Source organism: Bubalus bubalis, chromosome 9, assembly GCF_019923935.1.
Source record: "Bubalus bubalis isolate 160015118507 breed Murrah chromosome 9, NDDB_SH_1, whole genome shotgun sequence".
Taxonomy (NCBI): Eukaryota; Metazoa; Chordata; class Mammalia; order Artiodactyla; family Bovidae; genus Bubalus; species Bubalus bubalis.
The window spans coordinates 81,356,892-81,501,070 of record NC_059165.1 but is presented as its reverse complement, the minus strand read 5'-3'; positions in this window follow the sequence as shown (position 1 = coordinate 81,501,070).

The window sequence follows — 144,179 nt, the reverse complement described above, 5'->3', positions numbered from 1 at the left end:
ATTTTGAACTTCTTGTATCTAGTCCTCTTAAAATATATGCTCTGCAAAATGAAGTGGTTGAAGGCCAAAGAGTTGATCATAAAATAGCTTTTATATTATTGGAAAGAACAGCTTAAATGTGTACTTGTGTATCAAGTTTTGCAGAACTAAGGGTTATATACATACATATAATAGAATTATTGATGAGGCATTAATCAGGATTTCCTGATATAATAATCTAATTGAACATTACTTCTGTTGAATATTATAATTAATATTTTGTTGTTTAGTCGCTAAGTCAAGTTCAATTCTCTGCAACCCCACGGACTGTGGCACACAAAGCTTCCCTGTCCTTCACCATCTCCTGGAGTTTGTTCAAATTCATGTCCATTGAGTTGGTTATGCCGTCCAACCATCACATCCTGTGTCAGCCCTTCTCCTCCTGCCTTCAATCTTTCCCAGCATCAGGGTCTTTTCTGATGAGTCAGCTCTTTGTATCAGGTGGCCAAAGTGCTGGAGCTTCAGCTTCAGCATCAGTCCTTCCAATGAATATTCAGGGTTGATTTCCTCTGGGATTGACTGCTTTGATCTCCTTGCTGTCCAAGGGACTCTCAGGAGTCTTCTCCATCACCACAATTCAAAAGCATCAGTTCTTTGGTTCTCAAGTATCTTTATGGTCTAACTCTCACATTTTTCCAATACATGACTACTGGAAAAACCATAGCTTTGACTATATGGACTTTTGTTGGCAAAGTGATATTTCTGGTTCTTACTACACTGCCTAGGTTTGTCATAGCTTTTCTTCCAAGGATGAAGCATCTTTTACTTTCATTGCTGCAGTCACCATCAGCAGTTATTAATTATAATAAAAATCTTAATATTTGGAAATAAGATTTTTATTGTAATTACTAAAATAACTCTGACTTTGAAATTGCATGACATTGTGGTTAAGTACTTTTCATCAAGTTCTTTAGCACTGAATCATTTTTTGCACCACCTGTTAGGGAAAATGTTATTCTTATTTTCCAGAGGGGGAAGCTAAAATGCAAAGAAATTTCATAGCTCTTAGAATGAGCATGCATATAATATTTTCAGAATGCTTCTCTTAAAATATTAGGATTTTGATTTCAGGGTATACAACCTTTGCATATCACCAAATCCAGCATTCTTGGTGTTAGTGTTATGAATAAGCAACCGGGGTTTCCAGTCAAGGTCAAGATTTGTTGCCCTATTGTGTGTTACTTAGGACTATTTTCTGCATCTTAGAATTACTTTAAAACCCATTTGATTCTAAATTTCTTGTGTTGTAGCAACAGAATCAAAATTTTTGGCAGTGAGAACTTTATACTGGTGTCTGGTGGTTTATACAACTCTGTGAGACTAAAGGTACTTAAAAATTAGCATGGCTGTCTGTTGGCTTAAACTTAATGCTAGTACCATCTTTGAGCTCGTAAAGTGAACATGTGCATTTTAGAAAATCACTATTGGAAAAAGGCACCCTAATTTTTATTCCCATAGCTGTGAATGACAGCAGCGTTATACTTTTGTCAGTCTGATTCAACTGTGATAAACTAACATCTATGGCATTGTCTTAAATAACATATATGTGTGTGTGTATATATATATATATATACACACACACATACACACACATACACAGAGAGAGACAGAAAGATGTAGGCATATATCTATATATATAGGCTTATAGGAAAAGAAGATGTCTGTAGATATAAGATATTGGTACTTTCTATCACCTTTAATTTTTGATACTCATTGTTTTGGAGAAAAACCCAAATTGGGGAATGGGGGTCAGTGTAAGAGGTAGATTTTTTAATTTATTAAATAGACAGTCAGAATGTAAGTATAAAGTAATAAGTGCAGTTCCACAGGCTTTCTTTCCTTATAATCACAACCTTGATGATTTTATACAATTAGTACAGACAATACCATTTAGCCATTTTGCAGTTGGAGAGTGGGTTGGCTGTTGATAACAATGATTTAAAGCCATAATTATGCTCCAGCTTAGATCTCACATCTAAATTTCAGGTGTGTTATCCACTGGTTTAATCAATATCTTTTTAAGTGTCTAATAGAAATGTCCAGTGTAACATGCCCCAAATTGATCTTTTCCTCAATATTTGCTCTACGTATGGTCTTCCCCATCTTAGTCAAATGGCAGTTGCAGCCTTCTGATTCCTCAAGCCAAAACCTTTGAATTTATCCTTGTCCTCCTTCCTTTTCTCCCCCCTCAAGTTGACTCTATCAGAAAATCTTCTTGATTCTAATTTCCAACTCTATCTAGAATAGATTACATTTCTAGAACATAAATAGCATGCCACTGCTGCTCCCATGCTTCAAGCCATTCCCATCTCTCATTTAGACTGTTATAAATGCCTCTTTAAGTGTTCTTCCTACTTTGATATTGAACGTGATTATATTCCAGGGCCTTTGCACTCACTGCCGTATCTGCCTGGAACATGCCCATATTAGCATGATCCTCTCTCATCTTTTTCAGGTCTTTTACCAAACTGTTACCTTCACAGTGAGACCACCGCTGACCTGAAGTCTCCTCCCAGCAACTCTCCAATATCATTACACTGTTCTTTTTTTTTTTTCTTTTCTCCCCCATAATCTTCCATTATATTTTCTAATTACTTGTTATATTTACTGTGTGATATCTATCTCAGTCTTCAATGGAAGTTCCTCAGGAGGAGGAATCTTGCTTTGTTTTATGTACTAATATATTCCAAGGGCCTTGGACAGTATCCATATACAGTAGGTGTTCAATAAATATTTGTTGAATGAAAGGAATAAAACTAGTTTGGGTTGTATCTGTATTACTTGGAATTCAGAAATTCTTGACTCATATTCTAACACTATTTTGTTCACTACCTTCCACATTTTCCTCCCCATCACCTGGATGACATTAATTGTCCAGAGACACATAAATGCTAATTTACTACTACCTTGCATTTTCAATATGTAATATGATACCAATCTTAACTAAAAGATACAGTCCCCACCCTCACCCAAAGAGGGATAAGTGGCTGACACCAGACAAAAAATGATAGCATATGCACTGTGTAATTCAGTGCAAAATTTTTATTTCTATAAGAGTTCAGAGGCCAAAGATATCAGTAAAGGTTAGAATAATTATAGAAGGCTTTCTGGAACAGAAACAAATCTTAAAATTGAAGAATAATATGTCGAGTTGACCAAAAAGTTCCTTTGGGTTTTTCCATAAGATCGTAAGGAAAAACCCAAAGGAACTTTTTGGCCAACCCAATAAATAAAATAATATATTCTATCATGGTTTTTATAAGGCTACGTAGTATATTATACCCATTTGCTTTGTTATTATGTGGAGTTTTGGTTTTCCAAGGGAGGAATTACTGATACCAGCTTGAAAACTGCTGATGAGGGCCTCTAACCAGAAAGGGAAAGCTTGTCAACAGATTTCTCTGCTGAATTTACCTACTTTAAGAATAAGCTACTGGGAGGAAGTAGAGAGGTCTATATGATTTTCATTCTGTAGAAAATCAGCCAAATCAAAACTCAGGGATGTGATGTGACAAGGCAAGTAGGAACCTCAGCATGTCATGTTTTCCCTGGAGGGAAGTGGCATAGTCAGGCAAGCACAAAAGCCACATCATCACCTTATTCATGACTTTGAGTTCATCTCCGGTAGCTATTGATTAGCAAGCACTTGCAAAGAGAAAGTAGTGAATGTCACTTAGAGAAGAGCTTAAATATATTAGCTAGTTAATTGAGAGGCTTGAACACATACCAGGCTTCAGGCAACCCAAGAACCAAAATGTTGAAATTTATAATAATTGGAAATAGAACAGTCATCCCTAAATGCCTATGCTTCATAATGTTTAAATTTTGAGTATTACATCCTATTTCTTATAACTCTTGTCACATATATATGTTTCTTAGCATCCTTCTTACTGTGTTAAAATAGAATAATATAGAGAAACAAAATGTGCCTAAAGAGTAGTCCATGTTCATGAGAAGGCTTCCACGAAAAGCTGTGTGACTCAACCCTATCCTGGTTGCAGGTAATCACATACTGCAGGTTAAGGTTTCCTGGCTAATTCATGCATTTAAGTAGCTTGACATATTTAGTTATATACAGTGACTCAGGGGAATACCAAAACTATATGACTATAGTTTATCAACATAATAAAGACAGAAGGTAACTTGGGCAAGATAGTCAGTTCTTGATCAGGACATAAGATACATGTCCATTCACAAAAAATTCAGTCCCTTCTACTGCAACAATGATTTTATAAATGCAGATGGGAAAACCTGAGAACGTCCAGAGTAAAGATGAGGAATTAAACTGAGGAAACATTAATACTGTAAACAGAGAGGCATCATCATGGTGCAGTGAGGATTCTAGATAGGAAGAAAGGACTCTGGATTAGGGATAGGAAGTAGAAAAGGCCAGGCTCGGGATATAGCAGGAAAGAAGAGGGAGAGAGAGATGAGATGAGACCACCATCTAACATAAATAGGCCATAATAATGACTGGATGAGGATGGGAAATTCTTTTTTGTAAAGTAATAAGAATAGAAGCCTGATTCCAGGATATGTCAGGGGAAAAAATGGAGGCAGCAGATATAGGCTGCTTATTTGAAAATTGAAAAGTTTGACAGTAAAAGGAAAAAAATATATAGCAGCAGCTAGAGAGGGCAGCTGGGTCAAGAGAACATTTTCTAGGAGAGCAGAGAACTATACGTGTTTGAAGGTATAGGGTAAAAACTGTAAGGAGGATTTGAAGGTGCCTGAGAGGGCGGGAATCATTTGAGAATAGTCTTGATGGTACTGGGAAGAGAAGAGCGGGGTTGCACAAAAGGAGTCCTGAGCTTTACAGGAGGAAAGGGAGACCCATAAGAAGTAAGAAAGTGATGTCACTGAGTCATTGTAGCTAAATGTATTACTAACAGATGATGACTTGGTTTTACCAGTGATGTAAATGCTAAAGCCAGTCATTAAAAAGGATAATAAACTTCCTTCCCATTTATTACCACCTAATCATGACAACAGAAGCACATTCTTAGGCCCACTTACAATGAAAATACATCTCTCCTTTTTCAGTTTGATTTCCACTGACTTTTTAACTGTTATTTTAACAAAACTTCTTCTCTTAAGCAGTCTTAGGCTTTGATTTTTATGTTCTCACTCTCCCAGCCACATCAGTCTCCTGCATGCTGCTTCTATACCCCTAGAGTCAACTCTCCCTATCATATGTTACCCTGGCTCCTTCTCTTCTAGGAAAGAAGTTGTCTTGTCTCTTTAAATTAAGATAGTTAGAAATGAATGTAATTTGAGTCTTGCTTGTTTTGTCATTCTTTCGTGATTTTCAATTTGATTTATTTTATTTTATTTTTTAAACTTTACATAATTGTATTAGTTTTGCCAAATATCAAAATGAATCCGCCACAGGTATACATGTGTTCCCCATCCTGCACCCTCCTCCCTCCTCCCTCCCCATACCATCCCTCTGGGTCGTCCCAGTGCACTAGCCCCAAGCATCCAGTATCGTGCATCGAACCTGGACTGGCAACTCGTTTCATACATGATATTTTACATGTTTCAATGCCATTCTCCCAAATCTTCCCACCCTCTCCCTCTCCCACAGAGTCCATAAGACTGTTCTATACATCAGTGTCTCTTTTGCTGTCTCGTACACAGGGTTATTGTTACCATCTTTCTAAATTCCATATATATGCGTTAGTATACTGTATTGGTGTTTTTCTTTCTGGCTTACTTCACTCTGTATAATAGGCTCCAGTTTCATCCACCTCATTAGAACTGATTCAAATGTATTCTTTTTAATGGCTGAGTAATACTCCATTGTGTATATGTACCACGGCTTTCTTATCCATTCATCGGCTGATGGACATCTAGGTTGCTTCCATGTCCTGGCTATTATAAACAGTGCTGTGATGAACATTGGGGTACACGTGTCTCTTTCCCTTCTGGTTTCCTCAGTGTGTATGCCCAGCGGTGGGATTGCTGGATCATAAGGCAGTTCTATTTCCAGTTTTTTAAGGAATCTCCACACTGTTCTCCATAGTGGCTGTACTAGTTGGCATTCCCACCAACAGTGTAAGAGGGTTCCCTTTTCTCAATTTGATTTTTTACTTGAAGCACGATGTATTTGAAGATGAATAATAGCACTTTCCTTTCCTTTAGTCTTGTTCTGTTTTTCCATTTTCAAATATGAGGCATTTAAGCCCGTGGGTTCCAAAGAGGAAGGCATACAACCTAGTGGGTGAGCATGATGGAATACAGGAAAAAAAAAAAACAAAAATAGAAATTACCCCTTTTATAATCTAAAAATATGAAATAAACTATTTTTTCTAGTATTTAATATGTGAAATAATCAAGACCCTCTTACCCAGTTCATATGTCATGGTGTCATACATCATATATGCTATACAAATATCCAGTCTATTGCAATTTAAAACTTTTATTTATGTATTTGTCTGAGCTGGGTCTTAGCTGTGGCATGCAGGCTCTTCGATCTTTGTTGCAGCATGCAGGTACTTTAGTTGTGGCATGTGGGATCTAGTTCCCTAACCAGGGATCAAACCCAGGATCCCTGCATTGGGAGCGCAGGGTCTTAGCCACTGCACCACCAGGAAAGTCCCAGAGTATTACAGTTTGTGTGTGCCTGGGTTAGGAAGACTGTGCATTATATATCACCCATTTTGATGAAAGATAATTCTTAATTTAAAAGTATAAACGACTTTAAAAGATTCTGGCAGAACAACTGCAGATTAAAGATTGTACTCATAATGCAGGCACAAACAAACAACTAGACACTGGCAGAGCCATGACTGTTACTTCTCAAGTAAGGGCTGCTGCTAAGTCGCTTCAGTCGTGTCCGACTCTGTGCAACCCCATAGACGGCAGCCCACCAGGCTCCCCCGTCCGTCCCTGGGATTCTCCAGGCAAGAACACTGGAGTGGGTTGCCATTTCGCAACATCAGCCAATATTCATGAAAAATGAACAAGCAAAACATAAACAGAGTGGACAAGTAGTTGACCAACAAAAGTGCAATTATTAAGAACACTGTTTCAAGTATAGGTTTATTCATATCAGTTGAGATGGCTATAATCCCAAGTGTATATTCTGCCATTAGATACTAGTTAATAATGAGAGTACATGCATATAATTTATAAATAAATAAATATGCGTGTATTGGGGGATTTTGCTTATCATCATTTTACTGCTAGCAGTGTACCATAATAGTTCGGAGACCTCTGATCTAGTGCATTTTTTAGTCTTCATTGGAGACTATGAATAATTTTTTCATGAAATAACAAAACATTAAGCTCCTTATAACTGTAAAATGTAGTTTGGAGAATAGAATATTTGCATGGCTTTAAAAAATACACTTTTCCTTAAGCCACTATGTGCTGAATTCAAAAGCCTCTCCATTGACAAAAATTAGTAAAATTTTTCACCTCTTTAAAGGGTGAAGACAGACACTGGTGAACTTCCACATAACAGAGGCACTGATCTTTTTTTTAATTGGGTCACTATTCTATTTACATATCATAGTGTGTTCAATTTCACATTGCAGACTGTATGCCGTGATAGAAGGAAAAAAAGAATAGTCTTTGGACATTTAACTTACACCATAGTTTTAAACGTTCTAATTATAAAGTACCTTTTTATAGGTGCTTCAGTATTGGACATGCCCATTTAGAACTTAAAATTTCTTCTTGGAACACTCACAAGAGCTTATAGAAAAGGGGCTTCTCAGTGGTCTGGGAGATAGTCTGATAGTTTTGTCCTCAAAATTATCACACATTGTGACCACAAGCCATACTTCATTTTCCATGATAATGTAAAAGATTTATTCTTTTCCATGAATTAGCATAGGGCACAATTCCAAATATAATCCCATGAACTGTCATTGGTTCAAGTGGTCTCTTATCCACCAGGAATTCTATAATTCCTTCCAACATTTTAAAAGCTTATACAGGCTCCCATGTGTAGATAACGTTACATTCTAAAATTAAAGTGAGCCAGTTTTTCATTTCATTTCATTAATTTTTTTTCAAAATTGAGAAGTTAGATCCATAAATCACCAGCTAGTCCTCATCTATATGGTGATAAATACTTTTCTTTCCTATTTCTTTTCTTTTTTTAAGGTTTAATTGACATATATCTCAGGTGTACAACATAATGGTTTAATGTTTGTATTATGGAGCGTTTAGTCACTCAGTCGTGTCTGACTCTGTTACCGCATGGACTGTAGCTTGCCAGGCTCCTCTGTCCATGGGATTCTCCAGGCAAGAATACTTGAGTGGTTTGCCATTCCCTTCTCCAGGGGATCTTCCCAACTCAGGGATCAAACCCAGGTCTCCTGCATTTGAGGCAGATTCTTTATCATCTGAACCACCAGTGAAGTCCATTGAGAAATGAGCCTAGTTAATAACTATCACCATACATACAAAAATTTTTTTATTTTCTTGTGATGAGAACTTTTAAGATCTACTCTTATCAAGTTTAAACTATGCAGTACAGTGTTATTAACTATAGTACCGTGCTGTGCATTATATTCCCATGACTTATGTATTTTGTGAGTAGAATTTTATACCTTTTGAGCCTCCACTCATTTTACCTACCCCACCTCTGGCAATCGCCCATCTATTCTCTGTATCTATTTTTTCTTTGTTAGTGTCCACATATGGTGGCTCAGCTGGTAAAGAATCCTCCTGCAGGAGACCTGGGTTCGATCCCTGGGCTGGGAAGATCCCCTTGAGAAGGGAACAGCTACCCACTGCAGTATTCTGGCCTGGAGAAGTCCATGGATTGTATAGTCCATGCGGTTGCAAAGAGTCAGACGTGACTGAGTGACTTTCACTTTCACATATAAGAGAGATAACATGGTATCTGTCTTTCTTTGATTCATTTACCCTTAGTGTAATAAGCCCTTAAGGTCTACCTATGTTGTCACAAATGGCAAGGTTTCATTCTTCCTATGGCTGAATAATATTCCATTTTGTGTGTATCTAGCACATTTTTGGAGAAGGCAATGGCACCCCACTCCAGTACTCTTGCCTGGAAAATCCCATGGACGGGGGAGCCTGGTAGGCTGCAGTCCATGGGGTCGCTAAGAGTCAGACGCGACTGAATGACTTCACTTTCACTTTTCACTTTCATGCATTGGAGAAGGAAATGGCAACCCACTCCAGTGTTCTTGCCTGGAGAATCCCGGGGACGGGGGAGCCTGGTGGGCTGCTGTCTATGGGGTCGCACAGAGTCGGACATGACTAAAGTGACTTAGCAGCAGCACATTTTCATCAGTCATTGAACACTTAGGTTACTTCCAGATCTTGGCTATTGTAAATAATACTGCACTGAACATGAGAGTATATATGTCTCTTTTGAGTTAATATATATATATATATATATCTTGGGGGGATAAATACCCCTAAGTGGAATTGCTGGATCACATGGTAGTTCTGTTTTTAATTTTTTGAGGAATCTGCATACAGTTTTCTATAGTGACTGTACCATTTTACATTCCTACCAACAGTGCACAAGTGCCTGTTTTCTCCACATACTTGCCAATACTTGTTATTTGTCTTTTTGATAAAAGCCATTTTAATAGATGTGAGATGCTATCTCATTGTGGTTTTGACGTGCATTTCTCTAATGTTTGATGATGTTGAGCATCTTTTCATGTACCTGTTGGCTGTCTATAGGTCTTCTTTAAAAAAATACCTAATCTTCTGCCCATTTTAAAACTGTATTGTTTTTTGCTGTTGAGGAAAATCAGTCCTGAATATTCATTGGAAGGACTTATGCTGAAGCTGAAGCACCAATACTTTGGCCACATGATGCAAAGAATTGACTCACTGGAAAAGACCCTGATGCTGGGAAAAATTGAAGGCAGGAGGAGAAGGGGATAACAGAGGATGAGATGGTTGGATGGCATCACCGACTCAATGGACATGAGTTTGAGCAAGCTCCAAGAGGTGGTGATGGACAGAGAAGACTGGCATGCTACAGTCCATGGGATCGCAAAGAGTTGGACATGACTGAGCAACTGAAATGAGCTGAACTTGCTGTTGAGCAGGATGTGTTCTAATCCTTTATAGTGATGTGTACTACACAATTGAAAAGACTACTGTGATTTTTTAAATATAAAAATATTTAAAATAAAAAATGTCTATGGTAATAAATGCTTAGATTTACATAGTGCCTTGTAAAAAAGTTTTCAAATATTTTAGAACCTTCTAAATTCACATTTCTCTCTGGAGTGGATAATGAACAAACTGAGAAAACTGAAGCAGTGAAATCACATGATGCTCCCAAGCTTCATTAGTAAGCAATGAAAAAGTAAAGAATAGAATCAGGAATGACTTTGTAACAGAGCTCAGTTAGACCTGGAAGCAATGAAGTTAGAGTGTTTAAAATAATGACCTTTTAGCATTATGTTCCAACTAATGAAACTAGTATCAACTAGAATCAGTTCAATTCAGTCACTCAGTAACGTCCAATGCTTTGAGACCCCACGGACTGCAGCATGCCAGACCTACTTGTCCATCAGCAACCCCCGGAGCCTACTCAAACTCATGTCCATGGAGTCAGTGATGCCATTCAACCATCTCATCCTTTGTCATCCCCTTATTCTCCCACCTTCAATCATTCCCAGCATCAGGGTTTTTTCTAGTGAGTCAGTTCTTCACATCAGGTGCCAAAAGTATTGGAGTTTCAGCTTCAACATCAGTCCTTCCAATGAATATTCAGGACTGATTTCCTTTAGAATGGACTGCTTGGATCTCCTTGCTGTCCAAGGGACTCTCAAGAGTCTTCTCCAACACCACAGTTCAAAAGCATCGATTCTTCAGTGCTCAGTTTTCTTTATAATCCAATTCTCACTGGAAAAACCACAGCCTTGACTAGACAGACCTTTATTGGCAAAGTAATGTCTCTGCTTTTTAATATGCTGTCTAGGTTGGTCATAGCTTTTCTTCCAAGGACCAAGTGTCTTTTAATTTCGTGGCTGCAGTCACCATCTGCAGTGATTTTGGATCCCCCAAAAATAAAGTCTGTCACTGTTTGCATTGTTTCCCATTTAAACGCCATGAAGAGATGGAAGCAAATGCCATGATCTTCATTTTCTGAATATTTAGTTTTAGCCAACTTTTTCACTCTCCTCTTTCACTTTCATAAAGAGGCTGTTTAGTTCTTCTTCACTTTCTGCCATAAGTGTGGTGTCGTCTGCATATATGAGGTAATTGATATTTTTCTTGTCAATCTTGATTCCAGCTTGTGTTTCATCCAGTCCAGCATTTCTCATCATGTACTCTGCATATAAGTTAAATAAACAGGGTGATAATTTACAGCCTAGACATACCCCTTTCCTGATCTGGAACCAGTCTGTTGTTCCATGTCCAGTTCTAACTTTTGTTTCTTGACCTGCATACAGATTTCTCAAGAGGCAGGTCAGGTGGTCTGGTAGTCATATCTCTTTAAGAATTTTCCACAGTTTGTGGTGATCCACACAGTCAAAGGCTTTGGCATAGTCAATAAAGCAGAAGTATGTTTTTCTGGAACTCTCTTGCTTTTTTGATGATACATCGGATATTGGCAATTTGATCTCTGGTTCCTCTGCCTTTTCTAAATCCAGCTTGAATATCTGCAAGTTCACGATTCACTTACTGCTTAAGCCTGGCTTGGAGAATTTTGAGCATTACTTTGGCACCTTATGAGATGAGTGCAATTGTGCAGTAGTTTGAGCATTCTTTGGCATTGTCTTTGGGATTGGAATAAAAACTGACCTTTTCCAGTCCTATGGCCTCTGCTGAGTCTTCTAAATTTGCTGGCATATTGAGTGTAGCATTTTCACAGCATTATCTTTTAGGATTTGAAATAGCTCAACTGGAATTCCATCACCTCCACTAGCTTTGTTTGTAGGGATGCTTCCTAAGGCCCACTTGACTTCAGACTCCAAGATGTCTGGCTCTAGGTGAGTGATCACATCATCATGATCATCTGGGTCATGAAGGTCTTTTTTTATAGTTCTTTTGTGTATTCTTGCCACCTCTTCTTAACATATTCTGCTTCTGTTAGGTCCATACTATTTCTGTCCTTTATTGTGCCCATCTTTGCATGAAATGTTGCCTTGGTATCTCTAATTTTCTTGAAGAGATCTCTAGTTTTTCCCATTCTATTGTTTTCCTCTATTTCTTTGCACTGATCATAGAAGAAGGCTTGCTATTCTTAAAAACTCTGCATTTAAATGGGCATATCTTTCCTTTTCTCCTTTGCCTTTTGCTTCTGTTCTTTTCACAGCTATTGGTTATGCCTCCTCAGACAACCATTTAGGTTTTTTGCATTTCTTTAACTTGGGGATGGTCTTGATCACTGCCTCCTGTACAGTGTCAGGTACCTCCGTCCATAGTTCTTCAGGCATTCTGTCTAACAGATCTATTCCCTTGAATCTATTTGTCACTTCCACTGCATAATCCTAAGGAATTTGATTTAGGTCATACCTGAATGGTCTAGTGGTTTTCTCTATTTTCTTCAATTTAAGTCTGAATTTGGCAATAAGGGTTCATGATCTGAGCCACAGTCAGCTCCCGGTCTTGTTTTGGCTGACTGTAAAGAGCTTCTCCATCTTTAGCTGCAAAGAATATAATCAGATTTTGGTGTTGACCATCTAGTGATGTCCATGTGTAGCGTCTTCTCTTGTGTTGTTGGAAGAGGGTGTTTGCTATGACCAGTGCGTTCTCTTGGCAAAACTCTATTAGCCTTTTCCCTGCTTCATTCTGTACTCCAAGGTCAAATTTGTCCATTACTCCAGGTGTTTCTTGACTTTGTACTTTTTCATTCCCATCCCCTATAATGAAAAGGACATCTTTTGGGGTGTTAGTTCTAGTAGGTCTTGTAGGTCTTCATAGAACCATTAAACTTCAGCTTCTTCAGCATTACTGTTCGGGGCATAGACTTGGATTACCTTGATATTGAATGGTTTGCCTTGGAAATGAACGGAGATCATTCTGTCATTTTTGAGATTGCATCCAAGTACTGCATTTTGGACTCTTTTGTTAACTATGATGGCTAGTCCATTTCTTCTAAGAGATTCTTGCCCACAGAATCTAAGAGATTTTTCTATTAAGAGATTCTTGACAGTAGATATAATGGTCATCTGAGTTAAATTCACCCATTCCAGTTCATTTTGGTTCACTGATTCCTAAATTGTCGATGTTCACTCTTGCCATCTCCTGTTTGATCATTTCCAATTTGCCTTGATTCATGGACCTAACATTCCAGGTTCCTATGCAACATTGCTCTTTATAGCATCAGACCTTGCTTCTATCACCAGTCACATCCACAACTGGGTATTGTTTTTGCTTTAGCTCCATCCCTTCATTCTTTCTGGAGTTATTTCTCCACTGATCTCCAATAACATATTGGGCACCTACCGACCTGGGGAGTTCATCTTTCAGTGTCCTATCTTTTTGCCTTTTCATACTGTTCATTGGGTTCCTAAGGCAAGAATACTGAAGTGGTTTGCCATTCTCTTCTCTAGTGGACCATATTTTGTCAACTAAAATATGTAATATCAAATTGTCTTTTTGTGGGTTGCATAATTTTAAAGAACAGATTTCTTTTTAAGTACTAATGTGATGTTATCTCCAAAGAAAAACTATGAGATGCTCCTGTTAGGATAAAATTTAGTTGAGCCACTAAGATAAACTGCTTGAAACAATCTAGAATTTTACATACAAAAAGATGGTGGGCCTGGCAGATGAGCTCAAGGAATATTCTCTCTGCCCAGGAACTCCAGGCTCTAATTATCAAAGAATCAGAGTGGGTAAGAGAGCTAAGGTAGCCACTGTAAAGTCCTGATGCCCTTTATGAGTATATGGCCATCTGCTTTCTAAAGAATATAGAAAAAAGGGAAAGGTTGCAAAATATCTCCTGAGATATGGACAGTAGTTGGTGGTAAGACTGGAGGCAAAGAGACTCTAGAGAATAATCTCAAAATCTTATAACTGGGCAGTAGAATATGGTGATACTCCTGACAATTCTGAAAGCTACTGTCTTCACTGTGAAGCACAGACATATCTCTGGAATATTGTCCGTGCTCAGATCTCAGCCGTTGCTGATAATGAAGTTGTATTCTGCCCTCAAAATATTTTAAACCAGTGGTAAACTGAGTCAAACCAAAGCAGGTCTTGGTTAAACCGGTTCAGTTCAGTTCAAGTGCTCAGTCATGTCCAGTTCTTTGAGACCCCATGGACTACAGCATGCTAGGCTTCCCTGTCCATCACCAACTCCTGGAGCTTGCTCAGACTCACGTCCATGGAGTCAGTGATGCCTTTCAACCATATAATCCTCTGTTGTCCCCTTCTCCTCCTACCTTCAACCTTTCCCAGCATCAGGGTCTTTTTCAATGAGTCAGTTCTTCACATCAGGTGGCCGAAGTATTGGAGTTCCAGCTTCAGCATAAGTACTTCCAATGAGTATTCAGGACTGATTTTCTTTAGGATTGACTGGTTGGATATCCTTACTGTCCAAGGGACTCTCAAGAGTCTTCTCCAACACCACACTTCAGAAGCATCAATTCTTTGACACTCAGCTTCCTTTATAGTCCAACTCTCACATCCATACATGACTACTGGAAAAACCATAGCTTTGACTAAATGGACCTTTGTCAGCAAAGTCTCTGCTTTTTAATATACTGTCTAGGTTGGTCATAGCTTTTCTTCCAAGGAACAAGCGTCTTTTAATTTCATGGCTGCAGTCACCATCTGCAGTGATTTTGGAGCCCCCCAAAAATAAAGTCTGTCAATGTTTCCCCATCTATTTGCCATGAAGTGATGGGACTGGATGCCATGGTCCTAGTTTTTTGAATGTTGAGTTTTAAGCCAGCTTTTTCAGTCTCCTCTTTAACTTTTATTAAGAGGCTCTTTAGTTCCTCTTCACTTTCTGCCATAAGGGTGGCATCATCTGTGTATCTGAGGTTATTGATATTTCTCCCAGCAATCTTGATTCCAGCTTGTGTTTCATCCAGCCTGGCATTTCCATGATGTACTCTGCATGTAAGTTAAATAACCAGGGTGACAATATACAACCTTGATGTGCTTCTTTCCCAATCTGGAGCCAGTCTGTTGTTCCATGTCCAGTTCTAACTGTTGCTTCTTGACCTGCATACAGATTTCTCAGAAGGCAGGTCAGGTGATCTGGCCTTCCTATCTCTTGAGGAATTTTCCACAGTTGTTTAGATCTGCACAGTCAAATGCATTGACATAATCAATAAAGCAGGAGTAGATGTTTTTCTGGAATTCACTTGCTGTTTCTATGTTCCAATGAATGTTGCCAGTTGATCTCTGGTTCCTCTGCCTTTTCTAATTTCAGCTTGAACATCTGGAAATTCATGGTTCATGGACTGTTGAAGCCTGGCTTGGAGAATTTTAAGGATTACTTTCCTAGCATGAGATGAGTGCAATTGTGAGATAGTTTTAGTTTGGTTAAACCAAAGCAGCTACAAAATTCAGACTCCCCTAACCCATTCAATTCACCTCTAGTAGACTGATCAAAACAGGAACCTGCGCATTTCTAAAGTAAACATTATTTGCTTTAGAGTCTGTTGTGTCTTATATACTGTCTGGCATGTAATTAAATATATCAAGAAACACAGGGGAGAAAACAGAGAAGGCAATGGCAACCCACTCCAGTACTCTTTCCTGGACAATCCCATGGAGGGAGGAGCCTGGTAAGCTGCAGTCCATGGGGTAGCTAAGAGTCAGACACGACTGAGTGACTTCACTTTCACTTTTCACTTTCATGCATTGGAGAAGGAAATGGCAACCCACTCCTGTGTTCTTGCCTTGAGAATCCCAGGGATTGGGGAGCCTGGTGAACTGCCGTCTATGGGGTCGCACAGAGTCAAACACAACTGAAGCGAGTTGGCAGCAGCAGCAACACCATGGGAGAAAACAGTATCCTTGGCCAAGAGAAGAAAGAGCCAGAATAAGTAGATTCAGACATGAACCAAATGTTTGAATCATCAGATAGCAACCTTAACTTCTGTTTGATAAGTGATAAAACGTATAGTAAAAAGTGTGCGTAGCATTCACAAAGAAATAGAAAATGTTAACAGAAATATTAAAACTATTTTTAAAAATCAAGCTAAATAGAAATTAAAAAGTATAACACCAGGAAAAATTTACTAGATGAACTTAAGAGCAGATTACACAAAAGAGTAAGATTTCAGTAAACTTGAAATAGTCAATGGAAAATACCTAAATTTTTTTAAAAAAGTAAAAAAAAAGCAAAGAGCATCTGAGATCTGTGGGAAAATGTCACATAGTCTAAGAGAGTAAAAGGTGACTGAGGGAGAAATAATATTTGATGAAGTAATAGTTAAGAACTTTCTAGAGTTGATGAAATATCCAAGCCACTTGAAAAAGCCAAGCAGATTAAATACAAAGGAAGCCACATTGTAGACAGTTGCTAAAAACAAAAATACAAAGCAGCACTTAAAAGTAGCCAGAGAAAAATCATGCTTATAAACACCTGAACAGCAGAGAGAATGGATAAGTTCTCACTAGGAATAATGGAAGCCAGAAGACCATGGAAAGACATTTTACAGTGCTGAAAGAACAAAATAGACCTGTCAACCTACAATTGTATATCCAGCAAAAACATCCTTCAAGAACGATGGCAACATAATGATCTTTTCAGATAGAAAAACGTTGAAATAATTTATCTCCAGGCAACTTTCACAGTATGAAATGGAGAAAGAAATTCTTCAGGCTGAGGAGAATGATGCCAAGTGGAACTTAATAAAGAGTTTTTCTTTGAACCCTTTTTATGTTTTAAATGTGTGTATTTATTTTTTTAAAAGACGGATCATTTAAAGCAAAAACCTTACAATGTATTGTGAGGCTTTTAACATATATACCAGTAGAATATCATACAGAAAGAACACAGTGGGTGGCAGGGGTACATGAAATACTACCATGCAATTTTTATAATTTTAGGACTTAGTATGTTATTTTAAATAAAAATAAGATAACTTAAAGATGCATATTCAGCAGTATTAAAATTACATGTAAAATGTAATAGTTTAACAATCAATACATGAAATAAAGTTCTCAATAATATTCATTTCTCCCCCAATAGGCAGGAAAGAAGTTGCAGACACATAAAGAACAAATAGAATGAATAGGAAAAAAAAAATCAAATTGGGAATTTAAAACAACAGTATTAATAATTATATTAAATATAAATTGGCCAAATATTTCACTTAAAAGGCAGAGATTTGTGGACTAGATTTAAAAAGAAGACCTAATTATCAACTGTCTACAGGAGATGGAGATAGGTTAAAAGTAAAAAGATTCTAAAAGAATCATAAATGGAAAATTCTGAAACTGTAAAAAGATATACCATGTAAATACCAAAAATTAAAAAGCTACTGACTATATTAATATCAGGACAAAGAGAATTCCCAGAGATAAAAGATATTCTATATTGATAAAAAGATCAATTTGTCAAGAAAACATATGTTTCAGTATAAAAATCATTATATAGTAATCAATTATATTTCTGTGTAATAGCAATGACTGAAAAATAAAATTGAACATTAAAAGCAACAAATATGTAGAAATAAATTAACAAAATATGGACTATATCTCTACATTGAAATTACAGGACATGCTGAATGAAATTAAAGCATACTTACTTAAATAAATGGAAATATATAAAATGTTTTTGGATGAGTAGATATTTTTCACTTTCTATAAATCAATACAGAATTGAAGTAATATCTATCAAAATTCCAGCATACTATTGGGAAGAAATTAGCTGACTTAAAATTCATATGAAATGCAGAGAATCTAAAACAGAATAGCAAAACAACAGTAAAAAAAAAAAAAAATTCTTAAAACTTACACTATCTGATATCAAGACATATAAGACTGTGATAACTAAAATCATGTACTTTGGTACAATGTTAAGACAATAGATCAGTGGAAAAACCCTGAAATTCCAGAAATAGACACATATGGAAATTGAGTTTTGATCAAGGTACCAAGTCAATCCAAAAAGGATAGCGAAGTCTTTTGAACAGATCTTGCTGGGCCTGTTAGAAAAACTGCATTCCATACCTAATCATTAATTTGAATGGGCATAGGTGTATATGTGAAACTCAGAACCACACAGCTCCTTGAAGAAAACATTAGGAGAATATCTTCATTACCTTTGGACAGGCAAAGCTATTTTAATCAGAATACAAAAAGTGTTCATCATAAATATGAATTAATAAATTGTACTTCATCAAAATTAAGCATAGCTCCTCATCAAAAGACATCACTAAAAATGCATTGACAAGCCACAAATGGGAAAAAAAATTAATTGCAGCAAAATTCTCAGAATATTTTTAAAAATCCAGAATATCTGATAGGCTCCTACATATCAATAATAGAAAGACAAATAATCCCCTCTTGTAAAAAAAGCAAAAAAACACTTGGTAACATCACAGAAGAATATGTGAACGATCACAAAGCTCATGAAAAAGGTGCCTAACATCATCAGTCATTGCTGCTGCTGCTGCTAAGTCGCTTCAGTCGTGTCCAACAAGGAAATGTAAATTAAAACCATAGTATGTTACCATTCAGAGTCACAATAATGACCAAAATATGAAAAGAGATTGACATCTCTAAATGATAGTTATTACCTTTTATTTTTTCTTTATGTTCTTTAGGAAATAAATTGCTTATCTGTGTGCTCAGCCAGATTTTTTTTTTTTAATCATTTCCCTTCTCTTCATCAACCTTAGAGTTTCCTATTACTGATAAGCAAGCCAGGTTAGGATCACTGGAAGATATTAATTTCATCATGAGTTTTAACTGTTCAGACCATGCACAGACACAAAGGAAACCATGACAACATTAAAATCCTATCATTTTTTCTGACGGGTACGTATACTGGAGTACATATACTTTGTCAAATATGAGAGTTGTTTTAGAACACCACAGAAAGATTTTGTTAGTATGTAGAGTTGTTTTGTTTATGTGAATTATATATCTATAGAAAAATATCCTTGAAATTTGATAATCTACCCAAAACATATAGGAAGACAAATGGATGAATAAAATAGAGAAAGAGAAGGAAAATAGTATGCAATTCCCTTGTGCTTTTAAAGATGAAAATTAGGAAAAATTGAAAATCATTAAGAACATAGTGTTTTATAAATAAGATAAAGAAGGAATGAAAGAAGATAAGGAAAAAATGCAAGACTTTGATTTTCATGTATTCAGTATAATTATATTTCTCCTAACAGATGGCATTGTCATCATTTGGGGGGAGAATTCCTTAGAGTCTTTATCCCTAAAGTTCACATAGACAGTCAATCAAATCAGAGATCTGAGAGGTTTCTCCAGTCTTCCTACTTTCTGAAAAATAATCTGTGATGAGAAATATGAAGTACTTATTAACACAGAGCTATTCAGAGTTACTGATGAAAAGGAAAGATCCATCATATAATTCCCAGGGCACTAAAGGAGTTTCTACTTTATTGATTCAATAGTTAATAGAATCAGTTGTATTTATGACCTGTTAAAAATGATTTGTATTTGAATGATGAATTTTATTTGGCCACTTTGAACTTCTTGGAAATAGGGAAGGAAAGCGTTTGTTGAAATATCAATAACTATTTCATTCATTTATTTTTGAAACTTGGAATGCAATTCACATGACACGAGTGAATTGGGTAGTAGTTAAAACAGTCACAGAAAAGAAACGTGAGTTTTTAACAAGAACTCTTCTTTGCTTCAAATAAAACTGAGTGATTAACTGTTGGACTTCCCTTGGATCATAATTTTCATTCTTCCCTGCCTCCCTTACTTTGCATCACAGTACAACAACAAAACAGCAACCAAAAACCTCAAAAGGGTCCCAAGTCCTACAAATACAGAATTACAATGTCCCTTAGATAAGTACGATTACCCATTTAGTTTTTCATATTCGAAAAAACAAGCTGATTTTTGGCAGATCCCTCTTGTTTGTCTTATAAATATTGGGTTCTGAGATCCCATCTCCCACCTCCAAAATGTGCCCAAGTGCTACAGAACCAAGATTAAGAACAAGCACTTTGTGGATAAACAGACCTACATCTGCCTGCTACAACTATGGGATGGGATCTTAGGCAAAACGTGTGCCTGTATGTGTATCCCCCAGCTTTGGTAAACATAACTTTGTTTTCTGTGTTTGAAAGTCTATTTCCATTTGTATATAGATTCATTTGTATTGCCTTTTAGTTTCCACATATAGCTGATATCATATAGTGTTTGTCTCTGTTCAGCTTACTTCACTAAGCATAATGGCATCACCGACTCAATGGACATGAGTTTGGGTAAACTCTAGGAGCTGGTGATGGACAGGGAGCCGTGGCATACTGCAGTCCACAGGGTTGCAAAGAGTCAGACATGACTGAGCAACTGAACTGAAGCATAGTATTGTCTAGGATGATTCATGTTGCTGCAAATGGTAATATTTTCATTGTTTTTAATATCTGGGTAATGTTTCTTCTTAAGCCAAGAAGAAACTGTCATCTGTTGATGGACACTTGGGTTGTTTTCATGTCTTGGCTATTGTAAATAGTGCTGCTGTGAACCTTGGGGTACCTGTACTTTTTCAAATTAAAATTTTTGTTTTTTTCTGGATATATACCCAGGGATGGGATTGCTGGGATCATATGGTAGCCCTATTTTTAGTTTTAGGAAATTTGCATGCTGTTTTCCATAGTGGCTATGCCAATTTACATTTCTACCAACTGTGTAAGAGGGTTCCTTTTTCTCTACACTCTCTCTAGAATTGATTATTTGTAATAATAAATGATAGCCATTCTGGCCAGTGTCAAGCGATACCTTATTGTGGTTTTGATTTCCATTTCTCTAATAATCAGCAACACTAAGCATCTTTTCATATGCCTGTTGGCTTTTTGTACGTCTTCTTTGGGAAAATGTCTATTAAGGTCTTCTGCCCATTTTTAATGGAGAAGGCAATGGCACCCCACTCCAGTCCTCTTGCCTGGAAAATCCCATGGACGGAGGAGCCTGGTGGGCTGCAGTCCATGGGGTCGCTAAGAGTTGGACAGGACTGAGCGACTTCACTTTCACTTTTCACTTTCATGCATTGGAGAAGGAAATGGCAACCCACTCCAGTGTTCTTGCCTGGAGAATCCCAGGGACAGAGGAGCCTGGTAGGAGGCCGTCTATGGGGTCGCACAGAGTCGGACACGACTGAAGCGACTTAGCAGTAGCAGCCCATTTTTTAAAGTTGGATTTTTTTTTTTTTTTTTTTTTTGCTATTGAGCTTTCTGAGTTGTTTCTGTATTTTGGATATTACCCCATTGTCAGTTACACCTTTTGCAGATACTTTCTCCTACTCCATAGGTTGTCTTTTTATTTCATTGATGATTTCCTTTGCTGTAAAAAAGCTTTTAAGTTTGATTAGGTCCCATTTATTTTTTCCTGTATTTCTTTTGCCATGGGAGACAATCTAAGAAAATATTGCTACATTTTATGTCAGAGAATGTTTGACCTGTTTTCTTCTAGGAGTTTTATGGTACTATGTCTTATGTTTAGGTCTTGAAATGATTTTGAGTTTATTTTTGAATATGGTGTGAGGGAGTGTTCTAATTTCATTGATTTACATTTAGCTATTCATGTTTTCCAGCACCACTTGCTAAAGAGTCTGTCTTTTGTCCATTGTGTATTCTTGCCTCCTTTAACGTAGATTAATTAGTGGTAGATGTGTGAGTTTTTCTCAGCTGTCTGTTCTGTTCCATTGATTCATATGTTTGCTTTGTGATAGTACGAAGCTGTTTTGATTACTGTGGCTGTATAGTACAGTCTGAAGTCTAAAAGGTTTATGCCTCCAGCTTTGTCCTCTTTCTTTAGGATTGCTTCAGCAATTCTGGGCCTTTTGGGTATTCTACAGAGATTTTATGATTATTTGTTATAGTTCTGAGAAAAATGTCAGAGTTACTTTGATAGGCATTGTATTAAATTGGTAGATTGTTTTGGGTGGTATGGGTAGCATGGCCCTCTTATCATTAATTCTTCCAATCCAAGAGCGTGGGATATCTTTCCATCTCTTTGGGTCATCTGCAGTTTTACTTATCATTATTTTATAGTTTTCAGCATATAGGTCTTTCATCTCCTTGGTTAAGTTTATTCCTAAGTATTTTATTTTCTGACATGGTTTTAATTGAAATATTGTTTTTACTTTCTCTTTCTAATATTTCATTGTTAGTGTAATAAAATACAGCAGATTTCTGTATATTAATCTTATATCCTGCAACTCACTGAATTCATTTATTAGTTCTAATAGTTTTTGTGTGGAGACTTTAGGGTTCTCTACATAGAGTATACATCCAGTCCCACCACTTCATGGGAAATAGATGGGGAAACAGTGGAAACAGTGTCAGACTTTATTTTTCTGGGCTCCAAAATCACTGCACATGGTGAGTGCAGCCATGAAATTAAAAGACGCTTAATCCTTGAAAGGAAAGTTATGACCAACCTAGACAGCATGTTCAAAAGCAGAGACATTACTTTGCCAACAAAGGTTCGTCTAGTCAAGGCTATGGTTTTTCCTGTGTTCATGTATGGATGTGAGAGTTGGACTGTGAAGAAGGCTGAGCACCGAAGAATTGATGCTTTTGAACTGTGGTGTTGGAGAAGACTCTTGAGAGTCCCTTGGACTGCAAGGAGATCCAACCAGTCCATTCTAAAGGAGATCAGCCCTGGGATTTCTTTGGAAGGAATGATGCTAAAGCTGAAACTCCAGTACTTTGGCCACCTCATGCGAAGAGTTGACTCATTGGAAAAGACTGATGCTGGGAGGGATTGGGGGCAGGAGGAGAAGGGGACGACAGAGGATGAGATGGTTGGACAGCATCACTGACTCGATGGACGTGAATCTGAGTGAACTCCAGGAGTTGGTGATGGACAGGGAGGCCTGGCGTGCTGCGATTCATGGGGTTGCAAAGAGTCGGACATGACTGAGAGACTGACCTAATCTGATCTGACATAGAGTATCATGTCACCTGCAAATAGTGACAGCTTTACACCTTCCCTTCCTATTTGGATACTTAGTATTTGTTTTTGTTTTCTCTTGGGCTTGTATCTGGAAAAGAAAAAAATTCCTTCCTTTCTAATATTGGTCTTTGTTATTGTGATTTACCTTTTCCTGTAGATTTTTGCTTCTTTTCTTTTTAGGGATGACTCTTCGATATTTCTTTTAGGGTAGGTTTAGTATTACTGAAGTCTTTTAGTTTTTGCTTTTCTGATAAATTCTTTACCTCTCCTATTCTAAATTATAATGTTGCTGGATAGAGTATCCTGGGTTGTAGATTTTTCCTTTTCAGAAATTTGAATATATCATGCCACTCCCTTCTGGGCTACAAAGTTTCTGCAAAGAAATCAGTTGATAACCTTATGCAGGTCCAGGTAACAGACTCTGTTTTTCCTTTGCTGCTTTTAGAATCCTCTCTTTATTTTTCACTTTTGCCATTTTAATTATGACATGTCTGGGTGTAGGTCTGTATGGGTTCATCTTCTTTGAAATACTCTGTGCTTCCTATATCTGTATCACTGTTTCCTTCTTTACATTTGGAAAGTTTTCAGCCATACTTTCTTATAATACATTTTTGATCCCCTTTTCTCTCTCTTCTGGACTTCCCTAATAGCTCAGACTGTAAAGAATCTGCCTGCAATGTGGGAGACCTGGGTTCAGTTCCTGGGTTGGGAAAATCCTGTGGAGAAGGGAATGGCAACCCATTCCAGTATCCTTGCCTAGAGAATTCCATGGATAGAGAAGCCTGACGGGCTATAGTCCATGGAGTCACAAAAAGTCATACACAACTGTGTAGCGTTTTCTCTCTCTTTTCCTTCTGGAATCCTTATTATATATAGGTTGGCATGTTTGCCATTATCCCATAGATCACCTGTATTGCTTTCATTTTTAAAAAATTTGACCTACTTACTCTCTGCTGTTCTGATTGGGTGATTTACTTTACCCTGTCTTCCAGATCACTTACTCATTCTTTTGTGTCATTTAGTTAGCCATTCATTGTTTCCAGACTGATTTTTATCTCAGCAATTGAATTTTCTATTTTGAATTTGTTCATCTATATAATTTCTAGTTTCTTGCTACAGTTAGCTGTGTTTCGGTTGATAATCTTTCTTAATTCAGTTAGTGTTATTACCACATTTTTAAACTCAGTCTAGGAGACTGATGAGATATGTTTCATTTTTCTTGTTCTTTTAATTGAGAGTAATTCCTCTGCCTTTTCATTTTTTTTTAGCTTTCTCTGTCTTTTTGAATTTAGGAGAAACAGTTATCTACTCTGGCCTCAAAGGGATGTTTTCTCGTGGGAGAATTCATGTTTACACTGTGCGGGTCCAGGGTTTTTGGTGCGAGGACTGGTTTCCTTATGAATGCTGCCAAGTCCTTCTTCAGAGTGTGCTGGCCATTGGTCCCTTGGGGTGTGGTTGGTGCACAGTGTGTGACAGGGACTCCCCTCTCTTCTGTGGCTGTCGCCATCCTGTCAGGGGTGGGGTCTGCTCCCCCGTTTTTGGAATAAAAATCTGATGTTCAGGTTTGATTAGCCCCCACTGCCCTTGAGTGCATGCCCTGCCCCAAAGGAGGTGATTGCCTGTGTAAGTGAGGGCTGAATAGTCACAGTGGACTTGTGCTGCCTGTGTAGTAGACAGGCCCCTGTGGTCATGCTCAGAAGCAGCTCAGGGTCACATCCATTTCTCTGTTGTGTTCATCCCAGATCTAGTGCAAGGTTGTGGTGTGGAGCAGGCCGGGGCCGGGACTGGGGGCTGGGGCACTGTGGCTACAAGAATTGAGATGACCGTGCTGCCACGTAAGATCCGGGCTGCCTCTGTGGCAGACCTCTCCCAGGACCTGTCTGCCCCAGTTAACCCTGAGATGCAATGTGGAGTGGGAGGAGCTAGAGTGCTCCTGCTGTGTGTGAACCGCCATATACTTTGGGTGCACTGAAAGTGGTCACAGCCGCCCCACCTGGATCACATCCCAGCCTCCCATGCTATCTCTGCACAGCTGCTTGAGTCCCCCTCGCAAGGCCCATCTGCCAGAGATTAAACATTTAGCCGTGGTCGAACACCGTGGCTGTGCTGACAGTGGCCACTACTGACCCCATTCTGAGTACAGAGCAGACGCCCCAGCCTGTCTCTGCATAGCTAGACCATGTCTTTGCCCAGATACTGTGTAGGAGGGAGCAGAGCCAGGGTGTCCTCCCCTTCAGATGGGGGAGTGTGGGGAGGCAGTAGCCGCCAGTGCAAGGCTCTCTCCCACTGACTCTTTGCCAGCACATGTGTACTCAGGAGTAGAATCTGGGCTTCTCCAGCCTGTCTCTTTCCTAGTGATTTCCCAGTAGCAGTGGGGCTTGGTCTTCTCCATTCAGGACCCCAGGACTAGGATGCCCAGATTGTGTCTCTTTGTTCCTGAGAGTGAGAGTCCACCCTTGCAGACCTTCTTTTCCTTTCAGATTCCTTCCAAGGGTACAAATCCAACAGGATGCCTGTTTCCCCCTCTCCTACCTGGTTATGTGGAGATCTTTCTTGCAGCTTTGGCTGTATAGGAATTCTTCAGCCACTTTCCACTTAATTTTCTATGAGAATTGTTCCACAAGTAGATGTACTTTTGACGTGTTTATGGTCGGAGGTGGGCCCCCACATCCTTCTATTCTGCAATCTTGAGACCCCTCCCTGGAATTACAAAATATAAATTTTTTTCATGAACCTTGGCTAGTGAAGCTTGGAGATGGATATGTATTTGTTTTAGAAATACAAAGAAATGTGACACTTTATGTACCTAAAGTGGCATAGGAAAATTCCTACCTACCTGTTTCAGACTCCTAAGGTGGATGATTTGCCTGGTCACCTAAAATTATCTGGTCTTTTATGCTGCAATGCCCCCAAGCCTGGCCCTTCTGTTCCTGGACAACTCTGAATACTGTCAAATAGATTTTTTTTTTAAACACTAACTTCACTTGTTTTAAGTAACCCCTGAGTTTTAAGACAGTCGAGAATAAAATGCTGATGTTTCCTTCCTTTTCCCTGTTTTAATTTCTCTTTCAATTTTATGAACAAAATTTTGGGTCAGATATTAGTAAGGCAAACCAATTCTCTGCACGTATTAAGTAGTAAAACAGTTACTACACCATTAGTAACAACTTCCATCCAGAGCATCTCTCTACCTGACAAAGTGTTTAAAGAGGAAACACTTAGTGAACGCTTTACGAACAAAATGCATTTCAACTAAGGCAGCGTGGCGTGCAGTGCATCAAAATATGGAGATTAAAGCACACATCAAGCTTTCTCTATCACAAAACTGTCCTACTTGTCATTTTAAGAAACTAGCCTATCGAGCGTATGCTTTGATCCTTTATAATGGATTCTTTCTGACTGGTTGTCAACGTGAAAATTAAAATGCCTAGTTGAGAAAGCACAACAACAACTTTGGTAGAGAAAAATTAATCATTTGTTCCAAATAATAAAGGCATCTTCACTGGTATAAATCAATCTAATGTCATTAGGAACTTCTATTTTCTTCAGAAATCACATGTCACATCTCACATTTGAATTAAGATTAACTGTGTTTAATGTCTGTGATGAGCCTTCATCCATAGATGTGGACACTGACTCGAGTACATCAGTGCAGTACACTTTGTAAGGGCACGGAATGACTTGTGCAAAGACCCATTTCTGAAAAGCTAGATTATTCACATATTTAATTTTTACTGTTGAAACATGATTACATCTTTCATCAAATTAAAGATATGAAGGAAATGAGATTGACAAACACAGCTGGGTATTTGTTAAATATAATCCTTCATTGACGGTGAACCTTAAACAGTTACAAAGAAGATTTGACTTTCTCCAATCTAGTTAAAGTATAGGAGTTTTAAACTTTTTAAAATGACCTTATGGAGAAAGGAAAAATCAAAAGCATAATTCTGAATATTTACTTGTAATAATTAAAAGCAAAACATATAGCTAGTTAATATAATCATCTATATCTAGATGCTTGGCTTTTTATTTAAGAAACAGTATAATCATGTGATATGCTTATTTAAACTTATGTCATCCATATTACCTAAATACAGCTTTTTTTGTTTCATAATTTTAGTCTAGCCCAAATGATTAATATCACAATCCTAGCTTAGCACATATTCATGAATGATATATACAAACCAAGATTCCTGATACAACAATATGAACATAAAACATGGAAGTGGTCATTATAGAGAAATAAGATGGCTTTCTGCTTAAACAAGAGATGAAAGACAGGATCACATCATTGTGAGACATAACCATGTCCGTCATTTTCTTTGTGATCAACTAGATGGAATTTTTATATTTCATATTTTCACCACATGCTTTACTCTCTGTCTTCTCCATAATCAACAATGATATTTCTTTGAATTTATTTATATGTGGTATTAAACCACAAGCAGCAAATATAATACCTAATGAACTATTTTCCCACATTGGGAAAGGTCAAAAACAAACTCTTTTATTTTAACATAGAGGAGCATTTTCCAAACTGTGTTACTGTTAATAGTTCTGGAAGTAAGTTCTGTGTTAAAAAGGGCACCATGAGAAATACTATAAAATGCATTTGACCCTAAAACAATACAGTTTGAAATGTGAGAGTCCACTTATATATGAATTTTTTTTCAATGAATATATTGGGCCTTTTTTTGATATTTGTGACATTTTGAAAAAGGTTGATGATATACCATGTAGGCATAGAAATATCATAAAAATTAAAAAGTATGTCCTGAATGCATAAAACAGATGCGGGTACTAGTTTATCCTTACATAGGCATAAAGTCAGTGATATCTAATATAAAACTTAATTTCTGTTTTATAGTGTCGCTTTCAAAGAATTACAGTACTGCGCAGTATACTTCTCTTCTGGAATAGGAGAAACCACTTTATCAGCCCATCATGACAGTAAGTTGTTGTTGTTTTTTTTTTTTTTAAATTTTTGGTTGGAGGACAATTGTATTACAATGCTATGCTGGTTTCTGCTGTATATCACCATGAATCAGCCATAAGTATACATACACCCCTTCCCTCCCTCCTGCACACCCCCTCCCCATCCTAGCCCTCTAGGTGGTCACAGAGCAGGTGCTGAGCTCGCTGTGTTATACAGCAGCTTCCCACTAGCTTTCTGTTTTACGCATGGTAACGTATATATGTCAATGCTACTCTCTCAATTCGTCCCACCCCCTCCTTCATCCGTGATGTCGACAAGTCTGCTCTCTACATCTGTGTCTCTGTTACAGGTAAGTGGTTTTTAAAAGTTTAACAATGTTACCAAGACTATAATAAGAATATTACTGCAATACTGTATGCCATAACGGTTGTATAAAAGTCATTTAGCAGTGAATAGGCGAGGCTACCGTGTAACAATCGGTTGATTACACTGCATACCGTAAACAATCGCGGATGCTTGTTCACTATCATTGCATGGGTTGTTTTACCTGTAAATAAACAGGAATTTCTTTTTCACATTATCTTTTCATTTTTGATAACTAGTGTTAGTAATATATATAATATCTACAATATTTTGTATCATGTAAGACAATATTGATAATAGGTACTGACAGACTGTTCATCTTGGAAACTGACCATGTTAAGGTATGGTATCGATAACTATAGTAGAGTTCTGTGTATATATATTCTCTTTCTTATGATGATCTTAATACTTTCTCATCTCTATCTTACCTTATTGTAAGATTATGGCATATAATACACATAACATACAGAATATGTGTTAATAGACTGTCTGTGCTGTCAGTGAGGCTGCTGGTCAACAGAGGCTATTAGTAGTTAAGTTTCCAGGGAGTCAACAAAGTTAATTATATGTGAATTTTCCAGTATGTGGAGGGTTGGCACCTCCAACACCTGCACTGTTAAAGGGTCAACTGTATATCTAATTCAGTGGAAATCACATTGTGATGATATCAAAACAAATAAATAAACTGGATGGAATTAACTCTTTTTTTTTTTTTTTTTTGGTAGCTGAAGCAGGTCTACTCAAAACTGCCTTAAATATTTTAGAAATTTTAACAGAGTCTTATTGCCACACACTTGGTCTGACCTGTTCCCCAGTCAGTATTTCACTTTGAGAATCTTTTTAGAATGGAGTAAAAATTAGAATAGTTTAATTTTCCAATTAAGAAGTTCTTAGTCACTTTATAGTCCTTTTAAATGTTTCTTAAAATTTGGATACTTCTTTCTTTTCAGTTAAAGAAATCTTTTAAATCTTCTCATTTAAAAGAAGACAATTGCCATTTTCAACACTGTATCTGAAAATCATCTTACCAAGATCTTGGAGCATATAAAGTATATTTTCTTTCTTCAACATTTCTTCAGGCAGTTGCTTTATAGCTGTTCTACTACTGTACAACATGGGGTACCATTTTCCAACTTTCAGTAAAAATTTTCTCACCATTTTTCTCAGACTTTGCTAGCACTTTTCTCGCCATTTGTATAGCCTTCACTAACAATTTCCTTACTGTTCTTTCTGCCTCTGCTCACAGTCTGCACTCTGACTACAGAGAGTTACCATTGGGTCTCTTGAGTATGATGGTATTCTGAACAGAATTCCAGCTTTTCATCTTGCCTGGCTATCTGTGGCTGATACAGTTACTTGCACTTTCTTACTTTCTCATATAGCCTTAGAATGAATCCCAGGTGTGTGTGTGTGTTTTCATATATATATTGATCACATAATTTATTTTCTCAACCTTGGTGTCTTTGAAAGTGAAATCAGACACTACGAATAATTATTCTTAGATAACAGGCAAAGAGTGAGACTCTTGTAGGCAGAGCAACATGTATACTTGCCACACTTTTAGTTAACTTGAGTGTCTCTCTCCTATGCAAACATTATAAATAGCTAGAAAAAATTATAAATACAATCGTACATTTTTCTCCTTGAGGAAACAAAGATTCTTAGTACTCATATGCACATACTTTATTAATAGAATTAGTTAAATTTCAAAAAATAATCTTAGCTCTGATTCTTTAATATCTGGTTGATGATCTGGTTAGGGTTTCCCATACATTTCAGGAAACCTTGTAGTATCTTGGGCCCCAAATTTTTTTCAAGAGTTTTGGCTTTTAAGTATTTAAGCAAATCAGATTTTCACCTTTTTATGCATTATGTTTAATTATGAAGAAATTCAGAGATGATAATAAAGTATTTATGAAGAAATTAGGCTCAGTAGATGTTAGTAATAAGATAATGAATCATTTAATAAATATACTCAAGAAAATTAATTTTATCAATTTATCAACCTGGCTGACTTCCTACCAGAACTCTGAAAATATAAGAGTAGAAATTATACCATGCTGAAATAAAGGCATAATTCAATCCAAGCTTTTCTCCTGGGTTCAGATGCCCAAGTAGAATATGAGAATTTCCTCTGTTTAGGCTGAATAAGCCAACAGGGTGGATTCTGTTTTCCCAGACCCCAGTGTACATTCCTGAGAGGAATGTTCATTTATCAGAAACTCTAGAAGCTAAGATAGTTACCTACAGACTTACAACTTAGTGGAAATATTCCTAAAATTGCTAAAGGCATGATTTATATGAAATTAGCCCATACTTCAGTGCTTTGTCCTATCCCATTTGATTACAGTAGGATCCATATTTGACTCTGGTGCTAGGAAAGCTGTTGTATGATTTACAAAATACTAGTATCTCCTGGCTTGGGTAAATAAATGTACCAGTTGTTCTCCTTGCTACTGGAAGCAATGTTGCCTAATGAAGAAAAATATTCTATTTTAAGAGACTAATTCTTCTACTAAGACATGACCTGTACACTGGAAAAAGTTGAGTGTGGACCAACTTAACTTTACATTCAGGTTACATTACGAGATACGGAGTTACTCTTTCAGCATGGCTGAGAATTAAGTACTTGGTGGTCAAACCTATTCTGTCTATAAAAGCTTGATTTACATCAAGAACCCTTTGAATGTAATCATTTGGTATTTCTTTGAGGTTCTTAGCCACATAAAATGTGTGATCAACACGCAGCCACTGGGAAATGGCATTGGACGAACAGTGACATGAAAGCGTAAATCACTTAACTCCTTGGTGGAACATTTATTCCAGTGACCAGGCTGTGTATAAAATAGTAATTCTGAATTAAATCAAGGGCCATGGGAGACTCAGAGAGTGAAGTGATGGCAGACGAGGTGAAGTAATAGTGAAATGATGGCCGTCATTTTTAAAAATTTATTTATTTTTTAATTGAAGGATAATTGCTTTATAGAATTTTGTTGTTTTCTGTCAAACCTCAACATGAATCAGCCATAGGTATATATGTGGCAACCATTTTTAAAAGCCGTTTTCTCCTCTAAAATAATACTAGACTAAGTGATCTCAGTGTTGGCTTCTGTATGTACATTTCCACACTGGCACATAGGTTAGCACTCTTTCCAAAACTATAGAATTAAAATCAAACTGTTTCATATAGTCTTTATTTCTTCAAAGTGTAAATTGGCATTTTTTATGCGTCCTCCCTAGAAATATATAAAAGCAGTGTGTACATATGAATATGCTTAGATGTTAAGAAAGGCAGTTCTTTGCCATATTATTTCTTTTCCTCTAGAACCTCTCTTTTCTTCAGCCAACAGTGCAGAATTGATGTGGGAGAGGCTCTGGCTCTGGGGCATATCTGTCACATAATTTAGGTGAAGTGGACGTGATAGATGGGTGGATGTGTGCCCACCTGATTTCTCTCTGGGGGGCAGCCTGGGAGCCCTTTCATTGGAGACATTTCATTTTCTTTGTTTATTTGGGAGTCAGTCTTGGCTTATATGGATTCCATGCTAAGGTGGAGCTCTGTCCCTTGGGTTTACTCTGTACGAGTTATGGCACTTGAGGCTCAGTGCTTTGCTGTGCATGCAACTATAGAGGTAATCTCCGTGGCCTCTGAAGTCTTCGGAGGGTGTCACAGCGGTCCCAACTTCAACTCAGTTGTTCACATACAAATGAAAGGGCTTTATGCTGTAGGATGAATATTGTTTTTAGAGAGACAGATTATTGTATATAAACCATGGAAATTGCTGTGGGTACAAAAGCTCAGAATCAAAGGGAAATCAGAGCTGCTGCTGTTAAGTCACTTCAGTCGTGTCCGACTGTGTGTGACCCCATAGACGGCAGGCCACCAGGCTCCCCCATCCTTGGGATTCTCCAGGCAAGAACATTGGAGTGGGTTGCCATTTCCTTCTCCAGTGCATGAAAGTGAAAAGTGAAAGTGAAGTCACACAGTCGTGTCCAACCCTCAACGAACCCATGGACTGCAGCCTTCCAGGCTCCTCCATCCATGGGATTTTCCAGGCAAGAGTACTGGAGTGGGGTGCCATCAAAGGGAAATCAGAGCAGGCTCCGTAATACTCCCTAAGATGCTATGAATCCAGCTGCATATACAACGTCCCCCCACCCACTCCACACACACAGTTTATATGCATCCTTATGCCTGGAATAATCAGACAATCTAACAGAGGTTCTAAGACCCACACCACAGAGTAAGGAGTAGTGAGCTGTGTGTCAGGTCCAGGGCTCACTGACTGAAAAGAACAGATTTTTTCCTTACAACACACACTCTCTCAGGACATCGTGAAAAGGGAGTTGTGAAGTCATCTAAAAAATTGTTTAACCTGAATCCCCCCTTCACTTTGAAGTAAAGGAAAATGAAAGCTTTGCCCAGAGCCTAACAGAGCAAAATCTAGACCCAGAAATCTAACCCTCAGTTTAGTATCCTTTTACTTAGCCTTAGATTAATGCAAAATTTTAGACTAATTTTTTTTTTTTTTTGCACAACAATTATGTTCTAAGCTGTTGTGTCCTCTGCAGTTTTCTTTACACATAGCAGTTCTGTTCCAAGATTAATAGGAAATACAACAAAATGCAATTAAAATTAATAGGCAGTACAACAAAATGCAATTAAAATTATTGTCACTCTGTGTGTGCAATTGAAAACCCACCCTATGTTACACATGCATCATTGATGATTTTATTCTTGGGAAAATGTAGGGAACATTTACATTGTAGAATATCAAGCTTAGAAAAGGTCTCCCAGAAACCTGAGCCTCCTCAGGGGGAGGTCAAAGCCTCCTCCTGTAGATGAGGAAGAAAAGCCCAGGGAAGTTAATCTCACGGCTCAGGTCACCTGGTGAGTTGCATTCAGTTTGCCCTTTAATCTTCCCAGTCACTCTAGTGCCTGTGTCTCCACATGATCTGCCTTATCTTTAACTAAATTTACTTGTTTTTATCTCTGCACAGCTAATGCTAAACATATACACATGCACGCACACACACACTCACACACATATACAAAGTCTTAGACGGGAAAAAAATGATACAGAATAAAAAAAAGATAAGCCATAGGGAAATAAGAGACTTGCAGACATGGTTGATGTGCCAGCTATAAATCTCAGTACAATATGATTTCTTGTTTCCCTTAGTGGAGAATTCTACCCAGAAAAAGCCTTATATTAGAGATGTTCATTGAACTTGCTTCTGGTTTTTTGACTTCTCTTTTCAGTATCCAAGAAACAGCTACCAGGATTAATAACTGGATCTCGTGCTTTCTTCTTCTTTTTTTTTTTTCCCTATTTCCACCAGCTGTGGTTAAGGCATTTTCTTTTCACGTTCTTTTAAAAATTCTCTGGTGTTGTCAAGCAGTCTTAAAACATTATTTGAAGAAGGATACCGAAACTAAACCTTTCACCAAGCCCTCATGATTATATTACTCTTTATTTTCCAGATATCATCTGTTTTTCCATCTGCAGATGTCACACACACTAAATCTTAAAATGTGCTGTCTTTGCGAAGATGTGACATCTTTTTTTATTGGTACAGTATTGGCTTCTTTAAGTGGAAAAGAATTACAACTTCTCTGTCTTATCTAGACAAGAAAGTCTTCATAAACTTTATTATACATGATATTTAATTATTACCATGAATAATGAGCTACATACTCCATTCATTTATGATTAAGTCTTCTCTACATCAGCACATTTATTTCCCTTATGGGTGGGCATTGTAAAAGGAAAACTAACCCCCCAATGTCTTTGTTTAATGAATTTTTTATTTTAAAAAAATCGACGCCTTAGAATATGGGCACTCAGCGTGTTCTCATCTCTAGTCACACCCTCATCCCGAAAGGCTTCTGAACCCTTATCTGACCTGGATACTGCAAACTCTGGCCCTTGCCTCCAGATTTCCCTTGCTCTAGCCTGTCATTTTCCCCAGATGCTTATTATCTGCAATATGAAATGCTGGTGCTGATAGATATTGGCAGAACCTGGTTAAAATTCATTTCACATAGCTTGCTCTTACTTCAAAGGTACAAAGGTTTTTTGGTGGGGTTCCCCCCCCCCTTTTTTTTTTAATCCTGAGAACAGAAAACCAAGTTATCTTTGTGGTGTTAAGCATGAAACTGGGTCTTTGTTTGAAAAGCAACATCTGATGTTTTCCTCTCTTTTCAACTCAGACAACTGGGCACTTCTGTATTACGCAGCCCCAGTCTCTCTGCCTTGGGATTTTGTCATGTCAGGAGCTGCTGACAGCTGACAAACTGCTATGTGAAGGGCAATGCTTCCCCTCACAAAATTCCTGACCCTGCAATCAGGAGAGAGAAGACCTCTGTCTCAAACAGGGAGAGGATATTTGCTCAGATTCTCTGCTTTTTTCAGGTGGCACAAATCTACTTCCAGATACGGTGGTGCTCTCCATCCCCAAGCTGGGCATCCTCTGGAACTCACCCCACACACACCCTTCCCAACCTTCTGCTCCTCTACAGCTGCTTATGTGCTTCAAATCATTAACTGCCGACACTGTCCCAAGTCCCAGCAAATGGCCAGTCAGTTCTGTATCCCAGGAGTTCAGCCTATAAATAATAATTGAAAATGTGATACTTGATTAAAACATTAAGCCACAACAAGTGTAACAGCCAAAGCATTTTAAGTGATCAGTGTCTTTTGTACTGATTGATCGGCATGCATGAGTTTCGAGTAAGCCAGCAGACGAAAGACAATACAGTCAATCACTGTTTAGGGTGGGATGCTCAGGGCGCAGTTTTGCTTCCTGCCTTTTGTGTGTGCGCTGCATTAATGTGGGTCAGTGGCTGCAACACCTCTGAAGTCTAACACACAAAGAAGTGTTGACTTGCTTATCACCATCTGTCATCTAAAGGAATCGTATATGAACTCTGCTGCTGCCAACCTCATAAAAGACTTAATTTTTATACTTAGATTCCAGACAGGCTACGGAGGGAGACATTCCTGTGGAATTTTTGCTTGAGTCATTCTTTCCCTTTCTTACAAGGAAAAGATTCTGTTCTGCCTAGGTGTTCTGGCACTTGGAACATAAAGGCCAACCCATCCTTCAGTAGAGCCAGGACTTGGTGTTCTTAAAGACAGCACAGTTCAATGTTGATCACTTTCCTTACATTTGATTCTATGCAGCACCGCCTGTGAAATCCTTGAAGCTACATAAACAGACAGAATAAATATCAAGATGCACTTAACATGCTTACAGAATTATAGGGTTTTGAGAGATGGCATGGGATCCTGCTAGATGCCATAAAAACACCCCAGCTGTTTCACAGTGTGCAGGAAATGTATTGGTTTTACATTTTATAATTTCAAACCCTGTTGTCAACAGGCAACTTATGTTACTTTATATTCCACTCATCACAGCCCACCATAATTCCTCATGGCAGAGCAAAGTAAAATATATTCCTCTGTGCTGACACTGCTTATTGTTTTTGTCTCCTATAAATGATTTGTGGCCCTGCTTTGAATTTTGGTAAGAAAGTGCATTTTCAGAAGCTCTTATAAGAAACAGCGCATTCCCCAGCCCAGGAGATTCAGTCTCTTAGGAAACAGGAAAAGGCCATTTGGCTCTTTCTCACAAGCCATTTATGTTTTCTCCCATTTCTTTCTGCCAGTGTCCTTCAAGCCTCTCTTTTCAGAGAAATTCATCAAGCAGCTGTTGAATCTATTAATCCCTGCTTTAGTGCCCATCAGGCTGCATCTTCCTCAGGCAATCGTTGTAAGCCCTCTACAGCATCCTCTTAAGGTCCAGGTCAGACTGTCTCTTCCTTTCCATTTTACTGTTGATTCAAAGACTATCAAGTGATCATTGTCAAGAACAGGAGAGGAGTCGACACCACTGTCCAAGGACCTTAAAAAGATTAGGAGTTCTGCCCAAGGTCTTATACCTCATTGGTTTCGAACATCTCACCCAAACATTAGCCATCCAAGTCATAAAAGAGGCCAGATTTTAAAAAAAGATTTTTTCATCCCACACTGATATTATATCTTCATGGAACTTTTCTTTGGAGTCCTCAAGTCATAACCAGTGTTGACAGGACTGTCTTCCTAGGCCCTCCAGTTTTGTGTTGAAGGAGGGAACTGATGAGGTTGCTGTGAAATGTGGCTCCCATGGGGGAAGGTGGAGGTTCTGTCTGTTTCGGGGGTGCTGCTCTGAGAGTCTCCAGGATTTCCCTATGAAGAGGACAACCTGCTTTCTCAAAACAGGTCAAAGTCAAGTCAGCTTTGAGGAAGGCTATCTTACTGCTATTTACAACAACCATGCTTATCAAAAGAAATAAGACCTCATGGCAGAGAGGTAATAATACAACCACCTTATGTTAGTATGAAATTATAAATCACAATTAAAGTTTCTATCTGAAAGCATTAAGTTTCCCTGAAATACTTTTCTGGTTGGAATTTATGAGAGTTTTAAGTAATCAAAGTAAATAACACATATTGTTTAAGGCTTTTTGCCAGTTTAATCCTCCATCCAATAGGACCCTGTGATGTGGTCCTTTTATTTGCTCATTTTACAGATAAGCAGGAAAAATCCAGAGAGGGTAAATAACTTGCTGGAGGTTACCCAGCTAGTAGTCGTGGGGCTAGAATTTAAACACATGCACTGGACCCAGGAACTACATTGCAACCTTTACACACACTGCCTCCCAAATTATTACTGTGGCATTTCCTGTGTACTTTGCAAATCACTTGTATTTTACTTATCTCCTGAAATTTCCTTTTAAATATCCCCCTATGTTTTCAGATCTTAACTTTTGATAATGAACACATAAATGAAATTTTAAACAAAGCAGACAACAGACAATCTTCCTTTCTGAAGTTAAGGGGTGCTTACATTTAGAAATATAAACAAAACTTACAATTCCTTCTTAATATGTATCAAGCCACCCAGGATTTTTCTCCCAGAACCAGGGAAAGTGAGGCAGCAGGAATGTCAGAGAAGCCACAAAGAAGCTGTAAAATTAAGCCACAGCTCCCATTCCTTACAAGATCACAAAATACTACATCAGCATTGCCTTTTAAAAATCTGTCTTATAAATATTTAGGCTGTGTTATTTTCCCTGTTCTAAACATAAGGAAAATGTATTTTACTTTTACACATCAGTAAATTATGAAACCCAGTTTCAAACCCAGGTCCCTCTGCTTGTAAAGCCGGTATGCTCATCCCCCTTACCCCTCCCCTGCCCCTACCAGCCGCCCAACTCTGTTGCTTCATAGAGCCAGCACTTACAAAGGACCACTGGACTCCTCCATCCCATAATCCCCAGGTTCACCTTGCAGAAGGGTTGCAAACTTGAGAATCTGGTTAAAAATGCAGTAAAGAAATGGCATGCTATACATGACAGGCTTAAATCTCCAGGGCAGGGAATTATTTAGTTGCCTTCTCCAGGGAACATGTTCAAATTTATTTCATTAATCTGCAGTAAGCAACTCGTATTTTCACACAAGCTCATTTCCATTCATTCAGCTATATTGAAGCCGGTTTCCGTGGTTGGCTTCTTCATTGTTCAGGAGAGATTTCATCAACTAATTGAAAAGAACACGGCTCTGTCCTCAGCAGAGCTAAATACATACAACAATTTCACCACCAATGCCAGACACATTATCAGTGTCCTGATCTTTGGCCTTTGATACTTTGAAGAGATGTCCCAGGGGAAATCTTTCGCTGGAATGTTAATCTGTTGCTTCTCTGACCTTCTACACATGTACCACATTATTATTACAACCCACATGCTTCTCTTTTCACGCTGTCATTTTGACAATAGAACCATCGGGCAATTCATCTTTAGACTAGATAGCTGGAACAAAGTGCATACCAGTAAGTGAAATCAGATTGGCTAATGGTATTGTTTAAATGCAATAACATTTCTCTTCTGAAATCCACCCAGATTTCAGATGATATGTCATGCCTGTGGGACGCTCGGTAACAGTTAGCTACTGGTGATTCATCAAAGGGTTTCAGTGAGGGGATTTCTTCTTCACTTTTTTCTGAACATGCTTTGGAAGCATAAATTAGTCCCCGAATTGGATCATCGGTGTGGATTTATCAGTCCAGTTTCCTGTCTTTACCTTCTTGCTTCTTTCATCTGGCAGATGTTTGTTTCATCTTCAGACTTACTGAAAGCGGTACAGAGATCTGAGAGCATTTAGCAAGACTGAAAAGCCATTTCTTTTAAGACTTTGCTCAAATGTCAAAGGTCAGCCCCTCAGAGAGGTCTTCTTTTGACCACCCCACATAAAATAAACCTCACTCCTATTAGTATGTATCCTCTTTATCCTGCTTTATTTTTCCTTGTAGTACCTCTCATCACTGTCACATGATATATTTATTCGTGGGTAGGCCATTTCCTGCCACGAGACGTAGGTTCCATGACTGCAGAAAAGGGGTTGGTTTGTTCTCTCCTGGGGCTGGGACATTTCCTGGCTCATAGCAGGAGCTCAGAAAGATGTGTATGTGTTGAGTAACAGAATCTTCCACCCTGGAACATACAGACAGGATGATGCCATAGAGACACATGGACTGCACATCTCACTGATAACCACTAGGCATTTCTCTGTTACAACCATATAATGAAAGCAGAGAAAAGAATATTAGACACAAATTACTGCTCCTCTTTATCTCAACCTTATCAATGAAAACATTTGAAAAATACACTGTAAAAAAAAAAAAAAAAGCTCTCGTCTGTTTTATGGATCCTTTTGCTATGCTGACCATCATTTTCAAACATACACAAAGTTAACAAAAGGTTCATTTAAAAATATCATTTATCTTAGATGCCAGGAAGGCCTGAAGCTATTATGAATGGAGCTTTTATCTATATACATAAGCCAGATAATCATAATAACTGGAGCTTTCTAAGGCTGGAGGGCATTGTGTGTGTGTGTGTGTGTGTGTGTGTGTGTGCGCGCGCGCGCGCGCGCGCGTGCGCTGTGTGTACATGAAAGCACACACACATCTTCAAGGCCCCCTCTCTGATTACCAGAAGAAGGCCTCTAAAATGGCATTATGTGTTGCTTTTGTTCATCTGCAAACAACTCCATGAAAGCCAACGCTGTAAGCCACATTTACCCAGACCCATGGGCGATTATCTGTCTGCCAGGTGCTTTAGGGCCCTGAGAGAGTTCATTCTGCTTGCAAAATTAACCAACTCCAAAGTAGCGTTTTTTGCAAAACTGGTAGGGAATGCTTCAGGATGTAGTTAAGTGGGAAGGGAATAACTGATTCATCTTTTCTGGCTCCTCCATAGACCATAGTTATTTTCTTTCCCTACTGAGAAAATGACCAGTCTTCCTTTGTGAATGTGATAACTACTGTTGGCATGATAACAATTAAAGAGAGTTGCTATGGAAATCTACAGTGCTATCCTACATGGCCGATAGACTGGACCAGTTAAGGAGTCATGAAAAGGCGTGGCTTATGATCATCTGAGTCTAATATTTAAAATAATTTCCATCTTTTTATGTTTAATAAGTCTACTCTTCATCTCCTTTCCCCAGAATACTCCCTACACTCTCCTCAAAATATTTGCTGACCTTTCTAGTCAAGATTAATATCAAATCCTCAGTCTCACTGACTGGAGGCAGGAACAAAGGAAGAGGAAGGAAAAGAGTATCAGAAGAGGTCGGAAGATGTGAATTGCTTTTAAAATGTAATGTTCTGAAATTAAATGCTTGTGGGAAAAAGAGGATGTGGAAACACTATTCTTTGATGATCCAAGCAGCCTTGAACAGTCCTTTAAGTTGATGACAAGGTGTTCTGGGTGGTAATGGAAGGGAAGAAGATCATGAGACTGAATGCAAATGGTACAAGTCCAGGAAGAAAAGGAAGAGGCTGAGGAGTGCAAGAATTCCAGGCCCTTCTTCCACGCCTGGAGGGGGACTCTCACACACTTCGATTTTATCACAGTAGAGCCATGTGGCTCACAGGATCTTCTCTGAATGTCAAATTAACAACATGGCTGCTGTTTTCAAAGAACCTCAGGGGGAGAAAGAATTGAATCCACAGAAGACCAGAACCTCAACCACAGGAACTTTTTTTTATTAAGTGGGAGCTTGTTGTGTCCTTTCAAATCTAGCTATAGTATGTAATTTGCAGGGTTATTGCTTTAATCTTTATTGTTAGCTCCCTCTAAAGAAACCTGTAGAAGTGTAATGACAAATCCCAGAACTGCTTAAACATGCATAGAAAGCTTCTAATTTTTGACTCATCTCAGCGGAGTCTGAATTGTTCAGATCAACTTTTCATTCCAGGGAGTTAGAAATGAGAAAAGGTTGTGAACTAAACTGAAATTCATCAACTTTAGCTTACCTGTATACTTTTAGTTTACATGTCAACTTTTATTTTTCACTCAACAAATCACATGAGATGACAAAACTTTGCAGGGGGAAATGAAACAGACTCTAAAATTTGGAGTTTTTATAGAAGCATCTGAAAGTGAAAGTCGCTCAGTCGTGTCTGACTCTTTGAGACCCCACAGACTATAGAGTCCATGGAATTCTCCAGGCCAGAATACTGGAGTGGGCAGCCATTCCCTTCTCCAGGGGATCTTCCCAACCCAGGGATTGAACCCAGGTCTCCCACATTGCAGGCAGATTCTATACCAGCTGAGCCACAAGGGAAGCCCAAGAATACCGGAGTGGGTAGCCTATCCCTTCTCCACGGGATCTTCCAGACCCAGGAATTGAACCGGGGTCTCCTGCGTTGCAGGCAAATTCTTTACCAACTGAGCTATCAGGGTAGCCATCTGAGGAGGTTGCAAAGATAGAAGTGAGATCAAAATGTAATAAAAAACATAAAGTGCTCAGAATTATTTATTCTGTATATGTTAATTGAACACATGCTATGTGTCAGGCATAGTTCTAGACTCTAATCACAGCTGTGCTGATTGGACACTTGGAGATTATCTGGACACCTGTTTACTCTGTGTAGGTTGCTGGGCCCCCATCCAAGCCAGGTCTGATCCCCTAACCTGGGGTCTGGATCTTACATTGTATTCATTTTCCATGCTGTTGAAACTCATTACACAAGTCAGTGGCTTATAATACAAGTTTTTCTTATAGTTCTAGAAGTCAGAGGTCTGAAATGAGTTTTATGCCACTAAAGTCTGTGTCCCTTCTGGAGAGTCTAAGGAAGAATCTGTTCCTTCTCTTTTCCAGCTTCTATTCTAGAGGCTGCTCACGTCCCTTGGCCTGTGGCTTGTGGCTGCATCACTCTGACCTCAGCCTGTGTCATACCATCTTTTTCTCTGATCCTAACCCTCCTCCCTCCTCCTTACATGAACCCTTATAATTATACTGCACCTACCAGATAATAAGAGCTGCGTGCTTAGTAGTTCAGTCGTGTCCAACTCTTTGCAACCCCATGGAGTGCAGCCCACCAGGCTCCTCTGTCCATGGGGATTCTCCAGGCAAGAATACTGGAGTGGGTCACTGTGCTTTCCTCCAGGGGATCTTCCCAACCCAGGGATCAAACCCAGGTGTCCCACATTGCAGGCAGATTCTTTCCCACCTGAGCCACCAGGGAAGCCCAATATAAGGTAATTTACCCGTTTTAACTTTCTTAATCGTATGTACAAAATATTTTTTGTATGTATAGAAATGTAGTTACAAGTTCCAGGGATTAGGATATAGAGATTTTTGGAGAGTCATTATTCTGCTTATGACAGGGCCTGAACACCATGATTTACTCTTGCATTTCTTGTTTGATATTCAGCCTCATCAATCTCTTAATTTTACTGCTGTTTGCTTTTGGAACACTTCAAAGCAGCCCTCAACTCTCCCAATGGTAATTACTTCTTTGTGGAAACCACTCCTTGCAAGGTCACCTAGATTCTCCCCATGGTGATATTAACCCAGTACACTTCAGGGCTTAGCTTTCTCAGGGTCTGTTAAGTGTGATGTATTGATAACCATTCTTGCCTTCTTATAAAGGAGTAAAACAGCAGCTCTCCTTATTTAGTGTTTACTATACTCCAGGCACTAAGCTAAACTCTATAAACATTATTTCATTTGTTCTTTTCAATAATCCTATGAATTAAATAGTATTTGCCACACATTATAAATGATAAAGGCAACCTCAGGTACCAGCTGGCACTTTCTAACCTCTGTATCCTGCTTCCACTTTTCTTCCAAGTGGCAAATCTACACCACTGAAGGGCTCCTGAATGTCCTCGTGGTTGCCCCAACATTCCTCTCTAATCCTTGAAATTCTTCCAACCCGTCTTACCAATCAGAAATCTGGCAGTCACCACACATGTCTCCTTTTGCCCCATATCCAAGAGCCTCCAAGCTCTATTGTTTCCACCTCCCAAACATCCCTTGAACCTTTCTCCTTATCTCCATCTTCATGGTCCTCACCTTAGTTTTGACTCATCTTGGCGCCCACTTTCTTGTGTCAGTTACTAAACAGGCTGCCAGCTGACTGCTCTGACTTCGTCGTTACCCACTCACTCTATTCCCATCTTGTGAATTTACCCTATACCTTGTTTCCAGAATAAACTTGGGGAAAATGTCATTTTTGTCCCGTCATTTCTAGACGCAAGATTCTATAATGACTCTCCTTTACCTTTGGGTCTTGTTTTCTCACATATCTTTGCCTCTCACCAGCCTCGCCCCTCTGCTTCACAGGCCCTCCTTATTCTTCCATCCTCTTCTTCTCCCAATAAAATAGCACCAGATTAACAAACCTGAGTATAAGCAAATGAACATTTGGATAATTTTGCATCTTTAATAAATTAAAATAATTTCACAATTTTTTAATACTTGGAAAATCTGGAATAATAATGGAGTAGGTTTCACAAGACATGCAAGTATTTAAATTGTTTAAGGGAATTTGACTTAGTTTTTCTTTTTATAAAAATCATTTGGTTAATACATAACGAAAGCCTGGAAATGCATATTTAACCTAATATTTCCACTTCTAAGGATATAAATCATTACATTCAAGAATACTACAGTGTTATTCATTAGGAAAAACTTAAGAGTCCTGTCCAACATTAGTGATTTAAAAATTGATATGTAGCATTTTTGAATAATATTATAAACTTATTAGAAATCATATTTTTTAAAAAAGAGCATAATAAAGTATTCATAATAAAATACTAAATAGAAAAAGCATACCTTTTTACCCCATAAATAAAATTTACATTTACACATAGAAAAAAAACTAGGAAATGAGCTAAATAAACCAAATAAGTCAATATTTAATAGAAATTATTTCTGATTGTAGGATTTGTGATGGCTTAAATAATTTTTTATACTTTAAATTTCTTTTAAGGGTTTAGGGATGGGGATTAAATGACTTGACAGAGCACAAAGGATTTGCGTTGCTCAATGGTAAAGAATCGCTTGCTGATGCAGGAGACATGGCTTTGATCCTGGGTTGGAACGATCCCCTGGAGGGAGAAATGGCAACCCACTCCAGTAGTCTTGCCTGGGTAATCCCGTGGACAGAGGAGCCTGGTAGGTATAGTCAATGGCATTGCAAAGAATCAGACACAACTGACCAGCTGAGCACACATGCAAACATACTCTTTCAGTTCAGTTCAATCGCTCAGTCATGTCCGACTGTTTGCGACCCCATGGACTACAGCATGCCAAACTTCCCTGTCCATCACCAACTCCCAGAGCTTGCTCAAACTAATGTCCATCGAGTTGACAGTGTCATCCAGCCATCTCATCCTCTGTTGTTCCCTTCTCTTTCTGACTTCAATCTTTCCCAGCATTAGGGTCTTTTCCAGTAAGTCAGTTCTTCGCATCAGGTAGCCAAAGTACTGGAGTTTCAGTATCAGCATCATCTTCCAATGAATATTCAGGACTGATTTCCCTTAGGATTGACTGGTTTGATCTTGTAGTCCAAGGGACTCTCAAGTCTTCTCCAACACCACAGTTCAAAAGCATAAGTTCTTAGGTGCTCAGCTTTCTTTATGGTCCAATTCTCACATCCATACATGACTACTGGAAAAGCCATAGCTTTGACTAGATGGACCTTTGGCTGTAATGTCTCTGCTTTTTAATATGCTGTCTAGGTTTGTCATAGCTTTTCTTCCAAGGAGCAAGCGTCCTTTAATTTCACAGCTGCAGTCATCATCTACAGTGATTTTGGAACGCAAGAAAATAAAGTCTGCCGCTGTTTCCATTGTTTCCCCATCTATTTGTCATGACGTGATGGGACCAGATGCCATGATCTTAGTTTTTTAAATGTTGAGTTTTAGGCCAGCTGTTTCACTCTCCTCTTTCACTTTCATCAAGAGGATCTTTAGTTCCTCTTTGTTTTCTGCCATAAGGGTGGTGTCATCAGAATATCTAAGGTTATTGATACTTCTCCTGGCAATCTTGATTCCAGCTTGTGCTTCATCCAGTCTGGCATTTTGCGTGATGTACTCTGTATGTAAGTTAAATAAGCAGGCTGACAATATACAGCCTTGACATGCTCCTTTCCCAATTTGGAATCAGTCTGTTGTTCCATATCCAGTTCTAACTGTTGCTTCTTGACCTGCATACAGATTTCTCAGGAGGGAGGTAAGGTGGTTTGGTATTCCCATCTCTTGAAAAATTTTCCACAGTTGGTTATGATCCATACAAGCTTTAGTGTAGTCAATGAAGCAGAAGTAGATGTTTTTCTGAAATTCTCTTGCTTTTTCTGTGATCCAACTGATGTTGACAATTTCATCTCTGGTTCCTCTGCCTTTTTTAAATCAAGCTTGAACATCTGCACATTTATGGAGGATACATGTCATTATATCTTGTCCAGACCCATAGCATATACAACAAGAGTGAACCCTAACATAAACTATGGACTTTGGAGTGATTACGATGTGACGACGTGTCAGTGTAGATTCATCAGTTGCAACAGATATACCACTAGGTGGGGAATGTTGATAACAAGGAGCTATGCATGTGTGGGATCAGAGGATATATGGGAAATTTCTGTACCTTACTCTCAATTTATCTGTGACCCTAAAACTTCTCTAAACAATTAGTCTTAAAAAATTTTTTTTTTGTTCTTTTCAGCCATTGAGTGTAGCCTCTGGAGAAAGACTGTCTGGATTCAAGTTTATATCTCAGGACTGTTTCTTTCTGTGCAACTGTAGGCATATAATTGTACACAACCTCCCTAAAACTCCAATTTACTCACCTGTAAAAAACAGAATATAGGGTAGAAATTGTAACTTTTAACTTTTATGAAATAAAGCCTGAGCACTCATTCAGTGAATGCAATGGTTTAAGTTATTTTTAAATATACAATTACTATCACCAAGTAACAAAATTTTTTTAAACTTTTATTTTATATTGATGTATAGCCAATTAACAATGTTGTGATAGTTTCAGTTCAGTTCAGTTCAGTCGCTCAGTTGTGTCCGACTCTTTGCGACCCCATGAACTGCAGCACACCAGGCCTCCCTGTCCATCACCAACTCCTGGAGTTCACCCAAACCCATGTCCATTGAGTCGATGATGCCATCCAACCATCTCATCCTCTGTCATCCCCTTCTCCTCCTGCCTTCAGTCTTTCCCAGCATCAGGGTTTTTTCCAATGAGTTAGCTCTTCACATCAGGTCACCAAAGTATTGGAGTTTCAGCTTCAACATCAGTCCTTCCAATGAACACCCAGGACTGATCTCATTTAGGATGGACTGGTTGGATCTCCTTACAGTCCAAGGGACTCTCAAGAGTCTTCTCCAATACCACAGTTCAAAAGCATCAATTCTTTGGCACTCAGCTTTCTTTATAGTCCAACTCTCACATTCATACATGACCACTGGAAAAACCATAGCCTTGACTAGACAGACCTTTGTTGGCAAAGTGATATCTCTGCTTTTGAATATGCTATCTAGGTTGGTCATAACTTTCCTTCCAAGGAGTAAGCGTCTTTTAATTTCATGGCTGCAGTCACCATCTGTAGTGATTTTGGAGCCCAGAAAAATAAAGTCAGCCACTGTTTCCCTATCTATTTGCCATGAAGTGATGGGACTAGATGCCATGATCATAGTTTTCTGAATGTTGAGCTTTAAGCCAACTTTTTCACTCTCCTCTTTCACTCTTTCATCAAGCGAACAGCAAAGGGACTCAGCCATAGTTATACATGTATCCATTCTCTCCCAAACTCCTCTCCCATCCAGGCTGCCACATCACATTGAGCAGAGTTCCCTGTGCTATACCATAGATCCTTGTTGGTTATCCATTTTAAATACAGCAGTGTGTACAAATACTTTTATTTGTTATAATTAGAAAAAGTTAAAATAGATAATAAAATGCATGAGCTTAAAATCAGGGGAGAAAGTCTATTTGTTGACTCTTATTCAGGACTGAAAAAGTCTGAAGAAGGTAAGGCAAATAGACAACTACACAGCAATATCCCAGTGATGTGGAGATCATATTTCTGAAGAAAATGGAGTTTTGTCTTCTCTCTAAGGAGCAAAACAGTTATAGCAAATGAGCTCCTATGTTCAGAAATATGGACTTCAAAATACAGAGTAGATGGTACTCCCTGGGGATGCAAAGAGCAAATGTCCCTAGGCAGGCCAGCCTGAATAAAGCATGTCTCAGCACAGCTCTTCAAAAGTCTAGTAGTAATGAGCTGTGTTTGTTACCTGTTGCTGCTTAACGAAATTCTCCAAGACTTGGAAGACTAAAACAATATACATTTATTCTCTCACAGTGTCTCTGGGTCAGGAATTCAAGCATTCTTATCTGGGTTCTCTAACAAGGCTGTAGTCATCTCAAGGCGTGATTGGATAGGATATGCTCCTAGCTTAACTCATGGTTGCTGGCATGATTCATTTCATTGTGAGTTACTGGACAGAACCTTAGTCCCTTATAAGCTATTAGCCAGAGCTTTCCTTGGATCTTTGCCTCATGGGCATCTTCATTGAGCATTTCACAATATGGTTCATCAGAGTGAGAAAGTGAGAAGGTGAGCAAGAGAGTTTTAGCAAGATGAAAACTTGTGTTTTTGTAATCTGTTCACAGAAATGGCATCCATTACATTTGCTATATTCTGCTCATGAGAAGCAAGTCACTAGATCCAGACCACAACTCAAAAGAAGGATATATATGAGGGCAGGAATATAAGAGGGTGTGCGTGTTGGTGGGGGTGGTGGTCAGTGGAAGCCATGCCTGAAGGTACCTACCTCAAGAGCCCCAGTTAATGGTCAGTCACAGCCACTATCTCCATTTGTTGAATGCTGCAGTGTTGACAAGCTAAGTATTTAGGTTAATGTCAATTTTTATCTTTCTGATTTTGCCAACATAAAATGAAAGGTTAAACTGAAAAATGACTTTGGATAAGTGCTTATAAACTATTCACTTACTACTAAAAAAGAGCACTGTATCAAAGCCTCAAAAAAGTAATAGACAAAGCTAATTTTTGTATGTGAGAAATTTTGGCCAGGTGGTACCCAGCGGTTCTCAGAAGAAATTAAGGCTGATTAAGATACTGACAAGGGTCCTCACAGCTATACCAAAAAATAAACAAACGAAAACTAACTCCCAAAGATTGAAAATTCAGTACTATAAAAACTTATGGTGTCAGTGGAGATTCTGGGTACTGAGAGGGAACCTAGTTTTCCAGTCATTCCATGCAAACCCTCATACTCTTCCTAAAGATAGAGCCATGTTGTGGGTATTGTATACCTGGAGAGATAGGTCTGATCCCTAGCTTTACCACTCACAGGCTGTGAGACCACTTGGGAAGTATTTAGCCTCTGTGAATTTTGGTGAGTCCACCTGGAATGATCCTTAGGGGCACAATGAAAAGCATGGTACACATCACCCACGCAGAAAATGATAGATACAGATTAGTGTAGAATTTTAGAGCACAGGTTTGTTACCAAGTCCAAGCTCATAGTGCTCTTCTCATGACAGGCCAATGAGAGACAAGGTATTGGGACAAGCAATAACGACTTAATTCAGAAAGCCAGCAGACCAAGAAGACAGGCTAAGAATCATCTTACTTGAATTAGAATTCAGGCTTCTCTTATTCTAAAAAGGAGGGGCTGTGGCTGGTTGTTGTAGACTTGTTGGTGCCAACCAGACCCCAGAGGGGATGTGATGATCCTTTGTTTTTCCAACTGTCTTTGTAGGTCTGGTCATGAGGTTCCTGTATACCTCTAACAAGACAAATGTTATTCTCTGTTCTGCAACTTTTTAATCTCCATATGAATGAAAAGTGTTACACCCTTTAAAGATCAAGCCTGGGAGGCAGAGCCTCGAGGAAGGGCTATTATGTAGAAAGGGCTATTATGTCTGGCTACAGACAACGCCAGCATGACTAAGCAAGGCAACAGAGCACAAAGGTTAGAGCTAAGGGAACAGAACCAATATGGAGTCAGGTTTGTTCTCTGTTACAGGTTTTGCTGTCAGATAAGTTGATATTCCAGGGGTCAAATTCTACTTTTCCTGTTTACTATCTGTGAAATGTTAGGAAAAAAAGAAATGCAATGTGTGTTAGTTTCCATTTTCTTGCTTTAAATGAAGACAGTATCTATTTTAGAAGGTTATTATGACGAGAAAATGAATATTGTATTAATGTATATAGCCTTTAGCCCAGTGCCTGACATGTTAAGTACCAAAAAAGTATGGTTAGCCTTCAAATAACTAACTGAAACCAAATTAACTTGACGTAGGATTTTCATGATGTTTCTTAATGAATTATAAATAACAGAGAGCGAATTCATAATTGATGATGAATTTGAGGTTAGCCAGACATCAAAGGAAGTTCTGGAGTAAAAGTGAAGAAATAATTCTATATGCTTAGAGAAGTTAATAGTGGAGAATTGGGGGGGGGGGGGGAGTCAAAAGCATGGTTAATAAATGACTTGTTTATTTAATAACATATCTAGTAAGTGGGCCTTTGAAGGTCAATGCTACTTTTGAATGCACACCATTTATGGACTGCCTCCTACAATAAAGATGCTTTAAAGCTGGTTAGATGGCATCTTGTGTCACTCAGAGTTGACCTGAGACATATGGTTGCTCTGGGAAGACTGAAAAATTGGCACCTCTTATACCATACTTAGGGTTTCCCGGTGGCTCAGCGGTAAAGAATCTGCCTGGAATTCAAGAGATGCAGGTTCAATCCTTAGGTCAGGAAGAGCCCCTGGAGGAAGGCATCACAGCCACTCCAGTATGCTTGTCAGGAGAATTCCTTGCACAAGGGAGCCTGCTTGGGGTCTCAAAGAGTCAGACACGACTGAAGCAACTGAGCATGCGTGCACGCACACCATATTTAAGTATTTCTACCTCCTTTTTTTATTGAAGCTGGAAGAAGCTGACTTTTTAAATTAACAAAAACTATGTAAAAGAATTGATGCTTTTGAACTGTGGTGTTGGAGAAGACTCTTGAGAGTCCCTTGGACTGCAAGGAGATCCAACCAGTCCATTCTAAAGGAGATCAGCCCTGAGATTTCTTTGGAAGGAATGATGCTAAAGCTGAAACTCCAGTACTTTGGCCACCTCATGCAAAGAGTTGACTCATTGGAAAAGACTCTGATGCTGGGAGGGATTGGGGGCAGGAGGAGAAGGGGACGACAGAGGATGAGATGGCTGGATGGCATCACTGACTTGATGGACGTGAGTCTCAGTGAACTCCGGGAGTTGGTGATGGACAGGGAGGCCTGGCGTGCTGTGATTCATGGGGTCGCAAGGAGTCGGACACGACTGAGCGACTGATCTGATATGATCTGATGTAAAAACAGTCACTAACTTTGCTGACTGCAGAAAGGTGGACTAAAGCAAAAACAAAATATTTCCTACATTTTTGTAGTTTTCTCAATTTTCTTTTGAAATTTTCTGGATGAGACAGTATCTTGGATGGCACATTAAAGGATTTAACATTCAGATAATTAAGCTAAGTCACTCATTCCTGGTAAACAAAAACAGCATGCATTGCTGATTTTTGTATTTAGCCTCATGTGCAATTCACAAAAGTACTCAACATAGTGAGGAGTGAAACCAATTTACATTTTGCTAATTTATTCCAGTGATGTTTCAGTTCTCCTTTTAGACCTGTATCCAAGGTCTTGTACCCAGCTTGTCTTTCCATTAATTTGGCTCTGAATTCTGCTCCAAAATCTATGGGCTGTTGAAACAGGATGAGAAAATGCTCCATGTATGTGACTCTCCTAGGGAAAGCAATTCCGAAGACAGTACTTCATAGGAAATTCTTGCCACTGGATTATCAAAAAGTACTGCTGGTTAATTGGCAGGAAGGCCTTGGAGAGGCAGTGAGTTTTATGGTAACCACAGTGATTCGGATTGGTTGGCAGCCCCTCCCCTGATCACTGAGATTGAATCCATTGATTTTGTGGTGTTCTCTTTCTCTGTCCCAAAGCTTTCCCCTAGATCAGCAGAACAGCCTTCTCAAGTAGCAGAACATTCCTCATTCCTCACTTAGGTTGACAACGTTTCTTCAAACCACTCTGCATTGTGGAGGTGGGGAGGGATAAGAATGACAGGCCTGCCATGAATTTCTATGATGAATGATTATCAAGGCAGAATACACTAAGTTTGGAAGGAAAATACATCAATAGATACCTTTCCTCTTATGCTTTCCCAAATATTTAATTAAAAAATTATAATTTATTCCCCAAGGCTTAAGTCTCTACACTCTGTTCCTCTAAATTAACATGTCCCTTAGTTTCAGTTACTAGTTTATGCATGGGAGAATATTAAGTTCAAAGTAGTTCATACTAACCTGTTGCCAAGAGTAGAATATTTTCTTGAAATTGGAAAGTGGAAAGGAAATAACGATAGCAAAGCTATGAAACATCTTCTCTAGTTCTCTGTACTATTACCAGTCTCCTCTGAGCTGAGGTTAGTCCAGAACAGTATATTGTAGCTCAGAGAGAGTCACTGTTTTTAAAAAAGGTATTACCATGGGTTATACAAAAGAGAGAAGGGGCACTGAAAAGTTCACTTATTTTATCCAATTTTACTCTAATGCATCTTAACAGTGTTTTTTTCCCCCATAGTCCTATCAGACTATGTTTTAATATTTTTTATTTTTTAAATTGTAGAGTTGATTTACAGTGTTGTGTTAGTTTCTGCTGTACAGCAAAGTGATATAAGAAAGTGAACGTGTCAGTTGCTCAGGCATATCTGGCTCTTTGCAACCCCATGGACTGCAGCCCTTCAGTCTCCTCTGTGCATGGAATTCTCCAGGCAAGAATACTGGAATCTTCCTGACCCAGGGATCAAACCTGGGTTTCCTGCATTACAGGTGGGATCTTTACCATCTGGGCCACCAGGAAACCCATGTATGTGTGTATATACACACATACATGTATGTGTATATATATATACACACACACACACACATACACATTTTTTTCCTTGTTCTTTCTTGTGTTCTTTTCCATTATGGTTTATTACAGTATATCGAATATAATTCCCTATGCTATACAGTAGGACCTTGTTGTTTATCCATTCTATGTATAATCATTTGTGTCTAATAGTCTCAAACTCCCAATCAACCCTCCCCCATTATCCCTTGGTAACCACAACTCTGTTCTCTGGGCCTGTGAATCTGTTTTGTAGATAAGTTTGTTTATCTCATATTTTAGATTCCACATCTAAGTTATTGTCATATGATGTTTGTCTTTATCCGACTTGACTTCACTTTGTATGATAATCTCTAGATCATTCAAAATGGGTTTTATTTCATTCTTTTCTATGGCTGAGTAATATCCCATTGTGTGTGTATATGTATATTATATACCAAATCTTCTTTATCCGTTCATCTGTCAATAGACATTTAGGTTGTTTCAATCAGACCCAGTTTTAATTTATTTATGAGTCTCTCTGCCCTTCGAAAAGAAATATCTCTAGTAATATCTTGATTTACCTTGACTCCTTCCCTAGCCCTGGTACTCTTTTATTCTGTGACCTGTGTTGGCGAAACAATTGACAGAGGGAGCATCAAGCCCTCCAATTAACTTTTTTGGGTTGTTAAAGCTGTTTTCAGTAGCCTAAGCAGTATTTGATCTGTCTTTGTAAAGTAAGTCCAGATCTTTTGAGAATTTTTTTTCATTCTTTTCACTTTTGCAAGGTGTTCTGAATACAAAATATATTATTCTGAATACAAAATAATACAGGATCTGTTTTCCATCCTCTTCTATGTGTAAGAGAAGGGTAATTGTGTACTCAGAAACTCTAAGAGACAGTCCTGCACCAGACAGAAAATATGAATGTAGCTTTTAGGTCATTTCAAGTGGTTTTATGATTTCTCCGCTAGTTTGAACAACCATGGCTTTTTAAATATTAAGTAAAATCTCTCCTTCCTGTCTTTGCTGGGTGATGCTGCTGTCTCAGTGTCTTGGTGTCTCAGTATCTTTGCAGGGCACCTTCATCCAGCTGTTCCCATCTCATGCACTGCTGCTAAGTCTGTGGGGTTCCTGGTGCCCACCTTCCTCTCGCACTGCCATCACTCCCTCCACCCCATCCTTAACTCCTCCCCATCCCCCACTGGTCCAGGCTCCATTCTGGGAGGGACTCTAAGGTCTACCCCAAGCTACTCATTGCTCAGTTTTGGGTCAGATCCCCTCCTACTAGTGTCCCAGCTGATGCTTAGGGCTTCCTTGTTCTCTGGCTTTATGAGAAGATGAATCATCCTTTCGCGTAACCAAGCTGACCCCAAGCCCTCTCCAGTGGACTTAGCTAAGAGAGGTAGTTTAAAGATACCTGTTTGACCTAGGGGGTCACAGAACATTGCTCATTTCCTCCTAAATAACTTATGACTCATCTCTTGTTTCTAAACTCCATATTTTAAATGCCTCCACAGGAAGAAGGGTTTCTGTTTTACCATCATCAAATTATTGTGGGAAAATCATTGTCCTTGGAGCCAAATATTATCTGTGGCAGACTGTTTAAAAGACAGCCATAAAAAGAGCTCCCAGCCCACACATACTTCTGAAATCTTACCACTTCCCTATAAAGAGGTGGAGACTAGCTACCTCTCCTTCAAAGTGATCAGGCCATTATTAGCTTATAATGGGATGGATGGAAGTAACACTGAGTGATTTCTGAGGTTTGATCAATAAAAGAAAATGACTCATCTGCCTTATTTGCTGGATACTAGCTATTAACACCTTCATGTGCCACATAAGCAGTTTGACAACCCTGAGGCTTTCATGCTCTTAAGAAGTCTCCCAGCCTGTGCAGAAAGACTCCATATGTGCCCTGAGCATACATGAGAAGTGCCTATCCTCAGCTCTTCCAGCTGTTGCCAAAATTTAATTGGAATCGTAAGAACAGCAGCCATGCCAGCACTGCCCTGTTGAAGCTTTCTGGTATCTCTTTTATAAGAACAGTAATTCTATAGGATCAGGGCCCCACCCTATGATATCACTGGATAGTGGGGTAAGCTGTGGTTGTAGGGGTGGATGGGTGAAAACCCTCTACTTTCTACTCAATTTCACTGGGAACTGAGAACTAAAGAATAGTCTACATATTTAAAAGAAGCAGTGGCAGCAACCCTGAAACCACTCCCCATTGCCTTGTTCATTCCTGTTGCTGACTTCTCAGAAGCAAGATATTATGACCAGTCTCACATGAAAACATAAGCACCAAGCATCACTTCATGAAGACGAGGTGTTTTCCTTTCCTTTCCCCAAAAGGTAGTCTAAATGTTTTCGGCTTCTTGAAGAGGCTCACGTTACTCTTTCTCTACACCAGGTTATTGAAAACACACTCCCTGATAAAGTCCCTTAACATGGAGCCCTATGTTGTAGCTGCTCTTCTATTAGAAGTACTCATGGTGGAGGGAGGCATGGAAGCCTAAAGATAGGCCCACGAACTACCAGGGTTGCCAACAGATTGCTGATTTGATCCATTCATTTCAAAAGGAGCTGAGAACCAAAGAGCTTTCAGTTACGATGACACCGTTTGCTTTCACACTAGGAGTTTGAAATCGTTTTATGAAAGAGTATTCCAGTAGAAGTTTTTGTCCTCAAACACATTTGTTTTCTTGGGGTGAGAGTGGAAGAGAATGCCAGGAGAAAATGACTTTTTAGGTATGGAAGAGTATCTATATGAGCATATAAAAATATATACCAATGTATAGTTAATACATAATTGGAAATATTTGCATGACCAGATGTATCTTTCTGGCTTCATTCTTCCTATGCCCTTCATTTAGCATTTGAAAAAAATTACACAAGAGGGAAAAAAGTCTGTTTCCTATGATTTGTGTTATGTGTTAAAATCTGTACTCTGTTTATTGGGATTGTTTACATGCAGAATTAAATCCTATCCTAGGATAGTTATACATTTTTAGACCTTCTCTCATCTGGACAAAGAAGGTTATGGGGTGGTTGGAGGGCAGAGCTGTGTTCAGACCCATGCTTACTGAATTTTCTGTTCTGACGTATATATATATATCCCTGTCCGTCTGTTTGACATGGATATGTAATATCAGGTTTGGACTCTGCTAAACTCTTTACGGCATCCCCACGTGATCTTTGGGTAGCTGTGGGAATTCTTGAAAATTTCAAAAGAAATGGCTTCTTGGGCTCTAATCTCCATTAGTTCTAAAAGAGAATACAAAGTGGATAATCCTCAGATCTAAACTCTGCAACTCATGTTTTGGTAACCATACTTGAATGTGAATTAAATATCAAGTAGTGTGATGGGTACAGTATTTAACATAAACTGAGCCTTCACTGGGAACCTCAAGCCTCAGCCTGTGTTCTGTGCAGACCTTCTCTCTGAGGTCAGTGGAAAGGGTCTCCTGCGACCAGATGCTGATCTATGGGTACAGGACGGTGGAAAAGCCAGCCTGGCTCCCCAGTCCCTCTCTTCTCTTCCCTAACACTCTACACGGAGATTAACTGACCTTTCTGCATCACAATTCAGGAAATCCTTAGGAGCTGTATGATCAAGAGATGTTGAACTGGCTCCGTTTCACTCACTAGCCCCGTCACCTTGAAACAACAGTCAGCAGTCCGTCTCAAAAGTCAATACGACACAGCTTTCTGCAGTGGCTGCTGTGAGCGTTTTTATTCTGAAGTCCTGTTGCCGGCATTCACAACCCATGAATGGCAATATAATGAGGATGAAAAACAGTGTAATATGTGGTGGTTTGTATTGGAAGGAGGGCAGTGAGAATAAGAAATGGCACACACTCGCCTCCGAGGGCTTGTCTGTGGGGGGCAGACCAGCATGTTCTCTTTCAAGGGCAAAGATAAGGGGGCCAGCTGTTGAGAAGAGAAAGAATGGGAAGTTGAAGAAAAGATTTTAAATTTAAAAAGATAGATTCAAAGAAGGTCTGCTCAGCTATTGGAGAAATACATGACCTGTGGAGTGAAAGAGATGGACCCACAGCCTCCTTGCTCCATTTCTAGCTTTCTTTTATCAGCAAGAAATCATTTCTTCTCCCCAAACACTTCTGCACTAAAATCAAGTTTTCATTCTTATTGGCCATGGGGAGAGCAACATCTTTGATCTTCAACTTACTGAAGCAGCTGCCTACTGTTCTACTTCAAAGTCGCTTTTATGACTTTAGGGTATTTTAATAAAGAGTTCTCCAAAACCCAGTTGTGTATTATCTGGGATACTAAGGAGCAATGTAGCTTATCAGGTGACACAATGCTGGAATCGTAAGGAAACTTCTATGAGGAAAAAAAACAGCCATAAGTGTTAGGGAACTGATTTTAAACATTTATACTGGCTTTGTAATGCTACGTGCTCCTGTATTTTGTCTTTTCTGTTTGTCCTCACTTTTGCTATCTGGAAATCAAAGTTACACCCTCAGAGGAGGATAAAGAGTTGGTTTGAAAGCTTCCATCTGAAAGAATACGTGAAAACTATGGCTTAGAAAAACCTCCCTTATATTTCTCTGTTGTTCTTTAGTCACTAAGTCATGTCCAACTCCTTGCAACCCCATGGACTATAACCCACCAGGCTCCTCTGTCTATGGGCTTTTCCAGGCAAGAATACTAGAGCGGGTTGTCATTTCCTTTTCCAGGGGATCTTCCCGACCCAGGGTTTGAACCTGCGTCTCCTGCGTTGGCAGGTGGATTCTTCACCACTGAGCCACTCTAACATGTATGAAATGTCCACAGGGTGGAAGCTCTGTGGCAGAACATCAAGAAAGGGTCTCTTGTGCTATGGAACATCGTTAACAAACAGGTCATCAACCCATGTGTTCTGAACTATGCAAGAAACTGCAAATTTGTTTCTTTACCTGGGTACAGGGAAGAAATTTCACTAGGCTTGAAACTAGGAAGATACTTACGGTATTCATCTTAACAATGTGCGTATAGGTGAGTAAAATTTTGACTAAGTCTTAGAAGAAAGAAAGAGAAAATATTTTCTAAGAGAAGTTTATGGTAGCAAAATAATTAAAGTCTAAGCTATGAAACATTTAAGCCAACTTAAAAAATTTCACAACAGATATGAAATTCAAAAATACAGAGAAAGACTCTTTTTCCATACAAGTTATCACAGATTACTAGGTGCTATTCAGCAGGCTCTTGTTGATTATCTGTTTTATATACAGTAGTGTATATATGTTAATCCCCAAAAGTAATCTGAAAAAGAACAGTTATATGTATATGTGTAACTGAATCACTTGGCTGTACACCTGAAACTAAGGACATTGTAAATTAACTATTTTGTTGTTCAGTTGCTAATGCCTGACCTTTGCAACCCCATAGACTGCAGCATGCCAGGCTTCCCTGTCCCTCACTATCTCCTGGAGTTTGTTCAAGTTCATGTCCATTGAGTCAGTGATGCCATCCAAACCATGCTCTGCTGCCTTCTGTGCCTTTTGCCTTCAATCTTCCCCAGCATCAGGGTCTTTTCCCTTAAGTCGTCTCTTCCCATCAGGTGGCCAAAGTATTGGAGGGTCAGCTTTGACATCAATCCTTCTAATGAACATTCGGGGTTGATTTCTTTTAGGATTGACTAGTTTGATCTTGCAGTCCAAAGAACTCCTAAGAGTCTTCTCCAGCACCACAATTTGAAAGTATTAATTCTTGGTGTGCGTTTTTTGTTTTGTGTTTTTTTATTGTCCAAGTCTTGCATCCATAAATGGATACTGGAAAAACCATAGCTTTGATTATATGGATCGTTATCGGCAAAGTGATATTTTTGCTTTTTAATACGTTCTCTAGGTTTTTCATACTTTCCTTCCAAGAAGCAAGTATCTCCTAACTTCATGGCTGCAGTCACCATCTGCAGTGATTTTGGAGCCCAAAAAAATAGTTGCTGTTTCCATTGTTTCCCCATCTATTTGCCATGAAGTGATGGGACCTGATGCCATGATCTTCATTTTTGAATATTGAGTTTTAAGCCAGCTTTGTCACTCTTTTCTTTCACCCTCATCAAGAGGCTCTTTAGTTCCTCTTTGATTTCTGTCATTAGAGTGGTATCATCTGCATATGTGAGCTTATTGATATTTCTCCCAGCAATCTTGATTCCAGGTTGTGACTCATCCAGCCTTGCATTTCCTATGATGTACTCTGCATATAAGTTAAATAAGCAGGGTGACAATACACAGCCTTGTTGTACTCCTTTCCCAATTTTGAACCAGTTCGTTGTTCCTTGTAACCTGCATGCATACAAGTTTTCTGGTAAGGTGGTCTGGTATTCCCATCTCTTTAAGAATTCTCTAGTTTGCTGTGATCCACATAGTCAAAGGCTTTCTCATAGTCAATGAAGCAGAAATAGACATTTTTCTGGAATTCTCTTGCTTTCTCTATGATCCAATGAATATTGGCAATTTGATCTCTGGTTCCTCTGCCTCTTCTAAACCCAGCTTGTACATGTGGAAGTTCTCACTACACCTACTGCTGAAGCCTAGGCTGAAGGATTTTGAGCATAATCTTAAGAGTCCAGGCTGCATGTTTGTAGAATCTGCTGTTATCTTGATCTGTTGATTTATTTCCTCAGGTTTAAGAGTAAATATTTTTTGACAATAATACTGCATAGGTGAATTAAATGTTCTTGCTGTTGTTTACATCCAGAGGCCTGAAAATGGCCATTTGTCCCATTATTGCTGAGACTGCATTTGAGCCCTTAATTAGGCTGGATCTCTCCCTTGTAAAGGTACCTCCCCCATCCCCCATATACATATATGCAGTCCTCTCTCCCTTTCTTCCTGCCATGGTAAACAAAATAATATTACCCTCACTCCATTACCTCTACAGATATCTATGTCCTGTCCCTGGGACCTGTGAATATGTTAGGTTAAGGGGTGGATAAGGGGAATGAAAGTAGCAAGTTGCTGACCAGCTCACCTGAATATGGGCAAATTATCCTGGATTATTACAGCAATCACATCAGTCCTTAGAAATCAAACATGGAGGTAGAAGACTCAGAGAGAGATGTGACTAAGGAAGAATGGCTAACAAACTGCAACACTGTTTTCTTTTCTTTTTGATTAGAGGGTAATTGCTTTACAATATTGTGATTGTTTCTACCATACATCATCATGAGTCCGCTATAGGTATACATGTGTCCCCTCCCTCTTAACACTCCCTCCCACATCATTCCCTATCCCACCTCTCTAGCTTGTCAGTGAGCACAGGCTTTGAGTTCCCGGTGTCATACAGCAAATTCCAACTATCTGTTTTACATGTGGTAATGTATATGTTTCAATGCTACTCTCTCAAAGTATCCCACCTCTCCCTTCTCCACTGTGTCCAAAAGTCTGTTTTCTACGACTGCATCACCATTGCTGCCCAGTAGATAGATTCATCAGTACCATCTTCTAGATTCCATACATATATGCCTTAATATACGATATTGGTCTTTCTCCTTGTTTAAAAAGTGGAGAAAGGGAGTCACAAGCTAAAGAATGTAGGTGTTTTCTAGAAGCCAGAAAAGACAAGAAAACAGATTTCTCATAAGGCTTCCAGGAAGGAATTCTGACCCACTTGATTTGAGTCTAGTGGATCCCATGTCTGACTTGTAATCTACAGAACTGTAACAAACTTGTGTTTACTTTTTTGATAATTTGCTGCAACTGTAATAGAAAATGATTACAGCCCCCAAAATTGCATCCAGTTGGCTTAGCATACATTGATGATTCTTGTCCAAAAATACTCTTATACTGGGAGTTGTGACTGGTAGTATTTACTAAAACTCTGTCAATCCTTCCCATTATCTCCCTTGCTTCTCTTCTTAGTTCTTTATTTCCTTCTTTCACTCTTGAGTATCATTATGGACTCATAGATCCTTTTATAAAATTATTATATTCAGTATTATATAACTCATTATTTTCCTTATATTTTGATGCTTTAATTGTCCCAAATTTTACCAATGGTAGGCACTTAAAAGTTGATTCCCATGCCTATCTAGCATAGCCTCATTAGTCTTAGAGCGCTTTCTTGCTTTCCAGAATACAATATTTAGGGTTGCTCTTACTCTTTTTAATCCCAAATTTGAAATCTACCATTTTAAACAAAGAGGCCTGGTTTCACTTAATGAAGAATGGCATTTAGAAACCCGTGTGATAGGAGTTCCTTGGTAGTCCAGTGGTTAGGACCCTGGGCTCAATCCCTGCTCAGGGAACTAAGATCCCACAAGGGCAAGCTGCGGCCAAAAAAGGAATAAAGCCTGTGTGATAAGAGGACTAATTTTTATTGAGACATTTTTATTGGTATCTTAATGTAGATTCATCTTTTTAAAATTTAAGAGGCATCTGTTCTAGCTTATTCTGTGAACTATTGATGTATTTTCCCCATTTTTTTTTTTTTTTTATCAGTTTGGCTTGTTTTTCTCATTTTGAGTTCTTTGTATCCTCATTGCATGCAGATTCTTTACCGTCTGAGTCACCAGGGAAGCCCAGTAATAGGGGAATTAGCCTTTTATTTGTTGGACACATTACAATTGTTTTCTCCCAAATTTTGATCTATTCTTTGATATGATTCTGCAATGCAAACTTTTTTTAATTTAGTAGAATTTATTTTTTTTAAATTGCATCTGAATTTTGATTTAGGAAAGCTTTGCTCACATCCAGGTTGTAAAGTTATTTACCTATGTTTTATTCTAGTACTTTTTTTTTTTAATTTTTATTTTATTTTTAAACTTTACATAACTGTATTAGTTTTGCCAAATATCAAAATGAATCCGCCACAGGTATACATGTGTTCCCCATCCTGAACCCTCCTCCCTCCTCCCTCCCCATTAAACATCAGTTTTTACGTTTGGCTCTCTTGTCCATTTAGTATAAAGTATGAGTCCAAATTACCATTTTTCAGATGTTTCATGCATGTCTATTTTAAAGCCCATCTTTCCCACCAGCCATTTGATATACGCCTTCTTTATTATTCACTAAGCTGCTACATGTTTTGGAGTCTGTTTTTGAACTTCCTCTTCTGTTCTACTGGTCAGTCTGTCAATCATATACCAATACTGCATAATTTTGAGTTTTGATAATATGTTTTATACATTAGGGCTATTCAACCCTTACTCTTTTTAAAATGAAGTTTCCTAGATATACACGTCTGGTTTTAGACATGTTAGATTTAACAGATCTAGTTCCCAGAAAACTCACTGGTGTGCTTCTGGACACTGCATTAAATTCATATATTCTCTTAGGGACAATCACTGTGTACACGACAACTTTACATCCTCTTCAAGATGAAGAAATGCCTTTTTGTGTATTCAGCTTTTCTCATCATTTTTTGCATGTTGTTCCTAAGTTTATTCTTCAGGATTTTATCTATTTGCCTGTTGCGAATATTATCTTCTCATTGTGGAGAGGTCATTTTACTATTGTTCCAGTCCTTGTGCCTCTATTTCAGTGGTTTTCAGTCTTCTCAAGCACATGAGAACCATCTAGGAAATTTAACATTCTCAGAGCCTAGTTATATTACAAACCAGTTAAATGACAATTTCTGGTGTAAACACAGAGCCATCAGTGTTTATAAAGGTCTTCATGTAATTTTGATGTAAAATAAAATTTGAGACTTGCTGATTGACTTTGCAGGTTTGATATGAAGTGAAGCAAATAAAAAGGATTTTTACAGTCCCTGTTATCACTGATGAATTTTTGTGTGGTTCATATATATTTGTAATTGTTATACTATAATCATTGTGAATTGATGTTCTTAATATAAAAGCTTTGGTCATGATTGCTGATTTTTGGTCTGAATTCTCCCTTATTTATTCCCAGGGTTGCCATCCCTGCTTTCTTACTGTTTGTATTTTCATGGTATACATTTGCCCAACCTTTTATAGTTAGCATTTTAGAATTATTTTTTAACTTTTTTTTTTTTTTGGCATTTGGCATATAATAGAGTTTTGCCTTGTGAATCAATCTAAATTTTAAAAACAGGTGAGATAAGCCAGCTATGTGGAATTTATACCACAGAATGTTTGGTCTCCATTTGATCATTCTTTTTATGTTTTATATTGTATATATTTACATTTATATTGTATATATTTACAATATATATTATTGTATATATATTGTATATATATACATTATATATGTATATATTGTATACATATATGTATATATATATATGTATATATATTGTATATATTTACTGTTTTTCCTTCCCTCTGTGTCCTATTTTCTTTGCCCCTTTTTCTAGAGTGCTCTTTTTATTAGGAAGATCTGTATTTTTGTACTACTGGATAGTTACTATTTCTGTTCATAATTTGTATGATATTTTTAGTCCTCTTTTCCCTTATTTAGGTAAATTTATCTTTGGACAACTTTAAGTGGTATCTTCAACTCCTACTTATTATGTGACAATCAATGAGCTTATCTAATTTTCTGTCTCTTTCCTCCTCTAATTTTTTGTTGAATTATTTCTACTAGGTTAGAATTCGTAACATTTATACACTCGTCTTCTGCCTTGGTCCCCCACATTTGCTTTAACCTTAGTTCCGTAATTAAGCATATTCAGTGCCTGCTGTTAGCCCTGTGACTGACATCCCCTCTGTCATGTCTTGATCGAATAAAGCCTGTCCTCTCATAGAGCCTCTGCTCATGAGGATGGTATTTGGTGTCTGCAAATCTTTTGCCTATATTTATCTTTTATTCCATAGCCAAAGTTATATCGTCAGTTGAATCTAGTTTCCTTTGGACATCTTGTAATTTAGTCTTTATTTCCAAGTTGATTTTATATTTTTCTTTTTTGAGTTTAGGTACATATCTTGTGTGTATGTGTGTAATATATGTGTGTATGCCCACGGATGAAGGTGAAAGAGGAGAGTGAAAAAGCTGGCTTAAAACTCAACATTCAAAAAACAGTCATGGCATCTGGTCCTGTCACTTCATGGAAAATAGATGGTGAACAGTGGAAACAGTGGCAGATTTCATTTTCTTGGTCTCCAAAATCACTGAGGACAGTGACTGCAGCCCTGAAATTAAAAGATGCTTGCTGCTTGGAAGAAAAGCTATGACCAACCTTGACAGCATATTAAAAAGCAGAGACAGTACTTTGCTGACAAACGTTAATATAGTCAAAGCTATGGTTTTTCCAGTAGTCATGTATGGATATGAGAGTTGGACCATAAAGAAAGCTGAGCGCCAAAGAATTGATGCTTTTGAACTGTCGTGTTGGAGAAGACTCTTGAGAATCCCTTGGATAGGGATTCAAGGGTTTCATCCCAAGGAGATGAAATCAGTCAGTCCTAAAGGAAATCAGTCCTGAATATTCATCGGAAGGACGGATGCTGAAGCTGAAGCTCCAGCTCCAATACTTTGGCCACATGATGCAAAGAGCTGACTCATTAGAAAAGACCTTGATGCAGGGAAAGAGTGAGGCAGGAGGACAGAGTGTGATAGAGGATGAGATGGTTGGATGGTATCACCAACTCAATGGAGATGAGTTTGAGCAAGCTCTGGGAGATGGTGAAGGACAGGGAAGCCTGGCGTGCTGTAGTCCATGGGGTCGCAAAGTGTCAGATACAACTGAGCAACTGAACAACAACAATGCCCATTTTGATTCTTCATTTTTTAGTTTCTAATTTGACATATTTTATTTGATGTACAAATGCTTGCTTAAGAATATTTAGTCAGATTGTGGTGGTGCATTGTAGTTTTTATCTGCTAACATCTTTTGATTCTTTTTCTACTTATAAAAGCTTTGTATTGATGCCGTCTGCCAATTTATGCTAATTTTGAAATGACTTCTTTTTCTCTGTATCAGCAATAATGAGATATGAAGGCAGGGGTGAAAAGTATGTTTGGCTCACAGCATCTCTTAGTATGTGTATGCCCTTATCTTTGTATACTGCGTTGTCATTTTAAAATCAGTAGTGCTTGATTTGGGTCGGTGAGGGACATTTTATTTTCTATGATTTTTAAAAAAAAAATTTTCTATAAACCTCGTTCTCTTCTTTCTCCAGTGGTGCTCTTACCTTTCTAAGTCATCTGTGGGTCTCTGCAGTGGGGCCCTTGTAAGGTCTTCATCTCAGCTCTAACAGATTCTTGTAAGTCTTTGCCTGTGGAGTCTTCAGTGGTCAGTGTCTCACACCACCAGTCTCATGTTCTCACTGTTCTAAGATAGCATTTAGGGTGTAAGCCTTTCTTCCCAGGGGGTAATTTTAACCCATCATCTTGTCATGCAAAGTCTCTGACACCTTCCCAAACCTGCACCTCCTCCACATCTACCCCCCCATCCTCCCATGATTCTGCCACCTGTCTTCTCCGGGCTGAGCTCTGGAGCTTGCTCTGCTGTGTGCAGGTGTTGATTTCTCTGCTTACACTTAACAGAAGTCTATGTAGTTTGATCCCATTTCAGGCTCTAAATATGGATTCTGAACAGCTTTGTTTGCCGTACTCACTAGTCTGAATGTTTTATGGAGGAGGTGGAGAGATAACAGCAATTAGGTAAGCAACATTTTCCTCTGAGAACTTATCACCCCAATGATGTTTTAAATTCCTATGGTATATGTTTCTCATAGTATTGTGACGTAAAATACTTACTTTGTCTAATGGAAGCTGAGGCTTGAAAGGTTAAGTGAATTCTTCAATGTTATACAACTACATGTGGCAGAATAATTCAAATTGAAATTGGGATTTCCTAAATTCAAATTCAGTTTTTCATACCACCATTCTGCTAAATTGTAATAATTTACTACAGTTCTTCCTGGAAAGAAGTAAAAGAAATACTTTCTAGAACACTCTCCAAGTACCTTCCAAGAAAAGTATTATGAACAGTAAAACATTAAAACTCTTTTAATGCAAGCAGTGTGGATATTGTCATATCTAAGAACTATAGCTACAGTTCAATAAGATTGAACAATGAAATGAGGTTAAACTGTGAGAGACAATATTAAGAGGTCAGTGTAATCTTACCTCAATGATCACTTTCAATCCCATCTTAACGCGTGACGTTACAGTGGACAGTTGTAGAGATGTTGATAATCGTCATAGCTTATCATCAGGAATCACTGATAAGTAATATACAGAAACAATCAGGGAATATTACAAAGAGAAGAAAGTGAAAGATGTTTGACCCCTGAATTTTGTGTTTAATGAAGGAAATTGTGTTGACCAGATAAATTTACCAGACATTTTTGATGCTAAATGTTCATACTGTTAGGAAGACAAAAATTAAATTTAAAAATTACAGAATTAAATCCTATTTCCATCTCTAATACTAACTACATTCACTTGAGTAAGTAACTTGATTTCCTTGTACCCCAAAGGTACAAGATGGTTTCATAGTTTGGAACTATGAAGGGAATAGCTTTGCTAAGCTCTACATTGGTCAGACCATCCTGTACGACCTGTTCTGAGTGATGATTTTAGGAGAGACAATGGAAAACTGAAGTGCATCTGGAAAGGGTTAGCATCTGGAAACCATATCATTTAAGGAACCATTAAAGGACCTGCTTATGTTTGGTGGTATTAAAAATATTTGTAGTATAGTACAGATTATTTCAGTATTTGAAGGACTGACCTCTAGAAGGCAGATCCAACTTCTACTGCGAAACTCCCTAGAAAATTTCAGGTCAGCAAAATGAGATTTATGATACTGGCACCATTTAATGAAGTTTTCTAACAATGAACATTTCCCAAATGAAATGTACAGCTTTTTAAGTGATGACTTCCCTATGGTGCCATTCTGCCCTACTTCCCCCCACCCCACCCCACCCCCAACCTTAAAGTGCTTAGCAAAGTTCAGATAATTACCTCCTGGGAAGTTATTTGAAACCTTCCGGCATTATGTGAGCTAGACATTTTCTAAGACAGTTGTGACATAAGAAATGTGTATTTGGTCTCTGACCTCAGTTGCTGACAGAGAGCTTCTAAAACTCTTGTAATTTCCTGAATGACAGGAAGGCTAGGAGCATCATATGTTCTAATATTTAGTCTTTGACCCCAGTTCCTGACACAGAGCTCCTAAAACCCTTTTAATTTCCTGAGTGATGGGGGTGATAGGGTCTTACACAGAGCTCCTACTTCCCTTGGTATTTCTTGGGTGATAGGAGAATTTTTTGTTCTAGTGAGGTCCCTCTTGGTGGACTCCTGAAGACCTTTAGGATGCGAGTGGTCACCAGAAAGACCAAGCCATGATGAGAAGCCTGGAACTTTCAACTGTACCCACATCCCCAGGGAAGGGACATGGCCTGGATATCGAGTTAATAAATGATCATGCCTATGTGATGATGTGTCTTAAAAACCCCTACCTATGGGGTTTGGACGACCTCTGAGTTGATGAACACATCCAGGTGACAGCAAGGTTGTATACTCGTCCCCTGTAGGGACAGAAACTGCTGTGGTTGGGACCCTGCTAGACCTTGAACTATGTACCCCTTCACCTGCCTGTTCATCTTTATCCTTCATAATAAATAAGTACTAGTAAATAAGTATTGCCCTGAGTTGTGTGAGCCATTATAAAAAATCATTGAAGCTGAGTGGGGGCGATGGTGGGAAATCCCAACTTTGTAGCCAGATTGGGACAGAAATATGGGTTCCCTGGGACCCACTACTTGTAACAGAACATGAAGTAAGGGTACTCTTTTGGGACTGAGTCTTAAAGCTATAGAGTCTGGCACTGACTCCAGGGAATTACTGTCTGAACTGAATAAATTATAGGGCACCCAGTTGTTGGAAGAGTAGTTGGTGTAGGGAGAAAGAAATACCAGCATCTGGTGTCAAGTGTTGGAAGTAAAGAAATGATTTTCCTTTAATAGTGGTTTCTAAGCATGGCTAGATCAGGATTGTTGTTCAGTTGCCCAGTTGTGTCCAACTCTTTGCGACCTCATGGACTGCAGCATGCCGGGCCTCTCTGTCCCTCATCATCTCCCGAAGTTTTCCCAAGGTCATGTCCATTGCATCAGTGATGCCATCTAGCCATCTCACCCTCTGATGCCCTCTTCTCCTTCTGCCCTCAATCTTTTCCAGCATCAGGGACTTTTCCAATGAGTTGACTGTTCACATCAGATGACCAAATAACTGAAGTGTTGAGATAATTCTTAGATACAGAGTCTGGAAACATAGTCCATAGACTCTATTTCAGTAAATACAAGGCAAAGTTTACAAGTTTGTCTTAGAAGTGCTACTTGTTCTCTCAGCCAGCTGATGCCTAGGAGGTACATTGTTGGACACTGGCATAGATAACTTGTAAACATCACAGCTGCTTGTCCTATGGACTTACTCATGGGATAGACAAATATTAAATTAGAGATCACACCCTTGATATGAAGAATATTAAGACAAACTCAAATAAGTGATATGAAGGGAAGAATAGAGGAGAACGTGTCCTGAAGGCTCAGAAAAGACTTCACTGAGGAAAAGAACAGTTGGCTAAGACTTGACTGGTGAGACCAAGTTATTCAAAAAGCTTTATGATGGAGAGAGGGCATTCTACATAGAGCTACAGCATGTGCAAAGGTTGTATGGCTAAAATGAGAACAGGCTGTTGGAAGGACAGAAGGAAGAGAAAAGGAAAGGGTGGCTGGATCGTGAGAGAGTGAGAAATGGGGTAAGGACTGAGGTGTAGGCAGGGCTGACCCATAAGGAGCCACAAATGCTGTGTTAAGGATGTTGGTCTGACTCCTAAGAGCAATGGAAAACCACTGCTGGATTTTTAGCATTTTGACTGGAATGTAGCTGTTAAGTATCCTGATCAGAGATACTTTGGGGGAATACATGTATACCTGTGGTGGATTCATTTTGATATATGGCAAAACCAATACAATATTGTAAAGTTAAAAAATTAAATTAAATTAAATTTAAAAAAAAGAAAAAATAAAATGATAATCCTGGCTCCTTTGTCAAAAATAACCCAGCAGTGTAACAGAACAAATATTAGAAATTACGGTATCAAGGACAAGGACAAAATGGGAAATGAAGGGGGAAAACAGTATTAATATATTTGGGAGCTATTCAGGTTAAACAGGACATTGTGATAGATCTGACTATCACAGAGGGTTAAGGTGAGGGTTAAGGTATTCTCAGTCAATTCCTGAGTTTGGGGCTTGTGCAAGTGAATGGAGGGAAGTGAGATTCACTGGCATAGGGCCACTGAACGACGACATGATGACTCGTTCTGGAATATGTTGAGATCTGAGGTGCATTTTAGACACCAGAATGGACTTGATGAGTAAGCTGCGGTGTGTATCTGGAGGTCTGAAAACAAGCAAGTCTGCATGGTTCCATACCAGAGCACCCTGTATAGAAAAAAGATCCATAGAAATAATTCACAGGTAACAGTTCTCACAATTTGATTATAAGTGTAAGTCACTCAGTTGTGTCCGACTCTTAGTGACCCCATAGACTGTAGTCCACCAGGCTCCTTTGTCCATGGAATTCTCCAGGCAAGAATACTGGAGTGGGTAGCTATTCCCTTCTCCAGGGGATCTCTCTGACCCAGGGATTGAACTCATGTCTCCTGCATTGCAGGTGGATTCTCTACCATCTGAGTCACCAGAGTGTGGGTAATGTTAAATATCAGGCTTATTGGCAACCACCCTGCTGGTGTCATCTATTAAGTAAATCAGATACAATTTTAAAGAACTCAGGTAAAGCCCAAAGCCTTTGGAGTTGTGGTTCACATGTTTGGCTGTGTCTGCAGATGGACTACAGTGGTGTGTGTGTGTGTGTGTGTGTGTGTGTGTTTGGATTTGTTTTTGATAACGAGAGAGCAAATACACTCTTGTGGGAGCTGAAATGACTTCAAAGAAATCTTCACCCATCTTTGTTTGTTTCTGCAGGAGAGAAGGCAGGAGTATGGGGAGTGAGTGAATAGGATGTGTAAGGTGAGAAAGCAGTCCAATTAAACTGCAGGGGAGGGGGCTGATGGAAGTGAACCACACACATACCTCACACAATCTTTGGTTACCAAGTAAGTTTAAAAGGAATTGGAAAAATACAATAAGAAAAAGGCAGCACACAGCTATTTAGGGTTTTCCTCTCTGACCATTTCTCTATTTATTGGTTGGCAATCTGTGACAAAATGTGCTTCTGTTCACACCATTCCCTCATAAAATTTTCACTGGCAAAATAAACATTGATTAAATTCAGAGAAGCATTTAATTAGAAAGCTAGGACATTTCTGGAGGGAGTCTGTTCCATGAGTTCCCAGGGCAGTTGACTGCAGAAAGGAATGAGATGACTGCTCTATGGTGGTTCATTCACGGCTTCCTGTGACTGACTAGATGATCACCCCACCTGTCTTCACTAGGAAAGGCGAGTTGGCTGACCCCAAACTGAAGGACGTTGGAAAGCCTATCACAGCAACTGTTTCTAGGCCTCAAATCTGCCATATTTGCTTTCTCTTACTTTTCACAATTTTGAATGTTTATGGTAACTTGTATGGTATGCATGCTCTTGAGAGTTAATCACCTCAAATCCTATTAGGAAAGTGACACCTACAAACATAATGGGTACAAGATGGGCCAAGGCTGCTGTGAGTACTCACTGCACGTGCAGGCAAACCTGCTGCCTCAGTCATTATTCGGAAAGTCAACTAGTCACCAGGCTTCCCAGGTCCAGTGGTAAAGAATCTGCCCACCAGTGCAGGAGATGCAGGAGACCTGGGTTCAATCTCTGGGTCAGAAGATCCCCTGGGGAAGGAAATGGCACTCAGTCCAGTATTCCTGCCTGGAGAATTTCATGGGCAGAGGAGCCTGGTGGGCTAGTCCATGCAGTCCCAAATTGCTGGACACGGCTGAGTGACTATCACTTTCACTTTCCCGGTGGAGCCTCAGGTGGCCCATGAGTCACGGCGGTGCCACCGTGACGCAGGTTCCTTGACATTTAGGCTGTGGGTCGGCACAGATGCTCTGAGCTGCCTCCCTGACTGTGCTCTGCAGGCGTTGCTGGAGCCCTCGCTGCGTTCTCACTCCTCATCTCTGACGTGCAGTTGGCAACCTTATCTGTGAGGCTCTGTCTATATTCTCTGCTAGGTTGACCTCACCCCTTGGGAGATAAGAAGTGTGTCTTTGAATTAGAAGATCTGAAAATGCCGTCAAGATGTACTCCTGTGATCCCTGAATATACTTTAAGCCAGGGTCCCGTTTATTGTCTCTCGGACACCATTTCCCATCCGCACTGCAGTGGTGGCCTGTTCTTCAAAGTGCCCTTGCAGAGCGCACCTGACATCTCCAGCTGGGAGAAAGCACAGGGCACAGATTCAACCTTGCTTCTTGTGCCTGGGGCCTGGGAATATGTCAGGAGGAGACCCTGCTTTTCTCAATGAGATTGGGGGCAAATGCAGAATGTCTCTCCTGTGCAGAATCCTCCTGTGCTTCCTAAAGACAATGGTTTGTATCTGTGTGTTGTTTCTTTCTTGGTATGGCACTGACTGTACAAATGACATCTCTTATGTAAGAAAGAAAGCAAAATGAAATTCAAAATGTAAGCCCTCTTGCTTAGAGAAGTTTAGAGATTAGAGTAGGAGGATGCTGTCCTTCTTTTTCTTGCTTCCTTTTTTTAATTTTTATTTTTTGATTGGAGTATTATTGCTCTACAGTATTGTCTTATTTTCTGCTGTAAGTTTCTGCTGTACAACAAAGTGCATCAGCTATAAGTATGCATATATCCCCTCCCTCTTGAGCCCCCGCTATCCAACCCATATAGGTCATCACAGAGCACCAGGCTGAGCTCCCTGTGCTATAGAGCAGCTTCCCACAAGCTATCTGTTTTACACATGGTAGTGTATATACATCAGTGCTACTCCCTCAATTCATCCCACTCCCCTTCCCCTTTCTCATATTTTCTGATCCTTTCAAAATGTGAAAAACGTCCTTAAGTCAAGAGCCATACAGAAATCAGGTTACAGGCCAGATCTGGCCCTCCCCATCATAGTAAGAAGACCTGTTTTAGATTTTCTGGGATGGTAACTGCAACATTACTTTAGCTTTTAATTTGGAATGTGGGAACAAAGTGTCACAGGTACCTTGCTTCTTGCTCCCAGTGCTCCTTCTGTGTTCTTGAGGCTCCGTATGTTGCAACACCCATGGCCTCCCTTTTACTCCTTCACTCACTGTGCTTTAGGGAAGGGCAGTTCTGATAAGATGGTAAATTGCAGAGGGAAAAATTAAAAAAAACCAACAAGACAGGCTTGACTCAGTTCAGCTCTTCTTAAATGTGAGCCAACCCATTCATTCATTTAATAAATGAGTGGTTATGTATATCAGACCTTGTTCTGTGCACTAGAGTGGCAGTGGTGAAGAAACAGATAAAAATTCCTTACATTCTGGTAAGAGACACAGAAGATAAAGTGACAATTGTTAAAGAAAAAAGCGGAGAAGAAATATCTAGATGGGAGGGAGCTGAAATTTTAGATAGGAAGTGCAGGGACGGCCTCACTGAGAAGACGACTGTAACCAACACCAGAAGGAAGTGGGGGAGAGAAGCATGTAGATGTCTGGGATTAGAAATCCCAAGAAGATCCTTCTACAGTCATGCGAAGGGCCTGAGACCGAGACTGCCTCCAGAATTTGAGGGAGAGCAAGAAAACACAGTGGCTGGGAAGTGAGTGGGAAGTAACCTAACTTGACTTGTGTTTTAAGAAAATCACTTGGCTCCTGTGATAAGACTCATCTGGGGGATGGGGAAGATTGAAACACTGTCTTAGAGTTAAGGGATTCTTGATACAATCCAGAGCCAAGATAGTGGTGCTAGCAGTGAAGGTAGTTAGAAAGAGTTGGATGCTGGGCATACTTGAAGTATGAGTGACAAAATTTGCTGATAAATGAGAGGGTGATGTGAGGAAAGATGAGTATCAAGAACAAAGATAAGCATCAAAGATATCAATGTAACTGAAGAATGAATTTGCAACTACCTGAGTTGAACATGATTGGGAAAGGAGCTGTTTTCAGTACAGTTGGGGGTAAAGATGAAGAGTTCACTTTTAGACCCATTGAGTTTAAGATGCTCATTAGACATCCAAGAGGAGGTACTGAACCCAAGAGTGGATGCATGACTGGAGTTCAGAGCAAAAGCCCAAACTTGACATCAGCTCAGAGACTGAAGTTGAAGTCATGGGACAGGATGAGATCATCTAGTGAGTGAGTGTAGTCAGAAAAACAGATGCGGTACAAAGACTAACAAGTCAGCGTGTTGACATTTAGAATTGTAAGCAAGAGGAATGTACTGCAAAGGCAACTAAGAGAGGTGAGAGGAAACAAGCTGAGTGTGGTAAAAAAAAAAAAAAAAAAAAAAAGGTCTGAGTACAGGTTCCACTGCTCACCCTCAGGGATGAATACCTCATGGGTCCATACGTGCTTGGATCTGTCTATGTGGATAATTCTACCTAATTCTGGTCTGTGCTATTCCCAACACTGCTAGGCTGATATACTTGGATGAAGCCATATCCTTGAACCTGATCTCAAATGCCACTTTTGTTCTTTTTCTAAAACTATTCAGGATTGGGTGGGAAAGAATGGTGCTATGCATTAGGACTCCTAGAGAGCCTCCTTAAAAGAAAAGCTGAACCAGTGTATTTGGTTTGGAGATAAATCTTTCTGTGCCTTTAAGCCAAGAACCCAATTGATTATGTATTTAGGATACTATATTATTTTTTCAGTGTTTAAAACTTTAAAAATGTAACATTTTAAAACAAATATTTACTTGTTACTTTCCCTTTCTTTAATACTTAGTCTTTAAAAACCAGTGAGCTCTTCTTAGAATCTTGTATTTCAGCATTTGGTTAGGGTCATTGCTTAGGATATGGTAGGAAACTGATCTGACTTGAATGTTGACATTTTTCTTTTACTTGCTATGTCCAGGAAGCACATTTACAAAGTCAGTTTATGGCCAAAGCTGAAGTCACTTGAGACCAATAATCAACATTGTTTCAAAGGATCAAGTAGCATGTGTGAGTTTGGAATATGCCTAAGTGTGAAAAGAAAAAGACAGGAAATATATGTGCCAAGACAATAACATCTGAAGGCACTCTTGACAAAATAGCAAAGCTTTGAAATTCTTTTCCTAACATTTCATAAGCTTTCTTAAGAAAAGTGTGCTTCTGCTCTTGTTTTAAGAAAATTTTTATTTTAAAACCTGTTTGGGTCACTTTATTCAATAGCTAAATTTGTTTTTTATTCTAATGGTGACCATTAAAATTTGATACAAGTTCACTGAAAAACAAAAAATGTAAAAAGAAGAAAACAAGTCATAGTCCCTTAATTCAAATATATTTTGTCCTCTATACTTACTTTTTTACACATAAAATACTTTACTTACAAAAATGCAACATATTATACACACTGTGAAAACTGATTGTTACCACTTTCTCATGTATGCTAATTCTTGCCATCTATGGCTTTTATTGGGGCTTCCCTGATAGCTCAGATGGTAAAGAATCCACCTGCAATGTGGGAGATCTGGGTTTGATCCCTGGATAGTGAAGATCCCCTGGAGAAGGGAAGGGCTACCTACTCCAGTATTCTGGCCTGGAGAATTCCATTGACTAGTCCATGGGATCTCAAAGAGTCGGTCACGACTGAGCAACTTTCATATACATGGCTTTTATTATACTTAGGTACTTTCCTTCTCTTCTCAGTTTGAGAGTTTTTATCATGAAAGGTGCTGAATTTTGTCAGAAGCTTTCTCTAGCTTGTTCTGCATCTGTTGAGATGATACTATGACTTTGATCATTCATTTTATTAATGTGGTGTATCCTATTAATAGAGCTTTGTATATTGATCCATCCTTTTAGTGTGCAGTTTGTCTCACTTTGCTGGTATTTGGTTGAGTGTTTTGTGTCTATTTATCAGGGATAGTTTTCTGTTCTTATGGTATCTCTGTCTGGTTTTGGTGTCAGGGCAATGCTGGCCTCATAAAATGAGTTTAGAAATGTTCTTTCCTCTTCAAATTTTTGAAAGAGTTCGAGAAGTGTTGGTGTTAATTCTTCTTTAAATGTTTAGTAGAATGAACTAGTGAAGCCATCTGGTCCTGAGTTTTTCTTAATTGGGAGGTTTCTGATTACTGATTGAATCTTTATACTAAATACAGGTCTTTTTAGACTTTTTATTCCTTCATAATTTAGACTGGTAGATTGTAAGTTTCTAGGGATCTATCCATTTATTTTAAATTAACCAGTTTATTGGCATATAATTATTCATAGTTTTTATATTATTCTTATATTTTATGGTCCTTTTCATTTCTGAGGCATTCACTGTAATGTCCCTTCTTTTATTTCTGATTTTTACTTGAAATTTTTCTTTTATTTTTAGTTTAGCCAAGGGTTTGTCATACATTCAAATATTCTCTAACCACATTTAAAATGTTTTCCTGTAGTAAGTGACTAAAAGTGGGATTTGGGTAAAGTATATAAACATTTAAATGGAGAGATAGAGTATGTTTCAGGATGATAAGTTTGGATATTTTGAGTTTATCAGTTTTTGCCAAAATGCTTAATTAGCTGAACTAAATTTTCCAAGGAAAATTCCAGTGGGGACCTTTCATTGCCAATTAAGATAGGGAAAGCCACGAAAGCCTGTTGCCTCTCTCCCAACAATAAGAACAAGATGGATAAGTGACAAGATTCTAGTTAAAAAAAAAAAAAAATTCCAAGCTGAAGGCATAAAGATATCTAAATGAACTAAATTTTAAACATAATGGTCCCTTCCCAGGGGAAAAATACCTATGCATGTTTTCAGCTTTGCTGGCATAGTGGGAAGAAAAGAAATATACCACAAACAAAAGGATAAGCCTGCCAATTTTTAATTAACTTTTAATAGTCTTGTGGAGAGACAAGATGGATTATAATACCAAGAATCTCCAGCCATAGAATAAATCTGCACCTACCCAACAATTCTTTCTTAAAGACCTAAATGAGTACATGGAAGTACTATGTTGCAGATTGTTAATACGAAAGGAGAGTTGAGAGAAATTCTTTCAGATCACTCTGGAAATTCACTGTTGTGCTCTAATCAAGGTAGGATGTAGGGCAGGAGAATGGAGAAAAGCCCCACTGATCAGGTGCCCAGACATTCACACAGTGCCCAGCAGTGACCTGCTGCAAGTTGAGAGCAGGGCAGGAAAAAGAATGAAACTCTCAAAGGCACACTAAATCTTTCTTAATGGGGAGACAGCAGATTTTGAATGCTGGGGACAGAGAAGCAGGGTTGAGAGAAGTCTTTCAAAGCCCAGAAAGCCAGGATGGACTGGAGAGGAAAAAGAAACTCCCTACTGAGCCACAAAGCTGTCAGACAGGTTGTAAAACAGAGAAAGATCTGGCATTTAGGATGTAAAACATAAGAGATAACTAAAATCCAGCAAGTGCTCAGATCTGAACTCTTGCTAAAGTAAAAGTTCTGATTTCACCCTCAATCATTTGAAGCCAGTGATATACTAAATTTATCTAAAGCTGTACCACAGCCCCAAGCAAACTCAACTACAGATTAGATGGATTTATCCATTCATACTACCAGTGTAACAGAAAAGGGGTTTACCCCTTCTAGAGGGTGATAATATTTACTAACCAGCATATGATCAAAATATACCATAAACTAGATAAATCAAATATCAGCACAGTATTATTTACAAGTATCACAAATAATATTTAAAGACACGAAGTTTGAAAGTAAAACAACAGAAAAAAGATAAACCATGCAAACTCAAAGTATGAAAAAGGCAGTGGTGATTATTTTAAATTAGATAATACAGGCTTCCAGAAAAAAGGATCATGAGAGATAATGAGAAACATTCCATAATGATAAAAGGTCATCAACAAAACATTGCAGTCTTACAGGATGCACCTAATTCTAAGCTTCAAAGTACATGGAATAGAAGACAGAAAAAAGGGAGAAAGTTAAATGTCCAATCCCCCCAATCCCAAGTAATTGATAGAACAAATAAAATTAATACAGATAGAGAATATTTGAAACATTATCATGAACCTGATCTTATTGCCATTTGTAGAACATCACAACCTCCACTGCAAAATACACATTCTTCTCATGAGCTTATGGAATATTCACCAAGACAGACCACATTTCCAAGGAATAAAATCATAAAGTCTGTTCTAAGCCTCAATATTACTAAACTTGAAGTTAATGAAAATATATAGGAAATTCTGAAATGTTTCAAAACTGATACACTTCTAAGTAGCCCAGGGGCTTCCCAGGTGGCGCTAGTGGTAAAGAACCTGCCTGTCATGCAGGAGACACAAGAGACACGGGTTCAATCCCTACGTCAGGAAGATCCCCTGGAGAAGGTAACAGCAACCCATTCCAGTATTCTTGCCTGGAGAATCCCACGGACAGAGGAGCCTGGTAGGCTACAGGCCATAGGGTTGCAGAGGGTCAGACATGACTGAAGCAACTTATGATGCATGCACCAAGTAGCCCACTAGTTGAACTAAGGATAGAAATTAGCAATTTTATTGCTTTCCTTGTGGTTATGTTTCAAGTTTAAAAAAAAAAAAAAACACGAATGTATTTTTAAATAATTCTAAACCTTTAAAAAGTTGAGTTCAAATTCTCGTTTCTTGGAAATTTCAGAATACTCATGGAAAATGACTCATATGATCCTGTTGATGTAATAAATATATAGATCTTTCTACTGCAAAGTTACATTGCCATTAATTCTTGCTTCTTCAAACATGGTCATTCTCATAAAACAAGTGTCCTGTATCTGCAAAAAAAAATTTTTAATATAAGGTGAAATAATTAATGGAAAGAATTAGTGAAGATGAAAATGTGAAAGTAATGCTATGATGTCAAAATAGCTACTCTAAACATTTGTGCTTGCTATGGCTTGCAGTTAAAATTTAAAAATAGCACTTAAATATGTGTGTTAATAACATCCAGAAGGCATTTCTTTCAAGCCTGTTTGGGCTGTTGAAGGGTTTAATTTAACCACAACATTCATTTATGTCTAGCAGTTAAATTTTTTCTTTTAAGCTCAAAGGAACTGTGAGTTGTAACTATGATCTAATTGGTAAGGAATGAAGAATGTTTTTCATGTTTTATAGACAACATGAATCCTGATCATTTTACAGCAGTAAATTATGAAGCACTCCACTTGCTGTGTCTCCCCGTGGAAGCCAGGGCCTAGCTCATTAAACTATAAAAATAACTTGCTGGGTTTGCCAGCTCCTAGAAAGGCCCCTCTGACAAGGTGGGTTATTTTTATTTCACTAATGTACATTCACAAGCAGTCCAGAGCAAGTGAGATTCTTTACGGTCCCCAACTAAATCAATTTATAACTACATCTACATGTCAGAGGGGACGTGCAAAGAACCTAAATGGCTGTATAGGAAGATAATTTATTATTGATTTTTTTTCAACTCTTTTTTAAAAGCAGCTACAATTCACCAGTTCCTTGGTTCCTTTCTGCAGCGTAAATGAGCTATACAACACTTGCGATACGTCAAACCAGGTTTCTGTGGCAAAGGAAAAAAAGACACAGGGGTCAGAAGTGCCTGGCTTCCAGATGACTTAAAGAGAAATAAAAAATGACCATACAGTCATTTTAAAAACAAGGAGCAAAAATCATCTCTCAACCCTGCCCTGTTGTAAAAGATCTTAAAAAATGAAGTGCTAATGATCTGTTGTTTAAATATACATATGAAATTCCCTTTTACCTAATAAATCAGGTACTTAATTTTAGTGGAAGAAAAATGGCCATAAATTTCATCTTATTTTTTCTTTTGGCCTTAAAGAGTCAAATAACCCATTGTAAGTAATTTGATGATCATTCCCGCAGCTCAGGGTTGAAGGGAGTTAGAAAAAGACGGTGACACAAAATCTGGAGCCTGCGGAGTTTACCACCGTGCTCTGAAACGAAGAATTCTGATCTCTTTGGTTTGGCAGCTAACACACTGTGTTGTGAGGAATTCTCAGTTTCAGCTGCAGTTTCACGAGAACATGCTTCGTTTTCCACGACTGGTCTCGGGGCAATGTACTAAGACTCTAGTCCTAAATTCCACTCTACCACAGAGTTACTTGACATCTGTTCTTTGTTTTTACTTTGTAAATGTCATCTCTGTCATCAGAGTACTGTTAGGATTCACTGGTAAAATATTCCTGAAGAATACTGTAAGAGTAATCATCCTATGATGATTTTGACACCGCGAAAACAGCAAAAGCCACTTAAACACACACACTGCATTTTGGACAAAAAAAAAATCGACTAAAATTTACCGCACATAACTCTGTTGGTGGTGTTTTTATTTCACAAATTTTTGGTAAACTTGTTTAAAGCTAAAACTTACTGTTGTAAATAAATTGTGCTTTTCCTCCCTGAATCAGAAAACTTACTTTAAAATTAGAATGTGTTTACAAGTAAATGAGAATTATGGGATTCTGGCCCCTAGTCCTGGTAACTCTTGAAATCAGACTATCTGATTTGAATCCTGGATTCACCAGCTTCTAGTGTCTTTTTGTTTTGTTTTGTATCTTGGACATGCTACTTTTTTGGTTTCCTACTCTATAAAATAGCAATAGTAAAAAAAAATAATTTCATCTATTTAATCTTCATATTTTTTGAAGATTAAATAAGATATATAAAAATATGTGAACCACACAGCACTATACAAATAATGGACTTCCCTTGTGGTTCAGCTGGTAAAGAATCTGCCTGCAATGCGGGAGACCTGGGTTCGATCCCTAGGTTGGGAAGATTCCCTGGAGAAGGGAAAGGCTACCCACTCCAGTATTCTGTCCTGGAGAATTCCATGGACTGGATAGTCTGTGGAGTCGCAAATAGTCAGACACAATTGAGCGACTTTCACTTCACTAACATACAAATAATGGCATTGTAACATTCTGCTTATTAGATGGTCATATTTTGGATAGCTAAACCACCTAGAAAATTGTCATAAACTTGTAAATAAGGACAAAGGGGGCCTGTGTGTATCAAGGGAAATAACCATCAAAGATAGTGTGCATTTTTCTCATAGAGAAAATATGGGTACACCTGCAGCCTACTGATGAAAGATGACTTGTACAATAAATTAATTTTATTTCTAAGGATAATATTGGTAGTACTGATCAGAAAGAATACATAGACCCAAGGATTTTCATGATCAGAAAAAGTGATCATTATTGCAGAGGATGGTGACAGAAGAACTCGCCAACCTACTGACATCTGCACCCACATATTCTGTGGTCATCTGTGCGAATGTGTATTGTGTCCCCACTCCTTGGTCAGACCAGTCCAAAACTTACAGACCTCCCATCCCTTCTCATCAATTCAAGAGGATGGCTGCAGCAATCAGTAGGTTTTTCTTCCTCTACTGAATTATTACCAGTAGCAATCACGTGTTATCTTTTCCATTAAAAACATCTCTCTATAAACCTCACTCCCCACCTGTTGCCAGCTGTCACTCCATTTCTCTCCTTCCCTTCACAAAAACAAACAAAAAAATTCTTTGTACTAGATAGCTGATTTATTTTTTCCCCCTTTTAAGGTATAACTGACATATGAAATACTAGTGTCAGGTGTATAACATAATGGTTCAACATTTGTATACATTGGAAAGTGCTCACAGTCTCATTAAACATCTGTTACCATAAAGACTTTACCAATATTTTTTTCTTCTGATAAGGATTTTTAAGGTCTATTCTCCTAGCAGCTTTCAAATAGGCAGTATTTGTCATATTTATCATAAAATGTTGTCACCATGCTGTACATTTCATCCCCATGAATTCTTTATACCTGCAAATTGATACCTCTTTCCCCCGTACTCATATTCCACATATAAGTGAGGTTATACAATTTTGGTCCTTCTTTGACTTATTTCACTTAACATAAAGCCTTTAAATCCATCCATATTGTCCTAAATGGTAAGATTTCATTCTTCTTTGTGACTTAGTAGTATTTCATTCTCTGTATATACCACATCTTTTTTATCCATATACACATGGATTTGTTTGGGGGTGCTCTATTGTGTTGCTTTGATCTGTGTCTATTTTTAGGCTGGTACCATATACTATGGCTTTGTAATATAGTATGAAAACAGGAAACGTTATCTAGCTTTGTATCTCTTTCTCAAGGTTACTTTGGCTATTCAGCCTTTTCTGGTTCCATACACATTTAAGGATTGTTTATTCTCTTCCTGTGAAAAATGCAATTGGAATTTTGATAGGAATTGCAGATTCTATGGATTGTTCTGGGTAGTATGAACATTTTTAAAAATATTAGTTCTTCCAATCCATGAGCATATAACATCTTATCATTTATTTGTGTCTCTCCTCAGTTTCTTTCATCAGTGTAGTACAGTGTTCAGTGTACAGGCTGTTCACATCCTCCATTAAATGTATTCCTAGGTATTTTATTCTCTTTGATGTAATTGTAAATGGGATTATTTTCTTAATTTCTCTGATAATTTGTTATTATATAGAAGAACAGATTTATGTGTATTGAGTTTATACCTTGCAATTTTACTGAATTCTTTAATTGATTTTAACAGCTTTGGGGTGAAGTTTTTAGGGTGTTATATATAACGTCATGTCATCTGCAAATAGTGATGGCTTTATTTCTTTCTTTCGAATTTGGATGCCTTCCATTTCTTTATCTTAGGTAACTGCTTTGACTAGGACTTCCAATACTATGTTGAGTAGAGTAAAACTGGTGAGAGTTGGCATCCTTGTCTAGTTTCTGATCTTAGAAAAAAGGCTTTCACTATGTTATTAGTTATCATATATACACTTCATTATGTTGAGGTATTTTTTCTCTGAACTCACTGTGTTAAATATTCTTTATCATAAATGGATGTTGAATTTTGTCAAGAGTTTTTCTGTATCTATTGAGATGATCAGGTGGGTTTCATCCGCTTTTGTGGTATATATGTTGATTTGCAGATGTTCAAACATCCTTGCATCCCTGGAATAAACACCATTTAATCATGCTGTATGATCCTTTTAACGTATTGCTGAATTTGGCTTCCTAATATTTTATTGGTGACTTTTGCATCTATATTTATCTGTAATATTGGCCTGTAATTTTCTTGTAGTGTCCTTGTCTGACAGTAGTATCAAAGTAATGCTGGGCTTGCAAAATGAATTTGGAAGTGTTTCCTTCTCTTCTATTTTTTGGTAGAGTTAGAGAAAAATTGGTATCAACACTTTAAATGTTTATTAGAATTCACCATGAAACCATCTGGTCTTAGACTTTGTTAGGAGATTTTTGATAACTAATTCATTCAGTCTTGTTACTAGTAATTGGTCTATTCCTTTATGATCAGTCTGGAAGATTGTATGTTTCTAATAACGTTTCCATTTCTTCTAGATTGTCAAGTTTGTTCATAAAAGTCTACTGATCCTTTTTATTTCTATAGTAATTATAATATTTCCTCTTTTATTTCTTCAGTCCTCTCTTTTTTGTTTTTTCCTCCTGGTGAGTCTCTAGGTACAGGCTCGTCAATTTTATCTTTTCAAAGAACCAGCTTTTGGTTTTATTCATCCTTGTTATTTTATTCTCTGTTTCATTTAATTCCACCCTGATCTTTATTCCTTTCCTACTACTAACTTTGGGCTTCATTTGCTCTTTTTTCCCCTAGTTCCTTGAAGTGTAAAACTTAAGGTTTTGTTTTATATTTTTAGATTTTTTTTTTGTTGTTTCTCGAGGAAGATAATTATTGCTACAATCTTCTCTTAGATTTGCTTTTGCTGCATTCCATATGTTTTGTATGTTCTATTTTCATTTGGGGAAATGTATTCTTTTGATTTCTGTCTTCTTCACTGATTCATTCTTCAGTAGCATATCATTTAATCTCCATATGTTTGTGAATTTTCTGGGTTTTTTTGTAAATGATTTTTAGTTTCATACCACTATGATCTGAAAATATGCTTGATATGATGCAATGTTTTATAAATGTTTAAGGACTTGTTTTGGGGCCTAACACCTGATCTATCCCAGAAAATGTTCTATGTGCACTTGATAAGAATGTGTTATTTTGCGGCTTTTAAATAGACTTTTTCATATATGCCTGTTAAATGACAGTCAGACCAGATGATCTTAAGGTCAGTGCTCCCCTATTGATTTTCTGTCTGGATGAAATATCCATTGTTGTAAATAGTGTATTAAATCCCCGACTGTTATGGTATTGCTATTTATTTCTCACTTTGTGTCTGTTAATATTTGCTTTATGTATTTAGGTGCTTCTACTGTAGATGCATCAGTTCAGTTCAGTTGCTGAGTCATGTCCAGCTCTTTGTGACCCCATGGTTGCAGCATGCCAGGCTTCTCTGTCCATCAAAAACTCTCAGAGCTTGCTCAAACTCATGTCCAGAATACATGAAAGATGGCAGAGGAATAGGACAGGGAGACCACTTTCTCCCCCAAAATTCATCAAAACATCATTTGAACACTGAGCAAATACCACAAAACAACTTCTGAATGCTGGCGGAGGCCACCAGGCACCCACAAAGGCAGCCCATTATCTTCGAAAGGAGGTAGGACAAAATATAAAAGGTAAAAAGAGAGACAAAAGAGGTAGGGATGGAGACCCGTTCTGGGGAGGGAGTCATAAAAGAGGAGAAGTTTCCAAACACCAGGAAACCCTATCACCGGTGGGTCTGTTGGGAGTTTAGGAATCTCAGAGGGCAACATAACCAGGAGGAAAAAATAAATAAATAAAACCCACACATTACGTGTCTAACCGCAATTCCCAGCAGAGAAGTAGCCCAGATGCTCGCGTCCACCACCAGCAAGTGGGGGCTGGGCAGGAAGGTGCAGGCTGCATAACTGGTCCTTAGGGTAAGGACTGGGCCTGAATGCCCTGAGGACAGTCTGAGGGAGCTAACGTGAGACAGCAACCCAAACTATGGGATAGCCAGAGAAAAAAGAAAAAAAGAAAGAACTTTCCCATGAAAAGCTCTAACCTAAGGCACTGCCAGGCCCACTCACAGAACAAAGTACTGAGCGAATATCAGAGGAGAGCTACACAGCTTCAAACTGGCCCATCCCCTGCTGGAGGCAGGTGGGCAACAGCCAGAACCAGAAGGCGAGGAGCAAACTCGGCCCCAGAGATGGCATCCTCTACCAAACTGCGAGCAGGCTCCCAGTTGCTAACAAAGTCTTCCTGGGATCCTGGACGGTTGACATCCGCCAGGAAGGTCACAGCCAGAGATCAACTCTCCAGAGGAGACACACAGCACACCTGAGATTCCTGCTGCGCACCCAGGACACCAAGCTGCTGGGACGGGGGAGGTAATAAGATGCACTGCCCACCTGGGGAGTGTGTGCTCGCCAAGCCACCTGGTCACCTGAGCTGCTCGGACCTAGGAAGGGCACAAAACACAGGCCCAACCAAGTCTGCGCCTTTGTGGAATACCCAAAAACCTGAATCTGAGCAGCTTAGACCTGGGAAGTGCACGCAACCCAGGGCCTGCTTTAGACAGTTCCCCTGCAGAGCAACCTGGAGCCTGAGCAGTGTAGACTGGGAAAACACACACGCCATGAGCAAGGGCAAACCCAGTGTGGCCGAAACAGTGCAAGCACTCCCCACACATGCCAGTGATCTTTGTTTGCAGGGTTCCTCCCTCCCTGCAGCACAATTAAACAAGTGAGTCTAAATTAATGACCACCTTTGCCACCTTTTGTCAGGGCAGAAATTAAGACACTGAAGAGACTTGCAAACAGAGGAAGCCAAAATAAAGAAGAGGGAACTACTTTGGAAGTGACAGGTACAACAGATTAAAACTCTGTCGTTAGCATTGACTACATTGGAAGGGGCCTATAGACCTTGAGAAGAAGTATAACCTGGAACAAGGAACTATCTGAAACTGAACTGACCCCACACTGCCCTCAACAGCTCCAGAGATATTCCTAGATATATTTTACTATTATCATTTTTCATTTTTTAAGTTATTATTACTCCTTTAATTTTTATTTTAAAACCTACTATTATCTTGCAAAAAAAAGACCTGATTTTTAAACCAAATTTCATATATATAATATATATATATATAATATATATATATACTTTTTGTGATTGCTTTTTTAATATTGTATTTTTGAGAGTCTAACCTCTACTCTATATTTTTAATCTTCGCTTTTTGGTATTTGTTATCAATTTTGTACCTTTAAGAATCCAATTTCAGTACCCATTTTTACGTAGGAGTGTGATTACTGGCTTGATTGCTCTCTCACCTTTTAACTCTCCCTTTTTTCCCCCAGGTCACCTCTGTCTCCTCCCTCCACCTTTTCTTCGCTACTTTGTGAATCTCTTTGGGTGTTCCAGGCTGTGGAGAACACTTAGGGAACTGATTACTGGCTAGATTGGTCTCTCTCCTTTGACTCCCCCTCCTTTCCTCCTGGTCACCTCTATCTCCTTCCTCCCTCTTCTCCTCTCTATGTAACTGCGTGAACCTCTATGAGTGTTCCAGACTGTGGAGAGCACATAGGGAATTTATTACTGGCTAGATTGTTCTCTCCCCTTTTGATTCCCCCTCCTTTCCTCCTTGTCACCTCTATCTCCTTCCTCCCTCTTCTCCTCTCTATGTAACTGCATGAACCTCTATGAGTGTTCCAGACTGTGGAGAGCACATAGGGAATTTATTACTGGCTAGATTGTTCTCTCCCCTTTTGATTCCCCCTCTTTTCCTCCTGGTCACCTCTATCTCCCTCCTCCCTCTTCTCTTCTCCATGTAACTCTGTGAACCTCTCTGGGTGTCCCTCATTGTGGAGAATCTTTTCACCATTAACCTAGATGTTTTATCATTGGTGCTGTATGAATGGAGAAGTCTTAAGGCTACTATAAGAATAAGACTGAAAGCCAGAGGCAGGAGGCTTAAATCCAAAACTTGAGAACACCAGAAAACTCCTGACTCCAGGGAATATTGATCAACAAGGGCTCATCCAAAAGCCTCCATACCTACACTGAAACCAAGCTCCACCCAAGAGCCAATAAGTTTCAGAGCAAGACATACCAAGCTAATTCTCCAACAATGCAGGAACATAACCCTGAACATTCAAATACAGGTGGCCAAAAGTCACATCAAACCCATAGATACCTCAAAACTCACTACAGGACACTTCATTGCACTCCAGAGAGAAGAGATCCAGCTCTACCCACCAGAACACCAATACAAGCTTCCCTAACCAGGAAGCCTTGACAAGCTACTCATTCAACCACACCCACAGGGAGGAACCTCCACAATAAAGAGGAACCACAAACTTCCAGCATACAGAAAGCCCACCCCAAACACAGCAATCTAAACAAGATGAAAATGCAGAGAAATATTCACCAGGTAAAGGAACATGATAAAAGCCCACCAAACCAAAGAGGAGGAGATAGAGAGTCTACCTGAAAAAGAATTCAGAATAATGATAGTAAAAATGATCCAAAATCTTGAAAACAAAATGGAGTTACAGATAAATAGTCTGGAGACAAGGATTGAGAAGATGCAAGAAAAGTTTAACAAGGACCTAGAAGAAATAAAAAAGAGCCAATCAATAATGCATAATGCAATAATTGAGATCAAAAGCACTCTGGAGGGAACCAACAGTAGAATAACTGAGGCAGAAGATAGGATAAGTGAGGTGGAAGATAAAATGGTGGAAATTAATGAAGCAGAGAGGAAAAAAGAAAAAAGAATTAAAAGAAACGACGACAACCTCAGAGACCTCTGGGACAATGTTAAATGCCCCAACATTTGAATCATAGGAGTCCCAGAAGAAGAAGACAAAAAGAAAGGCCATGAGAAAATACTTGAGGAGATAATAGTTGAAAACTTCCCTTATATGGGGAAGGAAATAGCCACCCAAGTCCAAGAAACCCAGAGAGTCCCAAACAGGATAAACCCAAGGCAAAACACCCCAAGACACATATTAATCAAATTAATGAAGATCAAACACAAAGAACAAATATTAAAAGCAGCAAGGGAAAAAACAAATAACATACAAGGGGATTCCCATAAGAAAGCAGCTAATCTCTATAGAAACTCTTCAGGCCAAAAGGGAATGGCAGGACATACTTAAAGTGGTGAAAGAGAAAAAACCTACAACCCAGATTACTGTACCCAGCAAGGATCTCATTCAAATATGAAAGAGAAATCAAAAGCTTACAGACAAGCAAAAGCTGAGAGAATTCACCACCAAACCAGCTCTTCAACAAATGCTAAAGGATCTTCTCTAGACAGGAAACACAGAAAAGGTTTATAAACTCAAACCCAAAACAACAAAGTAAATGGCCACAAGATCATACTTATCATTAATTACCTTAAATGTAAATAGGTTGAATGCCCCAACCAAAAGACAAAGACTGGCTGAATGGATACAAAAACAAGACTCCTATATATGATGTCTGCAAGAGACCCACCTCAAACCAAGGGACACATACAGACTGAAAGTGAAGGGCTGGAAAAAGATACTTCATGCAAATGGAGAACAAAGAAAGCAGGAGTAGCAATACTCACATCAGATAAAATAGACTTTGAAATAAAGGCCGTGAAAGGAGACAAAGAAGGACACTACATAGTGATCAAAGGATCAATCCAAGAAGAAGATAGAACAATTATAAATATATATGCACCCAACATAGGAGCACCGCAATATGTAAAGCAAATGCTAACAAGTATGAAAGGGGAAATTAACAGTAACACCATTAATAGTGGGAGACTTTAATACCCACTCACACCTATGGATAAATCAAGTAAACAGAAAATTAGCAAGGAAACACAAACTTAAATAATACAATGGGCCGGTTAGACCTAATTGATATCTATAGGACATTTCACCCCCAAACAGTGAATTTCACCTTTTTCTCAAGTGCACATGGAACCTTCTCCAGGATATATCACATCCTGGGCTATAAATAAAAAAATTGAAATTGGTAAATTTCAAAATTTGATAAATTCAAAAAAATTGGTAAATTCAAAAAAACTGAAATCATCTCAAGCATCTTTTCTGATCACAATGTGGTATGATTAGATGTCAACTACAGGAAAAAAACTATTAAAAATACAAACATATGGAGGCTAAATAACACACTTCTGAATAACCAACAAATCACAGAAGAAATCAAAAAAGAAATCAAAATATGCATAGAAATGAATGAAAATACAACAACCCAAAACCTATGGGATTCAGTAAAAGCAGTGCTAAGGGGAAGGTTCATAGCAATACAAGCCTACCTCAAGAAACAGGAGAAAAATCAAATAAATAACCTAATCTACACCTTAAGCAACTAGAAAAAGAAGAAATTAAGAACCCCAGGGTTAGTAGAAGGAAAGAAATCATAAAAATTTTGCCAGAAATAAATGCAAAAGAAACAAAGGAGACCATAGCAAAAATCAACAAAGCTAAAAGCTGGTTCTTTGGGAAGATAAATAAAATATACAAACCATTAGCCAGACTCATCAAGAAAAAAGGGAGAAGAATCAAATCAACAAAGTTAGAAATAAAAATGGAGAAATCACAACAGACAACACAGAAATACAAAGGATCATTAGAGACTACTGTCAGCAACTATATGCCAATAAAATGGACAACTTGGAAGAAATGGACAAATTCTTAGAAAAGTATAACTTTCCAAAACTGAACCAGGAAGAAATAGAAAATCTTAACAGACTCATCACAAGCACAGAAATCGAAACTGTAATCAGAAATCTAACAAACAAAAGCCTAGGACCTGATGGCTTCACAGCTGAATTCTACCAAAAATTTAGAGAAGAGCCAACACCTATCCTACTCAAACTCTTCCAGAAAATTGCAGAGGAAGGTAAACTTCTAAACTCATTCTATGAGGTCACCATCACCCTAATACCGAAACCAGACAAAGATGCCACAAAAAAAGAAAACTACAGGCCAATATCACTGATGAACATAGATGCAAAAGTTCTAGCAAACAGAATCCAACAACATATTAAAAAGATCATACATCATGACCAAATGGGCTTTATCCCAGGGATGCAAGGATTCTTCAATATCCGCAAATCAATGTGATACACCACATTAGCAAATTGAAAGATAAAAACCATCTGATTATCTCAATAGAGGCAGAGAAAGCCTTTGACAAAATTCAGCATCCATTTATGATAAAAACCCTCCAGAAAGCAGGTGTAGAAGGAACATACCTCAACATAATAAAAGCCATATATGACAAACCCACAGCAAACATTATCCTCAATGGTAAAAAATTGAAAGCATTTCCCCTTAAGTCAGTAACAAGATAAGGATGCCCACTTTCACCACTACTATTCAAAATAGTTTTGGAAGTTTTAGCCATACCAATCAGAGAAAAAAAAGAAATAAAAGGAATTCAGATGGAAAAGTAGAAGTAAAACTCTCACTGCAGATGACATGATCCTCTACATAGAAAACCCTAAAGACTCCACCAGAAAATTACTAGAGCTAATCAATGAATATAGAAAAGTTGAAGTCTATAAAATTAACACTCAGAAATCCCTTGCATTCCTATACACTAACAACGAGAAAACAGAAAGAGAAATTAAGGAAACAATTCCATTCACCATTGCAACGAAAAGAATTAAATACTTAGGAATAAAGCTACCTAAAGAAACAAAAGACCTATATATAGAAAACTATAAAAACACTTCTATCTTTTGATGAAAGAAATCAAAGAGGACACAAATAGATGGAGAAATATACCATGCTCATGGATTGGAAGAATCAATATAGTGAAAATGAGTATACAACCCAAAGCAATCTATAGATTCAATGCAATCCCTATCAAGTTACCAATGGTATTTTTTAGAAAACTAGAACAAATAATTTCACAATTTGTATGGAAATACAAAAAACCTTGAATGTCTAAAGCAATCTTGAGAAAGAAGTATGGACTGGAGGAATCAACCTGCCTGACTTCAGGCTATACTACAAAGCTACAGTCATCAAGACAGTATAGTACTGGCACAAAGACAGAAATACAGATCAATGGAACAAAATAAAAAGCCCATGAATAAATCCACGTACCTATGGCCAACTTATCTTTGACAAAGAAGGCAAGAATATACAATGGAGAAGAGACAATCTCTTTAATAAGTGGTGCTGGGAAAATTGGTCAACTCTGGTTTTAGAAAAGGCAGAGGAACCAGAGATCAAGTTCCAACATCCACTGGATCATAGAAAAAGCAAGAGAGTTCCAGAAAAACATCTATTTCTGCTTTATTGACTATGCCAAAGCCTTTGACTGTGTGGATAACAATAAACTGTGGAAAATTCGGAAAGAGATGGGAATACCAGACCACCTGACCTGCCTCTTGAGAAATCTGTATGCAGGTCAGGAAGCAACAGTTAGAACTGGACATGGAACAACAGACTGGTTCCAAATAGGAAAAGGAGTTCATCAAGGCTGTATATTGTCACCCTGCTTATTTAACTTATATGCAGAGTACATCATGAGAAACGCTGTACTGGAAGAAACACAAGCTGGAATCAAGATTGCCGGGAGAAATATCAATAACCTCAGATATGCAGATGACACCACCCTTATGGCAGAAAGTGAAGAGGAACTCAAAAGCCTCTTGATTAAAGTAAAAGTGGAGAGTGAAAAAGTTGGCTTAAAGCTCAACATTCAGAAAACAAAGATCATGGCATCCGGTCCCATCACTTCATGGCAGATAGATGGGGAAAAGGTGGAAACAGTGTCAGACTTTATTTTTCTGGGCTCCAAAATCACTGCAGATGGTGACTGCAGCCATGAAATTAAAAGACGCTTACACCTTGGAAGGAAAGTTAAGACCAACCTAGATAGCATATTCAAAAGCAGAAACATTACTTTGCCAACAAAGGTTCGTCTAGTCAAGGCTATGGTTTTTCCTGTGGTCATGTATGGATGTGAGAGTTGGACTATGAAGAAGGCTGAGCACCGAAGAATTGATGCTTTTGAACTGGGGTGTTGGAGAAGACTCTTGAGAATCCCATGGACTGCAAGGAGATCCAACCAGTCCATTCTGAAGGAGATCAGCCCTGGGATTTCTTTGGAAGGAATGATGCTAAAGCTAAAACTCCAGTACTTTGGCCACCTCACGCGAAAAGTTGACTCATTGGAAAAGACTCTGATGCTGGGAGTGACTGGGGGCAGGAGGAGAAGGGGATGACAGAAGATGAGATGTCTGGATGGCATCACTGACTCGATGGACGTGAGTCTGAGTGAACTCCGGGAGTTGGTGATGGACAGGGAGGCCTGGCATGCTGCGATTCATGGGGTCGCAAAGAGTCGGACACGACTGAGTGATTGAACTGAACTGAACTGACTTGTAAAATAATGAAACTAGAACACTTTCTAACACCACACAAAAATAAACTCAAAATGGATTAAAGATGTAAATGTAAGACCAGAAACTATAAAACTCCTAGAGGAAAACATAGGCAAAACACTCTGACATAAATCACAGCACGATCCTCTATGACCCACCTCCCAGAGTAATGGAAATAAAAGCAAAAATAAACAAATGGGACCTAATTAAACTTAAAAGCTTTTGCACAACAAAGGAAGCTATAAGCAAGGTGAAAAGACAGCCTTCAGAATGGGAGAAAATAATAGCAAATGAAGCAACTGACAAAGAATTAATCTCAAAAATATACAAGCAGCTCTTGCAGCTCAACACCAGAAAAATAAGCAACCCAGTCAAAAAAGTGGGCCAAAGAAATAAACAGACATTTCTCCAAAGAAGCCATATAGATGGCTAACAAACACATGAAAAGATGCTCAACATTACTCATTATCAGATCAGATCAGTCGCTCAGTCGTGTCCGACTCTTTGCGACCGCATGAATCGCAGCACGCCAGGCCTCCCTGTCCATCACCAACTCCCGGAGTTCACTCAGACTCACGTCCATCGAGTCAGTGATGCCATCCAGCCATCTCATCTTCTGTCGTCCCCTTCTCCCCCTGCCCCCAGTCACTCCCAGCATCAGAGTCTTTCCCAATGAGTCAACTCTTCGCGTGAGGTGGCCAAAGTACTGGAGTTTTAGCTTTAGCATCATTCCTTCCAAAGAAATCCCAGGGCTGATCTCCTTCAGAATGGACTGGTTGGATCTCCTTGCAGTCCAAGGGACTCGCAAGAGTCTTCTCCAACACCACAGTTCAAAAGCATCAATTCTTCGGCGCTCAGCCTTCTTCACAGCCCAACTCTCACATCCATACATGACCACAGGAAAAACCATAGCTTTGACTAGACGAACCTTTGTTGGCAACGTAATGTGTCTGCTTTTGAATACGCTATCTAGGTTGGTCATAAGTTTCCTTCCAAGGAGTAAGCATCTTTTAATTTCATGGCTGCAGTCACCATCTGCAGTGATTTGGAGCCCAGAAAAATAAAATCTGACACTGTTTCCCCATCTATTTGCCATGAAGTGGTGGGACCAGATGCCATGATCTTTGTTTTCTGAATGTTGAGCTTTAAGCCAACTTTTTCACTCTCCACTTTTACTTTAATCAAGAGGCTTTTGAGTTCCTCTTCACTTTCTGCCATAAGGGTGTTGTCATCTGCATATCTGAGGTTATTGATATTTCTCCCGGCAATCTTGATTCCAGCTTGTGCTTCTTCCAGCCCAGCGTTTCTCATGATGTACTCTGCATATAAGTTAAATAAGCAGGGTGACAATATACAGCCTTGACATACTCCTTTTCCTATTTGGAACCAGTCTGTTGTTCCATGTCCAGTTCTAACTGTTGCTTCCTGACCTGCATACAAATTTCTCAAGAGGCAGGTCAGGTGGTCTGGTATTCCCATCTCTTTCCGAATTTTCCACAGTTTATTGTTATCCACACAGTCAAAGGCTTTGGCATAGTCAATAAAGCAGAAATAGATGTTTTTCTGGAACTCCCTTGCTTTTTCTATGATCTGGCGGATGTTGGCAATTTGATCTCTGGTTCCTCTGCCTTTTCTAAAACCAGCTTGAACATCAGGAAGTTCACGGTTCACATATTGCTGAAGCCTGGCTTGGAGAATTTTGAGCATTACTTTACTAGCGTGTGAGATGAGTGCAATTGTGCGGTAGTTTGAGCGTTCTTTGGCATTGACTTTAGAAATGCAAATCAAAACCACAATGAGGTACAATCTCACGCTGGTCAGAATGGCTGCTATCCAAAAGTCTACAAACAATGAATGCTGGAGAGGGTGTGGAGAAAAAGGAACCCTCTTACACTGTTCATGGGAATGCAAACTAGTACTGCCACTATGGAGAACAGTGTGAAGATTCCTTAAAATCTGGAAATAGAACTGCCATAAGACCCAGAAATCCCACTGCTTGGCATACACACCGAGGAAACCAGAATTGAAAGAGACACGTGTACCCCAATGTTCTTCGCAGCACTGTTTACAAAAGACAGGACATGGAAGCAACCCAGATGTCCATTGTCAGATGAATGAATAAGAAAGCTGTGGTACTTATACATAATGGAATATTACTCAGCTATTAAAAAGAATGCATTCAAATCATTTCTAATGAGGTGGGTGAAACTGGCACCTATTATACAGAGCAAAGTAAGTCAGAAAGAAAAACACCAATACAGTATATTAATGCATATATATGGAATTTAGAATGATGGTAATGATGACCCTGTGTGCAAGACAGCAAAAGAGACACAGATGTAAAGAACAGACTTTTGGACTCTGTGGGAGAAGGCGAGGGTGGGATGATTTGAAAGAATAGCATTGAAACATGTATATTATCATTGAAACATGTATATTATATGTGAAATAGATTGCCAGTCCAGGTTCAATGCATGAGACAGGGTGCTCAAGGCTGGTGCACTGGGATAACCCTGAGGGATGGGATGAAGAGGAAGGTGGGAGGGGAGTTCAGGAGGGGAACACATGTACACCCATGGCCGATTTATGGGTGGCAAAAACTACCACAATATTGTAAAGTAATTAGCTTCCATTTAAAAAAACAAAACAAAAAACAAACTCATGTCCATCGAGTCAGTGATGCCATCCAACCATCTCATCCTCTGTTATCCCCTTCTCCTTCTGCCTTCAATCTTTCCCAGCATTAGGGTCTTTTCCAATGAGTCAGTTCTTTGCATCAGGTGGCCAAAGTATTGAGCTTCCGCTTCAACATCAATCCTTTGGATCCATAAATACTTGTAAATATTATGTCCTCTTATTGGATTGACCCCTTTATCATTATGTAATGCTCTTGTCTCTCAATACAGTCTTTGTTCAAAGTCTATCTTTTTTTCTGTTTCCTTTTTTTCCTAGAAACATTCTTAAGAAACTTTTTAATTTCTTTTTAATTGAAGGATAATTGCTGTACAATATTGTGTTGGTGTCTGCCAAGCATCAACATGAATTAGCCATAGGTATACATATGTCCCCTCCCTCTTGAGTCTCCCTCTCACCTCCCTCCCCATCCCACCCCCTCTAGGTTTCTACAGAGCCCTCTAGCTTTGAGTTCCTTTAGGTTGTTACAGAGCCCCAGTTTGAGTTCCCTGAGTCATATAGCAAATTCCCATTGGCTATCTATTTTACATATGGTAGTATAAGTTTCCATGTTACTCTCTCCATACATCCCACTCTCCTTCCTTACCCTCTCCATGGCCGCAAGTCTGTTCTCTATGTCTGTGTCTCCATTGCTGCCCTGCAAATAATTTCATCCATATATATGCATTAGTATACAATATTTGGTACATATATACAATGGAATATTAGTCATAAAAAGGAACATATTTGAGTAAGTTCTAATGAGGTGGATGAACCTAGAGCCTAGTATACAGAGTGAAGTAAGTCAAAAAGAGAAAAACAAAGTCTATTTTGACTGATACAAGAATCAGTCAGTCTGTTCAGTTGCATCCAACTCTTTGCGACCCCATGGACTGCAGCACGCCAGGCTTCCCTGTCCATCACCAATTCCTAGAGCCTATTCAAACTCATATCCATCGAGTCAGTGATGCCATCCAACCATCTCATCCTCTGTCATCCCCTTCTCCTCCCACCTTCAATACTTCCCTGCACCAGGATCTTTTCCAATTAGTCAGTTCTTCACATCAGGTGGCCAAAGTATTGGGAGTTTCAGCTTCAGCATCAATCCTTCCAATAAATATTCACGACTGATTTTATTTAGGATGGACTGGCTGGATCTCCTTGCAATCCAAAGGACTCTCAAGACTCTTTTCCAACACCACAGTTCAAAAGCACCAATTCTTTGGCACTCAGCTTTCTTTATAGTCCAACTCTCACATCCATACATGACTATTGGAAAAACAGTAGCTTTGACTAGATGGACCTTGGATGGCAAAGTAATGTCTCTGCTTTTCAATATGCTGTCTAGGTTGGTCATAACTTTCCTTCCAAGGAGCAAGCGTCTTTTAATTTCATGGCTGCAGTCACCATCTACAGTGATTTTGGAGCCCCAAAAATAAAGTCAGCCACTGTTTCCTCATCTATTTGCCATGAAGTGATGGGACTGGATACCATGATCTTAGTTTTCTGAATGTTGAGCTTTAAGCCAACTTTTTCACTCTCCTCTTTCACTTTCATCAAGAGGCTCTTTAGTTCTTCACTTTCTGCCATAAGGGTGGTGTCATCTGCATATCTGAGGTTATTGATATTTCTCCTGGCAATCTTGATTCCAGCTTGTGCTTCATCCAACCCAGCGTTTCTCATTATGTACTCTGCATGTAAGTTAAATAAGCGTGGTGACAATATACAGCCTTGTACTCGTTTCCCAATTTGTAACCAGTCTGTTGTTCCATATCCAGTTCTAACTGTTGCTTATTGACCTGCATACAGATTTCTCAGGAGGCAGGTCAGGTGGTCTGGTATTCCCATCTCTTGAGGAATTTTCCAGAATTTGTTGTGATCCACACAGTCAAAGGCTTTGGCGTACTCAATAAAGCAAAAGTAGATACAAGAATAGCTACTCACATTTCCTTTGTTTTCATTTGCATGGAACATCTTTTTTCAATCTCTTTACTTTCAGTTTGTCTATGTCTAACATCTGAAGTCAATCTCTTCATATATCAGCATATGTTGTTCTATACCTTGCTTTCTGATCCATTTCACCCTTCAGTGTCTTCTGATTGGAGAATTTAGTCCATTTCAAGTAATTACTCATAGTTACATAGTAAGTGCCATTTCATTAACTGTTTTCTGACTTTTGTAGTTCTCCTTTCCTTTTCCTTTCTCTTACTCTCTTGTTTTGTGGTTTGATTCTTTTCTTTAGTGGTATGCTTAGATTCCTTTCTCATTACCTTTTATCTATCATAGCTTTTTGCTTTTTGGTGACCAAGAAGCTTATATATAATAACCTAACAGTTATAGGTTACTGGTTTTAATTTGTTCAAATTAATTTAATTGTTTAAAATAGTTTTAATTTTAATTAAAATTTTAATTAGTTTTAATTTTTAACAGTTTTAAGTTGTAACACCTTAAATTTGAGCACATTCTATAGCTTTACATTTTTACTACATTTCTCTTCATTATTATGGCTTCCAACATGGTACCAGTGGTGAAGAACAATGCAGGAGACCTAAGAGACGTGGGTTCGATCCCTGGGTTGGGAAGATCCCCTGGAGGAGGGCATGGCAATCCACTCCAGTAATCCTGCCTGGAGAACCTTTACTGTTATAATAAACTTTATTTATTTATTTATTTATTTTTATTTTTTTTAATTTTATTTTATTTTTAAATTTTACATAATTGTATTAGTTTTGCCAAATATCAAAATGAATCCACCACAGGTATACATGTGTTCCCCATCCTGAACCCTCCTCCCTCCTCCCGCCCCACACCATCCCCCTGGGTCGTCCCAGTGCACCAGCCCCAAGCAAATAAACTTTAAATATTTCTTTGCACTAGATATCTCCAATTTCTTTTAGTCTTTCTTAAGCCCACATCCTAAGTATTTTGCCCCCATCAAGCCATATGACTGCTTTTATTTTGCCAAAGATATCCACACTGCTAAATCGTATAGCAATTCTCAGTTCTCATCCCATTTGACCCATCATCAGGCAATTAATATTACCCTCCTCTTTAAACGTTCTCCTTTCTTGGGTTCAAGCATACAAACTCACCTGATCTTCCACCTAATTCTTTGGCAACTCCTCCTTATTTCTTGCTGGCTCCTGCTCATAGTTTTTTTCTCTTCATAGTAAGGTGTTCTTTAGGACAATTAATCCTCAATTATCTCATCCAGTCCCATGACTTTAAATACTATCCAAATACTAGTGATCCCCTAATTTATATCTCTAGCCTAGATTCATTGCCTCCTGAAATACAGGTGTGTATATTCTATAGCCTATTTAATGTCTTCAACTAAACGTATAATAATCATCTTAAACTTAATTTGTCCAAAATGTAGCTCTTTATATTCCTCCCCACAGTGATTCCTCCCATAATCTCACATCTTAGTATTTCTAAATACTCCAGCAAAAATCTCCAGTCTTTCTTGACCTACTTGTTTCTCTCACAACCCACAGCCATGATATCAACACATCCTATTTGTTCTACATTCAAATTATATCAAGAATCCAATCATTTTTTTTTAATCTCCATGATTTCTTAAGCTATGTGGTAACCACACAGTTTAAGGAATCATTAAGTGTTGCCTGAATTAAAGTACTATAGAGTCCTAGTTGGTCCTCATCTTGTAACCCTCTTCTTTCTGAGACTATTTATATTAATAGTGTTCAGAAATCCTATTAAAACATAAACCAGTTCAGGCCACATCTCCCCTCTGCCACCTCAAAACCTTCAAATATCTCTTCATATTTCTCCCAGTAAAAATCATATTTCTGTAGCCAAAAAATGTCCTGTAAGATCGGGCCACCGTTCTCTCTCTGATTCCATTCCCTTCTATTCTGCCAATCATTCACTCTGCTCCAAACACACTAGTCCCTTTACTGTTCCTCAGATGAAGTGAACACGACCCTTCCTTGGGGACTTTCAACTAGTAGTTCCCCCTGCCAGGGATTCTGAGCTACCAGATGTGCATGTAGCTCACTTCCTTCAGAACTTCTCTCAGATACCACTTACTATGGCACTGTGGGCAGTTAATTCCATGTTTCTTTAAATAAGATTGTCTCTATTTTGCCTTCATTTTTGAAGGACAGTTTTGTTTTATGAAATTCTTGATCGAGAGCTTTTTTCTTTCAGCACTTTAAATATGCAATTCCACTTTGGCTTCTGCCCTCTCAGTTGAGTAATCAGGCATTAACTTTACTGATGCACCATTGTATGTGATAAGTTGTTTTTCTCTTGCTGGTTTTAAGATTTATTACTTTGCCTTTTACTTTCAACAGTATAATGTGCCTAAGCATAGATTTGTTTGATTTCTCCTACTTTGGGTTAGTTGAGGTTACTGGCTATATAGATTAATTTTTTGCATCAGATTTGGAAAGTTAGCCATTGTTTCTTCAAATCTTTTTTTCTATCTCTGTTTCTGTCTCTTCTCCTTCTGGTCTCTAGTTACACACATTGGTATACTCAATGTGGTTTCATATGTCTTTGAGACTTTGTTCATTTTTCTTCCATTTTTTTCCCTCTCTGTTCATCAAACTGGATCATTTCTATTTATCTTCTAGTTTATAAGATTCTCATTTAATCCATCTCCCATCTACTATTGAACCCCTCTACTTCACTTTTATTATTGTACATGTCAATGTCAGTTTACATTTTTAAAAAAAAATTAACTCCATATTGAGATTCTCTACTTGTTGATGTATTAATGTCATGCTTTCTTTTAATTCCTTAAACATAATTTTCTTAGAGTTCTTTGCACATATTTATATTAGCCACTTTGGAGTTTTTGTCTGCTAAATCTAATATCTGTAGATAGTTGGAGTGATCTGTAAATTTTTCTTTTGGAGGGGAGGGGGTATTTTTCCCAAGCCTTAAATGAATACTTTATTCATTCTTTGCATAGGTTATAATTTTTTGAAACTATACATTTTAAATTCTACATGGCACCAACTGTTGATTCTGAATTCTCCCCCAAAGCTCTTGTTGTTGGTTGTGTTTTTGTTTTTTGTCTAATAACCTGCTTGGTTTAAAACTCTGAGATCTATCTCACACACACTGTGTGGCTGGGGACATCTCTGTTGAAGTTTTAAAATAATGATAACTACTGTTATTTTTAACTTTGGCTTCCTGGGGATTTCCCCTGTGTTTACGTAGCTTATTTGTCATCCAGTGACTGGATAGAGGTTGTTCTCAGCACATTAAGTCAGTAAGGCTCCAGTTCTCTGACTGTAGATAGGAATGGTAGTAGAACAGCATACTCCAAGTTCAATTTCAAAGACTGCCTGGCTTTACTCCCTGTTGGGTCTTTTTGCATTTCCTCTCACATGTATTGAGATATGGAAAAAGGATTGCAGATATATTTATAAATATATATAACTTTACCAAGTGTATGTCTGGTGATATTTTAGAAGGTGGCATGAGAGAGGCAAGAATCTGGAGGCAAGAGTGGCATTTAAGAACTTCCTCCAACCCCCACTTCCCTAGTGGCGCTAGTGGTAAAGAACCTACCTGCCAGTGCAGGAAACATAAGAGATGTGGTTCAATCTCTGGGCCAGGAAGATCCCCTGGAGAAGAGAATGACAACACACTCCAGTGTTCTTGACTGGAGAATCCCATGGACAGAGGAGCCTGGGGGGCTATGGTCTATAGGGTCGCAAAGACTTGGACACGACTGAAATGCTTTAGTATGCACAGTATATGACACCGCCTGGCCCCCTGAGAAACAGGAGAGTAAATTCCTACACTGCACAACCATATCTGTTTGTATCTTCCCATGTATGTAGCACATGGGACGAAAATGTGAAGATAAGTCATGTCTCCATAAGATTCATTTTCTTACTGATGACAATAATGATGAAAATAATGTGAAAAATCACAGATGCATCATGTTAACACAAGAGCAGAGAGAAAAGAAGAATAAAAAAGGAAAACAAACTTGTAATGCTGAAAACAGTCTGGATTGGTTTACACTAAACATATTTTAATTTGAGGTGACAATTCTTTAGGGAGTATGAAGAAATGTACAATGCCAAGAATGTTTTTCAACCTTAACAAAAAAGCTGTTCAATACATCAGTGTCTCTTTTGCTGTCTCGTACACAGGGTTATTGTTACCATCTTTCTAAATTCCATATATATGCGTTAGTATACTGTATTGGTGTTTTTCTTTCTGGCTTACTTCACTCTGTATAATAGGCTCCAGTTTCATCCACCTCATTAGAACTGATTCAAATGTATTCTTTTTAATGGCTGAATAATACTCCATTGTGTATATGTACCATAGCTTTCTTATCCATTCATCTGCTGATGGACATCTAGGTTGCTTCCATGTCCTGGCTATTATAAACAGTGCTGCAATGAACATTGGGGTACACATGTCTCTTACAGTCTTATGGACTCTGTGAGAAAGGGAGAGGGTGGGAAGATTTGGGAGAATGGCATTGAAACATGTAAAATATCATGTATGAAACGAGTTGCCAGTCCAGGTTCGATGCACGATACTGGATGCTTGGGGCTGGTGCACTGGGAGGACCCAGAGGGATGGAATGGGGAGGGAGGAGGGAGGAGGGTGCGGGATGGGGAACACATGTATACCTGTGGCGGATTCATTTTGATATTTGGCAAAACTAATACAGTTATGTAAAGTTTAAAAATAAAATAAAATTAAAAAAAAATAAAATAAAATAAAAAGAGGAGAGTGAAAAAAAAAAAAAAAAAAAAGCTGTTCAGAAGAGCCTCAGCAAAGCCATTTTTATGTCTCAGACTAGGCTACCAAAGGAGAATTTCTGTGACTGCTATTTGCAAAAGCATATTTTGAAATTTACATTTCTCACTAGATAAACCAAAGGGGCACATCTCTGCATTTCAGTTGTCCCACTTCCCCTAAAAGTAGGGACCTTTTAGTGAGTCCCTACTGTATTTACAAGTCACTCACTTTCCTTTACATAAATCCAAAAACGTACGCATTGCTTCCTTAGATCTCAGTGCATAGCCAAGTTCATCAAAGCCAGCAAGTGAAATATTCCTAAAATGAAACATTTCACAGGAAGCAATGGTGGTCTTTCTAAGGATTTTAAGTATCTGTTGGTATTTTCAAAGATATCTTCACAGGAATTTTTAAAAGACTTAAAAACTGACTGTAAATTATTTTTCTTTGTTAGCTGTAAATCTAATTACTTTCTTAAGACTATCACCATAAAGTGTTGCAGTGAACCTATGGATAGCATTTCCATAATGATAGCTCAATTCTTTAGACTATCTCCAAGGACCATTTCTTTACTCACAACTCTTTTCTTAAATGTGAGAAAGACATAGAGACTACTTTATTTCAAATTTTCAAGTTGCAGAGAAACCGATTTGCTTTTGCTTAGTATCACAAGCAATTTAAGTCTCACTACTCCAGTCCCCAAAGGTATATAAGCAATACAGCTGCCTTTCAAAGACATATCAATAACCATCTTCTTGGCAAAGTTTTATTGAACACATCTTTCTTCTGCAGCAAAATTCAATCTGGTTTTGATGAGTAGGAAGGATGGTGGACAAAAAGGTGAAAGTATCACTCAGTTAAAAAACAAGTATTGGCCAAAAGGGGAATGAAGGGAATTTTAAACCATGCTCTGAATACTGAAAGATGAATGAAAGCTATGGGACTCAGGGAGTGGCATCCATCCACATAATAAAAGCCATAGATGAGTACAATTATCCAAAGCACATAAGCAGTAACATGACATACCGGGAATGAGATATAAATTTAGGAAATCTTAATTAATATTGGCTCAGTATTACAAAGCACAACCATCAAACACAAGCCAATGTAATTATGGTTTCCAAACTGTAATTTACTCAAATTTGAAAAGGCAGTGACACAGTATATCATAAAAATATACAGATGTACCCTCCAAAATAATTTTAGCACCTCACTTATAAAGCATATTCTATTTAATTTGTGTGCCCATATATTTATAATTTATCTGAGATTTCTGTATGTGAGTTTGAAGTAAGTTTAGTTCCAGCTGAGCACGATATCTCCTGAATGATAATGAGACAGATCATTTATTTGGATATGTGTTTTTGTACAAACTGATTTTATGAAAGTATGTTGTAATATATTAATTTTTAGATTATTATTTAGGAGTGCTTGTTTTTCGAGCTCTGGTGTTAAGCATTCCTCTGGTGATCTTGAAATATTTAAAAGAACAATATAAGAGAAACAAGATCCCATTGCCTATAAAAGTTATTTGCATAACAGGTAAAAGCAAGCTTCTTAGAGGATTTTATATTTCTATGTGGAGGCTGTTTCCCTCATACTTTTTCACTTCAGCAAAATTGATTTAGCCTTAGACCAGGCATTTCTACTCCCTTCAATCTTCCAAGAGCCAAACATTTTAAATTAGTCAAATCTGCAGTCATATAAAAAGCAATCGAGTCATTAAAGTTCTTATTTTATTCACCTACCAGTCTCCCACATGGGCAATATTCTGAATTATAAAACCATCTGCATGCATATAATTATAGCCAGTTTCCCACAGTTAGCTCTCTTTATTTGTATAAGTTCAATTCTAAGCTAGTAAAATTGATTATATTTGGTTCTGATCAGGCAACAGAATGGTGGTGTCCTTCATGATTTTTTCTTCAAATAATGTTTCTAATTTGTCTACTTTGAGACATAGAAACATACATATAATATAAGAAAAAAACAATATTGATAACAGTATCATTTAATGAATACTTACCATGTTATAAAGAAATGCTAAGCACATTTTAATTTACTAATCAGATAAGTTATCAATATTTGCTATATAGCAAATATTGTTTTTGCTATAAAGAAATAGGCTTAGAAAAGTTAGGTGATGTATCCAGTTAAACCAAATAGATGTATTAATAGCTAGCCTATTAGTGACAAAGTGGTGGCGGGGAGAGGGAAGCACATGTCAATTTTGAAAGGAATATTAATAAATAAGAAAACTCTCTAACCTCAAGATATATTATGATCATACATTTTTAAACTATATTCTATAGGTACTTTGGATTTTTCAGAAAGCACTTGATTTAAACCTATTAACACATTTCTATATTAATCCATATTAAAACTGTAAAAGCACAGCTTATCACATAGTACATATTAACATATGAGTTGACTTGCACTCTTATTTTAAGTCACTTTTGGGATAAAAGCCTCATCTCCCATACTGAAAACATGTCTGAACTTGTAAATGTATTATTTATTGAGTGGTTAATAGCTCAGGACTGGCCCTTTTGAAATTGCAGCTCAGTGAATATTCGTGCTTATAAAATTGGATATCAAATACTCTACTCTAGTTCTTAATACCACTCAAATAATGCCCAGGAAGGTTTAAGTAGATCTGCTTGGGGAACAGTTTCATTCTGACATAATAGTTCCCTGGCTATCAGGTCAATATTTAGTCATGATGATACTATAGATACATTTATATATAACTTACAGTTTGGAAAGCTGTATTTTATTATATGCTGTATGCTCAGTTGTGTCCAACTTTTTGCAAGCCCATGGACTGCAGCCTGCCAGGCTCCTCTGTCCATGGGATTCTTCTGGCAAGAATACTAGAGTGGATTGCCATATCCTCCTGCAGGGGATCCTCCTCACCCAGTGATCAAACCCATGTCTCTTATGTCTCCTGCACTGGCAGAGGACCTCTTTATCACTCGCGCCCCCTGGGGAGCCTCTATCATATGGTACATTATCGCTGTTCAGTGGCTCAGTTGTGTCTGATGGACTCTTTGCTACCCCATGGACTGCAGCATGCCAGATTTCCATCCTTCACCATCGCCTGGAGTTTGCTCAAATTGATTATATCTAAAAGTAGTGGCTAGTATCTGGAGAACTCTTAACAAAGTGCCTATTTTACTGATAAACTTTTTTTAAACTCAGTTTCCTTAAGTAATTTGCACAAGTTCAAACTCTTATTCAGCTAAGAGTTAATATTTGAAGACAAAGCAGTCTGATGACAGAATACTTGAAACCTGTCATATCTCTCCAGAATAAGGAATGTGAGCACTTCTTAGTCTTAATGACTGAACTTAAAACAAAATAGTCCTACTATTCTATTTTGAAGCTATTGAATCATTTCAGTTGAAGGGTATCCTCAGAGTAGGTGAGCTATTAGAAATGTTATCTACAGGTACATATGAAAATCATAAGAAAATCAATTTGATATAGATGATGCTTATATAATTTCAGCATAACTACCAATTCAAAAGTTGTGTTCACACCAGAGAAGCTTCATTGTCGTTACTAACTGACTTTGGAATAGTAAATGTGATAAATTTAACTCAAACTACACCCTGTAGTTTGTGGGCATGGCAACCCACTCCAGTATCCTTGCCTGGAGGATCCTCTTGGACAGAGGAGCCTGGCAGGCCACAGTCGATAGAGTCGCAAAGAGTCGGACACGACTAAGCAGCTGTGCACAAGCATACCCTGTTTACTGTTCAGTCATGGCTTAATCTCTTTTAGACACTGAGTTGCACTTACGGCTTCATTTAAGAAAATGATTCAAGGAGTTTAAAAAAGCACAACTAATAAGGGAAGAAGTTTTGGAATCCAAAGATCTGATATGGAAAATTGGATTACACTGTGTTGAGCAATTACTTAACTGCTTTAAACTTCAGTTTAGAATAGAAGAAAGGAAAGCACATTTATTGGGAGCAGTAGCATCCTCTTCTGAGGATTACTGCAAGAACTGCATATAGAAAGAACTCTGTAAAGTGATACCACTCGAATTAGAAGACTGACAGAAAACCAACAGCTCAAAATTAACCACTTCACGAAGCTGATGTAAGACCCACTGTAGACAAAGGACCAAGGTAGCAAGCTAATATCTAAATGTATGCTTGGTCTGTCAGTATGGTTCTAACTCATGAGAAGGGAGAGAAGAGCCAAGAAAGTTTTTTAAGGATCTGGGGTCAATTGAAGTAGAAATCCCTGAAAGAGATTGCTAGAATTAAAAGAAAAACCCAAGTTGATCTCATAAAATGGTAAATATTAAAATTGTTTTCTTAAATCTCCACCTTTCTGGTGGGAAACAAATGAGATTTCTTCAATGGAACCAGATAGGGAGCCAATGGTCTGAGAATTGAAAAGAAAAAAATTAGCACAAAATGTCCCTATCTTTAAGATGTTTGATAATTTATCAAATGGAAGAATAATTCTGTTCAATTTTTAAAGATAGATATGGACAGATGGTTAGAAATTAGTTACAGAGACACATTTGAACTTAATACACTGTAAAGTCATTCTTAAATTCAGAATTTTTCAAGAGTAGAATGCATTAGAAATAAACCCATTTCTAGTGAAGTAAGGCTTCTAAGTAATTATTCAGATTGGGAGAACAGGTGGACTTGCTGCAATCAGGATAGTTAACACACACCTGAAAGACGCCTGTAAAGGTGTCCAAATGTATTCCAGATACTGACAAAGGGCAAATGCAGCCCCTTTAAATGCATTTTAAAAAGGAAATTGCTCATCCAGGAATCAAGGTCATGAGTCGTTGGAAGGTAGAATATTACTGTGGTTTTTAAGCCTAGGTCTTGAGAGTCAGACCTTTAGATCAACTCTGGTTCTGCCAACATTTTGTTCTCATTATTTGCGTTTAAAGTAAATGTTTCACAATTCAGTGTCATTTTTCTCTTCTATTAAATGGAAGTGGTACCTACCCCACAGTTTTGGAAAAGGATAATAAAATGTGAAAATAGACGTAAAACTTACTGCAGTGTCTGGTACAGAGAAAGCACTAAAAATGATTGAAATTAATGAGGAGGGAGGCGGGAGGCACTGATACTATTCATCCTGGGGCTACAAAATACAAATAGACCACCTTTCTGATATGTTTCCTAATTATCTGTTCATTAGGCAGGTGACACCATTCTAGACAGACTGTTCCTAGTACGGTAACAGCTATCCTAAAATTCTTTGGCTTGACTGAGAACAAACTGACGTAAGGCACTGCTTTAACCATTGCAAAATTGAAGGCAAAACCCTACAATTTTACAATATATAATGAGAGTGTATCCTAAGTAATCTTTCATCTCTCCAGAAGAAGAAATAAAGACTTCTCTATATTTGACACATGACAGCTTATTTAGCTTCTACAACTTCACAAGAGAAAAAAAATAAAAAGAAATGAAACTGAATGTCACTGAGATAGAAATATGAAGGAATTATACCAGTGGTAACAACAAACTATAAACTGTCATCTTTCATCTGTTTCTGACAGTGTAACATAATATTTTTACTGCTTCTAAAAAGAATGCATATAAACTGCCAGCAGATGTTTCAAGTATTAATCTCTACTGACCCTCAACTGTCTAAATGGCATAACTCTATTTTAAAACTGTTTTCCGGAGTGGGACTACTTGGCATTGACGTTTTAACCATTAATGCCTTCCCTACCTTCATCATCTGGAGTGAAATATTTGGGATTGTTGCACATCATCCCTGTTGGAGGAATCACTTTCCTCTAGTTCTGTCTCCATGGCTTTCACAGGAGCCTTCCTGTTAATTGCAGTATCTCTACATTCAGCTTATTCTAGACAGTCCTTGTTTATAATAGTTGAGTCACCAGGTCTATTTGTATAAGATTTCCCACTTGTTAATGAAGTATCATTATGAAGAGCTGCATTAAAATAAGCCAAGATGGGTATGGTGACCTCCACTTTATACTTGAAAGGCACAGGCAGTGAATAGATTTCTAGATATTTAGCACATGACTAAATCAGAAAGATGATCAAAATTGAAAACTATCTCTAGAAAAGCAAAAGAGAAACTAAAAATTTGTATGATAGTAGCTTCAGCAGGATAGATCTAAACTGGAAATGCTGTGTTTTGGTGTATCATTGCTGTAGTCAAATACTTCTTAAACTTCTAAGTTGGAAATGATTTCAAACTTACAAAAAGTTACCAAAATAAAACTGTTATAAGTTAACACCTATATATATACCCTTTCCCCAAGTAATTTATTGTTAATATTTTGCTGCACTGGCTTTGTTATTCTCTCTCTCTCCACCTTTTATTTTTTTCTGATTTGTGAATAAACTATCCATAAATGGCTCTTTACTGTAAAATTACAGTGTATATTTCCCAAGATTAGGGATATTATCTTGGATAACTACAGTAGTTACTAACTTTATAAATGGGAACAATACTTGAGCTTCCCAGGTGGCACCAGTGGTAAAGAACCTGCCTGCCAATGCAGGAAATGTAAAGAGACCTGGGTTCGATCCCTGGGTGGGGAAGATCCCCTGGAGGAGGGCATGGCAACCCATTCCAGTATTCTTGCCTGGAGAATACATGTAGCCTGGCGGGCTACAGTCCACAGAGTCACGAAGAGTGGACAAGACTGAAGCGACCTAGCCTGCACACACAATACTTGAATCTACTGTCATGTTCTAACTTTGTCAGAATAATCTAATAGTGCTTTATAGAGCGTTTTCCTAACTCAGTACAGGATTCACTCTAGAGTCATATATTTGTTTTATTGTCAGTGACCCTGTTTTATTATTAAATGGCATAGTATAAGTGGTCCTCTATATTTGCATAATTTGAGATCATCAGTAAAGATGATTGATTCCAGTGGGAGTCTCTTTCAGTTCACTTCAGGCGCTCAGTCGTGTCCGACTCTTTGCGACCCCATGAACCGCAGCACGCCAGGCCTCCCTGTCCATCAACTCCCGGAGTCCCTTTAGAGCAAAACAAAATTTGTAAGTGGGGAATGTGGTGGTGATGGACGTTTTAGGAAGGCTAAGTTATCCAGTAGTTTGCCGGATGGAAGTCTACAAAAAGCATTTGAAGACAAGATAAACATTTAGCTGTGGTATCGAGAAGCCCTGCCTCTCACGTTGGTTATAGGGAACCTTTCAAAATCTATTCTCTGTCTTCCAAGGATTTCTGAAATGTTGACAAATTCTCAAAGTAGACTTTACAGCTGAGTGGGTGTTGGAATCTAGACTTACTCAAATAGAAGATTTGATAGTAATTGTTGAGTTCTCCAGTTAGCAGCTCAAAGCAATAAAAGCTCACTGAAATTTAACTCTTCATCTCTTATCCAGCAATTATTTACTAAGTGCCTAAAATTACTAGAACCTAAAGCCACATGGTCATTTTTTTAACGTTCAAATAACTGACATAAAATTCCATTTTTCTTTTTGCTTTACTGTAGACATATAAGTCATATCAGGAGAGTATTTACTTCTTTGGGTAATTTTGAATGAGATTATTTTTTTAAGGGCATGCTATTATAATAAAACCAATTTGTGGATTAGTAAACATTATTTCAAAAACTAGTTAATTTAAGTATTTTAACACTCAATTTGGATGATAAATTATTTAATTATCCTAATGTTAACACAATGTGACTCTCCCTCGAATGAGCTTATTACTCTTCCAAGGTAGCCAACTGGTCCAATTTGAGCCAATTAAAGTTCTTCCCACATAATACTGTAATTGGAATTTTTAAAAGTCAAATCTATTTTTACGTGGAAAAATCTAAATATATTAGTGGCATGGTACCTGTCATATGAATTGGAAAAACAAAGGAATCAAGTCTAGGGAGAGAGACAAAAACCTAAGGAGCAAAGAGCTCTTGCCTAGATCAAGGCTTCTGGAGGCCAGGAGAAGGGGTGGGCGTGGAGAGAGTCAGATCTGAAGGATTTCTGTTTTGCTCTGTCAGCCTGTGGTAGTTCTCAATACTCTTATTAGAGAGTGGCCTGCAATTTCTGTTGTTTTTTTTTTTTTAATTGAAGCATAGTTGATTTACAGTGTAATCTCAGCTGTACAGCAAAGTAATTCAGTTATACACACATACACATTCTTTTTCATGTTCTTTTCAATTATGGTTCATCCCCAGATATTGAATATCGTTCCCTACACTATATAGGACCTTGTTGTCCACCCAATCTATATGTCATAGTTTGCATCTACTAACCCCAAACTCCCAGTCCATCCACGCCCCCCGTCTCCTGGCAACCACAAGTCTGATCTCTGCGTCCGTGAGTCTGCTTCTGTTTTGTAGACAGGTTTATTTGTGTCTTATATAAGTGGTGTTCCACATATACATGATATTATATGGTATTTGTCTCTTTCTGACCTATTTCACATCGTATGATCATCTCGTTGCATCCGTGTCGCTGCAGATGGCATTATTTCACGCTTCTTTGTGGCTGGGTGCTATTTTGCTGCATATATTCGCCGCATCTTTATGCGGTCCTCTGTCAGTGGATATTTAGGTTGTTCCCATGTCTTGGCCATTGTGAACAGTGTTGCTGTGAACACAGGGGTGCATCCTTCTGAATTAGTTTTTTCCAGATACAGGCCCAGGAGCAGGGCTGCTGGATCATATGGCCTCCATTTCTGCTCTCACTTCATAACTGAAACACATTCAGTGGTCCTGGGGATGTCACCCACAGATGTTCCTTGGCAAGCGCATTAACTTCCCCTGGTTCCAGTGGCTATACGTGAATATTGTCAAAAGCTTGTCTACACATCCACATTTCCCCTTCCAATGTATGTAGATAAAACTGAAACTTGAGTACCTTGTTTAAGTCGGCTCTTGATAGGAAAATTAGTAGCTACTTCTTCCTCTCTCATTCAGTAAATATTTCTCAAGCTCCTACTGGTGTGTCATGCCCCTTCTCAGTTCAAGTATTAAACAGGGAACAAAACAAACACTTTCTGAGTTCTATTTGTGAGATTTATTAACTAGAGAAAACATAATAGTATGTCCGTGGTGATAAAACAAAGCAGGTAAACAGAAACTGTGAGAGGATAACCTGAGCATTCCAAATACTGGCAGGGTGGGAGAAGAGGCTGAATCTGCCTGTCAGAAGCGCAAGACTCCACTGCCCTCAATATGTAATGATTCATGTTTCCCAAAACCTGCTTTTATTTTCTGCAAAAAATAAAATCTTGCAATTTATGTTTTACTAAACAGAAACACATATACATATAAACTCAACAGAAAATTGCTTTCAACAAAGAATTACTATCATTTAGGCTGATGTTATGTAGGATTCACTGTACATTTTTCAGAACAGCATCTATGCTTGAACTTTCCCAGGTATTGAAATCTGAGTATTTGTGGATTTAATGTGATTAATCCATTATAGATTGTTCAGTTTTCAGGATCTTTCTTTTTGTTAACAGTGAATACCAAAAACATAATTGTAAAATCACTCTCCATAGATCAGGTGAGGATAAGCATGCTTATGACTCAAAACCTGAAAATTTATTTTGTAATAATCCCTGGTTAAGGCTGATGATAGTCTCTGTGAAGAAACTGTACCTTGGAAGTTGTAACTATGGGTCTTTCCAAGCTGAAGGAGGCTAATACAAAAGGATTCTTAATCACTGTGATTAACTGACCTTTTCCATTTGAAGTGGCTGGAAAAGAACCCCCTAGCCATCAGATCAAACCAGCTCACAATTGCAGCACTTGTTTAGTTGACATTCACCGTCACAGAGCACTGAACTGAGTTAATTTTAATCGTGGACACCTGGGAGATCTGCATTGCCTCCTGGAATTTCAAATATTTTTAGTTCCCTTCTCTTCTATAAAATTAGGCTATGAATTAAGCAATACTCTGCAGAACTGAGTGAACATTTTTTTAAATGTCCAACTTCCATGACCCTCCATATAGGAAATGGACTGGAGCCAGATGAAATCCGAAATCCCAATGACTTTTTGTCCCATTTTATAGTTGGAGCAAACAGCCCTGTCAAGACTTTCCTTTTACCCAATATGGGGAGAAGTGCAAAAGAAATAGTACACTGAAATCTTGAAGAACCAAACATTCTCACCTCAGAGCATCCTTCTGCCTCCTCTAGTCCCACCAGCCAACGCCAGCACCTTCATCCCCAGCCTCTCCCAGTTAAGGCACTGCACATTTTGTACTGCAGTTCCCGCCCTGTGGCAGCTGACTCCTAATTGCTCTAATATTCCTTGATTTCTTCTCCTTTTTTTAAACCTATAGTTATACAGCACTAATTGGACGTATTCTTTGTCCTGTCTGGTTTTCAGATTGATTACTTGATGGCATAATAAAATGGTATCCCTTCAAAACGAAAGGGTCATCAGTAATGAGCAAACGTGTTCTAAAAGAGGTTATTAGCATATATGATAGAGGCATTGCATGCCCTGTGAGGAAATACTGCAAAAAACTCGGAAGACAAGGTCCTTCCCATTTAGTAACTAAAAGTAACAGGGGAACGGCTATAAAAACAACAGTGTTTTGTTTTTGTTTTAATAATAGAAAGTAGGTAAAGAGGATGAAATGACCAGGCTGGGAAGAATTGTACTCAAAGCAGAAAATTTAACAGTCAATACATAATATGAGATGGTAATTTTAGTGACAGGTTTCTTGTGACAATGTGAACCATGAGAAAAAGGACAAATGATACTTTTTAATATGTTTTTCATTGCTTATAGATAAGGTCCTCTTTATTGTATACATTTTTGATAAAGTAGAAATTAAGACTAGTACGTTAGGCATTTTTTAAAGTAGTGCTATTAAAATCACTTGTAAAAATGTAGTACCCCATGAGGGGTAACAGATTCTTATCACCCCAAAATCTGCTTTTGCACACGTGACCCTACAGGCAGATCACAAGAGTTCCGAAGGGATCACTCCTCATAGCAGAACTGCTAAGCTTTCCATGCCATTCTCACTGAGAACACTCAAAAAGCTGCCTGTCATTGTAGAGGTATTTCAAGGACAGCTTATACATTTCCTCAAGACGTTTCATTTATTAGCAGTGACATTGGTGTCAAGATAAGATACATTTATATTTGAGAATCAAGAGTCTTATTCACATTTTCAATTCACTTAACAAATATTTATTAAATACCCACCATATATTATGTTCCCATATAATTAAATGCAAGTTACTTGTATCAGTAAGGTTCTTATTTGCGATCAACAGAGACTAGCTCAGGCTTATTTGAGGGAAAAGGTAAAGATTGCAATGGCTTGCTGGGAGTTAAGACAACCTGGCTCAGAACAGAGGGAAGGCGTACAGCCAGGGCCAGAGCCCTACCATGCCACTGGCCCAGAGCCGTGGGAAGGCTGTCACCACCACCACTGGCCACAGTTCTCTAGAACTTGGGCCATCAACACCAACACAGGCGACTAGATGCTGCACACCCCAGCCTGCTCCACCCATACCGCCATCCTAGGAAACAGGTGTTGATAACTTCGCCAAAACCCCCCAAAAGTTTTCTCCTGTCCAGTGCTGTGTTGTTAGCTCCAGAAATAAAAATTAAGGGTGATATATCTGATTGTCTGAGTCCTATCAAAATGAGTATCTGGCATTTTGAAAGTTCTCTTTTTGGAAATGAGCGGTATGCTCAAACTGTCAATAACTGGGATGATCTATTTATCTATCATTTCTACCATATGATCCTAGTGCTGTTGATAGCAATTTGAAGCATAATTGTATTAGATCTGCAAAACCTCTGGACATACTCTTCATCGTAAGGCAACAATAGCATTGGGGTGATCACTGGTTAAATATAATTCTCCCTACTTTTTCCTCTTCATTGAGGTAATAACACCTAAATATACTGATGGAATATATAGTTCAGTAATGAAATACCATAGTCAGTAAACATCTGAGACTTTATAGTTTAGCCAGCTGCTCATAAAGAAAGCTTAAGGGACAAGTATCACAGGACTGGCTAGTCATTAAGATTCTTCTATTAAATCATGCTTGTTGAAAATATCCAATTTCCATTTCCTCTTGAAAAAAAAATGTGTAAACTAGCTTTTTGAAAAACATGGTAATCAGCATTTGAAAAGTATGGTTTATAAAAAATTGTCTCTGGACTATTGAACAGATCTTTGATTTTCATTAGTTAGATGGTTAAAAATTAGCATGAACTGTTTAGCAAAGAAAAACCAAACAAGTCACCTGTCTTGGAGTTGATGCTGTTTCTAGAAGTTTCTTCTCTGCTCATTAATTTTTCTCTCATTTCCAGGCAGCCAGACATCTTTTTCCCCTGCCTATTATTATCAAGTTCACTTAATATCAACTCTATTAATGGAAAATCCCACTAATGGGAAAGTTCTTTTCTCTTCCTCCAAACTATTTTTATTAATTTAATGTAAATGTTAATTTAATATCACTTCACAAACTTTTTCCTGTTTAATGTCAATTAAGAAGTCACTGGTTTGCTACTCAATACAGCACTTAATGTCAATTACTTCAAATCAGCCTTTCCATTTGAAAACTGAATTTTTTTAAGTGAAACTGATTTTAATATGTCTGTAAATTTTCTCAGTAATATAATAAGTTGAACAGGTTATAACAGACAATTCTTTAAACTTTTAAGGAGCTGAAAATGGCTATTGGAGCTTCCTAATTGATCAAAACTATACACCAAAAAATTAATGCATAATTGTTAGTATTAACTCAGGTGGCTTTTTAATGGATAGATCATAATAACACATTCCTACCAAATATAATTTTGACTATTTCATCATTTGTCCTATTGTCAGGGTTATTCCCAAATATTTGTTTTATAAGATTGAAGCCATCATACACAAGTTAATTTTATGAGAAAGTTCAAGAAGTATGTTCTGCTTTTAATCATGTAAGCTCTCAATGAATGTTATCAATTTTTATCAAGTCTAGAAACAAATTACACTTTTTTCTCATGAAGAGATAAAGTAGTAGGGAGAGCTTCTATACCTGTATCATGGCAAATATATGAAAATTAGAATAAAAATATAATGTGGAATAAGATCATACCAAGAATAGCATATTTCTTCTCATGTAATTCAACCACTTATTAACATAAAATTAAATTTTAGTGATTATTTTAAAAGCTTAATAGTAAAACAATTTACATCTTTGATTCTTCAAAGCAGTGGTCATTTTACATAGAATACAAAGGTCACCTCTTTGTCATACATTAAATTTGTAGCTTTTAACCCAATGATATACAGTAAATTTTATGTTCTGTAGTATTTTTGTTCTTTATTCAGTTACCATGTATAGCCTCAAAATTAAATCAACTTAAAACAGTCACTTGATTGGGCCTCACATTCAGTCAATGCTCACGAATAGCTATTAGATGTTCAAGTAGCCTCAGAAATTACATGTGTTATTTACTTGCATTTAAGATTTAGCCTGTGATATTTCTAATCTTCATCAATTTTTCTGTTTGAAAAGATCAAAGTTCCTCAAAACCATCAGAATATTTCATGTAACATAGTATATTACTCAAAAACAAGAAGAATCTATAATTTTAGTGAGAGTCTTGACAAATGTCTCAGTACTGACAACTGTTGATGTAAAGGCATCAGTTAGGCAGTGTTACCTATTTCTAGGGCTTCCCTGGTGACTCGGCTGGTAAAGAATCGGCCTGCAAAGTGGGAGACCTGGGTTCGATCCCTGGGTTGGGAAGATCGTGTGGAGAAGGGAATGACTATCCACTCGAGTATTCTTGCCTGGAGAATTCCATGGACTGTATAGGTCACGGGGTCGCAAAGAGTCAGACACGACTGAGCGATTTTCACTTTCACCTATTTCTCGTTCTCCAAATAATGATAGTATCCTTCCTTCTTAAAAAAGGAATTGTCAAAAGTTACAACAGCAAAGAACATTTTCAATTAACAGAAAACTGGTTTCTCAGTGAGACAAGCAAGAAACAACAGGTGCTGAACCAACCTGGGATCTCTATCCCATGACTATTTCCATTTCTCAATAATCTGAGAGGAAAAAATGAAAATACACACACACAAAAAATGAAGAGCTAAAAAGGTATTTTGGCTTACCAAAGGTTTGGTTTTTTTTTTGTTTTGTTTTTTTTTTAATATTTATGCCCCTTTACAGCATTAAGATAACTTACACTTCATTATCAAGTGAGAAGAAAAAAACATGAAATATGGATCCTAGATTCAATTGCTTAACCTTTGTGGGAATCAACTTCAGTTTTTTCAAAATGGAAAATATATATTCATATGTTAGTGTAAAATGTTAAGGCTGAGAAGTTCAGATGCAGTAGTATAAAATGGCAATTTTCATATTAAGAACTGCATATTTATAGAATAATAGATGATGCCAAAGTCTTATATAAGAAATTACAGTCAGTCCTTCATCTGCTTATTCCACATCCATGGATTTCGCTAAATGTGGATCAAAAATATTTGGGAAAAAAATTTCCAAAAGGCAAAACTTGAATTTATCTTGTTTGGGCAACTGTTTACATGGCATTTACATTGTATTAGTTTTTATTAATTTTTATATTATAGTTGACTTACAATGTTGTGTTAGTTTCATATGTACATACAGCAAAGTGATTTAGTTATACATATACATATATCTGTTCTTTTTCAGAATCTTTTCCTGTATAGATTATTGCAGAGTATTGGGTAGAGTTCCCTGTGCTATACATAGGTCATTGTTGATTATCTGTTTTATATATAGTACTGTATATGTCTGTCCAAACCTCCTAATTTATCCCTCCCCTCTCTACCTTTACCCTTTGGTAACAGCAAGTTTATTTTCAAAATTTGTGAGTCTGTTTTCTAAAATAAATTCATTTGTATCATTTTCTAGATTCTACATATAAGTGATAGGTGGTATCAGTTTTTCTCTGTATGACCTACTTCACTTAGTATGATCATCTCTAGGACCACGAAAAGTGAAAGTGAAAGTCGCTCAGTTGTGTCTGACTGTTTGCAACCCCATGGCCTATACAGTCCATGGAATTCTCCAGGCCAGGATACTGGAGTGAGTAAGCCTTTCCCTTCTCCAGGGGATTTTCCCAACCCAGGGATCAAACCTAGGTCTCCCACATTGCAGGTGGATTCTTTACCAGCTGAGCCACAAGGGAAGCCTGTTGCTGCAAATGACATTAATTCTTTCTTATGGCTGAGCAATATTCCACTGTATACATATACTACAACTTTATCCTTTCTTCTGTCAAAGGACATTTAGGTTTGCTTCTATGTCTTGGCTACTGTAAACAGTGCTGCAGTGAACATTGGGGTACATGTATCTTTTCAAAGTATTGTTTTCTCTGGATATGTGCTCAGGAGTTGGATTGCTAGGTCATAGGTTTTAGAAAAGGCAGAGGAACCAGAGATCAAATTGCCAACATCTGCTGGATCATCGAAAAAGCAAGAGAGTTCCAGAAAAAACATCTATTTCTGCTTTATTGACTATGCCAAAGCCTTTGACTGTGTGGAGCACAATAAACTGTGGAAAATTCTGAAAGAGATGGGAATCCCAGACCACCGGACCTGCCTCTTGAGAAACATGTATGCAGGTCAGGAAGCAACAGTTAGAACTGGACATGGAACAACAGACTGGTTTCAAATAGGAAAAGGAGTGCGTCAAGGCTGTATATTGTCACCCTGCTTATTTAACTTATATGCAGAGTACATCATGAGAAACGCTGGGCTGGAAGAAGCACAAGCTGGAATCAAGATTGCCCAGAGAAATATCAATAACCTCAGATATGCAGATGACACCACCCTTATGGCAGAAAGTGAAGAGGAACTCAAAAGCCTCTTGATGAAAGTGAAAGAGGAGAATGAAAAAGTTGGCTTAAAGCTCAACATTCAGAAAACTAAGATCATGGCATCTGGTCCCTTCACTTCATGGGAAATAGATGGGAAACAGTGGAAACAGAGTCAGACTTTATTTTTTTGGGCTCCAAAATCACTCTAGATGGTGATTGCAGCCATGAAATTAAAAGACGCTTACTCCTTGGAAGGAAAGTTATGACCAACCTAGATAGCATATTCAAAAGCAGAGACATAACAAAGGTTTGTCTAGTCAAGGCTATGGTTTTTCCAGTGGTCATGTATGGATGTGAGAGTTAGACTGTGAAGAAAGCTGAGCGCCGAAGAATTGATGCTTTTGAACTGTGGTGTTGGAGAAGACTCTTCAGAGTCCCTTGGACTGCAAGGAGATCCAACCAGTCCATTCTAAAGGAGGTCAGTCCTGGGTGTTCTTTGGAAGGAATGATTCTAAAGCTGAGACTCCAGTACTTTGGCCACCTCATATGAAGAGTTGACTCATTGGAAAAGACTCTGATGCTGGGAGGGATTGGGGGCAGGAGAAGAAGGATACGACAGAGGATGAGATGGCTGGATGGCATCACCGACTCGATGGACGTGAGTCTGAGTGAACTCCGGGAGATGGTGATGGACAGGGAGGCCTGGCGTGCTGCAATTCATGGGGTCGCAAAGAGTCGGACATGACTGAGCGACTGAACTGAACTGAACTGATGGTAGTTCTATTTTTGAGTTTCTTACCTTGAACTGAACTGAAGGAGATTTCAGTTTCTTCATAGTGGCTATACCAATTTACATTCCCATCAACAGTGTAGAACGGTTCCCTTTTCTCCACACCCTCTCCAACATTTATTGTTTATAGACTCTTTGATGATATCCATTCTGACTGGTGTAAGGTGATACCTCACTGTAGATTTGATTTGTATTTCTCTAACAATTAGCAACATTCAGCCTCTTTTCCTGTACTTTTTGGCCATCTGTATGTCTTGTTTAGAGAGATGTCAATTTAGATCTGCCCATTTTTTTGGATGGGCTTTTTTTTTTTTTTTTTCAATTCAGCTGTATGAGCTGTTTGTATATATTAGCGATTAATTTCTTGGTCATGTTTGTAAATATTTTCTCCCATTCTGTGGGTTGTCTTTTCATTTTGTTTTATGCTTTCCTTTGCTGTGTAAAAGCTTTGCAGTTTAACTGGGTGCCATTTGTTTATTTTTGTGTTTATTTTCACCACTCTAGGAGGTAGATCCAAAAAGATACTGTTGAGATGTATGTCAGAGTATTCTGCCTGTATTTTCTTCTAAGAATTTTATGGTATCTTGTCTTACATTAAGACCTTCAATCCATTTGGAGCTTATTTTTCTGTATGGTGTTAGAGAGTGTTCTGAATCATTCTGTTACATCTAGCTATCCAATTTTCCCAGCCCTACTTATTGTCAGGCTGTATATTCTCCATTCTGTATTCATAGATTAATTGACCATAGGTATGTGGGTTTATTTCTGGGCTGTCTATCCTGTTCCATTGTATTTGATATTAATAAGTAATCTAGAGGTTATTTAAAGTATACAAGAAGATGTGCATAGGTTATATGTAAATGCTATACTATTGTATGTAAGGTTCTTGAACATCTCAGATTATGATAGCCCCGGGAGCCCTGGAGCCAGTCCCCTGTGGATACCAAGAGATAACTGTATAAATCTATACAGATTTACAAGATAGATGTCCAAGGACACCTATGGTATTTATAAAAAATGCACATGATATTCATATAGTGTCAGTTATTACACCCATTCAGTACAATGTAATTACCCCCAAAAATCATACTTTCCAAGTTTAAAATGCCCACTCAAAGCAATCAAAGTCTACTGATGATTCGTTAGGCAGTTTAGGAATAGGATTATATTAGGGGGCAGGTAACTAAATCACATTTTACTTTGCTTCTATTAATAATAATCCATTTTGACCTTGCACAATTTATTTCATCTTCTGGGACGTTGCTTATGCATCTTTAAAATATGGGGGTTGCATTACATAATCTCTAAAATACTTCATAGAAAGTTTGAAAATTCTATGACTTTCTTTTCAACCTGACCACTTTAGACACTATTTCATAGCTACTGTGGATCTGGTTTACTTTTAAGTTCTGTCACTTATTATCTAACCTAGAGTATTGAGTTGAAAGGGGTAAAACAAGTAATAGCCTATGTGTCAATGATTTTCTTTCAAAATGTTGCTATTTTTTTTTTTTCCAATAAAAATACAAGTAGTTCCAGTGCTCAGAGAGTGAGAATGTTTTAGTTGCAAATGTACTCTAAGTACTCCAAGACAGCTTTTTACTGATGGTCATGTCACAGTGAAAGACTAATTTTTATTATCAATATTGTCTAAGTAATGTGAAACAGTTCAGGCAAACATAGCTAGACCTCCTTATCTATGACTGGGACTTAAAAGGTAGACCCAAAGAGAGGTCAATCTCTACTGCGATACAGCAGCTTTGGCTGAGAGAATTTCAAGACGTGTCCATTCCCCACTTCAAAAGGAATCATGTTTAGTGTTTTAAATTTATCCTTATACATTTTCCTAGGCTATATACATATGAAATATATAAATTTGGTGTTTCACGTACATGGAATTTTACTATATAGTTTTCTCTGCAGCTAGATTTTTTAAATTTAATAGTATGTCTTGAAAATCTTTAAAAGTTAGTGAATACTGACCTATGCCAACCAAGTGCCCAGTAGTCTGGATTTTGGATGTTTCAACAATTCATTTAACCATTACCCTTTGCATTAATCATTACTTTTCCCCAGGGTTCTGTTACAGATGAACAATATGGACTGAACATTAAATGTTAGGGAATTATTTTTAATTTTCTTAGGTGCAATGATTATACTGTTGAAATGTTGGACGGTGTGCTTATTAGGAAATACATGCTGGAGTAATTGGGCAGTCTTTATAGAGGGGTGAAGTATCATGGTAACTTACTTTCAAATGATTCAGCAAGAATGTGCGTGTGTGTGAGAGAGAATGTATATATGGAATCAAAGATAAAACAAATATGGAAAAAATGTAAACTATGGTTGAATCTAGGTAGTGGTATCAGTCTTTTTAAGAAAAGGAACTTAATAGAGAAACAGATATGTAAAAGCATAGCCAACTCAACGGACATGACCTGAACAAACTCTGGGAGATAATGAAGGACAGGGAAGCCTGGCGTGCTACAGTCCATGGGGTCGTGAGAGTTGGACACGACTGAGTGACTGAACAACAACAGTATATAGAAATATGGACTCAAGATTTTTTTAAGTGGGATAATATGATTACAGAATGTACTGTTTTATAAACCTTGGCACTTTAATCTTAGAACTACCAGAAGAAAGGAGAGGGTCATTATAATGTGCTGATGTCCAAATGTCAGCATCTTTCATAGCAGGTCAGGGATAAAGTTTAAGAATTTAACTTTTAAAATAAAGTCCAGTCTCTTTAGGTTTTTTATATTCTTTTTTCCTAAAGTAAACCATGTACTTGTGTTTCAGCAATTAATATTTATTTTTCTATTAAATTTTAAAATGTTCATGCTTTTAAAATTAATGTCAAGTTTTTATAAAATTTTACCTGTTTAAAGTTTAATCTCTATATACCCATGTTTATCAAATTATTTCACTGTAATATAGGAAGGTTATATTCTGGTTGATTTAAATTTTTTATTCTACGTAATGTTACTACAGTTTAAATTTTAATTCTTTTTGTATAAAAACCAAAACTTAGCCTTAGCCCTTTATATCATTAATTTTATTAATAATCAGCCTTCAGTTCAGTTCAGTCGCTCAGTCATGTCCAACTCTTTGCGACCCCATGAATTGCAGCACGCCAGGCCTCCCTGTCCATCACCAACTCCCGGAGTTTACCCAAACTCATGTCCATCAAGTCGGTGATGCCATTCAGCCATCTCATCCTCTGTCATCCCCTTCTCCTCCTGCCCACAATCCCTTCCAGCATCAGGGTCTTTTCCAATGAGTCAACTTCAGCTTTAGCATCAGTCCTTCCAATGAACACCCAGGACTGAGCTCCTTTAGGACGGACTGGTTGGATCTCCTTGCAGTCCAAGGGACTCTGAAGAGTCTTCTCCAACACCACAGTTCAAAAGCATCAATTCTTCAGTGCTCAGCTTTCTTCACAGTCCAACTCTCACATCCATACATGACTACTGGAAAAACCATAGCCTTGACTAGACGGACCTTTGTTAGCAAAGTAATATCTCTGCTTTTGAATATGCTATCTAGGTTGGTCAAAACTTTCCTTCCAAGGAGTAAGCGTCTTTTAATTTCATGGCTGCAATCACCATCTACAGTGATTTTGGAGGCCCAAAAAATAAAGTCTGACACTGTTTCCCCATCTATTTCCCATGAAGTGATGGGACCAGATGCCATTAGCCTTTGCCCTGCCAAGTAAAGTAAATATTGCTTTTGATTTGTCAATAATATTTTGTTAAAAAAAACCATGAGTATCATTATTCATTTCTATAAAATTAATTAGTTACATTTGGATTTAAATTATTTTACTTTGATGTAGTGTATTTAACTAAGTGGCTCCAGAGAGTTTATGAGGGAAAATGACCTTGAAAATGAAAATTAAAGCAATAACAGAGCATACGAAGGCAAGAGAAAGGGTTTTTCCTAATTATCAACTATGAGTTAGTTATAGTTATTAGCTTGTTATTACACAGTTTTTATTCTAAACAGTTCACAAATGCTGATAGAGCTCAACACAAAGCTAAAACAAAATTTTAATGATTATCATAGTAAAAAGGAATAGTGTTAAAACCAACAATCTGGGAAAAGAGTATTTGCAGCTCTAAGGGGGAAAAAATGTTATTTAATCTTAGACTATTGACATACCTACTACAGTCAAATTTCTTTAAGCAAAATAAACACTTATTTTGTCTCAGTTCAGTTCAGTTGCTCAGTCATGTCCGACTCTTTGCAACCCCATGAATCGCAGCACACCAGGCCTCCCTGTCCATCACCATCTCCCGGAGTTCACTCAGACTCACGTCCATCGAGTCAGTGATGCCATCCAGCCATCTCATCCTCTGTCGTCCCCTTCTCCTCCTGCCCCCAATCCCTCCCAGCATCAGAGTCTTTTCCAATGAGTCAACTCTTCATATGAGGTGGCCAAAGTACTGGAGTTTCAGCTTTAGCATCATTCCTTCCAAAGAAATCCCAGGGCTGATCTCCTTCAGAATGGACTGGTTGGATCTCCTTGCAGTCCAAGGGACTCTGAAGAGTCTTCTCCAACACCACAGTTCAAAAGCATCAATTCTTCGGCACTCAGCCTTCTTCACAGTCCAACTCTCACATCCATACATGACCACTGGAAAAACCATAGCCTTGACTAGATGGACATTTGTTGGCAAAGTAATGTTTCTGCTTTTGAATATGCTATCTAGGTTGGTCATAACTTTCCTTCCAAGGAGTAAGCATCTTTTAATTTCATGGCTGCAGTCACCATCTGCAGTGATTTTGGAGCCCAGAAAAATAAAGTCTGTCACTGTTTCCACTGTTTCCCCATCTATTTCCCATGAAGTGAAGGGACCAGATGCCATGATCTTCATTTTCTGAATGTTGAGCTTTAAGCCAACTTTTTCACTCTCGTCTTTCACTTTCTTCAAGAGGCTTTTTAGTTCCTCTTCACTTTCTGCCATAAGGGTGGTATCATCTGCATATCTGAGGTTATTGATATTTCTCCCGGCAATCTTGATTCCAGCTTGTGCTTCTTCCAGCCCAGCGTTTCTCATGATGTACTCTGCATATAAGTTAAATAAGCAGGGTGACAATATACAGCCTTGATGTACTCCTTTTCCTATTTGGAACCTGTCTGTTGTCTAAGGAGCTCTAAATTCTGAAATCAAAGCACACACAGAACAGTATTCTATCTTGTGTGTTCTTCCATGACATTTATCCTCTTGTAAATGTTTGTTGACAAGATATAAGGTATAGTGAATCACTGACATACATTAATCTCCCAGGGGTGTATTAATGGGAGTCACAATGGTGACTATGTATTATACTCTGACTCAGTCCTACAAGGAAAAACTGGTCATAGTTAAGCTCTGAAAAGAAATGACAGAATGTATTGGGAAAGAGTGTGCAGGTCGACCACTCACCAAACCCCCTTCCAAAGAAAATGGATGGAGAAGATTCCTTGTTTCATTTCACAGGACTCCACTTGCTGATCATTACTGGTAAATCAGACATGGGGGCTTGATTATGAGATTGTTTAGCATATGAACTCTGTTCGTTGGGGAAAAACATCTAAATTAGAGGTTGATTCATTATTTCATTAATTACTGCTGCTGTGCCATGCTCTGCAAGGAGCTGGTTACTAACACAAAGCTTAACTCAATCAGAGAAGGCTCTGCCCTCCTGAATCTTACAGTTTAGTGAGAGAAACAGAAGACAAAGTATCCTATCAGTTCAGTTGCTCAGTCATGTCCAACTCTTTGCGACCCCATGTACTGCAGCACGCCAGGGTTCCCTGTCCATCACCAACTCCCAGGGCTTGCTCATACTCATGTTGAGTCAGTGTTGACATCCAACAATCTCATCCTCTGTCATCCCCTTCTCCTCCTGCCTTCAGTCTTTCCCATTATCAGGGTCTTTTCCAGTGAGTCAGCTCTTTGCATTAGGTGGCCAAAATACTGGAGTTTCAGCTTCAGCATCAGTCCTTCCAATGAACACTCAGGACTGATCTCCTTTAGGATGGACTGGTTGGGTCTCCTTGCAGTCCAAGGGACTATCAAGAGTCTTCTCCAACACCACAGTTCAAAAGCATCAATTCTCAGCACTCAGCTTTCGTTATATGCCCAACTATCATGTCCATACATGAATACTTGAAAAACCACAGCTTTGACTAGATGGACCTCTGTCAACAAAGTAATGCCTCTGCTTTTTAACATGCTGTCTAGGTTTGTCATAGCTTTTGTTCTAAGGAGCAAGCATCTTTTAATTTCATGGCTGCCATCACTATCTGCAGTGATTTTGGAGCCCAAGAAAATAAAGTCACTGTTTCCATTGTTTCCCTATCTATTTGCCATGAAGTGGGCCCAGAGACCATGACCTTAGTTTTCTAAATGTTGAGTTTTAAGTCAGCTTTTTCACTCTCCTTTTCATTTTCCTCACAAAGCTCTTTAGTTCCTCTTCTTTTCTGCCATAAGGGTGATGTCATCAAAATATCTGAGGTTATTGATATTTCTCCCAGCAATTCTTGATTCTAGCTTGTGCTTCATTCAGCCTGGCATTTCACATGATGGATTCTGCACATAAGTTAAATAAGAAAGGTGACAATATACAGCCTTGACATACTTCTCTCCCAATTTGGAACCATTCTGTTGTTCCATGTCTGCTTCTAACTGTTGCTTCTTGATCTGCCTACAGTTTCATTGAGTTATACAAGGGTGTGATCCATGTGATCAGTTTGGTTAGGAGGCAGGTCAAGTGATCTGATAGTCCCATCTCTTGAAGAATTTCCCACATGTTGTGATCCACATAGTCACAGGATTTAGCATAGTAAATGAAGCAGAAGTAGATGTTCTTATGGAATTCTCTTACTTTATCTATGACCCAACAGATGTTGGCAATTTGATCTCTGGTTCCTCTGCCTTTTCCAAACACAGCTTGAACATCTGGGAGTTCTTGATTCACATACTGTTGAAGCCTAGCTTGGAGAATTCTGAGCATTACTTTGCAAGCATATGAAATAAGTGCAATTGTATAGAAATTTGAACATTCCTTGGCTTTGTCTTTCTTTAGGACTGGAATGAAAACTGACCTTTTCTAGTCCTGTGGACACTGATGAGATTTCCAAATTTGCTGGCATATTGAGTGCAGCACTTTCACAGCATCATCTTTTAGGATTTGAAAGAGCTCAGCTGAAATTCCTTCACCTCCACTAGCTTTGTTCATGGTGATGCTTCCTAAGGCCCACCTGACTTCACATTCCAGGATGTCTGGATCTAGGTGAGTGATCACACCATCGTGGCTAGCTAGGTCATGAAAATCTTTCTTGTATAGTTCTTCTGTGTATTCTTGCCACCTCTTCTTAATATCTTCTGCTTCTGGTATGTCCATACTGTTTCTGTCCTTTATCGAGCCCATCTTAGCATGAAATGTTTCCTTAGTATCTCTGATTTTCTTGAAGAGACCTCTAGTCTTTCCCAGTCTATTGTTTTCCTCTCTTTCTTTGCACTGATCACTTAGGAAGGCTTTCTTATTTCTCTGCTATTCTTTGGAACTCTGTATTCAGATGGATATATCTTTCCTTTCCTCTTTTGCCTTTAGCTTCTCTTCTTTTCTCCACTATTTGTAAGTCCTGCTCAGAAAACCATTTTTCCTTTTTACATTTCTTTTTCTTGGGGATGGTTTTGATTACTGCCTCTTGTTCAATGTATAAACCTCTGCCCATAGTTCTTCAGGCACTCTGTGTATCAGATCTAATCCCTTGAATCTGTGTGTCACTTCTGCTGTATAATCATAAGAGATTTAAGTTGTAACTGAATAGTCAAATGGTTTTCCCTAGTTTCTTCAATTTAAGTCTGAATTGGGCAATAAGGAGTTCATGATCTGAGCCACATTAGCTCCCGATCTTGTTTTTGGTGACTGTATAGAGCTTCTCCATCTTTGGCTGCAAAGAGTATAATCAGTCTGATTTCGATACTGACCATCTGGTGGTGTTCATGCATAGAGTACTCTCTTGTGTTTTTGAAAGAGGGTGTTTGCCATGACCAGTGTCTCTCGGGAAAAACTGTTAGCCTTTTCCCTGCTTCATTCTGTACTCCAAGGTCAAACTTGTCTGTTACTCCAGATTATCTCTTGACTTCCTGCTTTTGCATTCCAGTCCCCTATGATGAAAAGGACGTCTTTTTTTGGTGTTAGTTCTAGAAGGTCTTATAGATCTTCATAGAACCATTCAACTTCAGTTTCTTTGGCATTAGTGTTTGGGGCACAGACTTGGATTATTGTGGTATTGAATGGTTTGCCTTGGAAACAAACAGAGATAATTCTGTTGTTTTTGAGATTGCACCCAGGTACTGTATTCAGACTCTCTTGCTGACCATGATGGCTACTCCATTTCTTCTATGGGATTCTTGCTCACAGTAGTGGATATAATGGTCATCTGAATTAAATTCATCCATTCCTGTCCATTTTAGTTTACTGATTCCTAATATATCAGTGTTCACTCTTGATAGCTCCTGTTTAATCACTTCCAATTTTCCTTGATTCATAGACATTCCAGGTTCCTATGCAATATTGTTCTTTACAACATTGGACTACTTCCATCACCAGTCACATCCACAACTGAGCATCGTTTTTGCTTTGGCTCCATCTCTTCTTTCTTTCTGGAGTTATTTATCCACTCTTCTCCAATAGTATATTGGGCACCCACTGAGCTGAGGAGTTCATCTTTCAGTGTCATATCTTTTTGCCTTTCCATACTGTTCATGGGCTTCCCTGGCGGCTCAGACGGTGAAGCGTCTGCCCGCAATGCGGTAGACCCAGGTTCAATCCTCAGGTTGGGAAGATCCCCTGGAGAAGGAAATGGCAACCCACTCCAGTACTCTTGCCTAGAAAACTCCTTGAATGGAGAAGCCTGGTGGGCTACAGTCCATGGGGTTGCAAAGAGTCGGACACGACTGAGTGACTTCATTTTTACTTTCACTGTTCATGGGGTTCTCAAGGCAAGAATACTGAAGCGGTTTGCCATTCCCTTCTCCAGTAGACCACATTTTGTTGGAACTCTCCACCATGACCCATCCGTCTTAGGTAGCCCTACAGGGCATGGCTCATAGTTTCATGAGTTAGACAAGGCTGTGATCCATGTAATCAGTTTGGTTAGTTTTCTGTGATTATGGTTTTCATTCTGTCTTCCCTCTGATGCATTAAGATAAGAGGCTTGTGGAAGCTTCCTGATGGGAGGGACTGACCCTGGGGGAATTTGGGTCTAGCTCTGATGGGCCAGGCCATCATGCTCAGTAAATCTTTAATCCAATTATTCTGTTGATGTTCCCTCCCTGTGGTAGTTTGGCTGAGGCCAAACTATGGTAGGGGTAATGCTGGTAATGGTGACTTCCTTCCAAAGGACTTATGCTAGCACACCCCATGGCTCCCAGGAGTGTTGTTTCAGTGTTGTTCTGACCCCATGACAGGCTACTGTTGACCCACACCTCTGCCAGAAACTCCTGGGCACTCTGGCAAGTATATGTAAGTATGTCAAAATGTTTCCCTGTCACAGAAGATTATAAGGAAGACATAGTCATAGTGAAAAGGAGGACTGGTTGAATGTGGCTTCTTAATGAAAGTGATATTTGATCTCCTATCTGAAGGAGAAGCGGTTATCCAGATGAAATCACAGGGGTATAGATATCAGAGCCAACAGTGTGGCTGAATGAAATAAGCTGGGGAACAAAGTACTAAAGAAAAGAAAAGAGACCAGGATTGATACACATGAAACCACAACATTTAATGACCGGGAAGATTTGGGATTTGACAAGGAACCAGCCCATGATATAGATGGAAACCCAGAAAAAAAATCATAGCCTTTATCTTGGGGAGAATGGACAGTGGTTAGAAGAGTTATAGGCCAAAATACAGAGATACTGAAGTGAACAATCTCCCAGACTGGAGAACCATGCAGAAGCTGCAAAGTGGGCAGTATTCGAGAGTTGCTTTTGTTGGAAATGAAAGAAACAGAGATAGAGGTACTCAAAGATCAGGGCAGCAGAAGTTTGCTGTTGAGGGGTGAATGGCATTATATATTTACAGGGAATATTTCAAACAATGTCTAGTTCTTGAGCAGCATTATAGTCTTAAGAGACCTGGATACATACAGTTTAAATTATTTCTTGTCTTACTTTCCTATGTAAGACTTTTTCTTTTCTTAGAATAAATGCCTTTCAGTTGAGGCACTTAAGCATATATGTTTATACATAGAAATATATATTTCTAGCAACATCAACCGGAGAAAGCAATGGCACCCCACTCCAGTAATTTGCCTGGAAAATTCCATGGATGGAGGAGCCTGGTGGGCTGCAGTCCATGGAGTTGCTAAGAGTCGGACACGACTGACCGACTGCACTTTCCTGCATTGGAGAAGGAAATGGCAACCCACTCCAGTGTTCTTGCCTGGAGAATCCCAGGGATGGGGGGAGCCTGGTGGCTGCTGTCTATGGGGTCGCCCAGAGTCAGACACGACTGAAGTGACTTAGCAGCAGCAGCAACATCAACAGAGGATGAGATGGCTGGATGGCATCACTGACTTGATGGACATGAGTCTGAGTGAACTCCGGGAGTTGGTGATGGACAGGGAGGCCTGGTGTGCTGTGATTCATGGGGTCGCAAAGGGTCGGACACGACTGAGTGACCAAACTGAACTGAACTGAGCAACATCAAACGGCCCAGCTAACACATCTAGGAAGTATAGGTTCCACCGAATCAAGTACTAGCTCATCATGGTTCAGAATTGTCGGAAATTGTTCTTGATCTTTCCTGACTGAAAGGATGGGTCAGATAATTCAGAGATGGAGAGGGGTGGCACACAGAGAGGAGCTTGGCTTGTGGCTCCCGTGATAGGACAAAACAAGGTTGGTCCCTAACACTCTGTTCATTAAAATACTCTATTTACAACTTTGGATTGTGTTAATAATCTCACAGAGATACCATGAAACAAAACCAGTGCTGCAGGAATGCCATGAAAAAGCTACTTTCTTCATGTCTTCAGGGTTCTAAATTCAATCTGAACCAACAATATGGAGTGGTAAATGACCTGAAATTGTCATACATCTTTAATGTAAGACAAACCTTATCAAAATATCACTGTCTTTTGTCTTTACTTGAAAAATGACTTATGTTAGCACTGTATTTAGTCACTTAGTCATGTCCGACTCTTTGCAACCTTATGGACTGTAGCCTGCCAGGCTCCTTCTGTCCTTCGGGATTCTCCAGGCAAGAATACTGGAGTGGGTTGCCATGCTCTTCTCCAGGGAATCTTCCCAACCCAGTGATCGAACCCAGGTCTCCCACATTGCAGGTGGATTCTTTACCAACTGAGCCACCAGGGAAGCACAGGGGAGTGCTAAACTTTTGCTATTTCTGATTTATTCATGTTTCTTGTTTATAAAGTTACTATTACCCCTGATTTTGAACATGTATTTAAATTGTGAATATAGACAATCAGTGTCAGCTAGTTAGTTGACTTGGAAGTCATCTAGTCCTACCCCTAACCCATTCAGTTCAGTTCAGCCGCTCAGTCATGTCTGACTCTTTGCGACCCCATGAATCACAGCACGTCAGGCCTCCCTGTCCATCACCAACTCCCAAAGTTCACTGAAACTCTTGTCCATCGAGTCGGTGATGCCATCCAGCCATCTCATCCTCTGTCATCCCCTTCTCCTCCAGACCCCAATCCCTCCCAGCATCAGAGTCTTTTCCAATGAGTCAACTCTTCGCATCAGGTGGCCAAAGTATTGGAGTTTCAGCTTTAGCATCAGTCCTTCCAATGAACACCCAGGACTGATCTCCTTTAGGATGGACTGGTTGGATCTCCTTGCAGTCCAAGGGATTCTCAAGAGTCTTCTCCAACACCACAGTTCAAAAGCATCAGTTCTTAGGCACTCAACTTTCTTCACCATCCAACTCTCACATCCATACATGACTACTGGAAAAACCATAGCCTTGACTAGACAGACCTTTGTTGGCAAAGTAGTATCTCTGCTTTTTAATATGCTATCTAGGTTGGTCACAACTTTCCTTATTAGTCTCTCCATAAAATTGTATGAGCTTGTAAGAGATGACAAGGGATTTGTAAATCTATATTGTGGAATTTACTAATAGATTTTGGTGCTTACCTAAGATACATATGGGCCATTATCTCCTCTTTCTCATGCACCATTGGTGTTTCCCTTTCTTCTAGATCATATACATCAATATACAAATGTACTGTAATATCTCCTATTAAAAAGAACCTTACCTAGACCCCTCTCCAAGTACTTCCCTATTTTTCTTCTCATCCTGACAGTAAAACTCCTATAAGCATAGGACCTTGCTAGGTATTTTCTTCCCATCTGTCCTGAATCTACTCCCATAAGGTTTTAGTCCTCATCGCTGCACTGACATCATTCTTGTCAAGATAACTAGTGACCTTCATAAAGCCAAACACAGTGGTCATTCTCTGTTCTAGTCTTACTTTCTGTTTTATTCTTACTTTCAATCACCAGCATTGACACAATGCATTACTCCTTCCATAAAGCATTTTTCCTTGGCTAATGAAATAATTACCTTTCTTGGTTATCCTCCATCTTCACCAGTCACCTTTCTGTGTTTTCTTTGCTGATTCTTCCCCACCTCTCAGCATTCTAGCCACAGAGTGTTTCAAGCTCAGCTTTTAGAATTCTCTTCTGTCTACATCCACTTCTCACTTGAGCTCATCTAGTGTCTTGGATTTAAATGTTGTCTATATTTCAGTTCAGTCACTCAGTTGTGTTGGACTCTTTGTGACCCCATGGACTGCAGCATGCCAGGCTTCCCTGTCCTTCACTATCTCCCAGAGCTTGCTCAAACTCGTGTCCATTGAGTCGGTAATGACACCCAACCATCTTATCCTCTGTCACCCCCTTCTCCTCCTGCCTTCAGTCTTTTCCAGCATCTATTTTTGGATGACTTTAAATTGGTGTTACTGGATGCTTGGGGCTGGTGCACTGGGACAACCCAGAGGGAGGGTATGGGGAGGGAGGAGGGAGGAGGGTTCAGGATGGGGAGCACGGGTATACCTGTGGCAGATTCATTTCGATGTTTGGCAAAACTAATACAATATTGTAAAGTTTAAAAATAAAATAAAATTAAAAAAAAAGAAGAAGAAGCTGAAACTCCAATATTTTGGCCACCTGATGTGAAGAGCTGACTCATTGGAAAAGACCCTGATGTTGGGAAAGATTGAAGGCAGGAGGAGAAGGGGACAACAGAGGATGAGATGATTAGATGGCATCACTGACTCAGTGGACACGGATTTGGGTGGACTCCAGGAGTTGGTGTTGGACGGGGCAGCCTGGTGTGCTGTGGTTCATGGGGTTGCAAAGAGTCGGACACGACTGAGTGACTCAACTGAACTGAAAGTGAATATGGCTTCATATACAAATTTTAATATACAAATAGAAATACACATTTATAAAAAAAAAGCTAGATAGTTCTGAATGCAAACTTCATAAAAACAATTTGATAATAAGAGGTTTTATTGTCTTTGTTCCACTTAAGTTAACAGCATTCATAAGTGAATAGTTTTGTAAAAGGAAGAAGGACAAAAAGTTCTCTTTTACTTTAAACTCAGTCATCACTCAGAATCATGCTTTTATATACTTAATTGCTAGATTGTTTAAAAACAAATGAAAAATAAAAATAATGCATCATCTTTTAGTCTTCTAATTTCTTATCTCAGATGATGTTCTAGACCAAAATACTGATATAGCTTAGACCCTCAGAGATGTTTTGAGATGAATTTGGGTAGGTTCAGAGGTTCACTGAAGCTAGACTACATAACAATATTCTAAAAATATGGGAACAGATAAACAAGTCAATTTATCTGAAAAGAATGTATATTTTATTCCAGATAACTTGGAAATATCCCATATAGCTACAAAAATGGAAAATTATGGTGAACCTCAGTAGAAAATGGAAATGCCAGGGTTTCCTGCTTCTGTTTCAGTGGGGCAGTTGGTATTTGGCTTGCTGCTGCTGCTGCTGCTAAATCGCTTCAGCTGTGTCTGACTCTGTGCGACCCCATAGACGGCAGCCCACCAGGCTCCGCCATCCCTGGGATTCTCCAGGCAAGAACACTGGAGTGGGTTGCCATTTCCTTCTCCAATGCATGAAAGTGAAAAGTGAAAGTGAGGTCGCTCAGTCTTGTCCGACTCTTTGCGACCCCATGGACTGCAGCCCACCAGGCTCCTCCGTCCATGAGATTTTACAGGCAAGAGTATGGAGTGGGTTGCCATTGCCTTCTCTGAATTTTATTTGGTGAAGTTTCAAAGTTATGAAAAATAGAGACACAACAAATAAAAATTACTGAATCAGCAGCATCAAAATAAATAAATAAATAAATAAATAAATTGGTGTTCCCAGCCTGGACCTCTTCCCTGAATTCCAGGCTCATACATCCAGTTCTCTATTTGACACCTCCACCAGGATGTCCAATGAGCATCTCAAACTTAAGTCCACCATCAAGCTCTTGCACCAGTCACTTCCACCCCTACATTCTTAGTCCTGTGGAAGTCATCCCAATGTCTGTTAAGTACCAATTGTGTTTTTCCAAGTTTACCAACCAGAAACCTTACAGTGATCCTTCTCTCGACACTGCATGCAATCTGACAATAAATTCTTTAGGCTTCTTCAAAATGTGCCTAACATTTCTCCCCTCCTCTGTTGTCAACACTATATCCAAGCCACAATCATCTCTTCTATAGATAATTGTTAATAGTCCTCTATTCTTCCTTCTGCTTCCACCCTGTCCCCTGAGTGTCTTTTCCACACAGCATAGTCATGCTCTAAAAACCTTTGTCAGATCATGATACTCCTCTTTCCACAGTACTTAGATCGTCTGTCCTTCAAGGTGCTACTTGACCTACCCAGAGCCTACTCACAGGTCATCTCATTGTGCCCCATCACCATTCTGTCCTCATCCCCTGCCACTCTCCCCCTGACCATGCTACGCTGCCTCCCCGCTCTTCCGAGCACTCACCCCAGGGCCTCTGTGCTTACTGTTGTCTTTGTTTGCAATTCTCTTTCCCTATATGTCTACAGGGCTCACGCCCCTCACTCCCTTCAGCTCTCTGCTCAAAGATCACCTATGAGACCTTTCCGGAGCCTCCCTTGTACAAAGCAGTGCCCTCCCCAACCTCCATGCCAATTTTTTCCATGGCACTAACTCTCATCAGTCATTTATATAGTTATATGTTTCTCTTTTCTGTGTGGGAGTTAAGTATGATGTGGGACAAAATGAGGACTACAGCACAAGAGACAGCATTTCAGAGATCTCTGAAAAACTGCTCTGAACACGTAAGGGGAGAGGTCAGTATTATATACGATTTTAGTGAAGGGGGGTATGTGCAGAGGCTTACTCTTAGTCACAAGAAGCAGATGTCACTGTTAATGATTGTCATGCATTTCTAGTTATGAGCAGATGCAAGAACTGGGCTCATAAAATCTTCTCCTAAAAATATCATCTGAAGACCTCTTCTGCCAGTGTTTCTCAGAGCATAGAGTGCCCATTAGTTATATTTCTGATTTCTTCCACTAGAATATAAGCTCCATGAGGATATGGACTTTGTAAATTCATACATCCCTAGGGCCTAGAACTATACTTAGGCATGTAGTGTGCACTCAATGTATATTTATTGAATGAACGAGTTTATAAATTTGTGGCTAAATATACGATACAAACTATCCTTCTTCTTCCTGCAACTATGCTGTGGTTTGCTAGCAAGTCAGGATATGCTAGCCTCATCCTGCCCAGGTGTTTCTCTGCGATGCCTTCTTCTAGTCCTCAGTTCAGAGATTTTACAGTAGATCGTTGTGGACACCTTCTTATTTTGTAAACTGGGCTTTGTTTAGCTCCCAATTAATGCTGGTTGGTATTTCTATCCCACTAAAGAGCACTGAAATGGGTTTGGTTAAAGTGGAGGAAGAGAATGTGCATGTGTGCATGTGTATGTGTTTAATGTTTTTATCAGAAGGCCCATTTATATTTCACCCCAGCTAACCTCCTCTGATGTCTGAGACAATTCTTCTATTTAGTAAAACTAATTTATGTCAGGTGTGCTTTTCTAGTTTGTTTGTTTGTTAAGCAAGAAGCTGTAAAACAATGGACGTTTCAGATACTGTACACTCTCAAATCAACAGAAGGGGTTATCACCAAACTATCAAAGACAGAAAGCAAGAAGTAGTATAACTTGAAACAGTATTTTGAGAAATAATACAGTGCATCTTGTTAGACCTGTATTTTTTAGTAAGAATATAGGACATTCATATCCCATGTTGATTTCAGCACCGCAGAACTAAACTGATAGAAGTTCAACCTGTTTACAAGTTATAATGAAAGGTAATTGTGGCTTTTCTTTTCATTCTCAACTGACAAGTAGTAATCTTAACCAGTGACATCAATGGAGAAAAACAACAGTGTCTTCGCTTGGCAGGAAGCATTTATGGCTGTATATAATGTAGATAAGTTTGTTTGAGAATGTAGACAGCTTTCTAGACAATCACTGGAGATAGGACCTTAATTTAACCCCAAGCCTGAAGCATTTCCTATGGGATGTGAATGACTGATAACATGGCGGAGGGCAGAGAAAGTATAGATTTATTGAAAAATAGATGTTGCAAGCAGGAGGTGTTAAATTTCTTCCCCTAAATCATTGTTTAAAAGGACAAGCTTAGATTCCTGCTTCAAGATAAAAAGCCTGAGTGTAAGAAGAGAGAAATTTTTTAAATCACAGGTAGTTGGCACTTTCAATGTTTCATTTCAAAAGATAAGCAATATACTTACCTCTAGCTCATCTTGCAGTAAGATGGCATGACTATACTTGCTTTTAATATCCTTTACACAGGATACCTCAGTGATTTCTAATTTAAAGACAATGAGTCCTTTACTGACAGCTTGATAATCTTTCCTTTGGGAGCAACAGGAAAAAAAAATCTCTTCATAGTATTAATGAGCATTGTATAATAACCAGCTTCTTTAATGGTGGAGTAAATAGATCTTTATTAACACAGATTATGTATTCCGCGTTTCTGTATCACAGTCTTCAAGAATAACCTTTTAACAAAGTGAATAAATAAGCATAATGGGTCTCTTGCCCTTTCCTCAGCAAAATATTAGGAACTTTCGCAAGGGCAGAGGTTAAGTAACTCCTTTATTTACTAATGATAAAGTTAATTGTGCGCAACTTCATTCTCACAGGTTGGAAAAAGAATTTTTCTTTTAACTAACACTTGGCCCTCACAGCCAGTTTTAAAAAACAGATTGTAATTCCTCAAAAGAGCTTACCCTTATCTCTCCTGGAAGAGTTAAATTCACGATTACAGGCAAAACACTGGCGATATTCCATTTTAAATGGCGAGCTAAGAACAGTAAATAACTATTCTTTATTGGGGCTGCTCAGAGTAGTAGTTTCAATATCCATTAATAGTAAATATTCCTTATTATTCCGTTCATCGGGTTGAACTAACCAAGTGGCAGAGTTCTGTGGCTAATTATAAAATAGCCTACATTATAGAAGAGTTAAAACAGCAAATGAATCATCTGGAGAGCTGCCATGGTTTTTCTAACATTCTATATATACTATGTGTGAATTTTAATATATAATTTTAATTACGCAATTCTTCCCAGCGCGCTCTTCTCATTACTTAGGCAGCGTGTGTGTGTGTGTTCGTTTTACCTTGATTACAAAGTCAAACCGTTTGAGCTGAAATTAAAAATATCTGTGTATTTATAGAGAAAACAGAGGGCTGTGTTTTGATAAGGCCTCCAGGGGAGGAGAGCAAAATGTAACCCTGTAAGGAAAGGAAGGCTGCCTGGTCTTTGTATCAGACACTGGCTAACAAAATCCTCAGAGGGTTTGTTACATGAGCCAGTGGGCTGAGGCAACCTTTAACATGCAGGAAACTGGAGTTAATTAAACCATTACCGGGATCCTATCTGTCATCCTAGCTGTGTGCTCCAACCCAAATCCATTTACATTTTAGAATGGAGAAAGTGTTCTCAGGACTGTTGATAAACCGTGTTTATTGTCTCTATTGATTTGCTACTTTTGCATACCCTTTATGTTTTAATTATCTTATAGTATTCTTGAAGGTTCTTGTGTAGCCACTCTGATTAGACTTTACTGGCAAATTACTAGACACTAGGAGAACACCTTTTAATGGATTAATCTGCTTCAAAGGTATTAGATGACTGCAGGAGTGATACCGCTAAGAAAAAAATAACGTACCATTATGGAAAGGCTGTTTGCAAACTACAGTTGTACCTACTGTAGAGAAGACAACCGCAGATTATCTTCCTGCTTTATTCAGTCTGCAAGGCCTAAGGGGGGATTATTTTGTAGATGGTGTGTCAGAAAAAGCATACACCAGGTGGCTATCGATGGATAATTAATACACAGATTTAACACCTGGTGAGCTTGCATTCTGTCAGAGACCTGAGGCTAGACCTTTTTCTAATATAAGTATTTTTATTGAGTGAAATCTTAGTATAACATAATTGAAAATTACACAATGTCCTTTATTCACTCTACCTAACATTTAGTGAGTACTTACCATGTAACAGGCACTGTACTAAGAGCTCATTACACAGACCATCTCATGATCACAGGAACATATATTAGCCCATTTTATAATAGAAGAAACAAAGGCACAGAGAGGTTCAGTAGTTTGCTTCAGATCACACAGCCTGCTAATGATTTTCCAATGTAGGTTGTCTGATTCCAGAGCTTAACCACTAGGTACTACCCATTTGGATATATTTCAATAATGGTTCCTGAATGTCACTAAAAGAATGATCAGCCCATATTATGCTTTTTAATATTTTAATATCCATATACTGGCCCAGAGCTTTAATTTGAAAACCCAATTGTGGTAAGTGTTTCTAAAATTCAAAACAAGTCCAACCTGCTCACAATAAAGTTTGTGTGCACATATGCTATTTCAAGGAGCTTGACCATTGTGAATGGATTTCTACCAGGAGCTATAACAAAGAAAAACACAAGAAGAATCAGATTACTTATTTCCTGCTTGCTCTTCTAAAGTTGAAAAAAAAAGAGAGAGACCACTTATGCCTTAAAGATGATGTTAACATTAGGAAACATACAGTGCTTCTCCACAGTTTTTAGTGTTAAAAGGAATCTGGCAACATTTTCCCTAAACACTCCAAAGGCAATCCTGAGTTCAAATTCATTTCATTTTTCTCTTTTAAAAAATTTTTTATTGACGTATAGTTGATTTACCATGTTGTGTAAGTTTCTGGTATACAGCATAGTGATTCATAGATACATATGTGTGTGTGTCCTTTTTCATATTTGTTTCCCTTATAGCTTATTATAAAATATTGAGTGTAGTTCCTGAGCTATACCCTACATCCTCATTATCTATTTTGTATGTACTCAGTTGTGTCCAACTCTTTGCAACCCCATGGACTGTAGCCCTTCAAGCACCTCTATCCATGGGATTTCCCAGGCAAGAATACTAGAGTGGGTTGCCATTTCCTTCCTCAGGGGAATCTTCCTGACCCAGGGATGGAACCCACATATCTAATGTCTCCTGCATTGGCAGGCAGATTCTTTACCACTGAGCCACATGGGAAGCCCATTTTATATGTAGCAGTGTGTATATGTTAATATCAAATTCTTTCCCCTTTGGTAACCATAAAGTTTGTTTTCTGTGTCTGTGGGTCATTTATTTCATTTATGAATGTGGGGGAAAGAAAACCTATAATCTTTCTAGCATAAGTAATCAGAGCCACTGAGGTCCTGGTTGCACATAAGGCCAGATGCATCAGTCTCAGTAAGTCATATAAGCTGCTGTCTACCCTCTCTCCCATCCATCCATCTTATATTTAATAAGCAAAGCAGAATGGCATAGGACATAGGAGTACAGATTCTGAAGCCAGACTTCTTTCATTCTCAAAGGCTCTGCCTCAAATACCTGTAATGACCTTGGGTCAGTCAGCCACTCTGGGCTTAGTTTATCTTTAAACTGGGGATAATGTATACTGAAGACAACTCATGGTGAGGATTAAGTGAATTTCTGTAGATCACGAACTCAAGAGAGTAGCCCGTACATAGTAGGCTATTAGCCCAAGTAAAACAGTGCCCTTCAGTAACGTTCCCGCCAAACAGCCTTTTAAACTTTGCTCTATTTCGTGATTTGATGAAAAACTAACAACAACAGCAAAACATAGCCCTTGCTCTATCTTTTCTTTAGTTTTCCCAACAATACTCATACCCCAGAGGAATGTGCCTCAAAACAGGAATGGTCCTAGGCAAAATGAGCAGTCCATTTCCCAGGGCCCACCAGGGTCACTCTGAATGTGATATTCATGTGCTCCCCTGCCTGCCTGGCACCATGGCAGCAGCCAGCTGCTTAGGACCTTGCAAGCTAACACTAGACTTCAGCTGGAAACTTTTTGCAGGATCTACACATTCTCCAAGGAAAATACCCATCTCTCTTATTGTGCTCATGGACTTCAAGCACAGACACAGGGATTATTTACCTAGCCCTTAATACTCAGCTGCCCAAAAAAGAAAAAAAGAGACATCCATTTAAAAAATTAATATATCTCATTCTGTTGCAAAATTAGGGGCTAAAAGAGTATAATCTCCAGTTACTCTCAATGCAGAGGGAACTATCAGACAAGTAGTATACGGGAGGGAAAAAAATCTTTTCCTCCACTCATCTTAGGTTCTCTGGCTGTGACCCTATAAATTAGAGTAACAAGAGAAAGACAAATGGTAGTTTATTAGTACGTACATCACACTTACTCACACAGTACCCAGTAACTCAAAAGGGTGGTTAGAACTTGGGCTTACATAGCATGTTAACAATAACAGTAATTGAATAAATGTTCAGACAAGTGACAATACAGAGGAAAGGGACTTAGAGCTTCTAGAGTCAGTGACTTGTGGAAGGCAAATAATGTGGGGAGGGTGAGGACCAGCGGAAGATGAGCACTGGTTTAACAAGGTTTGTCCTGCATGAATTCCTCTGGTGCTGTCTCTGGGCTGATAAGGGTCTAGAATTGTCTCTGGTGACTAGCTTCTGTACTTAGAGAGGAGGACTCCTTTACAAATTTTTGCCATGCTTTTAAAGGCAACTATGAGAGGGCAGAGAGCTTTTCTTACAACTGCTTCTTCTCAATTGCCTTCAGTTTAAATCCTTGTGTCAGAGTGGCATATCCCGCTGCCCTTCAGTAGGCACTTTCTGCTTCATCCTCCAAAGGTTCATTATTGGTCTCCATTACCTCAGCAGTCACCAACCAGGCTGAACAGGGGAAAGGTTGAACCACAGTGCTTTAATATTTATTTGGCCATGTCGGGACTTAGTTGTGGCATGTGGGATCTAGTTCCCTGACCGGGGATCAAGCCCATTAAGAACCCTGCATTGAGAGCATGGAGTCTTTGCCACTGGACCACCAGGGAAGTCCCTGGTTCACAGTGCTATAATCCCAGCTCTGCGTACCTATGATTTCACCTGTGTATTTCCTTTAGCCCTCAGCCTCCCTTAAAAGTTCCAGGGGAGACTCCAGTTCCCTTCTTCCTGGCCTGTGGCCCCAAGTCCTCCTCCTTGGAGCTCAACGCCTACCTTCACTTCTGGGAGTTGCTACCACTGACAGAATATAAGCCATCCCACCTACCTCCTGCCTCTGTGCTTAAGCAGTATTGGCACTATAGGATGTGATGTAATCTGGTGTTATTGGTTCTATGTATATTACTGGGGTTTCACAGGATGGTTTGTTTGGCAGATGGACAATTTTTTCTGTCTTACAGTCTGAGATGTGCACTTCTTTAATCTATTGAGAAACACATCAGCATATCAAAACTATAATTTGATAAGTATTTTTGTTTCAAATCGGGCTTTCCTGATAACTCAGTTGGTAAGGAATCCACCTGCAATGCAGGAGACCTGGGTTTGATCCCTGGGTTGGGAAGATCCCCTTGAGAAGGGAAAGGCTACCCACTCCAGTATTCTGGCCTGGAGAATTCCATGGACTGTATAGCCCATGGGGTCGCAAAGAGTCAGACACAACTCAGTGATACTTTCACTTTGCTTGAAATAAGCCCAAACAAAAAATATGGTTATACAATGAAAAATAAGTATGTACAGATGATACATGAAGACAGTACACAAATGAGTGACTTTTCTGGCTACTGTCCTACCCTGACTATATGGCCGACTCAGGGTTATGGCTGAGAATAACAGTGTGACTCTGCCCTTTCTATCAATCAGGGAAGAAAATAATTCAGGAAAGGAAGTGGTCTCTAATAATGCCCAAGTGTGAGCATTAAATGTTAGCTGTTTCACTCAAAACTTTAATGAACACTAATGAAATGATACAAACATGTGGCTAACATTTCTCCTGACTTGTTATGTTTTGTTTTCACTTGGAAAGGGGAATGATTTGTTGCAACATTGGAAAAGCTCCATCAGCCTACCAAGATGGGGTTCTGTCACCCATGCCTGAGACTCCCCATGCTAAGGGGCCACAAGGCAGAACCCAGGAAGGTTTTCCTCAATATTTTACTTGCAAGGCTAGCCCTGTGCCTATGCCAACACTTAGTTAAAATCTGTGTTTGTTTTTTTTTCCAGAGGGGTGAGAAGAGAATGATAAACTTTGTGGATGGGATGCGTATATAATCAATTCGTATTTCTTGTTAGCAATTTAATTCTCACTATACTTTTGAGAAGACTCTTGAGAGTCCCTTGGACTGCAAGGCGATCCAACCAGTCCATTCTAAAGGAGATCAATCCTGGGTGTTCACTGGAAGGACTGATGCTAAAGCTGAAACTCCAGTACTTTGGCCACCTCATGCGAAGAGTTGACTCACTGGAAAAGACTGATGCTGGGAGGGATTGGGGGCAGGAGGAGAAGGGGATGACAGAGGAGGAGAAGGGGATGACAGAGGATGAGATGGCTGGATGGCACCGACTTGATGGACATGAGTTTGAGTAAACTCCAGGAGTTGGTGATGGACAGGGAGGCCTGGCGGAGAAGGCAATGGCAACCCACTCCAGTACTCTTGCCTGGAAAATCCCATGGAAGGAAGAGCCTGGTAGACTGCAGTCCATGGGGTCGCTAAGAGTCGGGCACGACTGAGCGACTTCACTTTCACTTTTCACTTTCATGCATTGGAGAAGGAAATGGCAACCCACTCCAGTATTCTTGCCTGGAGAATCCCAGGGACAGAGGAGCCTAATGGGCTGCCGTCTATGGGGTCGCACAGAGTCGGACACGACTGAAGCAACTTAGCAGCAGCAGGGAGGCCTGGCATGCTGTGCTGTGGTTCATGGGGTTGCAAAGAGTTGGACATGACTGAGTGACTGAACTGACTAACTGAACTGATACTTTACATACTAGACTGGGGAGAAGTCATACCAAAGAAGATGCTAAAACTCTCATAGTCGGGATAGGGACAAAACTGAAGTCATCTTATTTAGTTTTCCTTTCAGGTAATACTTTAGAGGCAGTATTGGAAGAATTAGGAGAAAAGCACACTCTACTTAGATTACTTTGCCTGTTTTGAGTGAGTCCAAGTTAGGACCAAATAGGAAAACAAGAGTCGGAACTAGGCTTTTAGCAACTCATGTTACTGCGGCATAGAGTTAAAGAGACAAACTCACTTTGCAATGATTACATCAAGTGCTGGTCCCATGTCCATGCTCCTCACTCGGATGCAGCCCATGGGCAGGGAGCCAGGCATCACCACACAATAAGCGTAGCCCCTCTTCCAGGTGGCACTAGTAGTAAAGAACCCACCTGCCAATGCATGAGACGTAAGAGATGCAGGTTCGATCCCTGGGTCAGAAGATCCCCTGGAGGAGGCAATGGCAATCCATTCCTGTATCTTGCCTGGAGAATCCCTTGGACAGAAGAGCCTGGTGGGCTACAGTCCATAGGGTCATAAAGGGAAAGACATGAATGAGGTGACTTTGCACCCACACTCTTCCCAATGCTCAAATTAGTTTGTTCTTATTTTCTGTATCAAAGCAAAAATGAATATACACTGGAATTAAAAATACTGAAGAATTTTTAAGATTAAGCTACCACATCTGAAAGAAATACTGAATTTGCATAATCTTGTTCAGGCTAAATCCCTCCTACTTCCCCAGAAGGAAACATACCCCTTCGGTCTCCTCTACCTAACAAGGACTTGGGTGAAAAAATGTACGGAACCCTTATCATAACTGAGGTTTGTAACCATCCCCATCTATGTACTTCCTTCTCTCAGGGCTTCTGGCTCCTGGCAGCCTTGTGTGCTTGGCCTTAACTTTGGAGGCCCACAAAGACATCTTCAGTATCTATACGGACCTAAATTTAACAAGCCCTTCTTGAAGCTTTCTCTCCACCCTGCAACAGAACACTATTAGCCCTTTCTCCTTCAACACACATTTCATTCTCTTTAGCTCTCCCAGGCTTGCCGAGACTTTACATTTGATCTCTTATCATAGGATTAAAGACTTTGCCTGAACTAAAGGGCTTTTGCTTCCACAAACAAGAGAGAGGGCCGGCTGCTGTGCATGTTCCCTTGCCCACACAGCCCCTCTGCTGGCACTTCCCCCTCGCAAGACTCCAGAATATGACTCTGAAGGAAAGCTCGTTGTCTGGCCGTCAGCTCAAATGTGGGATTCTGTCCTGCTTTACCCAGAGAGATGCAAGGTCCTCGACTCTCCCACTCTCATCTCTGCCCATGTCTCACTCATGGGGTTGAAGTACTATCAGGAATGAATTGGACTAGTTCTAGTTGGTGTCTCGGTACAACTCATAAGGTCTAGTAAATATTCATTTTGTGCTTCTGGGTGATCATTACTATTCTAGATCAGAACTCTTCTCATACATTTAAAGTCAGTATTTCTCAGCTTAATTCATCATGCGTCCTTTCAAGTAGGTGATCATATAGCTGATCTGTATATGTGCCAAGGTCTCCCATCCTCTACCAAGAAGGACAATTGTGTAGCAATGAGGAGACTGGGACACGGTCCTTTTTAACTGTAAACATGAATTAGACGCTTGGCACACATGAAGGTTTTTAAAACATCGCTTTGCAATGTAATCTGTCACAGTATCTTCATCACTATGCCAACTGGAAGAACTTTACTGTTGCCTCTGATAGGAAATTGCAAACAATGACTAAAAAGAAACCATATTTACTTACATTCTGTTTCCATAGTGCTTGGGAGCAGGAGATAGTTTGGGTATACTACCTAGCAAGTTGTAAACGCAAAGATGGCAGACCTTGTATATTTGTCTGCTCTGGTGGAAGCCTGGTTACGCAGAACAGTTTTCCCTTGGCTGTCTTAGGCACAGCCATGTCTGTGTTCAGTGCTGCTGGGGCTTGGTTACAAATCAGCCCGTCTCTGGCAAACTTACCCAGGACAAGACTTAACCCACTCCTCTCCCAGGGTCTGTCTCCTTGTTTATGCTGTTACTCTTGCCTTTTCTTTTTAGGGGGATAGATGGGGACTGTTTTTTGTTGTTGTTGTTTGTTTTCCATTTTCTCGAGTCCTCTCCTTCCCAAAGGAAATCTGTCATCAGGCTCTCTTAAGGTCAGCCTTGTTAAATGGACCCGACACAAGCAAACATTATTCCCCTTCTCCTCACGGTGGTCCTTCCCTCGGCTGTGCTAAAAGTCTCAGAGCTGCCTCTGTTGTCACAAACCCAGCTGTGGATCAGCCTGCTTCTGTGTTAGGACTGTGGGCTAGAGGTGCATTTTCTGGATAAAAATGACGAGGAATATGAGATCCTGCCCCATGGAGCGTGTTTGTCTTTATGTACCTCTCTGTGCAAGCTTGTTCCCTGTGTCCACATCTCTCCCCACTTCCCTAAAGACTGCAATGCTGTGTCCACTGGAAAACACCGCCAGTGACTAAGACAGGGTTTTAGAATTAAAATGCATTCCCCATTATCATGGGAAGTACAGGACACAATAAGGATGAGACCTGCCTAACCTTTATTCATCACCTTCGGTTTTCCTAACATTCAAAAGCAGAGCGTTTTCTAACAAAGATGATTTCTGAATACTGGGGCTAAGATGGCTTTTTACATACCAATCATAGAACAGAACAGATACAATTTACATGGAGCATTTGTGTCTCTTAAGTCCTGAGAAATTTGGGAAATTAAGAAGATCACCCCTCTCTCGTTTCTTTCAAAAAGCATGTGAAAGCATTCTTTTCCTACTAAATGGATTTAGTCTAACTGCCTAATTCATTATGCTAAAACCATGAAGCAATTTCCTGTTCAAAGCCTGGCTCACAGGCTCTCTGTTGTCAAGTATTTGAATTTCAGATTAGAAATGTGTTCATTTGGATAGCTTGAAAGGAAAGCTTTGTTGTCAGCTTGGCTTTATGTGCTGCCAGAAGCCAAATCCCTCCTCTTCAGCAGTCACCAGCAAAATACCAGACCTCAACTCTAGACTCAGTGTCTTGAAACAAACACAAACACCTCTGGCCTCTGTGGTCAAGGCAATGCTTAGAGATTTACTATCCCCAATAATATAATTCTCTCAGCTGACCACTGCTGACAGATAGCAGCACATATTTATTTAGGGGCTCCATTTTATACCCCTTCATTTTCATATCACCAGCACACATCAAAAAATTTTTGAAGTATTTCTGCCAGAATATATCCTTTAGAGTAGGTTAGTTCTGTTAGTAATGGAGCCTTTTATTACAGAGCAATGAACTGACTGGGGGCTGTATTTTTGTCAACCTTTGACTACACTGTTCTACCCACTTGCCATTTCTCGTGATGTTTTTCCCTTATTGATCTTAGAAATTTCTACACAGCTTTTCAGAAAGTCAGATGTCATGCTTCTGAGCTGAAGAAATGAAGTGCAGGATAAAAAGGAAATAGACACTTGATTGGCTAATCATCATGGAGGTTCTGATAGTGGGTAGCCATTCAGGCCACCATTTTTTGGAACAAATTTTTGCATTTTGTGAAACTACATTCTACAACATTGTCAGTTTGGTTTAGCAGTTCTGCTGTGACCATCTAATTCTTACTAATAAATACTTGTTGCAGCTTCCCATATGCAGCTATCAATTTGGTTTTTATCTGTGATACCACCCTGCAGTATTCTGTGTCATCGCTCAATAACTAGTATTTGTTTGGTGCTTTACAGTTTACATAGTGCTTTCATCAACATGACCTCACTTATGTGTTATTCTATCAGACAAGTCTTTTTTATAAGGAAATATAACTGACAATATGGGAGAAGGAAATGGCAACCCACGTCAGTATTCTTGCCTAGAGAATCCCATGGACAGAGGAGCCTGGTGGGCTGCTGTCCATAGGGTCACATAGAGTCGGACACGACTGAAGCGACTTAGCATGCATGCGTGCCTTGGAGAAGGAAATGGCAACCCACTCCAGTGTTCTTCCCTGGAGAATCCCAAGGACAGAGGAATCTGGTGGGCTGCTGTCTATGGGGTTGCACCGAGTCGGACACGACTGAAGCGACTTAGCAGCAGCAGCAGCAACTGACAATATATTAGTTTCAGATATACAACATAATGATTCAGAATTTGCATATATTATGAAATGATCACCTCCGTAAGTATAATTAACATCCATAATCCCACACAGTTACAAATTTGTGTGTGTATGTGATAAGAACTTGTAAGATTTACTTTTAGCATCTTTCAGGTACACGATAAAACTATTAACTACAGTCACCATGCTGTACATTACATATGTAGGACCTCTTACCTGGAAGTCTGTACCTTTGGGCTCCCTTCATCCGTTTTGTCAATTCCAACCCCCCATGTCTGGCAACCACCAGTCTCTTCTCCATCTATGAGCTCAGTTTGAGTTCATTTTTCTAGAGTCATATAAGTGAGATTCCATGATATTTGTCTTCATCTGACTTATTTCACTTAGCAATATATCTTTAAGGTTCATCCATGGAAAATCCCATGGACAGAGGAGCCTGGTGGGCTGCAGTCCATGGGGTCGCTAAGAGTCAGACACGACTGAGGGACTTCACTTTCACTTTTCACTTTCATGCATCAGAGAAGGAAATGGCAACCCACTCCAGTGTTCTTGCCTGGAGAATCCCAGGGACGGAGGAGCCTGGTGGGCTGATGTCTATGGGGTCGCACAGGGTCGGACACAACTGAAGCGACTTAGCAGCAGC